The sequence below is a fragment of the Periplaneta americana genome, chromosome 15 (assembly GCF_040183065.1).
Source record: "Periplaneta americana isolate PAMFEO1 chromosome 15, P.americana_PAMFEO1_priV1, whole genome shotgun sequence".
In the NCBI taxonomy this organism is placed as follows: domain Eukaryota; kingdom Metazoa; phylum Arthropoda; class Insecta; order Blattodea; family Blattidae; genus Periplaneta; species Periplaneta americana.
Genome location: NC_091131.1, coordinates 99,864,245 through 99,969,149, shown reverse-complemented (window position 1 = coordinate 99,969,149; position 104,905 = coordinate 99,864,245). Strand labels below are relative to the sequence as shown.

Here is a 104,905-nt window from a genome sequence, read left to right as displayed (position 1 = left end):
AAGGAAAACAATACTGTAAATTGAAGCCAAAGTAATTGAAATATATCGACGTTTATAGAAAAATTTATAAAAATTACGTATGGACTCATGGTTTTGGTATAACGACTTTACTATAGAGAATTATTAGTATACCGAATTGTTATTTGTGATATTTAAATGTACCGCTACAAATACTCTCGAACTCTATGTTTTTTTTTTTTTTTGTTAAAAGTAGTAGTGGTCGTAGTGGTGGAAGTTCTAAATCAAACATGGCTGGTGTGAGTATGTCAGGAGGAACATTGTTAGGCCAATTGGCAAATTCCTTAGGAGCAACAGAACCAGCACTACGTTTATTAGTGTCGATTTTAATAGGTAATGTATAAATGTATTTATAACATGTCAATTTAGTATAATTTTCGTCCAAAATAAATATAATTTACGACTTAACTGTTGTGACATACTTACTAGGAGGTTATTTTGAAATTCATACACTGCATATATTACTGTTTCTGCAGTCTGAATTGATAATAATCAAGAATTTTATCATTATTTCAGGATATCCTCTAGCTTTAATACATAGATACACACTATATGGACAATTTCTACAATATCAGCATTTGTTTTTTGTATTGAGTGGGTTGAGCATTGGATACTTCAATTATGGTAAGTTTACTTTCATGCTTTTTTTTGTGTCTTCATAACCTCATTTCTTAGTGATATCCGTGATGTTTCAACTAACGCATCATCTGTATGAAGGTCAGCGTTGGCAAATACATGTTCTCGTTGTGAAATGCCTACACATATTCGTAGGCTATACTTTCACTTCAAGTGTACCTAATTTAATTTTATGGACATTATTATCTAGAAAATGAATATATTTACAGGTTTTATTTCTGTTAGCGATTGATACTTTGCCAGGTCACTTGACTACTTTAACATTCTAATCTAGGAAACGATAGACATGGACTTTATTTTCACTTCGTCTTCTTCTTAAAGAAGAATTTACTGCTTGTTTAATAAAGATCCTTTTCTGTCCTGTCCTGTCCAATATTATCTTTGGAAATGACTTATGGTGTCTAGTTTTCGTTTTCAATTCCCTTAACACAGTGTTCGGTCAAGTCATTTGTTTCCTCTTAAATATATCATCTTCTGTTTGCATCCTCACTCAATAAGTAAGCCTTCAGCTACCTTATGCATAGACTTAAATAAAAATTGTGATTGTGTAAGTGATCAAATGAGACAAATATAAAATTGTAAGCTTAAACTGATTAGAAGCCAGAGTAACTTTATACAACTTTGTCCTGTGTAGTAATATTGCATTGTAGTAGCTAGGCTAGGTACGTAGATATATATAGATTATAGCATGCACCAAAAATAATATTGAAATGTAATTCTCCTTTTGTAGTGTAAACAGCGATATTTCTGTAACTACCAGAAATTCATATTAATAATTACAAGGAATAAGTGATGTATTTACTTGTAGATCTATTCACATTCTGTTAGGCTTACTGATTATTTTCGAGGTTTTGTACGAACTTTCAACAAAATTAATAGACTAATCATTGTTCAGTGCGAGGTTTTGGGTATTTACGCCATGTCCTTGATGTAGAAATATCCAACAGTTAGGTTTTCTCGTTCTCCTTTCATTTAATTTACTGTATTCCATAGATCTTATATCAGCATTTGTAGCTTTGAGGTGTGGATCAAGTCAAAAGTTATAGGAATAATAATACATGCCCCGATGATGGAGCCGACATTTAGTTCTGAAATGTTGGACGCCTCTACATCTTGGACATAGGGTAGTGTAAAAACCTCGAACCACGTTGATCACCGTGAAAGTTGCGAATCTTGTTTGTGAACACAATAGGCTAAACAAGGTCTGACATAACAATTCATTTTATGTACCTTACTTATGTAGAATTTAATACGTTTGAATATTTTCGTCCAAATTTATATAATAATTGAATCTTAAATTGAAACTATATTTAACAGTATTTCAGTGACCATATAGGCTACAGTAAATCTTGGCAAATGTTCCAAGTGTTTCTGTTGGCTGACCAGCTGCAGGTCCACCATGCATCCATGAACTCACAGTGCTTCTTCCGGATTAAAACTTAAGTGCTATGTTATAGGCCTATTAATAACATTCGGTACTCATCCTCCTTACAGTAGCTGCTGGAAGTGTTGCCCATCTTGTGTGATACATAATTCATATCGTCATAAGAAACTGTTATTCACATGCATCAGTTTCTCTCCATCAATGAAAGAAATTTGTGTTCAAAATTGTGAGTTGCATACACTTTATTTTTCAGTGTTTCCCATTAAATAAAAATCACATAGTGTTAGATGTGGGGAATGAGCTTTCTATAACCCCCTGCTAATAATTAATTCTGTGGCAAAATATACGAATGTTGTTACTTTGCATACCTAGTAAGTTTTAATCCAGCGAAATATGGTGAGTTCGTAGATGCAAATAGTAGTGGCAGTGGGAGAAACCTGTCACTGGTCGGCCAACAGATATGCCGGAATCCACTATATGTAGGCCTATACGAGTACATACACATTTAATTCTACATTCAGTGTCAAGTTTCAAAAGCTGTACTGTAACAAAAATCTGGCTACCTTTGAATACTAGATAAGAATTTATATAGACTTTTATAATAACTGAGATTTAATAACTTCAGTATTAGGCTATTCCACGTGTTTACACGTATTTAGTATACAGAGTGAGTCGTAATTGTGTACTATAAAATAGTGCAGAATATTCTATACTAAAAATGAAACATATTTTTTCATATAAACTTATGGTCGTGCCTGCTTCATTAGGCTATGGAGATAATGATTGGAACAGTTAGAAGAAAACAAGAGCTACTTTTCTGAGAGTGTTGCTTAATGACGTAGTTATTTACATTGCAAGTTCACAGAAGATGCTCGAAATGTGCACCACTCACTTCACAACACAATTCCACCTTCCTCCACCATGAATGTCTTGCTCTTTGAACAATGCTCCGAATTATGTTTCCTGCAGCCACAATTGCATTCATCAGGTGCTCTCTCGTGGCGTCTCGTTGAGAGTAAACTAGTCCCTTCATGTGATTCCACAACCAGAAGTTGCATGGACCGAGTTTAGGCGATCGCGTCAGCCATGCAACAGGCCCGTTGTGTCCACTCCATTTGTCTGGATACCGTTCATTCAAATGATATTTCATTACCCAGACGCTTCATCTTGCAGTAGCCACGTGTTCAACCGTGTTGACAGTGGTACTGTTTCTTGTGGTAGTTCAGTCTGCAGAAAATGCAAATATGCTGCCATTGACTGACTGTAGCATTTCTCTCTCTTCAATAACAATAGTTGCACTTACTGTGTACTGTAGGGTGTCATCTGAGTGACTGATGCATGAATAACTTCGACATAACATCAACTCGTGCATTCCACAGTGTTGTCATATCTCGATAACAAAGACATCATGGCTATATGTTTGTATGACAAAATCTGTTTATATTGGAATATAGAATACTCTACAATACTTTATGGTGCACAATTACGATTCACCCTGTATAAGTTAGTAATATGTTTCAAATTCTGTTTTATTAGTCTAATATTTTGTAAATAAATCCAAATATTTTTGTTTTGTTTCTTTGCATACTTCCACGAAGCTTTAATAAATATAGTATTTAATTTATATATATAAATGATTTCAGTTTAAGATAAAGTTTTCCATCGGTTAATTTATATCACCTGAGCTCACATAGTTTAATAATACGAATATGCTGAGCTCGTGTACTAGTACATAAAGTACCTATTCAATACCACTAGTCCACTACGGTGGCTCAGTGCTAGCACGTTGGGCTTTTAAACCAAGGGGCCCAGGTTCAAATTCCACTGCACCCTGAATTTATAACTTGTCTTGGACAAGCCTGTGGTCAGGGCAGCATAAGGATTTTCTCCGGGAACTCCAGTTCCTCTGTAGATAACATGCAAAGAATTTCTCATCATCATCATCATCATCATTATCCATTACAATTGTTATAATGTACATCCATTGCCTATAGTGCACTTTGGATAGTCTTTGACGAACTAAGTGGCACTAGCTATATCTATGAGCCTGCACATAGAGTCAGGTTGGATAATTGCAAGTTAAGGGTCCTGTCATTGAAAAAATAAGTATTGAATTATTATTTTTGGCATTATTAGACTATAATTTTGAAAATGAATTTTTATCTCCATCCTACATACATTAACAACACCATTCTTGCTTCTAGGGTGGGAAGTTTTGCATTCTGTCACATCTGTGCTGGTTGTTTACGGGATCTTAAAAATTGTTGGTGGCACTTTACTTTCTGTTATAAGTGTCTTTGTGTTCACAATGACCTATCTCCTGGCTGGTAAGTACATATTATTTTCTATATTTTGGTAGATTTGTTATTAATTAGTTTATTTATGGTACAATCATTATATGAAGTAGGCCTATAAAGAAAAAATATTCTGATAATGCAAAACACGTTTTTGAGATTTGCACAGAAATACACCATTTTAGACATTCCTGATACAAAAAAAAGTGGTTTTGGGCATATTGTCTATGTCTATCTTTCTGCGTATGTACAGGGATTACTATTGGACAGATTTTGCTCATATTCGGTATCTATTACTCAATTTATCTAGAAACGATGCACATAAAATTAGGGTTGCCATATTTGGAGATGGAAAATATCAAAAAGGTACACTTTTCATTGACATCCAGTTTCTGGGGGAGGGAGGCACCTTTTATTGAGTTTGTTTAAGAGGAGATTGTATTACGTATTAACTATTAAACTTAATCATTATAATTACGCATTGCAAACTATTATTTATTACAGTATAACTACATATATAATTATCCTGTGAACTCAGTCTTTCTTTTTATACACTCCTACATTTCACATGTTCATCCTATCACATCATCGGGGTGATGTAACTCCAACTTCCAGGCGCCCCAACCTCAGAAGTGGGTTACAACTAAGCCACGGGCAGGAGAGAAGACCAGAAATGTTGAAAAGACAACCTGGTGGCATTGGATTAAAAAAAAAAACATTTCACATGTATTTCTCACTTGAAGATGGCATACTTAACAAGATTTTATCTAACAAAATCTTGTAAAATTCACCTCAATCTTCATCATTGTTGAAGTATACATAAAGTTCATTTTTGATCAAATTTGCAATAGTTCTGTTTGTTTCATACCTATATTTTATAGCTATTACTGATTGAAAAACTCTCTCTGTAAATACATATTATGAGAAAATGCTTAGCAAAAACTTAATTAAAATGTTTTTCTGTTTTTGTGCACCAATTAAATCTATAAAATACACCCATCTTTCTGAGATTGTCACACTACTACACTGCCACCACCACGTCTGTAAATGTGACGTAGGTAGTAGAGTTGAACAGTGATTGAGAAAGCAAGAGTAATAGCGCCTGCAAAGCCGAAAACTTAAACGACAGTATTGCCTATGTCGTTGACTCCTTAAGCAAACTGTCAAGACATCGGGAGTGGTCAACTCTCGAACATTAAGCAACCTTGAATTGCCAAAGTTGTTTATACCAGATTGAACTTTTATCTATTTTGGCAAATATTATGTATGTATAAACAATCAAGTAGCCTATTTGAAACATCATCTCTACATTTCAGTGTATAATAATCCATTCCCCAATCTTTATTTAATTACTAGGCCCTTATTAAAATGCTAGGCTTTGTTTTTTCGTATGTTTGATATCAAGTGTACAATCTCAAGTAAAAAAAAATATTAACGCTTTATTTAACATTATGTTTTATGTTTCTTAGAAATTCAAATTTATTTGACAATTTTTTTCTATTTATGACACCATAGGTAATATCTGATAATAGAACCAGAACATTTTGATAACTATGATACTGTTTTGTTTTGACTTTTTGTGTCATTTAAACATCTCTAATGTTATTTATTTCAATGATGTATGTTATTCAAAGTTACTAAATCTTTCCACGCCGACCAAATGCTATTTCGAGAATGATGAGCAAGACTCGAAGCGCACAAGAGTTACGAGACGAGACTCAAAAGACAAGTGCAACGACCACAGCAAGCGAGAGTGGCAGTTAAATTTGTTCATCTTTAGTAGGTAGCTTAGCAGTGAGAATCAATCAGTACTATGCACGGAATTTGGAAATTGAAAATGAATCATTTGGCATACAGTTCAAGACTTGCACCATACAGAACAAAAAGAGCTGAAACAGTATTGTTCTGGGGTAAACCTATGTTTGGCAACTCTACATAAAATATTAGTAAAAAATAATGGGCTTTATTTGAAATAAAAAAAGATGCATACTAGCTATCCACTTCCAAAATTGGTAGAGCATTTTCTTCGTGTTTTCTAACCTGTAATTCAGACAGCACGGATTTTCTCTGGGTGCTCCAGTTTCTCTGTAACATCCCAACAATTCTGAATTATCATTATCTTTCATTATGAGTATAATGTAGCTCTTCCTCTTGTGATGCACTCTGAAAAGCCTCTGACAAACTAAGTGATCTATGATTCTCAGTATTAGTGATATCTGGGGCAAATAACAGCAAATTGAGGCATGTGCCATTGAAGAAAATAACGTAAAATAAACTGGCAACTGAGATAGTGAAGTTCGTATTGAGAGAAAAAAGAAGATTTGCTGAGATACGTTATTATTTTATTAATATAGCCTATAGACTTATTTCTCTTTAGCTGTAAATTGTATCTTACCCCTGTGGGTAGCATCATGTAGGTCTTAGCAGAGAATAATTGAGGAGAGTAACTCTAAACATACAGAGTGTTCATTTCAAAATTTCCCAGTCTAAATAACTACCGGTATATAATTTAAATAGGATTTAATTAAACAAAAAACAAGTCAATTTAGATATTGAGGGGGAAGTTTAAAACCAGTCTTAATTGATATTAGTTTTCTCCTCCTTACCCCTAGCCACCCCCACTTTGAAATTTCAAATGCCACCTCTATCTTGTGATACTTAAATTCTGAAAGAGTATTCAATTGTTTATACACCTCATTCATTTGTTTTCGCATATTTTGTTTTCTATCATCGCCTGGCAACCTGGATTGTTGTTATTGTTGATTAGAGCTGAAGAGAATAGAAGACTATTGAGCATTTCATATAATAGTTGTGTTTGTGTATTAAATTATTTGAAATGGTATATACCCTTCAAGAAAGAACAGAAATCATCCTTAGATTAAATTTAGGAGATTACACAAAATAAACTGTGTTTTCATCCTACAATCAACTGACAATAACAACAGTACAGGTTACCAGGCGACAATAGAAAATAAAAGATGCGAAAACAAATGAATGAGATGTATAAATAATTGAATACTTTTCAAATTTAAATATCACAAGATAAGGGTGCCATTTGAAATTTCAAAATGGGGTTGGCTGGGTGTGAGGGAGTTAAGCTTAATAATCAGTTAAGAATGGTTTTAAACTTCCCCCTCAATATCTAAATTTATATGTTCTTAGTTCAATTAAATTCAATCTAAATTTTATAGTTATTTAGACTGGGAAGTTTTGAAATGAACACTCTGTATATCTTACGCATGAGTAAAGCATTAAGCAGTCTAATTTATCTTATCATTCATATCACTTTTAAATGGTGATGTTTGTAAATGGAAGAATATTAGAAATGATTACAATGAATGCATAGCAATTTTATGTCCTTTGTTTAAAATTGATTACATATATTTACTGCAAGCATAGTGAATAAATGAAAACAATTATCTTACTTTGGAATTATAAAGAAAGCCGTTTGAGTGTAATTCAGATAAGAGTAGGCCTACATCACAACAAATGGCACACTGCTAGGACACTAATGGAAAAACAGAACAGTTCCTTTTGAAAATTAAGGTATATGCATGGTGTAAAGAATTTCTCTATACTGAGTAGCATGTCATCCATTGCATGACGTTCATTACCTCATTGCTGAAGTTTCAAGTGCCTTGGTTGAACATTTTTAGGAAAATTTGTACCATCTTCACTTACTTTTGTATATTTAAATTCTGAATTTTACTTTTTCTGTTTAATTTTTGCTCCTCAATATACAAAATATCTCAATATAATTTTGAACTAAGTCTTTGTAATGCTTTATAAACGTGTGTCCCAAATTTGGTAGCATTATAATAATATTTAGGCCTACATAAACCCAGTGGCGAGAATTCAGATGAAGTTCTGCTTCACTGTAATTGCTTCCGAATACAAAAATTAAATACTAAAAACATTGTCAAGAGCGCCTTTATACAACATTTTCAAACTGCACGTAGATATGGCAATTGAAAATCTGCGATTTCACATTGCTGCTGAAGTTCCGATTCATTTGTTCCCTCGGGCATTGCATGAATGACTAGAGAGAAAAAGTCGTGGCCTAGACTGGTAGTTTTCAATACTCAACTGAAGCTAGCGTCAGGTAGGAAGTTATATTACCCTCATAACATCCCTCAGCTTAGTATAACTGTGTTTTCTACACAAACCTGCCACCTTTCCCATATCCATTCAAAATTACATTCTAAAAACTAAGAAAATTAAAAAAAAAAAAAAAAAAATGTTATCAGTTTTAGTTTTTGTGTCAAACAGTGTGGAAGTGAAGTCGAAGTTAATATCGGTACATTAATCTGATAACTATGCAGTGCAGAGGAGAAAGCTTACTTTTATTTATTTCAGTGCTAGTGATGGTGTGCTATTGGAATAATGATAATATTGTGTTTAATTTAATAAAGATCCGGTAAACAAGCCGTTTTCATTGTGGACATTGAATATTGCTAAAACTATTTAATGATAAATTAACATTCAGTTTTCCACAACTAATGCTGTTAGTGTGTACAATTCCCATGAGCGTAACGACTACAGAAAGGCCTTCCGGCACTGAAAAGAATATAAAGACATACAAGCTCGTGCGGAAGATCTGAAAGCCTGATCTACGTCACTTGGGAGGGGAGAGAACAGAGTGAAAATGGCAAGCGCGCGCTAAACATCGAATTGAAACACTGACATGTTAACTTGAGCTGCTAGTCCTAGTCCTCAAATTTTGCTGTCCTGTCCATTTTACCGTCACAGTTGGAACCATCATTATCGTCATCACTGATACCACCGAGACTTATGATACTGGGGTCTAAGATATCGAACAATAACTTGTGCTTCGTAAATATACAGGACTTTCATTTCAATACTTCCCAGTCTAAATAACTAATTATTTAAATTGAATTCCAATTTAAACAAATGAATGAGGTGTATAAACAATTATTGAATGCTCTTTCATATTTAAGTATAAACATACAGAGATGCTATTTGAAATTTCAAAGTGAGGGATGGGGGGTGAAATCTAAAATGCAATTAAGCCAGGTTTCAGACTTCCCCCTCAATATCTAAATTGACTTGCTTTTTTGTTTAAATTTAATTCAATTTAAATAATTAGTTATTTATACTGGGAAGTTTTGAAATGAAAGCCCTGTAATATATATATATATATATATATATATATATATATATATATATATATATATTATTTACATACATTTTTTTAAAAAGTTGTAAAATTTTCACAAAGAAGTTGGCACTTTCAAGATTGGCGTCTGCGGAATATTTGAGAGACGGGGGTTTGTGCGAGTTGACGAGTTGGTATGATGTTGGTTTCAACAAATATCATCACTATAAGGAATGGCCTCTTTTCCTTCATTATAATAATTGTTGAATTTTAAGTGAAGGCTCTATTTAAAGCAACATTATGGTAAGGAGTATTATCAAATACAACAGAATGCTGGGTCAAATTTGGAATCAAGTTCTCTCAAATCCATTTCTCATAATTATTTGGATTATTTGAGAGTGATAATCCCCAGATCTCTTCTAAGGTTCCGAAATTAGTATGCCATTAGGAACGAACCCCAGCTCATCTCCTACGTGTATTATTAGTCGTAGCAGGCGCTGTGAGATACAAAATATTTAAGGAGTGGACTTTCAAAGCGTAGTTTTGTACGTTATTTATTTTCAAGGAAAATTGAAAAAAAAAAAAAAAAACCTGTATGGGAAATGAAAAATCTCGAAACCAACTTCATACCTACATAACTGCAGAAATTACAGCATTTTGATGCGAAAATCGAATGCATAATACGGAAAAAGGATCATAGGCATAGTAAAGCAATTTTTGTGATTTTGGACAAATTGATTTTTTAAAATCTACTCCTCATTTCTTCTCTCAGCTCGATAATTAGAAATAATCTCAGGTGGTGTATCCTCCTTTGCCTAATATCGTGATTTTCAATTAATAGCGTTACTTGTTTTTCGTTTCTCCCAAGAATATCCCAGTTTTTAGCAGAGTTCTAACACTAACATTGCCCTATTAAAGCCAATTGCGTCTTTCAGTTTCATTCTAAATGCACTGACTGTTGCAACGCGTTTCTCGGTTATGTAAAGTTGTACACTGGCCTTCGCACTACACTTTCGTCATATGCGTCTAGTCAGAAGATACTCATTTTAAATTATTATTGTCTTATACGGAGTTTCGAAAAACGTACTATTGCCACTATCAATTTTCCTCGTTTCTGCAACATGTTTTCATATTGCTATAGGACACGCCTGTAGCCATTCGCTTTTGAACTACGTGTAGAGGAATTTCATTTCCTTGAGAAGCTTCTTTGGATGTAAACACCAATACATCGTTTATAACTTCTTTGGTTTCACTATGAAGCTTCGTCCCATTTAATTTTGAAATAACTGCTGGAGCCATTTCCTTAACTTACTTACTTACTGGCTTTTAACGAACCCGGGGGTTCATTGCCGCCCTCACATAAGCCCGCCATTGGTTCCTATCCTCAGCAAGATTAATCCAGTCTCTATCATCATATTCCACTTCCTTCAAATCCATTTTAATATTATCTTCCCATCTACGTCTCGGCCTCCCCAAAGGTCTTTTTCCTTCCTGCCGCCCAACTAACACTCTATATGCATTTCTGGATTCGCCCATACGTGCTACATGTCCTGCTCATCTCAAACGTCTGGATTTAGTGTTCCTAATTATGTCAGGTGAAGAATATAATGCGTGCAGTTCTGTTGTGTAACTTTCTCCATTCTCCTGTAATTTCATCCCTCTTAGCCTGAAATATTTTCCTAAGCACCTTATTCTCAAACACCCTTAACCTATGTTCCTCTCTCAAAGTGAGAGTCCAAGTTTCACAACCATAAAGAACAACTGGTAATATAACTGTTTTATAAATTCTGACTTTCAGATTTTTTGACAGCAGACTGGATTATAAAAACTTCTCAACCGAATAATAATAGGCATTTCCCATGTTTATTCTGTGTTTAATTTCCTCCCGAGTGTCATTTATATTTGTTACTGTTGCTCCCAGGTATTTGAATTTTTCCACCTCTTCAAAGGATAAATTTCCAATTTTTATATTTCCATTTCGTATAATATTTCGTCACGAGACATAATCATATAGGCCTACTTAGTCTTTTCGGGATTTATTTCCAAACCTATCTCTTTACTTGCTTCAAGTAAAATTCCCGTATTTTCCCTAATCGTTTGTGGATTTTCTCCTAACATATTCACGTCATCCGCATAGACAAGCAGCTGATGTAACCCGTTCAATTCCAAACCGTCTGTGGTATCCTGGACTTTCCTAATGGCATACTCTAGACTTCTAGAGCAAAGTTAAAAAGCAAAGGTGATAGTGCATCTCCTTGCTTTAGCCCACAGTGAATTGGAAACGCATCTGACAGAAACTAACCTATACAGACTCTGCTGTACGTTTCACTGAGACACATTTTAATTAATCGAACTAGTTTCTTGGGAATACTAAATTCAATAAGAATATTTCCTTAACTACAATTGCAAATTACAAACACTTAAACTCTATATACACAGTTTAAATACATATACACTTATGAATCCATCCGCTGAATGTTTATAAAACTTCCGTAAAATAATACAAAGAGATTCACTACAAGCACCTGTCAGCGAGCGAACGACTGGCAAATGTTTTGCAAGTGGACTTTATGCCTGACCAGGAACCGGTACCTGTCTTTTAAATCTCAACGGTCTTGAGGCTTTCAGATCTTTGTACTCACACAATAGCCATTAATACAGAACAAAATACACTTGAAGACTTAGAAATAATTTCAGTAGAATCTAGTTTGCTGGAGGACATGTAAAACAGCCTATTCAAGTTTTTTTTGGTAAGGTGATCGCTGTCTTTGCATTGCAAGAAAGAACGAAGTTCAGCTTTTGATAAAACTGATGCTGCAATACAGATGAGTCAATTTTTTGTAACTAAACAAACAACAGTTATAAGTATCAAATAAAGTGGTTGTAGTGGTAACGTGATATATCAAGGATGATGATGATGATAATATTAATAATAGTAGTAATAATAATAATAATAATAATAATAATAATAATAATAATAATAATAATAATAATCTAGGAAATTGCTTCATCTATGTTTTGGGTCACCACGCATAAAATTAAATTTGTAAAAGCTTATAAACCACGTTTGTAAACAGTCCGGTATACGTAAGTGAATTGTGACAGGTATTTCAACAAGTTCAGTTACGTGGAAGTCTTAGTCTTTGTTGTATATCAGTGAGCAGGCTATGTTTTGGATTAATGCCAGTTGAGCAAAGCAAACTCGGTTTTAGAAAACTGTAGATAGTGGACCTATATGATAATGTGATATAATTCATTCTGATTTTTAATATATAAATATCTTTGAGATTAGACATAAAATGTGATAATGCTTTAATCGTATTATGTATCAGTTCTATCCTACCATTGCTTAGCCTCATAGCTGCAAATTTACATACTTCGATTTTACACGCCATGAAGCAGCAAGGGGGAAGACATGGCTGCTTTCATGAATAACTCAACTGTCATAAGTAGCAGTTGCAGTATACGGTGCGATGAGTCCATGTATTTAATTAATACGTTATAAGTCCGTCAAGAGAATTTGAGGTGGATATTGGTCAAATGAAGTAAAATGAATAAAACAGAGATGAAATTTGCATACAATTTGTATTTTATAAATTTGCATACAAATTAGGAGGTGGCTTTATTTGAAGTCATTGTGACACAACTTGACGACATTGAAACAATTAACTAGAAACAATACCAGAACTAGGCATACTTGTGGTAAAGAATGATTCAAATGAAGCCACTCTGCCTCAAAGGGTTAAAGAGCCGCATCGTTATAAGTCCGTCCAAGCGAATGCTGGCATAGTACCAGGTACCAATTTAAAGAGCCGCGACTCCACTCCTTCCTAAACTAATTAACATTTCACCATCACTTCTTATCTATCATTCTATCATATCATCTTCCGATAGATCTCCCAGCTATCCGTCAAAGTATTGCATCTAGCAGAGCGTTCATTTTGTGGATATGACGTTGAACCACGTCAATCTGAAAAGTCGAGGAAAAAGGGTTCTTATTAACAGCTCTCTGGCAATTGGTTTCCTCCTCCTCCTCCTCTCACCTCACCTTATAATACGCAGAGCTGGGACGCGGACAGTAGTTGCGTCGCATAGAAAGTTTCTGGTTTCATTATGTCTTAACAGAATTGTCTCGCGGGCTTTCTCAGAATCTCCAAGAAAACGCTGAAATAATTCTTTAAAATAGGCTTACAACTAATTTTAAATTCTCTTCTCTCTACGAATTCATAACCCTTTTATCATTTGGTCGACACTGCAGTTGCGAGTATTTTAATTGGCCATTTAACGACGCTGTATCAACTTTGCGGTTATTTGCTGTTGATGTAGCTGGTAATAGTGAGAAGGTATTATCGCGAGATTCTTTATAAGATTACCTGACATTCATTTTCCACTTGGAAAAATCTTAATCAGATAGCTCATCCCAGCGGGATTCGAACTCACTCCCGGCCCCGAGTACGGCTTCGTAGCACGAGTCCCTCTCGCTACCCTCAGATCACATTGATAATAATCAATTGAGAGTATAAATAAAGAAATAATCAAATTATAAATAAATCGCTAGTTTATGTTTGCTTCTCTAAAACTTTTTCCTAACGTAATAGCAAGACATACTTTCATTAACATAAAATGAGAGTGAAAAAGAAACCTTGGCTGAAAGAGTCTGTAACAGTGGAAATCGCAATATAGTAGTTTAATTTCCTGAATACAATTCACTTTCTATTCTTTCGTTCGGAATTGTAAACTTCTTGCGTTTTCTCTCCATAATTTACTGAACAGTTCCAGTGAGCAACCCGATTTCTCTGTGCCCACTCCTTCAACTAAGGTTTGTTTCTACTATAGCCAGTTTATTTATTCAGCGATGCAGGGGTATCATTAATGTGGCGAGGGCCCGTTTTACAACAGTGCTCGAGGAAGGTGGGGAATGTTTCAGTCACTGCATCGTGACGTTACAATACTGTACAGTCTTGGAAAAAAGTTTTGTCGCACAAATACTTTTGAAAGTCCCGTGAAAGAGGCAGTGCGCATGATCAGATATACAACACACCAAAACTAATTTTATTACCTCAATTAGTCGTTTTATTGTGAACCAGGTCGCTCGTCCTCTGATCATGCGCACTGCCTCCTTTCTGTGCGACAACACTTTTTTCTAAGACTGCGTATTTTAGAGAAAAATCAGAGACAATGTACAATGTACAGTGGATATTGAAGCTTACTTTGTTCCCTGCGTATTACGAGTATATTGCGCCAAGTATTGATAAATTGGTCATTGAACGATGTAATGTAAGAAGAGAAGCTATTGTGGTACTGCAGAAAAACCGATTTCGACATTTTCACGGAAGTACTCTTTTCTTCAGTAGCTTGCAAACTGTGTGCAGCGATTTATGGGCTATTATTGGACCATTTTTGTTAATATATGTTATCTGAGAGTGAATTTATTCGGGAATGATGCACAAATAATAAACTTTTATTTGAAATTATTAACTACATATGGCGACTTAGTTGGAATCTAATCGGACGGTTGTCGTATTTTTTCTCTTTATAGGAAGTATAGAAAGTATTAGAGAGAAAGTGAAACATGGACCCTATCAAAGTACAATTTTTTTAGTAGGTTATTTTACGACACTTTATCAACATCTTAGGTTATTTAGCGTCTGAATGAGATGAGTCCGGGGTCCAACACCGAAAGTTACCCAGCATTTGCACATATTGGGTTGAGTGAAAACCCCGAAAAAACTTCACCCGACCGGGAATCGAACTCGGGCCATCTGGTTTCGCGGCCAGACGCGCTAACCGTTACTCCACAGGTGTGGACTCCAAGTACGATCATTTGAAACTAAGATATTAAGGAAAATACGAGTATATGGCCCACTACATGATAAAGGAGAATGACGTATGGGGTATAATTTTGAGTTTTACCAACTATATAAGTCTCCTGATGTGGTTACAACAATTAAAGTGTCAAGACTACGGGGCAGGGCATGTACAAAGAATTACAGAACACGAAAGTTACGGAAAATAAATTTGAGAGGCGAAGAGGTGTGGGAAGGTGAGGAGGTTAAAAATCAAGGGATGGGGGCTGGTTGCCAGAGATAGAGAAGTCTAAAAGAGGATTGTAAGGGAAGCTGAGGCTCATAATGTGCTGTTGTGCTGCTGCTTATGATGAATCGTTTTCAACATCCGTGATAACCGAGAACGTGGTTTTGGCCAGACCGTCTGTCTGTCTGTCAGTGTACAACTATTTTTTCCCTGGACTGTTGGCTCGATTTTGTTCATATTCAGTATCTATAAGTCAATTTATCCAGAAATGATGCTCTTGAAATGTAGTAATGTTAGTTTAAAAAAATTGATACTTATATGCGTCTTTAGACTTTCACGGTAAATGTGATTAGAAATAGACTTTCGGGTATTCCACCGTGTCCTGGAACTTAACATTACCAACGTTTTTGAACTAGGCTATACATTCATCATCATCAGGGCAGATGGGTGCGCCCCTCTGGTCATACCTATCTGCCCTGATTATGGAATATTCATCATGGTGACCAGATGTGAAAATATCTTTGAAGGACAAAATGATGAAAAAAGGAGGACAATGGATAATTCCAAAATATTCTCATGTAACGACACTGTTTTGTAAATTTAAAGTGTTATTTCTGTGTCATAATTGCTTCTTTAGGCTACTGTTCATCTAATAATACTGTATAATAAATATGTTAATTCTCAATTTAAACGAAAACAATAATACTAAATATTGTCCTGATTAGGCCTATGAGCATTACATGTGATAAATTTAGTTTAGGAACAAAGTTACCAACGGAAATAAAAAAAACCTACTTTTTTAGAATTATTAACTCAACCCAAATAGATAAAAAAAATAATTTTACCGTTAAGGACAATAAATAACACGTGTTATGAAGAATTAAATTTTCAATAGTCATAGATTTTAAAAATTCCGGACATTTTGTTATATGTTATGCCTGGAGGACAGAAGGACAAAGCTCAAAAAGGAGGAATGTCTTCCAAAAGCCCGACGCTTGGTCACCTTAACCTGTATGTAGTTTCGAAACTTGAGGAATGTTAAATTTCAGGACAGAGTGGAGTACCCAAAAGTCAATTTCTAAAAATTGATGGTTCTTTAATTATTGTAATCAAAAATATAAAGTTACCAGGAATTCGAAACTTACACAAATTATTGTTCTTACTTAAGTTCTTATTGCATAAGATGAAGAGATAGACCCAAATGAAATAAGCAGCGCAGAATGCTCCCAGATTCCTATGTTTCGTTTAAAATGATTAGTAGAAATGTCTACTTTTCGTTGCGAATATTGTAGGCCTAAATAGCTTCCAGGCTAAGCGAGTCAAGTTACTTTGTTAATGAATAGGGTCTCATTGTACTTCAGATAGTATCCCTTTTCGTAAACGCATTTGTTACGCGTGAATAAACAGAGGCAAAATGTATATAGTTTAACATTCATATCGCTTTTAAATTCCGATTTTCGTGGATAGAAGAAATATAATAATATGGTTAAGTATTTTATATATGTAAATCAGTCTGCCAGTGATAAGCGAGTAACAGAATGTGCTTCTGTTTACATCGGGATCAACCTTAGGTCGGCAGCATAGTACTTATAGTCCGAGCGTCCAATTAATACCTAGACGGAAAGCATTGTGTTGGATATATATATATATTTTTTTACACGCATCAGTACTTGTAATGGCAAGCTGTATTGTCACACTTTCGTTGTAAAGATTATTTCTGGTTACAATTTATTATTTTATACCGACATCAGTACATTGATTTCTACCACCACCATCCATAGTGAATAAATTTTAAGCTATAAGGTTACTTTCAATTAAAATTATGCTTGTTGACCTTTTTGTCATCAACCAAATCCAGATACGACAACATTGTATTTACTCCAAGTAGAATTAATATAAGAACGTCACTTACAAATTATTGCTTACGCATCATTGGTAGACGTATGTTACCGCTTCTTGCGATTGGAGAGGCATCTGAGAAGGCCTAATCATTATACAGACTCTTATCTCTTCAGAAGAAAGCGTCCTCTTTGAATACTCGGACTGTACATAATACTGCCACCGCCGTGACACGTACAATTATCAAATTAAACCCCACAATTCATCTCGAAGCCCCTGTAAATTAATGAAGATAATTTTAATTGTAGAATAAGACGATAAAAAATAACGCGGGGCCTTTTCCTTACTAGTCCCCCATTTACGTATTGATTATCCAATAGTTAGATCCGGTTTTTATGTAATATGAAAGTGGGAAATGTGTACATATGTATGTAGCCACAATTTTGAAAAATATGTAGATAAATATGTAATAAATTTAAAAATATATGTAACAAATTTAAGCTTTATTAAATGGATTGGTAACTGATTCTGAAGTTAGAAAGGATAGCTTAAACACTTGGTTCTGTGAAACTTATTGATTGGCATATTTATCTTATTGTAATATTTATTTGCATTGTTTCTATCGATCAGTGTGCAAGAAGAAAGGAAACAAAACTCTGTGCCCACAAAAAGGAACAAAACAAAATGAAATGAACGGAACAAGAATGAACAATTCACCTCGATGAACATTTTATTACATCATTAATAATTGTCGGTTGATTCTTTGCAGAATAATAATTCAGTGCATTAAGTAGCAGTACAATAACTACACAGTGGAACCCACCGTTCGCATTGGAATTTTTTCCGTACAAAAACATCATTTCCCTTTACTCTCTAAGAATCCTCTGACTGAGGTTCTTGCTGATATGTATACATCTATTATCAGGCAGTACATCTCACTTGATATGTGTCAGAGGAAGAACAATCTGAAGTCTGACTATTGTAATATGTAGCTAGTCGGCGATGTATGCAGTGGAGGGGAAAGGAACTGGCCGCCCTACCCCATTATGTCCTGGCCTAGTTGCCTCATAAGTGGTGCCGTCTCGGTATTACTTGTGAGGTTCAGATCTGTCTTCGGACAGTTGACTAAACAACTATACTATATCTTGTTAATCCAGAAACTTTACTGTTGTTCAAACAAAAAAGTTTCTTTTGTATATATTCAATCACATTTCTGTTGTTCTGAAGCCAAACTTATAAAATCTTACTGTTTCGTGATTGATAAATTAAATAAAATTGTCACTGCTTTTGTTGGAATTAATACTTGATATTCAGTGGGCCATGACCAACACAAAATGACATTATCTTGTAAAGGGTTAATTTGCGGCCTCATGTTTACTGGAACATTTTTGCTTCTTTTCGTTTTTACTTCTTATCCCTAGATTTTTGAGTCACTTTTGAAACACCCTGTATGAAAAACGTGTTAAGACGTAGTGTCGCACGTCTACTGTTTGAATCAGAAAAGACATCTAGGGTGGTATTCATAGACATTTCGCAGCACGCGCTACGAGCGTACTAAGCTAGCCCCGGCTATCCACTGGTTACTAGTACAGAATTCAAATCATGAATACGAAAAACGCTGATCATCCAGCGGAAGCCCGCGCTAAAAATGTCTATGAATACGGCCCGTAATCATTAAATTAGTTCATACCGTTTTTAAGGTTTTAATAATCATAATGAGCCGTATATGTTTGAGTTGCAGTTAACGAAAATATTTCTTTCAGTACATTTAAATCTAAGGCTGAAGATGTGCCGAAAATAATTCCACTCAGGAGTAAATGAACTAACAAATCTTGTTTTAGAATGTATAACTCATAGAAAATATTTATTTAATTCATTCAACCAGGAGTGACAGCAGCAGAGTGACTTCGGTGGGATTTTTTTTAATATCAAAAGTTAATTTTATTTTTGTTATTCTTCTGCCCTCTTTCCCTCCATCTTCACAAGGATATTGAAACTGCAGCTAGAACTTGTTTCAGAACTATTCCAACCCAGTTTACTCGTTCACTTATTATATTTAGCTTATAACGTTTCCTTGTCATATATTTTACAGTGTTAAAGTATCATAAACGGGTAGAGTGTTAGTAAAAAAAATCCGCTTTATATAAGACACACTGGCTCCTTTACAGTTGCATTATGCCAACGCTTATTACGGTTGGTGATTAATCTTTAGTAGTAGTATCGGGAATGTTGCCTACATTAAGTTGTGCCCAGCCTAAATTAAGAATGTCAACGGAGCCACTGCATTCCACATTATTTTAGTCAAGTGGCTTTGTAGAGAGAAGAATATAGAGGATAACATACACTTCTACAAGTTGGGGCATTTTCAGCGAAGTATTTTTAAGTGTGATAAAACTTGGAGCGAATCAAATGTGGGTTTAAATAATAAGAATCTAGTAACTTATTTATATTTTTGGATTTTGTTTATTTACACAATAATTTAAGTTATTAAAAAAACACATCCTTGACTTTCACTTGCAATGCACTGCTGAGGTCGCTTCTAGAAATTTGTCATGACACGAACACGTCATAACTCATAACCAATATGTTCAATTTAATGCCGAATCTTGTTCTTCAGCTTTTGAATATCAAATAATCAATGAGAGAACACCCTCTGTTTCAAATACTTTTGTAGACTTTGCAGAGGTTCTTCTCCGGACGCATTATTTGTCTGGTGCTATTTCATGGCCTTCATGTTCACCCGATTTGACAGCTTCAAATTTTTGTCGCAGAGGTATTTGAGACATAGGGTGTTCTTCCTTGGAATAAATGCTATTCAAAAGCTGGAAAACAATATTCGGCGCGAAAATGAAGATATTGATCAGGAGTTACATGTTCGTATCATAACAATTTTCCAAAAGCGACTTCCAGGTACGGACTTGATCCAAGGTTTAACCTCAGCTGTAGAACCAAGAAAGAAGCATAAATTCTTATATTTTGCTTTTTGTTTGTAATAATGGCCGGCTGGGTTTTTAATGCATTTGTTGGCATTCTTATAGAAAGAGGGCGGAGAGCGGGTGAATGAGAAACAAAGAATGAGAGCTTTTGACGTGTCCAATTAGCAAACATCATCAGCTGATTGGATGATGTAATAGTTTGTTTCTATAGATGATCATTGATACTTAAAATGAACGACCAGTAATCTCGCATAGGAAACGAATAGTTCACTATTTCCCCCTTGCTTTGTAACTGTCTAGAATGATGTTATTCATTTCGTTAAGGTGTCGAACCTGCTTGTGTGGGATGATTGAATATCGTTATCAAGTTAACGTCACTAGACCAAGTAATATTTTTACTGATTTTCAATAGCTAGACCTGTATTATGTATGATAGCGTGATGGTGGTAGATTATTATGTAATATAAACCAGCCGTAAATCGTGACAGTGGATACGGAACCCACATACCATAAACTCTTACCTCCCAGGCCATGAAAAGACACACAAACACACACACATGCATGATAATTGTACGTGTTTGTTCAGTGTTGTCATGTGCGTGCATGCACGCGCAAAGACGGCTTTTCTGGTTTTAAAAATTGAAGAGTTCAGAGCCATAGTGTGCCAAGCGCCATTTATTAAAAACGGAGAAAGCGAGGGTTAAAGTTAAGCGAATGCCATAGTTTAATGAAGATTGACATATCATTTAGTTTGAATGTGTATACTTTATATTACTTGCTATATATTTCCATTGTATTATGGTGATAACTTCATTTTAACCCTTCTTTTCTACGGTTTTAGTAAATGGCGCATGGCCAACTATGATTCTGAACCCTCAAATTGTACAAAGTTTGTTCTTATTTTTCTTGTTTGGATATTAATTAAATATTCTGGAAGTTTCAGGCAAAGCGTTTAGGGTTTCACTTTCTCACTTTCATTCGTTCATAGTTTTCTGCCGAAGGATCTTTCACTGCAAACCCAGCATTCTCCAATCTCCTTTTAGTCTCCTCATACGATCCATTTATATTAATGTTGTCTATCATCTGATATCTTCTTCTGCCCTGAGCTTTTCTCCCGTTCACCATTCCTTCCGGTGCATCCTTTAGTAGGTAGTTTCTTCTTAGTGAATCATCCAATTTCTTTTTCTGTTCCTGATCAGTTTCAGCATTATTCTTTATTCACCTACTCTTTCTAGCATAACATCATTGCTTATTCTATCTGTCCATTTCCCACGCTCCATTCTTCTCCATATCCAAATTGTATTATAGTTATTGTGATGCTGCTAAAATCGATTTCAATCATTTTCACCGAAATACACGTTTCCTGCATTCCAAGTCAAAAATTTACCGAATTTTACTTTTCACTTGATAGATGTTGTGTTTTGTATAGGCTACCATCCTGTAAAAAAAAATATTCAAAGTGCGACTCTAAGTCTGTGTTTTTTAATCATATAAATATTAATTTCAGTATCATATTGCAAGTCTGTATGGTTTCTTTGCTCTCCTGAAAAATGTACTTCAATGGCCTTGGGATGTTTGTCAATTCAGATCTTCAATTCAGACGTTTTTCTTTGTATTTTTTTAATATGTAGAATAAACTGATAAATGACACTGCAGTTCGCAATTATGTGTAAACACGATGCTTAACTTTTGTTGCGCAATTAGAAATTAACTAGAAGCTAAGTGAACTGTAATTTTAATAGGTGTAATTCAATCATGTCGCTGAAAATTGTAACTTGTTTTATAAGTCCTCTTGGCTGGTGTGCAATAGCAGATTAAATGTGGCTCAATACACATTGAATTACATAACTTCATTTCGCGTATTACAGAATATACCATAAATATGTGACTAAAATATGTGCGTCATAATAAATTTAAATATAATTAACTCGTTTCTTACTCGATAATAAATAACGTATGTAGAAAACAATTCAAATCACAACAGATCATAAACTCTACTTCAATTAAGACAGGCCAAAATGATTAGGCCTATAGTATAAATTGATATAAGTGCCAGGTAATATTACAATATGAGGTAAAGAAAATGCAACAATTACACGATTATACATTATCATCATCATCATCATCATCATCATCCATTGTTTTGATTTTTCAGATTGTTTAGTCTTCAGTTTGCAGGCCATTCTTCGAACGTTCTTCTTGTTTTCCGGTCTCTGTTTATGGTTGTTACTTAGATTTCGTTGTTGCATGTACTATCTCTCTTTGCCTTTATCTTCCTGGGATTGATTTTTAATGACTGTAAAAGTCATTAAGAGGCCTTCCACTGGAAGAAAATTGAAGTCGAGTTTAATATTGTTACAGCGATTAAGTTGCTAAAATGTTTAACATGGCTTTTTCAGTCCTTTGTTCCGTTGGACAAGGACTGCTGTCTCCTTGGTTCCAATATATTTTTTCGGAAGTTTTAATATGTACAGTGCAACTGACAAGAAACAATAAATAATCGACGTATTTTTGCTAGTTGACAAGCGCCTAAACGAAGTTTTTTATTAGTACTCGTATTGTTTGTTCTTTAGTCAAATGTTCGAAGACAGGTTTGAACCTCATAAGTGACACCAATGAGACATCACTTATTGGACAACTAAGCCAAGAGATAATGGGGTAGGATGGCCAGTTTCTTTCTCCGTCCATTGCGTACATCGGTAACTAGTAACATATTACACTAATCAGACTTCAGACACATATTATGCTATTCATAATCAAATCATCTAGTATGTTAAGAACTGTCAGCAAGGTGTAAAAACACGTACTCTTATGTTTCGCATATTGAAGTCTTAATTTATTTGCAGAAGAATAGTACAGTGTACTGTCTTCGCGCTACGAGTTGGCGTGGGGAGTAGATAGGCGGGACGGGGGAACTTTACGCTACGCTCTGACCTGAAAACCTCAGTCCACTTACTTGGCTACAAGAGAACGAAGTCAGACATAAAAGATTCCGCATCTTCGGTGTTGTTGCTATGACTTCGAAATTGTTGAAGAATCATCTGTCCATGATAATCATCTGTTTATGTTCCAGCCTTGTATATTAACTCGAATCTCTCAACAAAGCCATTAGCCCCACCGCCCCCATCCTGATGACAACAATAAGTCTTCCGGCCACATTTATGGTAGTCAAAACTCCCGTAACATATCCTGCCAGAAGTTAAATTGATAGGCCTATCTATCCGCATCTCGTCCAGATACAAAATCGGTTTTTCCACTTCCCTAAGCTTTCTTATTTGCTGTAGATATTTTCACATATTCTAATTTACAGTATTTTCCTCTTCAATTATTTTTTTTCTCGATGCACACTTCTTCCACCTGAAATCCTTTTCCTTCAGTATTCGTCTTAATGTTGTCTTTCATTTCAAATCAATTCTCTCTTGTAGCAGGGGTAAAAGTTTGTTGCAGCTTGTTACTACTTTTTTTTATTTGGTTATTTAACGACACTGTAATAATTACTAGCTTCTTCAATGTCGATTCAATTGATGATGGCGAGATGGTATTTGGCAAAATGAAACTAAGGATTCGCCATAGATTACCTGACATTCGCCTTTCGCTTGGGAAAACCTCGGAAAAAACCCAACCAGATAATCAACTCAAGCGGAAATCGAACTCACGCCCGAGCGCAACTGCAGATCAGCAGGCAAACACGCTACCTCCTGAGCTACGCCGGTGGCCTTAATTCTTTTTTAAAATAAAATTCTCAATTATATCTTTTTTGTCAATCTCCGGTCAAAGTCATCTACATTTGCGTTTCGGTAGTCTGGACGTTTCCGTTTTTTTTTCTCCCACAACGCACTTTCTTCTGTGCAATCTTTCATGTCATTCCTTATACGCTGTATTGTTCTTGTGGATAGATTAGAGTACTTTTCTACCTTTGCTGTGGGTTTCGTAAGAGGAATGCAAAGGCACTGTTGTTCTTTTTCTTCATCACAGAATTAATTTACACTTGCAATAATATTCCTTGCTTCGCTATAGATTGTCAATCCTTGTTTCTTCTTTGTCGACATATTTACAATAAACAAAAAACTGCTATAAACCTAAACTAACAGTATACAGTAACATAAATTCTATTAACTATATTATTATCAACACTATTAACACTAAAAGCAAACGATAACTAAAGCAGTACAAAGATTTGCGCTATATTGAAAACGATCATCCTGTTGAAACTAATAAAACACTACAATAAAAACCCTACTATTATTTCACAAAGTCGCAAAGACTCATAGACACGTATAGTAGATGTTTGTGAAACTGGAATATTGCAGTGAACAGCGCGGTGCGCATGCGCGACTGTTTCCCCTCCGTCCCGTCTAAGTACTTCAGCCGACTTCTCCTGGCGTGACAACAGTAGGCTAATTACGTATATAGTAGGCAAGCTTATTTGATTTACAGGCGATTAGCTTTGTAAATTACGTGAACTCTATAATTGAATGTCAATTGAAAATGCAGATTTGTAACGAGTTGCACTTGTTTGCTGAGGTGGATTTGAGACAGTTGACAGGGAGCTGCATCTGTCAGAGAGGACAGTGTCAAAGAACGCCGAAAACCAAAATCAAGCGCTTTCTTTGATGCCGGAAACGAATTATGTGCAATGATAAAATGTATTGAAGCTCGTAGAAAGAATAATATCGTGAGCTTACTGGTCTCATTGCTTTCCTATGTAGTTCCGGACTTTTCTCAGTAAGCCCACGATATGTGATGTTTTCAGGGTGCGAATTAAGATTTCTGATAGAGGGGAGGGGATAGAATACTAGATAGAAAAAAACGGTATTCTTAATACACACAACAGAACGACAGAGACGACCTCTAACTCATTCGATACGCCTCAACGCTTGGTCACACTGAGTTGCTTGTCTTGCATCTTGATCATAATAATAATTATATCCATGAGCAGGCTTAAGATAAGATGTGTAATTCCTAAGTTATTGATTGGTGTCAGCTTGTCGGTGATAGTACATCAGTATCATTTTCTTTGCTTACTTTATGAAGTATACTCGTATTAAAACAATTATATTTTATGAGGGGGATAGAAGTTATCCCGGGAAGGGATGTTAATTTTATGAGAGGGAGATAACTTGCCAACGGGGGGGGGGGATCCCCCACATCCCCTACGTTGATTCGCACTCTGAATGTTTTACATGCTATACACTAGTCAGAAGTAGCAATGATAAAGATTTTGCCACTGCATAATAGCGCCATATGCTTATTGTAAAAGCAAACATAGGCTAACAATGAAACAGTAGAAACAGTTATGTAAAAACGGAGAAATATTCTGAGTGGAAGTAAATTGTAAATCAGTGATCGTCAGCACTCGTTGAAATGGATAAAGGGTATTCGGTGCAACATCATATGCCCCTCGTGCAGGAGGCAGAGAGGGAGAGAGCATACTTGCCAGCAGCTACGGATGCATCATAGTGCAGTCTCTTATCCGCGGGTAAGAGACGCTAGCCGCGAGTGCTCTGTGCTGATGACTGCTGTTGTAAATGGTAAAATGATTGAACAACTCATTCAGATTTTTTGAATGTGATATTTACCAGTTACATGGAAAAAGAAAATAGGGAAGATCTAAAAAATTATGGCATGAGAGCGGAATAGGCCGCTCGATCTAATTTCCCTGATAAGAAGGAGACGTCATGCTTCGAACCTCGGTCCTTCATGGCTATAACGATTAGTATAAAATATTGTTAATGCAATAATTCCGTGCGTGCGTAACTGTGAAATACGGAGTGAGACGAGTGGCTAACCGGTTTGGAGCTGACATAGACTTGCTCGCAGCCTCAAATGGCCTTGCAAGGACGCTCGATTGCGAACGTTTAATAGTTTCTCCTCCATTATTTCTCTTTCATTTTGTGCGTTTAGCATGTTGATCATGTATACTTGAGATCATAAAATAAGTGTCGTCATTATTCACCTGTAAGTTATTCAAATTATTACAGAATGAGCAAACAGGTAAGCACTTATTGTAATTCAAAATTAATTTGACAGCGTCCCCTCAATGTGGCAACGCTTAGATTAGATGTTTCATTACTGAAACCTCACAATACTTCGGCGGCTTGTCTATGACTTGCAGTTACACATAAGCATGTTTGTTAAGTCCTCGATTAGCTCGTCGATGGCATCGCACTTTCACTAAGTCGGTAAAACTGTTTGTTGTGATGAATTGTAGTTAGTTGTGAGGTTTGTGATTGGTTGGAGACGACTCTGATGAGCTACCGACAGGCGGATTTAAGATTAACCCCCTCCCAGAAGCAAAAAGAAAAAAAAAGCTGTATGACAGCCATAAGTTTTATGCGCTGATACTGTCTGTCCGTTTGGTTATGTCGCATCCCGGTTTCTGACATCCGTACTGCTGGCAAAGGCTAGTGGCTGGGCTGTTAAAGCCAGTCTTAGCTGTTTCGTGAAAACATTTTCTGTTGGGAATTGGACTCTACGTAGTCTTCGTAATGTTATACAACTATCTGAAATAGTTTAAAGGAAAGAGCCACGTTAAGTAACTGTCACGTAATTTCTCCCTTCCGACGATCCTGAGACGTAACCACTCGGACGGAATGTATAATTGCTGTTAAGGTGAACGTCAGCATTGACAATCATTATCTCTTCTTTTCACATGTCCTGGAAACCCGGTGTATCTTCGCAGTGCTGGGACTTCTGGGAGTAATCATCTCGTATGCATTGAGAGTAAACATGCGGGTTGCTGTAGTAATATCATGCCCCTGTCGCTTGCTATTTGTTACTTACACACCCGCTCCCATTTGCGGTGCCTCGACATTATGAATTTTCTCACTTTAATCAACTTCAATCGCGAATTTTTCCAATTTAACTTGTCGACTGCTGGCCGTTGCTCAATTGAGATTGTAGCTTGGTTGGTTACGAATTGTTTGACATCACTGCGAACGTTCTATCGCTTCGCATTCTCGAGTTACACTGCCTCGGCTACCGCACGACGCACTAGTTCGTGCCTCGATTTCCCTCCCCCGTCTCGCATATCGCTAGATGAGTCATTCGCTCCAACTTAGGTCACGTTGGAATACATTATCCTTCGTCTGTCGATCGCCGTTTACTTCATCGATATGTGTCGTGTGATTTAAAAATGATAGATGCGACAAAATTTCGTGAAAATGTATTGGTTAATTTTCTGGAGTGGTACCCTAGTACTGGACCATAATTATAGACGCATTCACGTAAAAAAATTGAGCCAGAAAGAGATATGGAAAGGGGAACTGAAAAAGGAAGAAATCGCCTTCGTCACAGGTAGAATGACCATTAGAAAATGTACTGTACGGAAGGCAAATGGTGGATACACAAATTATTGATGTGGAATGTGTCAAAACATGAATAATTAAAGAGGTTATAATAGCCAAGTGAGTTTTTACGTTGCCTTTCTAGGCAAAAGTTATGGAATTTATGATCAACTCTATACATCAGAGAATTGTTACAAGGATAAAATACGCAGATACGCAGTATTTCGCACAAGATTATGGAAGTGTCGAGTTAGTGGTTTGATATACAGTAGTTCTATTTCAATGGTCGTCACAAGTTAGATGTTCCAATCGTACGACTTAACTCTATAATTCTATGTGACGAACCACATCTCTTCATCTTGAAGTGAGCGTTAAAGATGGATACTTATCAGGGGCGTACGCAAGGGTAAGTTACCGGGTTTGAACTCCCTCCCCTTGAACTTTTTGAAAAAAAAAATTATATATTTAGATTTGAGTATTTTGTTATCCATAATCGGTTTCTCTTCTCTAATTTTCCACTGTCATAAAATCTACATCGACATAGTCCTCCTATCCCTTCTTCAATATAATCCCTGTGCTTAGTGCTGCGGCACGTTCGATAATTATAACAATGTTGTCTTTATTATAGAGAGATCTATCGCCTAGTATGGGCCTTGTAATAAAATGAAGCTGACACAATATGAAATTTAACTTGTAAAACATATTGAAAAGATTGTTTTGACAGTTCTGCAGGGTAGATGTTAAATATTGTAAATTGTCGATTTTAAACTCATTTTAAGATCGTTATTTACCCGTTCGTTCGTTTAACGTTTTGTATATTTGACAGTTCATATTTTTAATATAAACTCCACAATATCGTTCCGGGTTCTTTGATATGTCTAACTGTAAGCGACTGCAATGCTCAATTTTATAATGTTCTAGCAAAAAATTCGCATAGCGATTCTCGCGAGGTTAGTAAAAGTTTCACATTGGTAAATGTTTCTTCACAGCCACAACGTGACAATGTTGTCACGAACGTTCTTCTCGGAACTAATTACAGTTAAAACTCAGCTGGTAATAATAATAATAATAATAATAATAATAATAATAATAATAATACACAAAATTTAAAATACTTATAATGTATAAATTGTAAACAATTTTAATAATGATCCCCCCTTGGCAAAATTTTTCGTAAGCCATTGATGCTTATAGAATGCATAAGACACATAGGAATATTGTTTGTTTGTAGCCAACTTTTTGTCAACTTGCATTGTCCAGGTTGTCTTATTTCACTTGACATTACGCATAGAACTCGCATAATATGTAATTTTGACGTTAGATCTCAACTTATTTTATAGCTACAGCTCATCACATTGACAAAGGAAAAACATCACAGTTTTATACTGGTCAGGTGAGAAATGATTGGTGATTTTTCCTATAGGCCTCACATTCAGGGACAAGATTGTTGTACAGAATGTGCCGTAAATGTACAGCAGGAGATCTTCGGCTTTAATTCCTTTCCGAGTTCAAACCCGTGAACCTCATATCCAATGATAAGCACTTGCCCACGAGAACGGTTAAAAAATAGTATTCCTAGGGGAGATGGACATGTCGGCGTAATGTAGGTATTGGGGAGCTCGATTCTCTTCATGGCTGCTCTTGACTTGGGTTAGATTTCTGTTTGGTCTGATTACCTGGTAAGTTTTTTCCGAGATTTTCCACTACTGTAGGTAATTTCTTGACGAAGACTTGAACTCATGTCGCGAAGTAAAATAATATCTCTATCACCAATTCACTAACGCTAGTGTCGGTAAATAGGCTAACCGTTAATCGATTAAAAAGGAAGGTTTCCACATTAGTTATTTTTTGCCTCATTTTCCGTTCAGAGTCTAGGAATTGAACTCTGACCGTCTTAACAAAAAGCGTATGCAGTAGTAGTTGTTAGAAATCAAATTTGCAAAATCTCGTACGAGAATGAACTCACAAATTTATCAACATTGTACCTTGCACACCCGACCAAAGTCTAGATCACGCTTTAGTAGTAACGATAATGATGACATGGAGTTTTGCGTTGTTGAGATAGCCTTTGAACTTGAATTGGAATTAGTTAAAGCATAAAACAGTAATTTTTCGTCATGACTTCTGTCATGATAAGTAATCCGTATCATTAATTAATTATCCGATGTAAATAAAAATGGCCCGACCATCAGGAGAGTAGCCATCAGCGTATCGCATAGGCCTGTTTCTTAAAACGACTACCTTGACTAATAACTACAGCCCAGCGTTTGGTCACCGACCAGCTGGAATCAGATTAGCTGTGTATAGTGTATAGCTCAACACCAGGGTGCAGACTTATAGTACATTCAGCTTCTGATTAATATAGTGAAGTATGAGATTATCTTCATAGCCGAGTTGCGCTTTTTATTGCCTTTCCTTTATGCTAAAGCTAGCCAATTCTCAGGCTGATTGAAGCTGTCGACCTCTTCGACAAATTTAATCCTACTATTACGTCATAAACAACTCTCCACCCTCCCCACGTTACTCACGATCAATTCAGGATTGCATATCAGCAAATAAGGTAGTGACTATTCAGAAAGAAATAAATTCTAAGCTTTCGGAAGTTACTGATAGAAGAGTTTAAAGTGAATAATTCAGTTCGAATGCCGTATATATCAGTTATAACTTACTTACAAATGGCTTTTAAGGAACCCGCAGGTTCATTGCCTCCATCACATGTCATAAGCCCGCCATCGGTCCCTATCCTGTGCAAGATTAATCCATTCTCTATCATCATATCCCACCTCCCTCAAATCCATTTTAATATTATCTTCCCATCTAAGTCTCGGCCTCCCCAAAGGTCTTTTTCCCTCCGATCTCCCAACTAACACTCTATAAGCATTTCTGGATTCGCCCATAACTGCTACATGCCCTGCCCATCTCAAACATCTGGATTTAATGTTCCTAATTATGTCAGGTGAAGAATACAATGCGTGCAGTTCTGTGTTGTGTAACTTTCTCCATTCTCCTGTAACTTCATCCCTCTTAGCCCCTTGGGCCCTTATTCTCAAAAACCCTTAATCTCTGTTCCTCTCTCAAAGTGAGAGTCCAAGTTTCACAACCATACAGAACAACCGGTAATATAACTGTTTTATAGATTCCAATTTTCAGATTTTTTGACAGCAGACTAGATGACAAAAGCTTCTCAACCGAATAATAACAGGCATTTCCCATATTTATTCTGCGTTTAATTTCCTCCCGAGTGTCATTTATATTTGTTACTGTTGCTCCAAGATATATGAATTTTTCCATCTCTTCGCAGAGCAGAAAAACGATATTTCATACAGAAGCACTGGAAAACCCACACGTAATGTAGTATTTCTTAAGGAGACTCAAAACAGACCTTTATTCTCTTCAAATTTATTTGCTGCTTCAAGGTCACTGTTCTATGAGGACTCGTGTAGCATGATGTTTGATGTTCTTAGCTAATATTGCGTTTGAAAAAGTCGGAAACCGTCAGTTTAAGATATTTATAGAAAATTACAGTAAAAGAAAACTTACTTGTACAATAACATTGAGTCAGTTTTTCGCCCTGCTATGAAAATGTTTTGACTCTCGTAAGGGACATTATACCACTTAAGGAAATATGAGTTTCACCATATGAAACAACAGAAGTAACTGGATGATTTGTATGTCATTTTATCGCGGATCATTGCCATCTAATAGTATGACAATGTAGACATCTATGATATTCCACATTTTCCGTATGTACTAGTTATTTTTTTGAGGTTTAATGAAGTTTTCCACATACAAGCGTTGTCTAATAAAGAGAAGAACTGCTTAATTGGAAACACTTTTCAACATGATCGTCAAATGAAAATTATATTAAAGCCAAAATGTATATGTCTACTGCAATTCTATACAGTTTCATGTTTTTTTTAAATTTAATTTTAAGTTTTGGTTTTGTCATATAATTTTTTGGAGCGTTTTTGTTATAGTAATACTCTACTGTATAGGCAGACTATATGTAGGTAGAATTATTATTAACATCTTGTCAAGTGACTGTCAGTTGTTGGCAAGTTTGACAAGTAAAATGACAGATCAAAATTTAGCATTACTCCATAAAATCAGAGAAGACATTTTATGTTTTGTGTTCACCTAAAATAACAGAAGATCAAAAAAATTAAAAACCGGAAAAAAATTGCCCATTGACTGATAAACATTAATTCGAACAGTATTTTGTGTAAATTAGTAAATTACAGCTAAAAACTCTCCCATTTTCGTTGAACTTAACCTGAATATCTCATTAAATGCATATGCATTTCCCACACCAAAATAATCAACCTTTTATATTCTTTTTCTTTTAGGATTCTGTATTATATTTCCCTCTTCTGAATCACTTGACCACATTTCTTGTATATTATTTCTTCTTTACTCCAAAACGTGCACACTTAATAGGATAACTTACTGTAAGTTTTGGACTTGCCAAAATAACTTATAATCAAATATGATTACTGGTAGTAAATTTATTCGAGAAACTGAGCAGACTAGTAAAATTGACTCTTAATTTGCTTGTTACCTGTCCCTTTTCACAAGTCCCTTATCTTTTTGTTTACGAAACATAGAAATTTTAGGTGCTGGCACACTTGTCACTTATTTTCCTTGTCATTAGTCAAAGTAGTGGCTTTAAGAAATAGAGGTTGTAGGGGCGTTTATCTACTGGTACGGAACTGTGCTCGGGCGTGTGTTTCATTTCCATTTAGACAGATTATCTGTTTTGGATTGTTTTCGAGGTTTTCCCGAACTTTGAAGCGAATGTTAGGTACTCCCATGGCGAATCCTCAGTCTCATATCGCCAAATGAAATTTCGCCGTCACCAATTCCATCAACGCTAAATAACCTAGTAGTTGATACAGTATCACCAAATAACCGACAAAAATTAGAAAAAAAAATCGGTGTAAGGCAGTTATAGATCATTCATTATCTCGTGAAACCAAATGCATTCGTGCGCCGTAGCTCATAGTAAGAATCTTATGGTGGGAGTAAGCGAGCTAGCTAGCTTGCAAGTCGAAGCGTAGCGAGGGAGGGAAGTTTCTCAATCCAATTTTTCCTTTCTCTCACGCCTCATCATGAGTGTCGTATCTCATGATATTAAGGCAGGGTGCAAATTAAGATTTCTGATGAGGGGATAGAATTCTAGGTAGAGAATATCGGTACCATACATGAAATTATTATTATTATTATTATCAGGGAACGGATTTATATGGACTAAAAATATATGAAATATGTAAATATATATGTAGTTATTTTTACCAAAATATGGAATTAAATATGGATTTTTACCAAAATATGGAATTAAATATGGACTTAAAATTATAAAAAAATGACTATGTACGTTAAATATTGGTACATTTTAATCAAACTAAACAAAAAATATAATGGACGTACCTTATCTTCCAATGTAGTTTCAACAAAACACAATTTTTATTGTCTGTTACCATAACAATAGGTTACAAACATTTCTTTCAAGTGCTGAAAAGTGAATCTTCTTCTATTGTCTCTGAGGATAGATTTATACTGACTAAAAGAGCGTTCGACGTCACAAGAAGTAACTGGTACATAATTCAATTTCACAATGTCTGCTGGGGATAAGTCCAAGTTAATCTTCACTGTTGATTCACCACTCATCACAGCAACAACCTTTTGTAGTTCTTCATATCCAGGGTTTTTTGAAAGTACAGTGTCCACCTTAGCTCTTACTGCATCTGCAACTTTACCTCTACCACGATTCAGTTGTTCCACAGTACTATTTATAATTTCAAAACTTTCAGATAGTGAAAGGTGCCTATTTTGGAGACTTTTGAGCGTTTTTATGATGCATGAAAATGTATGCTGAATGTGAGCTAAGTCATTCTTCACACTTATGTCACAGGTAACTGTTTTCGCAGTATCAATTGAGACTGCATCTTCAGAGTCCAATGCAAGGAGAACATTGTTAATAGAGTCTATATGTTCGGCATAATATTCAACTGCTTCTAGCCATGTACCCCATCTAGTTAAAATTGGCTTTGGTGGCAATGGAATTTCAGGGTACATTTCTTTCAACACGTTAACTCTACTGGGAGCTTTGAGAAATACTTTTTTCACTGATGAAATCAACAAATCTACTTTAGGGAAATTGTCTCTGACCACTTCTGCCACACGATGAAATGCATGCGCCACACAAGTAAAATGAGTCAATTTAGGATATACAACAGATAATGCTTGTCCAGCTTTGACCATATAAGGGGCAGCATCGCTAATAAAGAATAACACATTATCGTACATAATACCCTTTGGCCACAGGATACCCATAGCTTCGTTGAACAGTTTAACTATAGTTTTGTTATTGCACTTTTCTAGAACATCACAATGTAAAAGAATTCGTTCAGAATATTGTTCACTTAACAAACCGATAACTACATTACCAACAAGTCTACCTTCTTTGTCGGGAGTCTCATCAATGGAAACCCAAATTGAACTATCTTTAATTTCATCTCTTATCTTCTGTATTGTCTCATCGTAGATGGATGGAGCATACGTCTTCCTAAGTGTTGACTCATCCGGGATTGTATGTTGAGTATATTTTTCAAGGAATTCCCTGAAGACCTTATTCTTTAGTTTGTAGAGAGGAATATCAGCAGAGATGAGAGAACGGCACAGGTCGATGTTAAACTCAGATCTTACATTCGATGTTGTTGGTTGTGTTAAAAACAATTGTCTCTGCTTGGAATTTAGTTGTTTGTTGGCCTGATGTTTACTAGTTGTAATGTGTTGTTGCACCAGGAACTTTTGTGTAGATGATACTGCACACTGACACAAATTACAAAATAATATTTTATTGTCAGTTGATAAACCATCTTCTTTAAATTCTGAAATGTAACTTGTTAGTTTTGATTTTAAATTGACTGAATGACGTACTTTTGGCATATTTACCGTCTTTATAGTATGATTTACAAAACTGAACCTATGTGTACTCTGACTGGCATTTAACTGTTGAGCTGCACAACTGAAGTCTGTTAAAAATTTTAAATTAAATTAATACAGTTTTGTAACTTACTTTCCCATTGTTGATAGGACTGCTAATTTTCAAATAACTCTGATGTTAAAGGGATTACTGAACATGTGTTTAAATCTCTATTGTTGAAATGTATTTTTAAAAGTTAATGGAATTTTGTTTTGTTTTATTGTTAAACCTAATATAATATGGACTGTTTTATATGAAATATGGAAAATATATGGAAATTAACGAAAATATGTACTAAACTCTAAAATATGGAAAAATATGGAAAATAAAAGTAGGATTTTTCAACCCTACACATTGTGAAACATAAAGATAATGCAAAATATAAATTATATTAGCTTTATAAGTAAATATGTATTTACATATAAATCCTTTCCCTGATGATTATTATTATTATTATTATTATTATTATTATTATTATTATTATTATTGCTATTATTGATTGTTGTCAGCTTGTCAGTGATTATAAGGTACATCAATATTATTTTCTTTACTTACTTTATACTTTATAAAGAGGTATACTCGTATTAAAACAATTATATTTTATGAGGGGAACAGAAATTATTCCTGACAGGGAAGTTAATATGAATTTATGAGAAGGGGATAACTTTTCAACAGGGGGAAATCCCCTCATCCCCCCCCCCCCGTTAATTCGCACTTTGTATTATAGTAGCTACTCTGTTACTATATCACGTATACAATGTCAGTGCATGTAGAAATTAAAAGTCGTGTAAAACAGTGGTTGTGCTCGTTGAAGATTCTGTTAGCCTTGGAAAGGCTCGAGCCCTCTAATCGGTTTCGAATCTTCATGCTCGGTCTGATCGAGCATGCAGTATGTGCAGGTTTGTCCTGCTCAAACGGCGTCTCCCGTGACGTCATTTATTCTATCCTAAACCCAAGCATGATCTTCACGTCAAAGTAACTGTACCGAAAAGAAAGGTATTTTGCAAACATTAAGTAATTCATTTATTTCGCTACTTCAACGTTCATCAGTATTTTAGACATCTGTTACCTTTATTTTTAGAAGTGCTAAATGAGCCGTTGAGAGCAGAAGTGGTAAGTCAAAAATGGGTAATGAGGGTTAAAGCAGCGGTTCCCAAAGTGTGCTCCGCGGAACTCAAAAGGGTTCCGCGAATGATTCTCAGGGGCTCCGTCCGCGGCTGTTATGAAGATGACAAAAATTTCTGTTTCCATCTAATCTCTAGTGAGAAAAACGCAAAAACTACTTCCATCAAGCGGAAATACTTTCTCAGAAAATAGTTTGCGTTTTCTTTCTAGATGGAAGCACCAATAATAGATCTACTCATTACTGGAACTGTCTCGATCTTTCTTGCTTGCCAAGTACTGTACTCGAGGATTCTCGAAATTTATTTTATGTTGTATATACCAAGCAGGCAGCGTTTGTTAATCGTGATACGTGGAATCTACAATTTATTGACTGTTATGTTGCCTAAAATATATATACACCTGCATGTTAATTTGATTGCAGAAGTGTTAGCTAAACTTTCGTTGAAATGGAACTGTGGCTTAAGACGGGCTCCGTAATACCCGAGAGTCATCAGCTATCAACCAGTGCTGAGTTAAAGGGGGATAACAACAGGTGTAACCTTACTTTAAAAGAAGATAATGCGAATTCCTTAAGATTGAGTTCGGAATATGTTGGACATGATCCTGCTTCAGAGTCGACGATGTCTAGTGTAGAGGTACTGAGAGGAATTAAAAAACGAAAATATTGTGATTCATATTTGAACATGGGATTCCCTGAGTTTGCTGATGGACGTCCACAGTGTGTGATATGTAATAAAGTTTTTCCCAATAGTTCTATAACTTCTATGTTCCCTGCCAAGCAGGACATTTCGAAACTCATCCTGACTTCACAAATGAAACTGCAGACTAGGTACTTTGAAAGGAAAACTGACGAACTCCATTATACACAGTTTAGACAATATTTTTATCTCATGTAAAAAACAAATAACGAGAAAGCACTGGAATCTTCGTACTTGATTAATCATGACCTGGCTCTTGCTGGTAAACCTCACTCTTGCTGAAACTCTTACGAAACCACTATTAGTGAAGGTAGTGAAGTGCATGGTGGACGAAAAAACTGCAAACTTGATCTCCAGTGTGCCCTTATCAAATAACACTGAGCGTAATCGAATACAGAATCTATCAAACGATGTTAAAAATATCGTAATTTCCCGTATCAGACAAATTAAATTTTCGCTACAACTTGACACGCTACACCAACCATGGGGAAAAATGGCTCCGAAGGGCCACTGCACTCAAAGCCGCCTTACCTCACTCCACCGACCCTCTCCTCCGCCTGGTGCTTCTCTAGACACGCTTCATTCAGTGGCGGGTATGGCTTCGATCTCGGGACGTCAGTTTCAGGAAGAGTGGCAGAAAGAATTTTTTTGTTACTTACAAAAAGAAGAAAGTCTGTTGCTTAATATGTAGGTTTAAAATTGCGCATATAAAACCCTTCAATATTAAACGCCACTTTGATCGGAAGCATAAAGCGGACTTCGGTGATCTTACAGGTATTTATTTACAATTTTGAAAGCTATTTTTCGTAATATTTGTGAAAAGATACAAAACAAGATATGTTTATGGTATTTTCAAGATTGAGATACTTATTATTTTATTAAGTATCTGGAACTGAACTTATTTAAAACTTTGAGTGCATATTAGGCCTACTTGATGCGTTCTCTTTCCAAGAAAGATTTTCAGAAGTAACTGCAATGGATATGGAGATGTGTCTGTTCAATAATCTATTTGTATTTGATGTTACCCAAGCATCAGAGCCACTATAGAGATGCAAAAGAGCACGCCACTAAAGTGTTTAGGAAAAAATGGATTAGATCTCTTTAAATACCTACCAGAGGAGTAATTCCCAAATCTGCGCATATTTGCAATGCGTATTGTATTTATGTTTGGCTCAACTTACTGTTGTGAGCTGTTTTTCTTTTCAAAATGAATATGACCAAAAGTATCTCCAGGTCTAGGATCACAGACATGCATTTAGTTTCAGTATTACGGTTGAGTTGTTCTATTTTAGAGCAAATATATCCATTTTAGTTAATAACAAGAAATTTCGAGGAAAATCAACAACAAAAAAATGAAAACCAGCAGTATAGGCCTACAGTAGTATTTCGTTTCATTCATATCTCATATATTTTGTTTAATATGTTTTAAGTTAAATGACAGTGGAGCTTAGTTTTATTATTATTTTTTTTTTTTAGTATTTATAAAAAGAAACAATTGATTTTGTTGATCATTATATTGTGTTTAATATGTTTTCAAGTTAAATGACAATGGAGCTTAGTTACTTTATTGGTTTTAAAAAGAAACAGTTTATTATGTTGAGCATTGTATCTTTTAATACATTGTGCAGTTAAATGACAATGGAGCTTTGCTTTTTTATTTATTGTTTTTAAAAATAAATACTTTATTGTGTCGCTCACAAGGTAGTTCAAGAATTTTTCGTGCACGTGATAAAGGAATGGTTATACAATTGAAGAATATATAATTTGCTTAATGACAGTAGGTGGCCGTCATAATTATTGTATGATACGTGTACGTCCTATAAACAAAATACTGTAAAGATTTTGAAACAAAAAATAACAGCGGAGAAATTACTGATGCGCAAGGTGTGTCGAATCCACCACTGTACTTGACTTAAAAAACAACTACGTTACCCCTCGCCTGTCAATCAAACGAATGTGGGGTGAGTAGGAACGTACCCTCCCTACTTTGCTGATAGTCCCCATAGCTGCGCTACACGGACGATGTCGGATTAGCTGTGTTAATGACGTTTGTGCGGTACGAATTTTCAGGTCCTTTCATGAAGATATTTTTTTTGCAAGTCATTGCCATCCTCTACAAGCGATATTGAAATTACATTGAAAGCCTTGGAACAATTGCATTGACATGTGCAAAGATGGCGCAAAAGCTATGGTAGGTTCTGTTTCTGGCGCTGTTACAAGGATCAAGAAAGTTAAAAAGAACTGCACAAATAGTCATTGTGCACTATACCAACACGCTTTCGCAACGAAAATATGCCAGCGCTATTAAAGCAACTACTACACAACGTCGTCAAAATTATCAACCTTTTCAAGGCAAGACCTTTGCAGTGTAGGCTACTCAGTATTCTGTGCGAAGATATGGGAAGTATAGGCCTACACGAGTCATTGTTATTACACATAGAAGTGCGATGGCTGTCGCGTGATAAAGCGTTGTCCCGTTTACTTGAACTTCGAACGGAAGTTTCTTCACTTTTGAATGACCAAAACAGTTTGCTAGCAGATTATTTGAATGATCAGGAATGATTGTGCAAATTATGTTACTTGGCAGACATTTTTTCAAAATTAACTAATTAAACACATCCATACAAGGTAAACGGAAGACTATATTTGATGCTAATGACAAAATTGATGCAGTAGTATAAAGTCTTTGATATAATAAGTATTTGTTAGTACTCTTCGCTTCCGAAACTGCAGTATTTTTGCAGACTATTGTACATTTAAAGCAATTTATAGTACGTATATTATATTCAGGCCCGTTTCCTGAACATTGACTCATTCAATAAAGTATACGTAATATAAACTTGTTTCATAATATACTATTTAAAAAATATACTTTTATTTACAATAGGTAACATCTACTAATGTAGTAAAGGGTAATGCCTTGGTTTATTTGAGCAAAGTCATCATTACCTAGGTCATCTTTGTGTCAGAGGAAGAACAATTGTTTGTATGCATCTGAAGTCTGATTAGTGTAATATGTAGCTAATCGGCGATGTATGCAATAGGAGGGGAAAGGAACTGGCCACCCTATTCCATTATCTCCTGGCCTAGTTGCCTTATAAGTGGTGCCTTTTTGGTATCACGTGTGAGGTTCAGACCTGTCTTCGGACAGTTGACTAAACAACATAATTTCGTATTTCATCTCCTTACCTTCCGCAATAGACCGGCCATGTGTACGAGAAGTATCGCAAGTAGCTAAAGTATGCTGTCATCTATAGAGAGAAAAGGACATTAGAGGCAACAGTTGAAAAGCGGAAATACTTCGAAAGAATTCTACGCTGTATCAGGGATACTCTCGAGAGGAAATTAAACGCAGAATAAAAATGGAAAATGCCTGCTATTATTCTGTTGAGAAGATTTTTCATCCAGCCTACTGAAAGTTAGAATTTATAAAACAGTTATATTACCAATTACCGGTTGTTCTGTATGGCTGTGAAACTTGGACTCTCACTTTGAGAGAAGAACAGAGGTTAAGTGTGTTCGAGAATAAGGTACTTAGGAAAAGAGGGATGAAGTTTCAGGAGAATGGAGAAAGTCACACAACGCAGAGCTGCACGCATTGTAGGCCTATTCTTCACCTAACATAATTAGGATCATTAAATCCAGACGTTTGAGATGGGCAGGGCATGTAGCTCGTCTGAGTGAATCCAGAAATGCTGTGTTAGTTGGAAGACCGGAGGGAAAAAGACCTTTGGGGAGGCCGATACGTAGATGGGAGGATATATTAAATTGAGTTTGGAGGAGGTGGGATATGATGCTAGGGAGTGAATTAATCTTGCTCATGATGGGGACCGATGACGGGCTTATGTGAGGAGGGATTCTTTAAAATCCATTTATAAGTAAGTACCCTATGTAGGCTATCAGGGATACTACACCGGCCATGGAATACGTCACACAGTTCGGGGAATGAAACTACAGTTGTGTTAGTTTGAATTTATTTATTTATTTATTTATTTTTTTCGGTTTACAAGTGGAGAATATGGATCTGTGATAAGAGAAGTAAATTAATTAAGGACGTACGATAAACTTTCTCTTTATACGAAGCGACATTTCGAAATTAGTTCTCAGCTCACAACAAATTTCTTACTATGGTTCACTGAAAGTGTATCGTACGTGTCTGTTTTCACTTTAATATAGCAGAACCCACGATTACAAATTAAATGAGTCTGTAGCTGCTCTCGTTGCTGAGATGTTACCGAGAGAGGCTTTGCAGCACGACTAATTTTATGCGCAACTCTGGCGCCCTCATGCTCGTAGCGAGTGGAAATGACGTCGTCATTGGGCGTGTCACACAATTCCATTCGTTCATGGCTTAACTACTAATAACATTAGCATTTAGCTGTGGCTCATAGTGTTCTTACAGTAAGTGTTTGAAATTCTGTCATTCTTTGTTTCTCCACGGATGGGAGCCCATAATCAGTGTAGGAAAATATGTATTCTACGTCAAAAATGGAAATGGTATTTGTATTTAGCTATTTATAATTTTCAGATGTAGTCTAGATTTATAGATTTCTAAACTATTTTCTATTGCTTTGTACTAACCCTAATTCTGCCCACTTCGTTCCTTATTACAGGGTATTATATGATTGGATTAGAAAAGATGACTGTCCGTTGGAGAATTGAAAGATTTCTTAAGTATGGTAATGTGTTTGATTAAATTTCGTACTTTAATTTGCCATTGTAGAATGGACTGTCGTAACATACCATCATCACTCTAACTTTCAACACCTTTCTACCTCACTACATTCCATCCCTGTCATCGTCATCATCATCATAATTAGACCTACTGACCTTGTTTTGTCAATGATTGGGCCTTTTTCGTCAATTGTATCCCCCAGTGTACAATTCGTTAATTGCCAACTCTAGAGGACGGAAATTCAGGACACATTAAAAAATAAATAAAAAAGGACATAAACTTATAATGAATTTCAATGTCAATACACTTATATTTAACACTCAATCAATTAGAACTAGTACCTCCGTGATATTATTTGATTGTAGCAGTGTACCCTATATTAAAGAACATGCCATAAGTCTATACACATTGAAAAGCATAGGGATTGATATCCATGTCCCTACACTCACTACATTAACATTGTTTAAAAGAACATTTGTTGCTTTCTTTGCTTTTGTTTAATAGTTCTATGTTTGTTGAAACATAATCAAAAAATTCTCTACATGACATATTAGAGTTCGTCTTTACTAAGAGTTCTGATTTTACAAGTTCTGACCTCACCCAGTTATTCTCGTCAGTCCAGAGATTCTTCATTAAAAAATAAAACTCGCCCCACATGAACATTGCTAATAGGAAGAACATGTATGTGTCCAGCAATTTTCTTTAAGTTTGGCACACTACGTGTCTTCAAAACAGTGTCCCAGCATTCTTGAGGAGTTAGTAGATCTTACAGTATCGGCATCATCTCTTTCAATAGGCAAAACTCTTGGTACAATGTATGACCATTTTCAAAGTCCAGTTCTATCTTAATATGCAGTATATTCACAATTTCAATAAGGACACTGAATGTGAAAGTATCATTAAGGCTTAGAAAAGTGATTGTCTTGAGAAGTGAAGAATCATAATCAAATCATTTTTGTAAATAGTTAGTGGGCCCCTGATACACATTCAGCGCCTCCATCTTAAAGAGATGCACATCAGAATCACTCAAGTTATTGAAATGCTGATTTACTACCAAGCCATTGCAAACTACGTCGGATCTCTAATAATGAAATATCAATATATTTCAGAATATAATATTGCAATGAACAAAATTACGGACATTAAGTGTCCTAAAAAGAATTAAATTTTTTACTTGCATAGAGGACTGATTTCCTGACAATCCGGAAAAATTCCAGACGGTTGGCAACCCTTGGAACTATGAGGATCCGAGTGCGCGCAAGAAACGGTAAAGTAACAACGATTTTCAATTCATTATATTTCGTAAATGAGGAAAAGGCGAAACGAACGACCATCACCACGTTTCTTAACTAACGAAAATTAGCTTAAATATACATTTTCATTAAATTCAAACACCATGACATAGGAGGATCCCTTGTAAATTCGATTCTCGGTGAATGAAGTTAGATATTTATCTGTCACCCATAAATAATAATGGACTGTGTCGTTTGTCTTCTACCGAAAACATATAATAGTCGAAAGACAAGTGACATTTTATTCTTGTTTACGAATTGTAATAAATGACATTGTGACCAGGAAGTCTAGTGTTAAGTAGATTTTTATGGGGATGTAATGGACGAAAAGACCCAATACTTTAAGTAAATGATTAGCTTAATATTAAAATTGTAAGTCGAGAATAGTGAACTGTGATTTCCTCTTTCTTGACTATTAATCCTCCCACACCTCTCGTAATTAGTTACAGTTCAAGAATATTACAGTTGCACGTTCTTCATTGTTGCGTAATTTTTTTTTCAGACACGGATCGAGTTTACTCACTTAAAACTGGCAAGTTTATTAGGGGCTGCAATAGTCGCTTTGAATTATTATGTAGGTAAACTTCGAAAACAATAAATTAACTGATTTCTGTGAAACAATAAGTTGATCGATTTTTGTAGGTTGAAACAGCTCGTCAAACGGTACACCACACACCAAAATTTTACGATTAAAGTTTACTTCACCTTTTCGGCTTCTCTCAAACACAAAACTCAGAGAAATGCTTTGTGTCAACTGTCATGTCTGCTTTGGATGGATTGTTCTGGCTGTGGATATAGCGAGAAACAAAGAATATGTCCATTATCTTCCGAAATGAGCGTTATGAATCAAATAATGGAGATAAACAGACCTTCCTCACTCATGTCACAGTAACTCAAACTTTAAAGCACACGATTTATAACTGTACTTACAGGTTATTCGTCATCTCGTGAAATCAACTTGTGTCTGAGGGGAAGAAGAAAGTGGATTGGAAAGCTTTTCTCCCTCATTACGGTTCCACTTGCAGCTAGCTAACAAATTAACTTCCACCATTTGATTCTACCATGAGCTGCGACTAGGGTTGCCATAAATGCCGCGGATTTCGCGGACAGTCTGTGATTATAAGCGTAAGAAGAATGTCCGCGCCGAAAAGACGGAAGTCCGTGATTTTGGGAGCAGTCTGAAAAATTGCAATAATTTATGTGATACTGTCAAAATGACACTCAAGTGGATGTAAGGTAATATATCTTGCGAGTTGAATGAGAGCCTTCTCTTTGAACAGACGGTGAAATTTAAATCTTACCTATCGGACAACAAAGAAGAAAGCTCTAAAGATATGCTTTCACACAAAGTCTGGGTAAATTTGTGTCACAGCTGTGTTTCTGTGGAACAGTACTCAGGATTACCGAAAATTGGAGAATTTTATTTTTCTGTACCTGGGCGTAATGCCAGCGTTGAAAAGAGTGTTTACTTTGAAGAATGCACAGTGGAGAGAAGAATAGAACAGATTATCACTTAAATCAGTAAATGAAATTCTGCAGATATATTAAAAATGTGAATTGGAGTGAATTTTACAAGGTAATTCAGAAGCAAACGAAGTTCCTTTCTTCTTTCTACATTATGTTTCTAAGAAGTATGAGTGCTACTGTTACACAGACTTGAATGGCCAAATAAGAAGGTGATAGATAAAATAAAGTGTATTAGTGAAGTGTCCAACCCTGTCCATGTTAAGTAGGCCTAAATAAGTGATATTGATGTGTTTGTGCATAGTAAATAAATGTAAATGATACTTAGCATCCATATTAAATACAGTATGTTTATTATAAATTCATACGTTTCCTGTTGTCGATCGAATTGATGTGTCGATATGTCCTGGTTTTGTGTTTCTTCATTATGACAGCTCTAGCTGCAGCGCACGCATTTGGTTTCACAAGATAACTAATGGCTTGTAATACACGTTCGTCGATTTGAAATCTGGGAAAAAATGTAACTAATTTCATTTTGTCTCTGATCTGTAGAAAAATTCATAATATTATAATAGAAAATCTGAGTCTTATGTAGTTACTCTACCATAATCAATGACGGATTAATTTGTTTGATTAAATACATCCGTAATAAAATTGTAATATTGCAATGAAATGTGAATGACAATAATGAAATGTAAGTGAATAGGAATGTTTTAGGTATGGTTAACGCAAACAAATTGGTCTATATTAATATTCTACACAAACATCCAAAATATATTCGATAATGATGCGATAGAACGAATATTTTTTTAAATATCGTCATGATTCACCAGAATTCGGCGATAGTAACTTTTTCACAATAAATAACAATAATAATAATAATAATAATAATAATAATAATAATAATAATAATAATAATAATAAAATAAAAGGAATGTAGTAATAATAATAACTATAGAAAGCAGATAAATTTTAGGGTAAACTGTGTTTTAAGCGCAGATATTTAGCTATCGTGCTTGGTAACTTTTTTGTTTCCGAAAGTCTAAGAGAATAAACTTGCTTTGTTAATTTATTAGTCAAAATCACGACATATTATGAGTAAATTTTCAACTCGCTGAGTGAATGTACTACTAACTACACAGTTATTTTTCTTGTAGTTATATTGTCTAAGTTCTCTCTTAATTCAGTTTCTTACTACCTATTCCATTCTATTAAGTCATGTTTGTAGTTTTCCCCACATTTAATGTTATAGATCATATTCCATTTTGTGTTCATAACGTCGATCTTACAGCGTAATAAAATGAGTGTGTAAATTAGTTTAATAGCAACCCATCCAAAAGGACCAGGATTTGAACTGCATTAGAATCTCTGAGATTTGTTGTACATGAGGCTTACTTTTTGCTACATTAATTCAGAAGATAAATACAATAATATTTTAAGGTAGTAGTCAAATTAGCGACCTCGTTAGTCGTCTATAAATTTAATCATTATGGTTTCATTGTCTAGCAAATTTACTACCCGGAAAACTTTTCCTTAACATTATCTCCTCCTGCCTGGTCACCACTTCAGCTACGATTTTGTTTTGCGCTTAATCTCTTTCTTCCAGTTATGATTAATTTTGAAAATAATTTATATTTTCTTATTTTTATTATTTCAGGTTATTACATGACTGGTACAGAAACTTACGATATTAAGTGGAGTATGCCACAATGTGTCCTCACACTACGGTTAATTGGATTGGCATTTGATCTCTTTGATGGGAAGAAGTCAGAAGTAAGTATCTTTCATTCATTACTTACCTTCAGAACATAGAGATGTATTTTAAATCTTGACATTAATTTTAGGCATCAGATATATTGCTAAATGAAGCTGCCTTTTGTCTAGTTAATGATATGGTAGAAAGTTTTAGGCATATTATTTGTTCATTACACACACACGCTTGCACGCACACACACACACACACACACACACACACACGCGCACGCACACACACACACACGCACGCACACTTAAATCGAGAATTTTGTATGGCAAAAAATTATAAAACATAAGAAAAGTTAATCAATTATTTGGAGAAAATAAATATAAACATTATTCTGTCTTTATTATAAAACTAACACACACCACACAAACTAACTGAAATAGCATAAGTGGCATAAGTGTTTTGTTGTGTCTAATCGTCATAGTCTCTTGAAGCAACATTCACTCAACTTGTTTGACGAAAATTCTCGTACAGCGAGCCCTTGGTAGAATAAATATTACGTAAAAGTATGGTAAGGAAGTAAGCATGCCTTACATGATACCATTCATTTAGACTTATCAGTTTTTTAAATTTCCGTGTCTCAATATAGGACTTCTTGACAACTTTTGAGTCTCTGGGCAAGGACAGTGCAATTCTAATAGGCATTGTCTGGAAGTATTACGATACGTAAACTGATAATATATCAGTCAGCTTTATGAAGAGGTTGTTCAAAAGCAACGACTTGAAAGGGACCCTTCAGCTAAGAAACTTAACACTATCCTATGGTCATCATCGCAGTAACAATAAAATAGTGATGATAATAATGCTGACGATGATAACGATGATGATGATTATGATGATAATAATACGAGTAATAATAATACGAGTAATAATAATAATAATAATAATAATAATAATAATAATAATAATAATAATAATGATGTAGTTACACAAATTCATAGTTAAAGCATATGGATGACTAAGAAGTGATACCTTGTATCTGTAAATTTGCTGGTGAATTAAAAAAACTGTTTTAAAAATTAATGTTTCTCAAAATAGACACAGTTTGTATATAGGCTATGTTTCTGCTTTGCAAGGTATCCTACTCGAGAACAACATATTAGTTAACTGTCCAATGCTGCAAACATAATAATAATAATAATAATAATAATAATAATAATAATAATGTAGTTAATCCAAATAATAGTATAGTTAAACTAAATGACCATTTTTGTAGATACGAGGTATCACTTCTTAGCTATCGATTTGTAGGTTATACACCATTTAGTTTATATTATGCTGGAATATTCGAACTCTAAGACGATCCTAGGGATAAAGAAGCATCCTAATGTATTTGGTAATACAAGACACAGTCATCGACGATTGCACACCTAATAAACCTAAAACTAGTACTTTGTCATAAAATTGAAAATTCAAATTCGGTAACATTTTAGAGAACAAGCGTCATAAACTCTATTGGAATAGTCATTACAGACATAACATTAATGGATAAAGACAGTAGAAACTCTTAGCTGACCTATATTGCTATACCAAATACACCTTTGGGGAGGCTAAGACGTAAATGGGAAGATAATATAGAACTGGATTTGAGGGAGGTGGGATATGGTGGTAGAGACTGGATTAATCTTGCTCAGGATAGGGACCAATGGCGGGCTTATGTGAGGGCGGCAATGAACCTCCAGGTTCCTTAAAAACCATTATTTGTAAGTATAAGAACATGACGCTTCTGCCTTCTTTTTCTGTAATATAAAAGAACCTGTTTCATTAAGTCTATCAAAATAATAATCTTAATATTGTACATCTGGCGAGAGTGATAATTTTCAGGAATGCACAAAATCTGTTTACTCTCGTGTGCTATACAATATTTCATCCATGACTAGTATCTAAATTGGTCTTTATTTCGTCATCTTTAGCAACCTAAACAATGGCTTTACTTACGGCAGTGAATTAAAAGTTGTTAACTCACAACATTGAATTAAAATTTTTTTTAAATCACTCACTCCACGATAATCAACACATTAGCAATTCATTCATTCATTCATTCATTCATTACTTCTTCACAAACAACACATTACAAAGAAAAGGTCTACAATTTAAAATTAAATGGATAACATATTCATGCCTATAGTGTAAATAATGTTGTATCCTAAGTTATTGAAATGTGACGTTTGTTTGGTGGAGATATATATAATATATATATATTCATTTATTGATTGATTGATTTATTTATTTAGTTATTTATTTATGTATTTATTTATTTATTTATTTATTTATTTATTTATTAGTACAAATTAAAATTATAAGACAAAAATGTTTCTAGCCACTACCATAAGAGCCAGGCTCGTGTACAGTGTTGTCTTAATCAATAATTATATAATAAATTAGTCTTATAATTATAAATTAGTCTTTGCTTGATGAAGTTCATCTAGAAGCTAGCACCTTTTTTCGTCTTTAAAATGTCTAGATTATATTCTTCGGAGTTTACTTAGCATCCAATGAGGAGATAAACCATACATTTTTTTTCACAGTTACAATTCAGTTTGTATGTGCTTGTTTTGTGATTTTTGTAATCTTATTCGAAAAACTATGTATTTATTTTCATATACTCAAATTAATTAATTAATTCATTCATTCATTCATTCATTCTGTAATATGTGTTATCTTCGGAAAAAAACATTTTCACTCAGATTTGTGTGTTTAATTGTAATTGGTCCTAAATGGCTTTTCCATGTGCTCTTTATTTGTAAGAACTCATATTGAATGTATTTCAATTTGTATATCCATGTGAGTTTGTGAATTTGTTCATTTAAGTAGTTACTGTTTTTTGTCATTTGCAGGAAGAACTTTCCCAAGAACAGAAGAAGACTGCTCTTTCAAAAACGCCGTCTTTGCTTGAAGTAGCTGCATATACGTACTTTCCGGCCAGTTTCTTGGTTGGCCCACAATTCCCTATGAAAAGATACCTAGACTTTGTTAGTGGAACTTTCAAAGATGAGGTAGACATTATATCATTATTGATTTAAATTTTTATACTTTCACGGTGATTGTGTCAGAAGTAGACTTTTGGGTATTCCCACTGTTTGCTGGAACTTAACATTTCCAATATTTTGGAACTGTATACATGTTCCATCATCAGGTGAAATTGATACTATCTGAAAGATTACCTACTCCATTGAGCACGTTATGGCTTGGTACTTCAAACAACTGGGTCAAACATAATGGATCTAATAGAATAGGCAATACTTTAAGTTGTAACAATTTGTCCTGGTGATGGAACCTGTGTACAGTTCTGAAACATTGGAGAGTCCAGGTCACAGAATATCCAAAAAGTTTACTCCTAATCATTATTAATGTTGTGTGTTTGCTCTTGATTTCTACAGATAATTTATCCTTTCAGTAATGTTATTTCCATATAAACTTTACATTATTAATTTATTAAGTTCGATTAACATATCACTGGGGCCATTCTTCTCTCTCTCTCTCTCTCTCTCTTTAAACATGACTTTATTCAGTGATAGCATTCATGTTTTAAATCTTTACTATTAATACTGGTATACAGAAAATGAAGATATTTAGTACACGTAAACTTTTTTGTAGTAATTTAGCTGCTAATTTGTAGCCTTAGACATGTTTTTATCCCACACTGAAAGATAAAGGATGACGAATACAAAACAAGACAAGTGTTAGTAATATTGATAGAACTACTAAGTAGAATGGTGATGGTCATTGATATATACAAGGTGTAAGGTCATTGATATATACAAGGTGTAAGGGCATTGAGTGATAGAGAGAATGCTATTTGTAACCAGAAATATACACTTCATTATTATCCAATACTTTTGCTGAAAGTCGACGTTTTTTAAAACATTCCTATTTTCAGTTCAGATAGTGTAGTACCATACTCTTATATTTCGATAACAAGTCATTTTACTTTATTGTACTCCTAGCTTCTGTAATACCTAAGACATACTCGACTCTATCCTCTGGCAAAGATATGTCTCAGTGACAAAGATCAGCTGATTTCAATCATTTATTCTCTTCACTTAATCCATACATGTCATACAAAGAAATCAGTATATATCATAATTTCATAATGGAGTTCCATCCAAATGAATTGACTGGTATATACTGGGTGTTCATTTGAAAGTGTGTCATGACGTCACTGTTGATGAGTCAGTGATTTGAAGCGAGTTTCAGCTTTTGTGTCAGAGAAGTTGCCTCCTAATCAAGGCGTTCAATCTGATTTTGAGAACGTGTACGGTATAACTTGAATGTCGTAGCAACAGATGGCGGTCTGTACAGTCTGTGTGCTACCATAACCTCTTTCGAACTGTGTTTTGCGCGGCCAAGTCGTACGCAGGGTATTTGTTATCATCGGTTGTGTACGGCAACATTCCACAATACAAATCAAATGCTCCGTGTCCATGTTGGTTGTCGAAGCTAATGTCAACAAATACGTAAGTAATCATCTTAACCCTCTCCCCATATCCCGACAGTAAGAAAAAACTCACCTCAGTACATGTTTCGAAACAGTTCACATTCCTGCCACTACTGGCATTACCGTACATATCGATACGTTTTCTTCTGAATGAACGCTGTACTTGCTAGGCAACTTCTCTGGCACATAAGTAATACACCTCTGCGGAAGTGTAGGAAGATTGAATTCTCTAGGCTCATCGACTAGCCACATGACGGCATGCAGCGAGCCATGACACACTTTGAACTGAACATCCAGTAGAGTCCTGTGATAGTGGTTTTATTTTTAAGGAAATTTTCTAGATTTCGATGTTATTTTAAAAGTACATATATGCAAGTTTTATAATATTGGCTTAAGAAACTAAACACTATCGTCCAAATGGGAAGAGATTTCTCGGTCGTCCAAAGAAGCACTGGATTAACAATTCAACTGTGAGATCGTAACAGACCATTTGGCCTAATTCTTGAAGGGAAGAAGAAGAAGAAGAAGAAGATACTAAACACGATAAGAGTGGTATATTGAGCATTTTCAGCATCAATTTTCAAACAGTATACATACACACAGCTACATTCATTTGTTGGCAAAATGGCAGAACGGAATGTGTCATTGAAAAAAAAAAAAAAGACGGAAATGATGAAACTATTACTTAAAAATACATTATCGTTACGATTTCGCCAATAACACAAGTATTGCTGGAATTCGTTTAAAAACTTGAATTATGTTTTTTTCATACTATACGAATTCGCGTTATTTCGTGGTTCAAAAAGTGCGTTTTTTAGGGTTATGGGACGAAGTATGAAGAAATGATGCAAAAAATTGGCAAAATAAAAACAGTTTGCATTATCGTGTCTCACTAATTTCCCATATCTCTACTGATATACTGCCATACTCCTAGATTCTCTATCACCCACTGTATTTGAGTGACGTCTATTCTATTATTCTATTGCTTAAGCACTGCTGGTTTCTAACTGGACTGTTACTATGATCTTCCAAATTGAGATAAAACTTGAAAGCCTAAATATTTTGATTTCTAAAATTATTATGAAAATAGACATCAAGTATATTAAAGTGTTTTGTTCCAAATACTGTCCCTTACCATTCCCTGAAGTAATGATACGTAATGCTCTTACACTGTATGTATAGTTACATAAATAAAATTCGGAGTTAAATTTTTAAACAATTGCCAATTTAAATAAAAGTTACAGGAGTTAATTTTTTAAGCAATAATGGACTCCTCCATAGTATGAGACAAGATAACATATGGCAATGTCAATTTAGTGGTTTCATGATGGTTGTTTCATTCTCTCTCAACTTCCTAGATCAATTTATCATTATACTACCAGACTGGGCATGAATAACTGGACCACCTCATCTTATCAGTCATTTGCATTCACTTACATAGTCTGAAATTATTATTTCTCCTATACTGAAACTGTTCTCGGTCATTCCACCACTTCATTTTCACCTGCATTATATCTCAATAATTTTATTAATTTAGGTAAGAAGTTTAGTCTCAGGCCAAGTAAAATTAGGTGGGTCAGTTATTCATGTAGTATGCTAAATTAGCTATAATCATAGAACCGTAAGTTCCAGATATCAATATACTTACCTGTGTCATAATTTGTGCAGAAAATACATCATGCAGTGAAGTAGTTCATTATTTACTTGATTTATTTTCACTCTCTTGTCCACACATAATGGCGAGAGTAAGTAAAGTCCTTAAACTTTTGTGACATTTCCTTTTATCAAAGCTGCTCAGTTTCCTTTTCTTTTAACATAAATATTGGGACCATTGCAGATACATCATATGATATTAAGAAAAGTGATGTCATATCAGTAGTATGTCTGGATTAAATCCCAAATATCTCCGCACTGCATGTGAAGGAAGGCATATGTCACTGTTGATAGTCATTCATCCCAGCCCCCCCCCTCCCCCCGGAGCTATTCGACAGGAGTAGGCTATGTGCCGGCACCAGGTTTCCCCTTTTCCCTTTATCACCATCATCATCCCCACCCATTCTCTACACTACACTTACACGAATACTTAGCATACACTCACCCTAGTACACGACATAACTCTTCACAGATACACATAATGCTTATTGTGGCCCACCAAAGTAATATGCAATTTGAAAATGAGTCACAGCCCTGCCATCTATCTGCAGTATGCGGAATCCGAATCACGCAAAGTGAAGTGGGTAGGGATTACACATTATGTGTTATTATGTGAGAAAACAAGTTTAAGTAACTTATTATCATTTTATTTTTGAGTAGGTACCAGTACTTAAGTTTTATTATTTTGTGTTACACAGGGTGACTCTCTCGAACTTTACTGATTTTAATTGTGTATGAAAGAAAGACCAAAGGTGCAGGGAAATTTTTTTATCGTTTTTATTAGGAAGTTCAACTCAGTTATTTTCATCACTGATGTGGATGGCAATGGAAATTATTTTGAGTTGTACTTTCTAATAAAAGTGACAAAGTTGTCCTCACATTTTTGTTTTTCTTTTGAGAGGCAGTTGAAATCAAGGACGTTCGAGAGGGACACTCTGAATTTGTCTAAAGGCAAATATGGAATTATTTATAATTATAGTTACATGTTTGTCTTAGAATGTTAATATGCATTTCCTGTTCCAACTTTATCATAACCTTACTTTTATTCCAAAATAGTATATCTTCATTTTTCACCTTTAAATTGTTAATATACTCGCATTAATTCTTTGTTTATGTTTGTTTATTTACTTATTTTAATTGTTTGTTTACTTGTTTTTGAAAACAACCTGTTCTCAAAATTTGTATATTCATTCTTGTAAATTATGATTTACTATAGCTGTTACCCAAGTATCTTATGCAGAGACTAATACTACTGTAATAATAGTTACAATAAAAAGATACAAATATTCTCATACTTATCAGAAAGAAGATCTGCCAGATTGTTTGATACCGGGACTAAAACGAGGAGGTCTTGGTTTTCTGTACCTTGGCCTGTATCAAGTTGGAACTTCATTCTTCCCTGAGTGCTACTTGCTGGGCGACGAGTTTCAGGTATGTTTCCCGTCTGCTTGAATGAATTAATTATAATTAATTAAACATGGTAATGATATTCACAAGCTATTGCCGTAATAAAGTAATGCGAAACTGCTTGATTCATGCTTGCCATTCAAGTAAAATACTGCAATGTTGCATAAGATTTGTATTTCTTTTTGTGCAGTTTTTATTTTTTGTGAGATAGAACGTACATTTTCTGAACACGGTAATTTAAATGTACGAAAAAATCTCTCAAATGTTTGCAGTGCCTGTTTTTTCCTATTACTAGACAAATTAACTTCTTATTCAATATTCTATATTATTTAACGAATTTAGTTCATATTCGTAGTTAGGGAACTTCTTAAGAATCTTGGTACAACACTCCAGTTAACGAAAAATATGTCAAGACATTCTGCAACAAGTGTAAATCTTTGTGGCATCTGTGGAAATTGGCTAGTCACAGAAGAATATCTCCATTGTTTTAATCTCGTAAAAACATTCTTCTGCAGCAACGAATCAGGAATTACCGAACATGTGGAGGGCAGGAGATATAGTATGAGGTTGAACTTGAGGGAATGGAGACTAGGGAAATTCATGTAATGAAACAGCATATGCACAGGCTACATTCATTTAACCCAGTATCCTGTGGAGAGAGAAAAAGATGTACAGCATGTTGAACATGTGCATGAACAATTCTACAGTCTAAGTGTGACATTTGTTTAGATAAACTAACATTTTAGGCTAATGGTTGCACTGTAGTCTTGATAATATTTATTTATTTCATGTAAATTAATTTAATCTTTTAACACTGCTTAAGAATATGCAAATTAAGTTTAATTATTTCACATGCTTTCTTTGGCAAGGTTTGCTTTCCACCATAACTGAAGTGTGGTCAACATTACTTCTAAAGATCTAAAAGAACTTGTGAACATATGTAAAATACGGAAGTATGTGTTGTATATAATATACACACAATTTTACAGGTACAAACTTAATCGAAATTTATTTCTGTGTGTGCTTTGGAACCCCCGGGGTAGTAGAACAAGAGGAAGGCCAAAAAATACATGGAAGAGAACAGTTTTGGAGGAAATTGCTAGGGAGGGGAAAACATGGAGCGAAGTGAAGAAGTTTGCTACAAATAGGGTCCGATGGAGGCACTTTGTGAATGCCCTATGCTCCTCATGAGGAGATACAGGAGTTTGATTGATTGATTGATTGATTGATTGATTGATTGATTGATTGATTGATTGATTGATTGATTGATTGATTGATAACAAAAAAGAAAAAAAAACAAGAAAATTCCTAGTGCAGTTTATGCTCTGCAAATATTTGTATGACTTTTGACATGCTCTTTTCAAACTGTTGTTGGCTAACGTCTCGAAATATGTTAACTTTGTGCATATTATTTGTTCAGATATGAACCAGAAGCTGGATTGTAAGTAGGTACTGTATGTAATAAATTTTCATGAAATTGCATAGTTTGCACCCATTCAAAATTACCACTGGTTGCCACTGCCTTTACTGGAAATTCTAAAAATAGCAAGTATGGCTATCACTTTTAAAGAGGTATTGAATATGTCATGCTTATTCACAAAACAAGTCTTCTTATTCACAAAACAACTCTTTACATTACAACAAACAGAACAGTTTATAAATCATTTGTAAGTTATAGCGTGTAACAAGCAAGAGTGTAACTAAACATGTGGAAGAAAGGATAGCCAATATAATTTCAAATCAAATGAAATGAGACGGGCTGGTTTTATCTGCCCAACTCTGTAGTATCAGTCTCAGCTCACAGTTCATTTGTGAAACTGTTAGGCTACTTCAGAATTGTTGTTTGTAACCTGTAATTTCAGATGTACTGGAACAGGCGGAAAAGTCTTGAAAAAGGGACAACTTTTCCCATCTTTATTCTGAACTTCAGAAGTAGTGGGATGCAACCACCAAAGACTGATTAAGAATATATGGCCTTAATTTTTCTGAATGTGTGACATTAGGGAATACCTTTATATTGTATGACATTCTTATATACTTCGCACGAAAACATGACGACCTTCCCTCATCCCCTTCACCAGTTAACTGCAGGCACGCGCAAGGGATAAACCCTTAGCTGAGTTGCCAATTCTTGAAGTCATTGTGATCTGCGAACGTTCAGCCAACTGAGCTACGCCAGTGGCTCTTTATTAGTTCTGAAGTTATGATTTTTATTGTAAAGTGTGGCATTGGCTATAATAGCTGTTAAGTGGAAAACGGCATGAGCTTTTTTTTCTTCTTCGCAAACTATATTCCTTAAAAACCCTGGATAGTGCTGGATAGAATCGAATGAAATTTTTTCTGCATTCTTAAACATAATGTACAAATCAGGCCAGAATATTTCTGCAAGTTTATTTGCTGTTGGCGATATCTCTTTCGCGTACTGTTCACATACTGTTCGACGAAGTAAATCACGCATAAAATCGTCTATCTTACCGAATTCTATTTTAGTTTGTTTATTTTCTCTTTAGTTGGTGAACTGTAATTCTTAATTTCTATGGCCGTTATATTTTTTACTGTAGTAATACCACGCCGCTGGTTGCATCCGATGTTAAGTGATTAAGATTTTTACTTATCAAACTGTCGCACCTTTCGATTACTCTATGGATAAAATTCCTAACATTAAACACAATTTTAACACTTCGTTTTCTTAGCTACGCTCCTCTGCAAATAAGATATTCTGTTTTCTTCGACGGTGTTATTTGTTCTTGTCGTGATGGTCCTGGATCTTCAGGTAAATCAGGAGGCCTGACTGCGGATCATCTGCTCCAACACTCATTAATCATGGCCGGAATAAATTAGACATATTGAAGCGCACAACGGTATAAAACAACACGTCGACAAATGTCTGAAAAGACACTAACGAGTGAAAGCTAAGAGGCAATGACTGCTATATTTGGCAATGCTGGGATCTATTGTATTTCTGCCACGCGGCTAGGGGTTGAGTAGTGGATGGGGGTTTATGAGGATTACCAATTCCAAGAAGAGTGGCCGTCATGTTTTCGAGCCAAGTATACATTTTCTGAAATAGTACGTGATATTATTGTCTACAAAGTCGATTTATTTGTTTACAGGCACTGCCATTTTGGAAGAGGTGTTTAACTCTGGGTATCTGGGGCAAGATCACACTATACAAGTATATTTCCTGCTGGCTTATCTCGGAAGGTGTATGCATCATAGCAGGTCTAACATACAATGGCAAGGACTCTTCAGGCAGAACTCGATGGGATGGTTGTGCCAACGTTAAACTTCGTGTCTTTGAGGGAGCCACCAAGTTCGGACACTTCATCGCCTCGTTCAACATCAATACCAACCATTGGGTGGCGCAGTCAGTAAACCTATTTTAATGTTACATCAGTAGGAATGGTAGGAGTCTGAAAGTTTAGGAATGGATAGTTGAACTTCAGGTCTGCATTAAAAGCGCGGCTTGTTATAAAAAGGGCTTCTGTGCTTCTTCTGATTTCATTGGTGAATAAGTGCATGTTATAATGCTGCTCTGTTAAAAAGCGTAGAGTTTTGTGTGTTGTAACTTCTCTTAATTTACATCCATCTTATTAAGTAGTTTCCATAAATTTCCGTTATATTTGGTGCACATTCTCTATTATTGTAAAAACCGTGTATTACATCAGAAATAATTGTAATGATCACAGGATTTTTCTGGTCTCGATCGATTCTGAGATATTGACAGAAATTCACATTTACTTGATCATCATGATGATAGAAGGTGATTTTAATAAACCATCTGTCTCAATATCATCTAAAGATTTTTTTTTTCAAACTTTTTGTATTCAAGCAATATGCAAATGATATTTCAAAATTCTTTTGAAAGAATTGGGAGGGGGAATGTATCAAGAGTGACGTGAAGACTAATGGAGAAAGGAAGGGAAAGGGAGAAAGCAAAAGAGCATGACTGATTTCGAGATTACACAGAAAACGCCAGTTAACAAAATTCTAAGTAAAAAAATAAATTGAAATTAAAATAAATATGAACAAATTATATATACAGGGTGTTTAAAAAATACGGGGCATAATTTCAGGTATGTATTTCCCACATGTAGACAATCAAAATAGTTCATTACAACATGTGTCCGGAAATGCTTCATTTCCGAGTTATGGCCTTCACAACATTGAAATTCACCGGAACGTTTTTCTTTCCGCAGGTCGTTGTCATTACAGAAGATGTTCAAAATGTCCACCTCCTGCTTGAATACAGACCTCACATCGATGTCTCATTGACCTGCGAACACGATCCCAAACTCCAGGAGTATTGCGTATGTCCTCAGAACATGCCACAATTCGATTCCGAAGGGATTCCAAATCAGGCACCGGAGACAAATAAACCAATGATTTTTAAATGGCCCCACAAGTAGAAATCGAGAGGGTTCAGATCAGGTGAGCATGGAGGCCAAGCAATTGGGCCACCTCTACCTATCCATCGATCAGGAAACCTTCGATCCAAGTACCGGCGAGCTGTACGACCGAAGTGTGCAGGAGCGCCATCATGCAAGAAGTGAATGTGTTTATGATTGATCAGTGGAGTGTCTTCTAAAACATGAGGTATGGTGTTTTCCAGGAAGTTTGTGTACGCTTGCCCCGTAAGTCTGTTTACAAGTACATGGGGTCCAACTAATCGATCACCAATGACAGGCTACCAGCCCACATGTTGAGGGAGAACCGCACCTGGTGATGAGATGGAACAGTTGCACGTGGGTTTTCATACGCCCATACATGCTGATTGTGGAAATTTGTTATGCCATCTCGTGTGAACTGTGCTTCATCTGTAAATAATACTAAGGCAGGAAAGTTGGGATTTACACCACACTGCTGCAAGAACCACTGACAGAACCTAACTCGTGCAGGGTAATCTGTTGGTGACAGGGCCTGTACACGTTGCAAATGATAAGGATACAATTGATAGTCTACTCTTTCAACAGTCTCCAGACAGTCGTATGAGGAACATTGACTTGCAATGTTACCCTTCGTGTGCTGATAGAAGGAATCATGTTCACAGCCTCCAGAATCTCCTCCTGTACTTCTGGAGTTGTAGATCTTGGTCGTCCCCTTCCCAAACCAGGAGAGTTAAATTTTCCATACTCGCACAGACGGTAATGGAGACGTACAAATGTCTTCCGATCTGGACATTGTCGCTGTGGGTACCTCTCCTGGTACAAACGACGAGCCAGCGCAGCATTGCCGTCCGCCTTACCTTACATGAAGTGTATCTCTGCCAGCTCTTGATTTGAATACATGTCGCACAGTCTGACGCCTACACAACACTGAATGTAACCTTCGCCTCGGAATGAACTGTCAGAGTGCCCTCTTAATGTCTCCTTTCACGGCAACGACCTGCGGAAAGAAAAACGTTCTGGTGAATTTCAATGTTGTGAAGGCCATAACTCGGAAATAAAGCATTTCCGGACACATGTTGTAATGAACTATTTTGATTGTCTACATGTGGGAAATACATACCTGAAATTATGCCCCGTATTTCTTAAACATTCTGTGTATATATATATATATATATATATATATATATGTATGTATGTATGTATATAGTGAACCATAAGTAATGTAATTAATTTCAGGGGGTTATTCTTTGAGATATTTCAAACAAAAAAAAGTTAAATACAATTTTGCTCGTTTTTACTTCTTATCAAGATAAAAATTGTTTTGTATGAAACATTTCATAGCATGTTTTGGGAAAGTCATTGATTAAATTCCCAAATGCTGAGTCAATTTAAGAAAGCAGTGTATTATAACAAATGATTAAAAGAATTTTAGTTTTGTTCTTAAATGTGCAGAAATTTGATCCGAACAAATGTAACATTGTAAAATTCCTTCACAGAACGAAAAGTTACATTTATTCAGATCAAATTTCTGCACATTTAAAAAACAAAACTAAAATTCTTTCAATCATTTACTATCATAATACAATGCCCTCTTAAAGTGGCTGAGCATATTGGGAATTAAATCAGTGGCTTCCCCGAAACATGCTATGAAATGTTTCATATAAAACAATTTATATCTCGAAAACGAAGCAAAAACGAGCAAAATTGTATTTAACCTTTTCGTTTTAGATATCTCAAAGAATAATTCCCTGAAATTAATGGCATTACTTACAGTTCATCCTGTATGTAATGCTACCAAGTGTCCAGCCGTATTGGCAAAATACTCAAGTAATAGTCTTACTTCATTCTTGACAGTTGCATAGTGCATGCAATATCAGACCTGCCAACCTACGAAAGATAAGAGACAGGAGATGAAAATTTAGTATAAGATATCTTTTTTAATAATAACAATAGTGATATAGCAGTGAGACGAAAACATAAGAGCAACACGAAAGTTATGCGATCACTTATAAATCCTGGAGATTGTCGTGAGCTGATTGTGGGTGGCTTGTGCATTACACATGAAATTTGGTAGGTCTGTAATTTAACCTCAAATTGGTGACAACGAATCTACAGCAGCAACCTGCCTCCGATGTGGCCTGTTCCTTTGTCGCACAGTAAATTAGAAGACAAGACGTATAAAAGATACTGTCCCAAAAATGTATTTGCAATATCTTTAGATAATTGGATCTCAGATGTAATGGCACACACAGTAAACACTAGGTCACAGAAGATGACTTGTTCAAGAAGTTGTTTTGTAATTTAATTCCACACTTGTAAATTGCCTTTGTATTCAGTATCAAGTATTCATCATTGTCACATCTTGGAAACAAAGCTGCATGATTGAATCTGCATTTTCACTACCATTTGTTAATTATCTGTCAAATTGTTAACATACTCGTATTTGGACTCACAGCTCTGAGCTTAAATAAACACATACATACACTTTCTGCATCTTCTTTTAAATTGAAGTTGGATCTAATGCACTAATATATTGCACATATATAACACAAACTCATTTTCGTGGATTTCTTTGAATAACAGCATATTTGAACTATATATCCAGCAATAATTAATTATTTCATTTCTTAAACTTTTACAATATTCATAATTTAATTATTACATGGTTTGATTTATGTAGGAACTATAGTGGTGTATGGACGTATCATTGTAAGTCATTGTTGCTCAAGCGTTTGTGTTGTTCAGTTATTTTCGTGAAGCCAATAACTGTAGTATATAGGGTGATTCTGTGACTTTGCTACATGCATTTAGGGGTGATAGAGGAGATCATTATGAACATCTTTCATATAGGAACCCATGTCTGGAAAAGTTTCATTTTGTAATTACAGAACATAATGTATGCTAACCATTCTAAGTAACGTTGCAGAATAATAACCCAAAACGTTCGTTATTTCATTGTGAACTTTTAATTAATGCATACCATATATATATATATATATATACATACACACCATGTCCATAAATTATCTTTACAAATTCAGATGTAAATAACTAAATAATGAAACAAGGTATCTCAGTTCTGTTTTTTTTATGTGAAAGAGAATTTCTCAAAGCTTTGTTTTTACCACCTCAATGTGTGTGCCCCCCCCCCCCTTGTCACCCTTAGGATATCAAGGCTATAATCGATTTCCTGCCATATCCGCTGTAGTACCTCCACAGTAACTGATGCGATGGCATCTTGAATTCTTGGTTGTAGGGCTTTAATATTGGGAACTGGCGTCTGGTACACAATATCCTTTGCATAACCCCACAGAAAAAAATCCAAGGAGGTTATGTCGGGTGATCATGGTGGCCAAGGGAGTGGATAGTATTCATAATGATTTACTTTAAAAACTATGGTTAGAGAAAGCATTCTGAAACACATCACATTATGTACTTACCAAACGAAATTTCATATATGGAAGTAGTTCATAATGATTTCCTGTATCATCCCTAAAAGTTTATACTATAGTCACGGAATCACCTAGTATACCAGTAAATAATGTTTGATTTTTTTTATTAGGACAGTATGTGAGTAACAATACTTGTAAATTACAAATAATGATAGTAATATTATATTATTTCCAAATATTTGACAATACACAGCTAAGAAATGTAATAATATTCAGAAGTCAGGACAGCTTCGAAATAATCGAAAATTTATTAAAAATAGTGTTTTCATGAAAGTAAAACACCATTTAATTCACAAGAGAATGGAGTTTGTCATGATTTGTTTTCAATATTTCATGTCAGTTACTTTGGCAATGTTTATTTCGAAATGTAAGAAATCAGAGTTATTCAATTCGCTGGGTAAATATATCTCCTTTTTGTCTCTCTTTTTTACTTCAATAATTTAGTTTTCCTATATAAACGATAGTGAAGTATTATCTATGCTCAATTGTCCGGATTAGCCAGGCATAACGAGCCCAACAGAATGGGCGACCCCTCTGGTCATTATCTGTCCTGATGATGGAACCTGTATATAGTTCCAAAATTTCTAAGTTCCAGAACGTGGTGGAATACCCAAAAACCTAATTCCGATGTATGAATTTAGTTTGCTACTATGAAGTCAGTTTCATACTAATTATATACAGGGCTATTATTATCATAGGTTCCAGAAAAGAGCAGCCAGCCGCGCACCCTGCGCGGTTTCCACTGAGCGCATAACCATTCTCCAGCACTTCTCCAATATATAACAGTACTAACAATAAATGTTCAATAATTTGGACGTACCATGCTCACAGTCATTGCAGAAAATGGCCCCTGTTTGCTGCCACACACAACTGACATCTTCTGATGAACAAATGAACAACACTCTGATAGCTTGGTTTTCTTCTCGTATATAGTCTTTTAGTTCATCTATAGAATGAGGATTTTTCTTATAAACCCTATCTTTTAGTGTTCCCCATGGTGTTATATCTGGGCTTTGTGGAGGCCACAAATTATTACTGATTAGTTTTGTACCGAAAATATGCCTCAATTCCCTCATTGACACGGCAGCTGTATGAGCATTGGCGGAATCTTGTTGGAAATAAGCTGAGAATTGTTCTGCATGAGAACACTAAGTTTTCTGCTTGATTTTCGATTCTTCACTGAGTCTGTTTCTTTAAATCTTTTAGCGAGTCGTCTAATTGTTTTGACAGAAGGCACAAGTCTGTTTGGAAACTTTATTCGAAATTTTCGTCTTGTTTTTGCACACGACCTTCTGCCTTTTATGTACCTATTGTACATATACACACGTTCACACAATGAGAATTTGTTGCTAGGCATTATCTAAATACACAGTAATCACTAAACTTTATACACTAACATTGTACACTTGAAGAATTGAGAATTTCATTACACGATTTCTAAGCACACTGAATGCCATATGGCTACTGGAGGTCGATTGCTTGGGAGAAGTGGTTAGTGTGCAGTGAAAATTACGCAGGGCGCGGCCGGCACGCCCAGCCAATCTTTTCTGGGACCTATGATAATAATAGCTCTGTAGATACATCAATTTAAGATCTCAAGAGTACATTAATAATATTAAGTGTTGAAATAAAACGAATATTTTTAGCAAATAGAACTTTATATGGACTAAGGAAACATCTTACATCTCAACTAATAACAAGAAACAAAAGATACTAATATATAAGGTGTTATTGAGACTAGTGTTGATTTACGCAGCAGAGACATGGCCGATGACAAAAATGGATGAAACAACTCTGGGTATATTTGAGAGAAGAGTTTTACGGCTTATTTTTGGACCAGTGGAGGAACGGAATGTATGGAGGAGGAGATATAACCATGAGCTATATAAACTCTTTAAAGAACCAGATATTGTAGCAACCATAAAAATCAAGAGACTCCAATGAGTCGGGCATATGTTTAGGGCAGATGATAGAACTATTAAGAAAGTGTTTAGCACTAATCCAGAAGGAACAAGGAAAATTGGAAGACCAAGGTTGAGATGGGAAGATGGTGCGAGAAAGGACATACAAATACTGGGAATAAGGAACTGGAGAAGAGCGGCTTTGTTGAGAGAGGAATGGAGAAAGCTTCTACGGAAAGCCATGGCTGACACAGGGCTGTCGTGCCATTGATTGATTGATTGATTGATTGATTGATTGATTGATTGAAGAGGACATTTCGTAAATCTGGAGCATTCTAAGTTAGTCTCCTCTTCGACATTATTTGGCTGTGGATCTACTGATCTTGATGTTGTTACTTTCGGAAAATCTTCCCCTGTCTTTTCCGTATTTTTTGAAACTGCACTTTGAGTAATCTCAACAGTGTATGATATTTTTGTTTGTGTATGACCACCTTAAGTCACTGTTAGAATTCTGGTTCGATGAAACTGTAAAATTCTCATTGTAAGCACTACTATTTATTCTAAAACTCTTATTGCACTGTACAGATACATCTTTTCACGTTAAATGGCATAGTTCAATGTAGGTTCTGAACAGACAATAGTCAGCCTGACAGTTGGTGGTTTGTAATCAAATAATGTAATTTTTATATTTGTGTCCTCTTTATTGTGTAAGTCACATAAATTGCCTCATATCACAATATTTCGAACTTTTTATGAGGATTGTACATTATATATACAGTAAAACCCCGATAAGACGCTGTTCAAGGGACTGTGTGTAAACCGCGTATTAACCAGGATTGCATATTAGGTGGGTATATTAATTTTGAATTATATACAGTATCTACACTGTATTAACATTTTTCTTTATTGAAATACATGATTCATGAAGGTAATACAGTATTACTTTTCAGGTTAATGACACCAGTGAGCTCAGTGGCCAAAATGTTTCATTGCTGTTCAGTACATTGCTGAAAATTACATCGAAAATATTCCACAAAAATAGCGTATTATGCAGGACTTCAGCGCAACAAACAGGGATATTTTATAAAGGCGTTATATATGAAATGTGCAGGGACCGGACAAAAAAAGTGTATTACACAGGATAGCGTAATAAGTGGGTGCATCTTATCGAGGTTTTACTGTATATACGAAAATATAAAATATACAACTGCTTGAACTACTCCCTGCAGTTAAAAACCAGGACTTAATATTGCAAAATGAATGATAGTCACTGCACCATGCCTATCAGCATTAACTATATATGTGACTGTTAAACACACAGCCTTTTTGCTACTGTTATAATCGTTGATTAATTTGTTCAGTGCTTTTATCTATATTTTGTTTAGGATTATCATCTCAAAAGCTTCTCTATTGCTTCAGATAAAATATAATTTGAGAAATTTCATTTACATTTAAGCACTATGCAAATTCCTAAAGAAAAATATAGTCATTTATTGTGGAAAATATCCAGAGACCATTGAATTTAAAGCCTGATGTTTTTTCTGTTGATTGAAGAATTAATGTACGAATCTATCTCACAACTGTAATATATTTCTTTACAGATATATATACAAACGACTAAAGTTCCTGGGTAATCGCTACATTTCGCAAGCGGCAGCTCTTGTGTTCCTGGCAGTATGGCATGGTTTGCACTCTGGATATTACATGTGCTTCATGATGGAATTCGTTGTAATGAAGCTTGAAAAAGATGTAAGTACACTTAGATATGATGAATCATAGGCACCGATTTTTTTTTTAAATATTAGGGAGGGGGACGGGGGAAGACTGTGCATAAAAGTCTGAGAAAACTTTAATTGCTGTTTTTTGGAAAATTTCCTTACGCATTTTTTTCAGAAAATAACAGAGTCTAATTTTTCATCCATGAAAATTGCTTAATCCAAGATAGTTGAAAACTACGACCCTTACGCACAATGTTTTCCTTTCAACTACTTTGCTCACCCTTTGTTGATCCCCGTAGCGATGATGAACATGTGCTATTAGTCTTAATGCCAGTACAACAGCCCAATTTATTATTCTGTTCCGTTCATTGCAGTTTTATTTTGGATAGTTTTCGTTATTAAAAATTTATCAATTATCAATAATTACTAGTGTCCGGAATTTTAGTTGCTAAAAGTTTATATTGTTCTTCACTATAGTTTATAAATATAGAAGCCATGCCCTACTTCTTTGAGATGTCATTCTTGTCATGCAGTATTTTCCTTTTGGTACTGTTAAAGGTCTTTAACCACCACTTACAAATTAGCACACCGTTTACAAGATCCATTGCCTAGTCTTTGTGACTCTGTTGTCTATTTTTACTAGAGACACTCAAATTTTGCGACTCGCGAAAATTGCAAAAATGTAAAAACATTGCAAAATGATGGAAAATGAGTTTTTAGATAATTTGTAACATATTTACGTGTATTTCGACATATCAAATACCCGCGAATTTTTTAAAATTTGCCTCTATCAGCGAATTTTTACTTTACTCAAGAAATTTAATAGCATCTAGCGAAAAATCGTAAATTAAAGCTGTTATTCCCCTGCACTTTTTTCCCTCTCTTCCCCCTCCCCCCACATTCAGCAATTTATTAACAAAGTACCAAAACAAATATGTTGAAACAAATAAGTTACCAAAACAAATATGTTCGTGCTATAAACAAAATATCACGCCATTATGTATAAAATGCCATGCTGACCCAAGCAAATTAGCGCTGACTATTCCCTTGGTGATGTAAAGACGATATCCGTGAACAACCGAACATGAGTGCTATTTTTATGATGATGTAATGAAAATATACGAGAATTCTCGAACACATAAACCTACATCTCGCCTCGCACGCCCACATCTCCACGCACTCCAGTTCCATTTCAGTAGTATAAAGAGAAGATTGACATAGTATGTTCGTTTTAGAAGCATTCATTATGTCGCTATGTCTGACTCTGATTAGTTGGAATTCAAAATTTCATTACACTTCGTTGGTCGAAAATGGAATAACGTCTGAAATAGTCATTGAAACTGAATGTTGATTGTGGCTACTTTTAAATTTTGAATCAAAGTTTATTGTTTTTGGAAAAATGTTGAACATTAATAATAATTTGTTAAATGATAGGCAAAGGTATAGTCGAATACACTATTAATTGAACTGTTACTTCCGTGTTATTATTTCTGCTTGGTATTACTTACGACCATTATTGTTCAATTGCAATAGTTGAAAAACTGAACTGAAAAAATGTGGGTCATAGACAAAGAAATGAAATCACTATTGCATCATGTGTTTCACCAATCTCAAATGGAGAAGGAAAGAAAGGGAGGGGGCGTTGTGATTTGCGTCACTAACATGTTCATTGTGACAACTGGTCCCCTCAATGGATTTGAAATAACTATTTTTGGCTTATGTCCTAGTTCATTTTCAAACATATTAATTAGGAATCTCTCTCCAAACTATTTGGAAGGGCGAGACCCCCTATTAATTTTATTGGAGGGGGGGGGGGGGGCGACGTTCCTGGCTCTATAAGTTGAGGAGGCAGAACTTCCCCTCCCCCCCCCCCAAGTCGGTGCCTATGTAATGAACTTAAAAGTAGGTAAACTGAACAAAACTAAGAAAACTAGGTACATGAATACAAATTTAAGATTGATTTGTGGAAGAATACCTGAGACTCATTATTTTAATTTAAAATGTTGACTGTTTCCTTTCTTTTTCTTATGTTTCTCATTTTCCTTCTCGTTATATTTTCCCCATCCTTTTCTTCTTGTGATACGGGTGTGCTGTTAGTTGAATAGCTAGAGTATCTGCTTTCCATGTTTGTAACAGGTTCTGTTCCTTCGAGTCTAAACATGTTATACATCTTTGGATCAGAATTTAGAGAGGAACAAAAATTATGTACTAATATACAGGGTGTTCCATATAAAATAAAGTTTGGGTAATTTCCGGTTAAACACTTCCCCAAGTGTCATATAAATAGTAGCATTACTGTAAAATATATTTGGGGTCTACCAGAATCCAGTTACACCCATTATATTATAATTATTTTACTACCTTTGGGGATGTTGAGACGTAGATGGGAGGATAATATTAAAATGGATTTGAGGGAGGTGGGATAAATGATGCTAGGAACTGGATTAATCTTGCTCAGGATAGGGACCGATGGCGGGCTTATGTGAGGGCAGCAATGAACCTCCAGGTTCTATAATAGCCATTTGTAAGTAAGTAACCATCGAATAATTCACTTACCCCAATTTTAGGAGAGAAAAAAAATGGCTATAATTTGTGTTTTATTTACAATAAATTGGTCTAACAGAATGATGTACTCCAAAACTAAATAAAATATCAATTTGTTTTAAGAAACATGTCATAATCTTCATATGCTGTTGTAGAAGCATCCTACAATATCAAATTAGGAAACACTATCTTGGATAATTTTGTAGACTAATGGAGGTCATGATGAATGATTCCAGCCAATCAGAAAGAGACCATCCAATGTCTTATCTCTCATGCCACCTATGCGAGAGATGTAGAATGTTTTTGTTCTATCTGTGATTTGCAAGGGAAATAGTTCTGTGAGTTGTTTGTTGACGATTCGAAAGAATGGTTTGAATCACAGACTGAGAAAAATCGTGAACGAATTATTAGAATCGATTGGTAATGTATGATTGAATCATTGGAATCGACTTCTGAAAAAAATCATGTTGCCCAACTCTTTGCCACACAAACGAGATCTAATGTTTGAGGCAAAACAGTACCAACCTTATTTCAAATAATGCGCGCACCCCAGTTTTTCTTTGCTAAATTCCAGAACAAACATACCTGGAGTATTCGCGTATATTCGGTAATTCTTTTACTGTTATATTTGTATCTTTTTACTCCCTCTGTACCATAATAATTGTTCGGTACGCCGAAATGGTATTAATTACAGACGATGGGGCATATGAAAAGTCCACGCGTGAGGAGAAGCGCAGTAGATCAGTGCACAAGGTTATGCAGAGCAATAACGTGATCTTATTGAGACAAGCAACACACACCACCTAGAAGATTATCGAAAGTGGGTATTGATTTTCAACTCACCGGTGTGGCACTGTAGACCAACCAGAGTAGCAAAGCAAGCTGGAAATCGTTAGTAGAGCATACTCCTGCATTCAGTACGTATGTTTGAACAGACATCGACATCCTGGGAACACAACTGGTGGTAGTGAGTGACAGGGGTAGTAAGAACCTTACAGACAGTGAACGGAGGCAGTATAGGAGTTTTTGTTCAAAAACACTACGGCTGATGTAGTGAAGAAAGATGCCATAACAGGTGTGGCCGAGAAATGTCATGCCAGTAAGAGAACAGCACGCTGCATTTGGCAACAGGGGCGGCAATCTTTGGAAAGATGTTATGTTTTATTTAACGACGCTCGCAACTGCAGAGGTTATATTAGCGTCGCCGGATGTGCCGGAATTTTGTCCCGCAGGAGTTCTTTTCAATGCCAGTAAATGTACTGACATGAGCATGTCGCATTTAAGCACACTAAAATGCCATTGACCTGGCCCGGGCTCGAACCCGCAACCTTGGGCATAGAAGGCCAGCGCTAAACCAACTCGCCAACCAGGTCGTCACCAAATTAATCCCAGCAATAAATGCAAAATGGCCTCCTGGACCACGCACAGGGAGAATTCAGGTGTCAGTTGAGCAGGACAATGTGCGTCCGCATATCGCTCCCAATAACCGCACCTGCATGGACGCTGCAGCAGCAAGTGGAATCACTTGCAACTTGTGTGCCAACTGCCAAACAGTCTGGATATGAATATTTTAGATCTGGGTTACTTCCAGGCAATTCAGTCTCTCCAGCATCAGTCAGCTCCACAAACTCTTGATGAGTTGATCGCCGCCTTGAAACAGCTTTCTCTCAGCTCACACTCGACAAGCACAACAACGTCTTCAACACTTTGCAGTCCAATCTCACTGAAATAATGAAAGTCAATGACGGGAACAACAACAAGATTCCCCATATGGAAAAGGGGCACCTGGACCACCTCAACATCCTGCCATCTCGCTTGGAGTGTCCTCAGAACATTTACCACGAGGCTATTGTAGCACTCCAGCAATAGGTCTATGGTTCTAGGCAAACTGTTAGAATGACAACCTTTCCAGTCTAACAGGCAGTTTTTTCGTCTTCACTCGTAGGAGATTTTTTTTCTTTGTTTCACTTCTTGGTCAATTTGTACTACTCCTGGAGTTAATAAAGTTGCACTCCTAAGAGTATTTGTTTTCGGCTCAATGACTAGCCAATTTGTACTGATCCTGGAGTCATAAATTTGTACAAGTAGTATTCATTTTTTTTTTTTTTTTTTTTGGCTCAGTGATTGGCCAATTTATACAGATCCCGGACTAATAATTTTTTTCTTTTGTTAATTGAGTGACAATTTTGTACTGATTCTGGAGTAATACAGTTGTATTACTCATTCTTGTGATTCATTTTGCTCCTAAGTAAACGCCAGTGTAAAATTATGGACATCGGACAATTATTATGGGACAAGAAATAAAAGCGTACCGGAGAATTGTTATGGGACAGAGGGAGTATTATTTTTCAGTATCATGCTTTATTTTATGAAATTATTCTTTATTATGCTTTTAAAACTAGCATATTCTATTACTCTTATCCACCATAATAACTTTACAGATAGCAACCATAGATCTAAAGTGACATGCTTTTTTATGTTTTATGGTTACCCTAATAATGTATTATCGAATTTTGTGCACTAGTACCAGAAAAAAGTAATGAGCCGAATCTTGATGGCAGTCCTCCTGTATCTAGGCAACAAGTTTCACAAGACTGTCCACAAGTAGCATATACAGTATACAGGCACTCTAGTTTACTACACATGCGCAATGCTTTGTATCTGAAACTTAGTAAAAATATAAGACATTAGTGTCAAGTAGTGTTAACATCATTCTTATGTTTCATGATTATGATTTAGTACACATCTGTAATTATTGTTTTTTTTTATATGTATTTTCAGTTAGAGACCATGCTAGAACGCACTGAAGTGTCCGAAATATTCAGTCATGTGGTAGTCCGTCCTCTCACATGGCTGTTTCTGAAATTATACACGTTTGTGTTCATGGGATATTGTCTCGTCCCATTTGTACTGCTGTCTTATCAACGCTGGAACCAAGTGTACATGTCAGTTTATTACATTGGTCATTTTGTGTTCTTCCTTTGGCCACTTTATGCACCACTAGTAAATAAACTATTAAAACAATGGAAGCCAAGAAGATCTCATCAAGAGTGAAAAAAATGTGGCATCATAATCTTGAAGGTATGGTCATCATGCGTAAGAGAGAATACAGTGTGTTTGCTTTTATAACAGTACCTGGACTCACGGAATCATATTCATCTATTAACGCAGAAAGCGGAATCAGCTAATGAGAACATATTGTTCATGTGGCTGTAGTTGTACTTTAAAAGTTAATCGTGGTCTGGTTAATTAGATAGTTTTAAAGTTGTGAGTTGGGGATGGGAGGGGTGGAGGAAGAAAAGTCATCGAAAGTGTTAGGCTCTATCATTGTTACAACTGTTTTGCTTTTATTGTCTATTTATTAAAATATCACATTGTGCATTATGTGACAAAATGATTCTTGAAAATTATTAATACAACGATTCATGATGGTATGTAGCCCATGACACTCGGTATATAATTTTTAGTGATGGCTACATAATGTAATCATATCTGAAGTAGACTGGAAGAGTACAGTGTACCTGGGTCTTGCTCAAAAAATGGTCTTTCGTCAGTTGGATTGTATTCTGTGAGGCCCTCTGTGCATGCATCTTCGTTAAAAATGTGATCCATCGACTAGTGAAATCAGTATTATAGATAATAGTGGCCAACTCTGAATGTTATATTAAAATACAAGAGTGAAGAAATGTTTTAAATCTGATATTCAGGAAAAATATAACAACAAATGACCATATCTTACAGTAAATTTGTCCCAAAATTTTAGGTCATCAGTGTTTCGAAAGTATTCTTTAATTCCCGTCCGATTGCTAATGCTATATAATGGAGTACTGTTTAAAAGAAATACACTGTAAAGAATTGAAAGTGCTGTGCGTATGAAAGTATGTGGCTCAAAATGGATTTTCACACAACTCATTCAGTAACAATATGAGGTTAGTGACAATCTTATATAATTTAAGATAAAATTATTATGTTTTATTGTATCAAACCATGAAAATTACCAATTCCTGTAGTAGGTACTGTGTTTATAAATCTAAAAATTCTCTGTGGAAATTGAAAAGCTCATAGTCATGCTATGCATGTAATTCTGTGATAGTAGTTTTAAAAGCTGTAGTTTATTTTTAACTAGATTTGTCTTGGCGTACTTTCTTCATTTCATATCTTCCAAATAATTTTATGATTCATTATGTTTACATGTATTGTAAGTCAAAATTCGGGGCAATATGAAATATTGTAACTTCATTGATAAAAAAAAAAGAGTGTAAATATTAGACTGTTATTGTACCTGATTAATAAAATGACAAGTGAAATAAAGACAATTATTTGATGGAAAATAAACATTGTCTCCTTGTTTTAAATTGTTGAATGAATATAGTGAAGGATATTCATTACTTTACACAGCAGAAAATTCGTTTTTTTTCTTACAGTTGTAAAAAGTGACTTTAGATTTGTCCAGTATAATACAGCAACTTTCAAAGACCGAAGATATTCGTCAGTATTTAAATATTGTTCTCCTGTAGTTCCTATTAATATATATTGAATACCTCATCTAATGCAATTGACCCTGAGCTTTCAGAACTTGAGAAATTCTTGTCATGGTAATTTTTATGGCTAAGTATTTATACATTGGCGTAGAAATCAGGTTAGAATTTTCAGCTTTGTATGTTATTAAAGAAATAAATGAGTTGACAACATAAAGTTAAAGAGAATATATTTTTATTCCTGAAATGTATTTGTCTCGACACAGCTGAAGTTAACTGGTATAACCTATGGGTCATGATTTCTATTGATATATTGCAAAGTAAACTTTATAAATAATAATAATAATTAGAGCTAAGAATTGTATGCCGTTACATTGCGCTTCATGTGCCTCTAACTTTAGGTACCAGTACGTAATTGCGTTGGAGTGAGGGATTTCAATGTGTTTCGTTCAGCAGTGAACTTTAATTGATTGGTTATATTGCAACTGAATATTTTTATTCATAACAGACAACATTCAGCATCTTGTAAAGAAAAATAATAACAAGATGCCGAGGACAAAATTTGTGACTTAATTTCAAATGAGGAAATTTGTAATAATGATACAGATTTTGAGATAAATAATGCTTGTGTAAAATATTTAAAATATGCCCTCATTGTTTCTGCAGAAGTGGAACGAAGTTCCTCTAGATATAAGGCTGTGTTTTCTAGCAACAGGCACTCATTCGCCTTTGAAAATTTGAAAATGTGGTTTGTTATTCACTGCAACAATATATGAAATGAAAAATTATGTAAAACAAAAACGTAATACACTATCATATTAACATAGTGAAATAATAAGACTGATACTTGTCAGTGTTACATTAGGTATATTTTCTACAGACATAAAATAACATGTAGTCAGTATATTGTGACGAACCAAATAGTTGGAACACGAAATAGGAAAAGATGTAGCAAACAAGATGAAAAGAATACTGGGTAAACATTATGGCTATTTACCTCTATGTAAAATTTGTGACAATTTCAAATTAAGAAATTTATAATAATGATACTCTGCAGAAGTGGAACGAAGTTTCTCTATATGTAAGGCTGTGTTTTCTAGCAACAGGTAATCATTCTCCTTTGAAATTTTGAAAATGTGGTTTGTTATTCACTGCAACAATATATGAAATGAAAGTTTGTGTAAAACAAAAATGTAATACACCATCATATTAACATAGTGAAATAAAAAACCTGATACTTGTCAATGTTATATTAGGTGTATTTTCTACAGACAGTAAATAAAATGTCTTTAAAATAGTGCAATTTTCCTCTAACAAAGAAAATGATGTCTTTAAATTTTTCTTTAGCAGATAGTTGTGTTTCGAAGTCAAAGGAGTGGCTTTAAACCACACAAATGCTGAGGACTAACTTACTGTGATGATAAGCATGAGTTCAAGCAAACAAAAGACACTGCGTTAACTCACCCCAACCCTGAGACATATAGTCGGTGACTCAGGAGAAGATGAGAACGGAGTGAGGAGAAAGAGTGATTAATAGATCATGTTACGACAACACGTGTAATACTTGTACTACTAGTAAGTGGAAACATTATTTCCGCTTACTAGTAGTATAAGTATTGCATGTGTTGTCGTAACATTATCTATTAATCATCCTTTCTCCTCACTCCATGCTCGTCTTTTCAGGAGTCACCGACAGTACTCAAAGTTAGAGATGCACGAAGTGCACTGGTAGTGTAACGGCATATATTTCTCAGGTATAATAATAATAATAATAATAATAATAATAATAATAATAATAATAATAATAATAATTTACTTTATGTTGTCAGATTCTGACGAAAATGGAAAAGAATGCAAAAAATATGAGACACTTCATTTTAGTACATTTTCTACACTACAAAATGCAAATGAAAGGATTTTTCTTTAGAAATGTGGAACATTTTTGAATATATAACAAAGAACTCGTTTTCTTCATCACGGATGTGGAGAATATTTGTTCGACTTTTAAAATAAATATATGTGTGCATTGTGTCAGATTTATTAATCTAAGTGAAAAGAAGAAAAGTGTCCTCTTACACCTAAATTCGTTACATTTACATAGCAAGCTTGTGTAATACATTGTAAAAATATAATATGTCAAATCATGCTTATCATGATGCAGCAGTGGCAACCATATAAAGCTGGTCATCATTAGTCATAAAGAATAATTTTGCTATTGAGTTGTGTGAATATCCATTAGTAGATGAGTTGGTTTCATAACGTTTATGTTATGTAACGGTTAAGATTTGTAAGAATTTATTTTTGCAAAAATTTGTCTTGACAGCTTGGTTAATAGAATCGTAATTTATATTTAAAAAATATAAGTTTTTCAGGTTTGTTTTTATTGTATTCTGTAATATGTATATTGAAATGGACAGTGAGCTCAAGAAATGTCTTTGAAATAAACTTCATGAAGTTTAAATTATAGTATAATTTGAAGTCTTCTATATGTATGTATTATTTTATTTTTGTTACAGAATCCTTTAAGTGATATGGTTTCCAAATTTCACGCTTAGAACAGTATGAGGTGATATTATCTGAAACTTACTGTAATTCAAGCAAAATTAAATGAAGCAAACGTATGCCCTCATATTTTGTAATTAATTGCAGACATTCTTAGAGAGTAGTGTAAATATATAGTTATCTAAAATATTTTTTCAAGAGATTGTGGATTATTAAAGAATTCAACTTGTTTTTCTAACATAACAATGACAACTTTACTTCCAAATACTATTTACGGTACTAATAATATGAAAGAAAACATGTTATACATTTGTGAAAATTTGTATTAATTGTCAAAATATAAGATTGTGACATGAGATTGGTTTAAATCTCTGGTTGTCAATGTTTTCAATGAGTTATAAATTTAGAGGTAATTTGTAGTTTTTTTTAATCTAAGTCTGACTCATATACGACTTTGCATGACATAGAATAGTATAAAGAAGAATTTTATATATATATATATATATATATATATATATATATACATACATACATATACATGTACACACATTACAATATTAAGAATATCAAGATTATAGTGGACAATTATGTCATCTCATTTATCAGGCCAAGATATTACAAAATGTAGATTTTTAGTTCTTTCCAATGCTGACATTTTAAGATATTAGAAATGTGAACCCAAATTATATTTTGGAGTTGTGAATTGCTGTCCTTGTATTCTTAAAAGTAAAATAAAGAAAAAGAGTGAAATGTGTATGTTTTGCCATTACACATAGTTGGATAGAATGTTTTGTGAAAGTGTATTCTTGAAATCAAAAACATGTCCATTAACTGATAAAACATTGCAGTGAATGTGCAATTTGTAATCTGAATACAGTAGAACCTCTTTCTAACGAATCTCTGAGGGATTATTTTTTTCCTCTTTAAATAGGAGTTTTCCTTAAAAGGGAGTTTACATAAAATGGGAAGGATAAGTTAAAATAACAAGTACTAACATGTATGTTATATTGTATCAAACATTATAATTATTTAATTAGGCCTACGATTATTATTTACAATAAATTTCATTATAGTATTTTCTAACTCTTCAAAATGGTGAGGCAAAAATATTTTACCGTTAGGTTGAACCTGAACCACACTGAAATTTGGCATTGAAAATTTCTTTTTTATTCTTCATAATGAAGTAGTTGACGAACCATGCTTTTTGCTGTATGTGAAAGTGTTATTTTAGGATTAGCTTCGACATCCCTTATTATTTTCTCTTTCTGTTTGATAGTTAATTTCTTCCATTTACTCGTCATTATAATGATGCATAAACCAACAAGAAGAACTTGGAAACGGATCCACACAACTCGCGAATACACTTCGTGAAAGCAACACAAAGCAAGACCATAAAGAATGATAAAGATATTATTGATTGAGGTGCACTATTAAATATGTCAGTACTATCGATTATTGAAAGTTGAGTCGATATTTTGGGCTTCATTATCACAAAATCTACTTGAAAAGTATTTCTTAAAAGTGGGATTTTCCTTAAACCAGGTTTCCTTAAGAGTGGGAATTAATTACATTATTCTTATGGTAATTTGGCTGGGACTTAACAGATTATTAATTAAAAACGGGAATGTTACAACGGGGTTTTACTGATCTATTCTGTTTTGCATATTTGATCAAAGTCCCTTTTTATTAGAACTAATGTGTTATTCATAACCTTACTTTTTTTAAACAGAGAGTGGACTTCAGCTATTCTATGCCCCCCCCCCCCCCGAAAAATTTGCAGAAAATTTCTTTCTGGTGCTTAATGACTTCGTGAAATAAAATATACATGCCACATAAAAATAACACATGGTGTGTTATAGTGACTTAAAACTTGGTGGTTTCTGCTCTCGATGGTATATGATCTGTAACACTTAATTTATTGCTAACAGATTATGTTTATACTCTTTAAAAAATCTTCGTAATATTTAGTTCTGTTATATATTTTATATATAAAATTTAATGAAGTGTGTAATATTGTATTAATACATCGGTTGTGAAATTTGTACAGTAGGCTTCAAATTATTGGCATTCTATGGGAAAAAACATTGACAGTACAATTATACTTAAGTTTTTAATTACATATTTGAGTTTTACACTTGGTTAAACAATTGTGGAGTATGTGTGTGTGCATGTGTGTATGCGTGTAAAGTACCATAGTTATGCTTGTGTATGCATTCATTTTCAGGAAATCCTAATATACTCATTCATAGTTTTTTTGCCCCAAGGGTAGGTCTTTCACTGCAAACCCAACATTCTCCAATATTTCCTATTTTCCACCTTCCCTCTTCATCTCCGCATATGTTCCATATATCTTAATGTCGTCTATCGTCTGATATCTTCTTCTTCCCCGAACTTTTCTCTCATTCACCATTCCTTCCAGTAGGCAGTTTCTTCTCAGCCACTGACCCAGTGAATAAATAATATACTAAACTTTTATAATTTGTAGTATTTGTTTCAAATTTAAATGTTTTAAATGACATTGTAATCAGTCCATGTTGTAACTAATTAATTTTTAAGTATTGCTACTGCAATATTAAAAGAGTCTCCAAAATTGGTGTAAACCACAGTACAAATAGTTATTAGTAACTTCCTGCTATTAAATATTGATAAGTAATTATTCAGTCATAAAATGAAATAAGTTTTGCAAGTTATGACAAATGTTAAATTACTCTTTAGTAGTAAGATACTTATATATTCTTTTTTCTTTATGTGTTCATGCTGTACAACTCTTGTAATAAATTTTATGGGCGAGGGAGGTTATAGAGGACTGGGAGGTACCTTGCATTAGTTATAATTTTAGTGTTAACTGTGTGTGGAAGAAATATTTAATAATCGCTGCAATTTTAGCTATAAGTTTTATCATATCTCTAAATTTACGGAGTCCTACATATAGAGTTTTTTGCTGTTGTACTTTGTGTCAGTTTAAATCCGTCATCTGAAAATAACTAATTTTTAAGTTTTTTGAAATTAAATAAATAATAATGATTCCCCTCATTTTATCATCTTATGGGTAATAGGTGTGATAGTACACATTTAGGACAGATTACTGAAAGATATTAATTTAAAGTCTTGTACACTGTTTTCTAACTTAGTACAAATATATTTGGTATATTGCTATGTTTCGTGTCTGGCATATTGTCTCCTCTCAAGTTACATTTAGCTCGCATGAGCAAATAGGATGCCTGTACGTCCACAGATTTGGAGCATCTCCTATTCCGTCAACAACTTGTGATCTCTGATGTAGATGACTCAAACATTTTTAACTACATAGTTTAATCTATAGTTATAACTAGACTGCGTAAGTTTATGTACAAAAAAATATGCATGCATTTATGCATTTAAAATTGTTCAAATGTGCACTAAGTATAAATAATGTGCATTCAAAATTACTGCTTAGCCAAAGCATATCTTGACTTGCTGCTGTATTCTGGACAGACATAAACATTACTTCTATAATATAAATAATTTCTGTTAGGGTCCACCACTTTAGAGTAGTGATCAGTAAGTCTGACTGCAAAACTAGTGGGCCTGGGATCGTATCCTACTTCCATACTCATGCCATCTTATCATACGTGGAAAACAGAATCCAACATGATGGGTGCCCCAACCTCAGAACAGGATTCTTAATCATAATTGCCAAAAAGTAGGCTTAAGCACAAATGGTTATGCATCAATATGTGCGGTGTTAAAAAAATTGATAGGGTGTTTGATTTCCAATGGTTCAATCGCTTGAGTGCATACAACCCATTTGATATCTTGTCTCCTAGTATAGACTTCTTTCTGGGAGGCATGACCAATTCTGTTGTTCATATAGGACTATCCAGTGGACATGTACAGATTCGGGTACTGAACAATACCCTGTTATAAATAGTGTAATAATGGCAATATTGAAGTAACAGCATTAAGTTATATTAATGGTAATAATATAATTATCACGGCTAAAGATAAACTCTACAGCCCTGCATTAAATAAATAAAATAAAATATACTTTTCATGTAAGATATGCGAAAATACGAGAACTAGTAAAATAACCACTAAAAATACTTTCGAAAGAGATGCAAGAAAATAGGACGTAGTTTTTCGATTGAGAGAAATCAGATTGTAAGCCAATCAAAGAAGAAAAATTATGAAAAACTATGTTTTCGGAGTTGAAAAACTTACTTGTTTCTCACACACTTTATACCATTACTAGAGAAACATTTCTTCTTCTTTTCCATTATCCATTTCGACAGTAAATTCTCCCAACTTGATTTTTATTTTACCATTTTGAAGGTTTCTGCACTGAATACGTGTTAATATCTGACTTTAACACATTTTAATACAAAGTCACCTGTCATTGTTGTTAATGCAGCTTTCAACATTAAATGAATAAATGACTGTCGAAATGATAATTAACTTCTTTTTTTTTTATATTACGCCGATTTCTGCATGTGTTACCTACTTAGAAACAATCTGATACTTCAGTGAGTCAAATTAGATTTTTGCTGACAGGACTCTAACAAACAATAATTTAAATCGGGTGATTGCTTCAAGTTAAAACATTCAGGTTCCACATAATATACTCTGTTGCTAAATTGTTTATAATAATGAAATACCTGTTCCTGATAAGGATTAGAAGGAGGTAAATATTCAAAAAAGGCAAAAATGCTCAATATGTGCTTTTTAATATGCAAAATAAACCTGGCTTTATTTGAACCTATAATACATGATCAACAGATAAATATTATACACAATTTCTACATATATTTGCACTCAATTTAAATTATGCATTTGCATAAACTTACACAGACTAGATATAACAAGATACAGAAAAATTATTATAAGTTAAATGTGTATTGAGAGAATCTAATGATTTTTGTGAAACACTACAGAGTGTATCAAAAGTTCCATTATCCCACTTCTAATTTGTAGAATTCTTCCGAAATGTTACTTTAAAGCATGTGTATGATGAGAGAATGATATAAGCTGAAATAAAACCATTTACTCCTGAGTATTTCTGCACACTGCTATTTTCACAGCACAGTATTACTTCCCTTCAGATGCGATGTGAAATCCTCCATAGCACTGCCGGTGTGATAGTAAAAATTGCATTGTCAACAGCTTCTTTAAATTCCTCATTTGTCTGATAACAATTGTGGGCTACTTTCTATTATGTACTCCCATATTGCAATATCACAATATCGTGACTTTAGAGTGACCATTTCGGAGGTGCAGGTAAATTTGGTGACCCTCTTTCAATCCTTGTATAATTTCAATCCATCTGTCTCTGAGCAATCATTGAGGTACTCTCTTATAGTTCTGGGAAATGCACTGGTGTCCCATTCTGTTGGAACCAGATTCGACAAAAAGTCCCAAACATTCTAATTGTGGTACAAACCAGTTTCATAACGTGGAGAAATAAGAACCTGATTCACTGTTACCGTGTTATGAGCTGCAGGGTCTTAAAAAATATGGACCAATGAGATGTGTAGCAGACATTGCAGTCTGTATCATCACGTGAGGTGGGTTCATTTCCAGTTTTTCAAAGAATTGCGGATTCTCCTTACTCTAGAATAAATTTTTCCATCTTTTCCACTATGATAAATGGGACATTCATTTGAGAACATCATCTTTCCCCATGCGAAAATTGTTTCGAAAATCTCGTCGTGTCGATTCTCCCAAGTCATTATTACTCGTATCATTCATAAACGAGGTTCTATACATATATGTTTTAAAGAATAAATCTTTACTTGTGTGTTGTTTTAACATTGTTAGTGAAACCTTCAGTTCCTATGATCACTTTCGTAGTGATTTTTTTTCTGTGAACATTCAACCGATGCAGCAGCTTAGCTCAAATTTCTGCTCTTCCAGAGTGGGCCCTGTCTTTAATGGAACCGATTTCAAATGGCTGCTTCTTCAATTGTAAGATTGTTGGTTTAGGCAGTGCAGCTCTATTAAGTCTAATGTTGAAATGTTTTGGATCTCGCTCAGTGTTTTTCTAGTGTGAGGGCACGAACTCATAGTGATTTGTTGTTTTAAAGATTTAGTATCACTAGCAACAAGAAAAGGCATATAGTACAGAGTTATGGGGAGGGATACTGGGACTTCTGTAACACTCTGTATATTATATTTTTGCTCATTAAGGGGTTAGGTACACCTTAGAGCAGTAAAATTTTTGGAAATATTCAACATTTTGTCCCTCCATTACTGTATCTTGTACAATAATGAAAATTGGTATGTGTAAAACACTGTCCTCCTACTATATGAAGAAAAAAAATATTTTTAAGATTAAAAAAAATTATATACTTTTCATGTTCTCTCTCTTTTATTTTATTGCTGAAACTCATGTTTACAATATCGTGCTCTTTCAACTACATTCCTTAATAAATAATATTTTGTTATTTTGTGTTAGAAGAAAATACTGAAATATTTGACCACTTTTTTAATGAATTTATTTTTTATCAGACAATCTATCAAAGGTAAAGAAGTGATCTTACATCATATTGTAGATATGACATGCATAAATACACACAAAAAATTTCATCACAGAATGTTGGATAGTTTTTGAGCTATGTGGGAAATGCTTCATCACTACACAGTGAACGGGGAAAAAAAAAAAAAAAAAAAAAAAAAAAAAAAAAAAAAAAAAAAAAAAAAAAAAAATTGTAAATAATTTTTTTAAATCGTAAAAATATATTTTTTATATAGCAGAGGGACAGTGACGTACTAATTTTAATTGTTGTACAAGATACAGTAATGGAGGAAAAAAATGTTGAATGTTTCCAAAATTTACTGCTGTAAGCTGTACCTAACCCCTTAAACATTGTTATATATAGGGGGCGCATTTCTATGACCTAAAAACTAGGATATATGCATGCATTTATGACCTACAAACAAAAATATGACCAATAAAATTCGAAATATGACTTTATCAGTAACACAAGTATGTTAGATTTTTTTTCAATTCTCGGCATTATACATTGATTAAAATACAATGTCTAACCAGTTGGATGTTATATTTAAGCATATTACTTCAAATGACCTCTGTCTTTAGAATAGCATGTTGGAAGGATACTGAAGAAATAAAGGAGTGACCGAGAGGAAGGAGAAAGTTACGAACACTTGAAAATTGTAAGGAAACCCTGTTTTGTTGTGTACAGCATGTTTTCGTTCACAGGGCCAAACAATAGAAGCCTACCTGCTACTTGAAACCCCACATTCCACAGTCAGTGCATATTTTCTTTTCATTGCACTTCTGCGAAAATATAGGCATTTTAGAGCTATCCTGGAAAACTTCCATAGTATTACATTTCTCCAAAAATATGGGTATTTTAAAGCTATCCTATTTCATAGTATTACATTTTACCATGGCTAGTTATTAAATATGAGAAATGCGCAAAATATAACATTATGACGCGAATGTTTACTAAATATGCTATAAAACTTAAAAATGCCTAAATGCATACAGTTATTACCAAAATATAACGTTAATATGCAGTTCCATACTAAGTATACTACAAAATTAAAAATGGTCCAAATATGCATTTATATACCCAATAAAAACCCTTGAATTTTCTTCAGAATGCTTGGAATCAAGTTTAAACGAGTCTGAAAACCGAAACAATCCCATAGGAAAAAATATGACATGTCATAGAAATCCCCCCTTAGTTATATATATAACTGATCATAAGAAGTTATATACTCGTATATGTCAAGACACACTTTAAAAGGATCTAATAATTTTGTGAAAAATTATTTCCATTGCTGGTGGTATTGTATGTGTTTTATAAAATCAGCAACAGAAACCGTTATATAATCATTGTCAAATAGAAAAGAAAATTGAAATTATTAAAATTTCATAAAGTGTGGGTAAAATACAGCAAATCTTTTGCACAGAATTATAGATGTAATTGTATTGGTTGGAAAGTTTTATTCAATTTACATACGTCCAATTAAAGTATTCGTAATTAATTTCTTAATAATTGATAGATTTTAAGATCAAATATTGCTATTTTTTTCTTCTTTTTTTTTTACCGTATGTATAAAGGTAACAAGAACCACTCATGAAATTAATGCATCAGGCTGCATCTTTCTCTGGGAAAGAAGACAGTGTTTCCTATTCGTTTGGCACTTACCTCAGTTATAGAGATAATTTTTTCCCTTTGAGGAAAAGAATGGAAATGGTGTTGAATTTTATCTAGTTGTGGTTATTGCTGGCATGAGATAAAACACATTAATTATAATATTTAGTAATATAATATACGCACAATTTCTTATATAATTAGTGTCATAAGGAAACTCAAAAAGGACATTAATTAGTAGAAATAAGAAGATAAAAATATATATTAATGTACGGTAATGTAATTTAAGGAAAGAAGTGATGATTTTGTTTTTCTCTTTCCAAAAATCCTGATATCCTACTGACCAAAAATAATTTCCCTTTTTTAAGAGGAAGTATGGAATGAAGTAATATTTAAAATATGTGATATGTGTAAATCCTCTCTCTAGTGCAGACAGAAAATACTCTTGTCATAATAGGTACACAGAAATTAAATTTCTTTCTGGTGGGAGGGTGTTACGGCAGGGGAGCAGTTTGATGTAAAAGTATGACTTCAATGTGGAAGTAAAAGAAAGAAGGTAAGCTTTCGCAGTATTCTCTGTACAGGACGAATAATTCCTGTCTTATAAGTGTTTACTATTTTTTTTTTTTTTTTTTTTTTTTAATATTTCGTATACTTGATATAGAGTAGATGTACTTAATGAGAGATGAGATTCAATCTCATAACTGTGTGTAGTATCCATTTGGGACGATGTTTCTTGAGCTTCTCTGTCCGTCTTTCACTGTTTATTTCATTTTAAAAAATCATAATAAGAACGTTGACGTAACATATTTATTTCAGCCAGTAACATAAATCTTCAAGATCAAGAAATTAAATAATGTGTAATGTGCAATGTGTTTGCACTTGTTGAATTGTACGGAACTTGACGTAATACTACAGGAAATGCACAAAATTGCAGCATATATATATATATATATATATAAAAGTGCTGTATTAAAAATTACGGTTTTCTTTTTTATTGTTTGTTTTCACATGTGGCTGTGCTATGGTGTGAAGTTAAGGTACATGCCTTTATATGAAACTAGTCTCTAAATAAATAACTTTTATGATAGCTATCCTTCTTACAGACAACCCAAATTCAATATGTTACGTGAACATAAATAACATGCATAACATTGATTTATGAATCTGCTGTCAACTCTGCTAAATATAATTCCTGGGACTTGGTCTCTTATGATTTGCTCATACATTTTACCATATTTGTCTTGTTTTGTTATATGATTGTTATTTTGTGCTAATGTAAGTTCGATATTTATATGTTATTTTATCTTAACTTACTATGTATTTTTTTCTGTTATGTTTTGTTATTTACTGAGTTGTTACACATTTTGTTGTAAGTGTGATTGATAAATTTGACTGGAAAATATATATTTTTAACAGTTCAGTTTTTATTGTTGAACGTATAATTATCTGAAATCATTTTCAGAATAATAGTGCATGTCTAAACTTTCTTTTTTCTATCTTTGGACGTAATTTGCTGGAAGAATGTACATCAGTCACATTTATAAATTTTCATTTATGTGACTTTTAAAATTTCAGAAAGTGTTCTAGTAACTGAATTCCACTATCACTTGAAACAATTTGTACCTCAAGAGTGTACATTCTTGATCTTACAGTAAACTCTTTAAATTAAAACGAATTTTGAAGATATGAAAATGTAGTAGAATTTATTTTTAAGATAATGTATATATGAAATAATTCAACATAAGTTTCCATATATCTTCGGAACAATGAAATTGTATGTATATATATATTAAATGCAAGTAATCTTAATACTTCATACTTCGTTAAACATTGAATTAAACCGCAGATCTTTGTAGTTTGTTGTATAAATAAAACTGAAGTTCTTAGGATTTGAAGTGTGAATGTTAAGTTCTAATTTGTTATTAACTGGAGAGGCAAGACCTATAAATGTATGGCCAACTTACATTCTCATCCAAACAATTTAATTGTAATATTAACATATGTTTAATTTAACATTTTTAATTCAAAACTGATAAGAAAGTGACTTAAAATAATTAATAATAATAATAATAATAATAATAATAATAATAATAATAATAATAATAATAATACAAAGAAGTAACTTTGAGATTTTTAGTCATTCGCTTATAAAACAAATCGAATATTGGTTTTTCATGGTGTCTCACTTCAAAACAAGATGATATTGAGAATGATTGATCTCCGTGATTAAATTTGTGGTTGGTGAGGACTTTGTTTAAAATGTGTGCAGATCTTCATGCATAACGTTTAGGTCTCGTCCACACTTATAAACAAATGCCCACAAACACATACACAAAATGTAAAAATACCGCTTAAAATTGTGTAAAAACTGTTTGCAAACTTTTGTTTGAAGATGGTTTTAAACAAATGCCCGTGTTTTCTGTATTTCAACTCAGATTGAAAACACTTGCCATTGTACTCCCAAACATCCCGGTCTGGGCATATTTTCAGGCAGATGTTTGTTTAATTGCAGTTCGTGTCTCAGAGTAGTTTACAGCTTTAAAGTGTGTGCAGGTCATTACTTCTTCTTTTTTATTAATAAAACGTTTAAAAAATGTGTGATATACCAACAACACTATCATTGATTGAAGACTTACATTCTACCCTAGATCATATGTACCCAGATAGCTCGGCCTTATAGGCTTTGACTGCAACAATTTTTGTCAGATTTACTATGCTGCCATCTAGTTTTTACATAAAGAGTCACGTCATAATTCCCATTTGAATTGAATTAACGACTGTGCTGCCATCTCGTGTTCGTTTATGGCGGACAGGTGGCGATCCTGGAGGTTGTTCTCTTCAAAGTGCTGCTGATTTTAGCATAGGGATGAGCTATCTGTTACATATATGATCTAGGATTCTACTCCATTCTTGTGGGAAGTGTATTGAACAACAAAAATATATGACCACAACTAATGCCCGCAAAGTTTGCGATTGAATGTTTGTAGATTTTGTTATGCTTTCAAGATTTGTGCAAATATTTATGAGGCACTACAAACTTTTCGGAAATAAGCACTGCATTTGTTTGCTGGCAGTTGTGTAGAGATCAATTTTGGGCAACTGTTTAAAATCATTTGCATAATTATTTACGGACATTTGTATGTAAATGTGGACTAGGCCTTAGCTGTTCTTGGTGCAAATTTTTCCTCAACAGAGAGAACTTGAAGTTGATGTTTGCAGCAAATGTATGATACAAGATAATCAAATAGACACAGAAAAAACATAAAGATTTTTCAAAATGCAGTGTTTGCTACTGGTATATGAATTGATGTCTGTTACTTGATACTTTTTTCCAACTCTGTTAATATAGGGTGCAGCAGTGGGAAATGACGGTTTTTATAGCCCTGTTGTGGGACACTCAGGACGAATTAAAAGAAAATACATATATTGGAAGTAATCTAGTACAATGCAATTTAATAATGCCTGATTACTTTTTAAAACTACATTTCGTAAGTAGCCTCCACGGCAACAAATACATTTCTGCAACCTGCTATGAAAGTTCTGCATAACTTGCCCAAACGAAACAGGATGATGGCACTAATTTCATTCCTTATGTTTTGTTTCAGCTGGATGATGGTGCGAGGCTTGTTGCGATACACACTGTTTTTGAGATAACACCATAGGAAGTAATCAGTGCACACTGCTCATGGTTCAATGAACTGTCTACGAAACATGTTTCCAGGATGAATAATTCTCGATTTGGAGACATTGCCTGGCCGCCAAGATTTCCTGGCCTGACTGCAGTTGATTACTTGCTGTAGGGTTATCTCAAAAGTAGGGTGTATCACAACAAGCCTCGCACCATCATCCAGCTGAAACGAAACATAAGGAACGAAATGAGTGTCATCGAACCTGTTTTGTTGGAGCAAGTTATGCAGAACTTTCATAGCAGATTGCAGGAATGTATTCGTTGCCATGGAGGCTACTTACGAAATCTAGTTTTTAAAAAGTAATCAGATATTAATAAATTGCATTGCTCCAGGTTACTTCCAGTATATGTGTTTTCTCTTAATTCGTACTGAGTGTCCCACAACAGGGCTCTAAAAACCGTCATATCCCACTGCCACACCCTATATAAAGGAACATGTTAGGCTAAGATTTTCAGATTTTTTTTTTAAATACAATTTTCGGGGACAGACATCGGTATATATGAAGAAACTACTTTTAACATTTCTGTTTGTCATTCACTTGTATTATTTTTACACAACTTAAAGAATTAAAATATTCATTCTATATAAACACACACATTACTTTCAGGAAGACACGGAGATATTTCAATCAACTTCTGGAGTTGTGCATAGAAAATAATTTTCTCAGAGAAAATTTAAAAAATTTCACTCATTTTGAGCAAAGATCAGCATTTTCTTCATTCCACTTTACTATTTTCTCTGAAGTCACATATTTCTTCAAGCAAGAAATGTTATTTAATAAATTATTTCATCCAGGTCAAGTCCATCTACATTGGAAGAAAAATAATGGATTGTCTCTCCAAATTTTTCTAGTTGTGGACATCTTAGCAATATACATTCCAAGCCTGAGATATTCAACAGTATTTTCATAAAATTATAATAATTAACACTTAAAATTCGGAGATATCTGGGGACAAATTATTAAATTTGGGGACATTCCAGGACGAATTTAGTTCGGGGACTGTCCCTGGAAAATGGGAATGTCTGGCAGTGATGTTCCCTGATATGAAGCAACTGAAGCTCTGCTTCAGTACATCATTCACAACTATGTTATTTAAATAATACTATGGAATAATTCTGAGTAGATAATTTTATCAGTAAGATTTAAGCTTTATTAATAAATACACAATATGTTTTGACAGTGTACCGGTAGCTGAAGCGGCCTGCCATCATACTTCTGTTGCAGAGTGAGGTTGCAAAATACGGGAAAATGTTTTGACAGTGTAGCTGAAGAAGGCTATGTAGTGCTTCGGTTACTGGCCAGTTGTGATTGTGATGCTGAGGAAGGAATTTTGTACTGTCAGTTGTTAGGGTGAGAGGAGTGTGGAGGCATCCCATTGGAAGCTAGCTTCATTTGAGACATGTGCCAGTTCTGAATGAATATATACTTCTTTCATCTCTCTCACTCTCATACACACATACTTTTCTCCTCTCTCAAACAATATTTACGACCTACAAAGATTTGTCTCGCTACCTACCCTTTAAAAATGAGAAAATGACAAATATGTTTTACAGTAGGCAGCTCGCAGTATGAATTTCTCTTTGATCTCATGCAGTTAAGAATTTTGAAATGCGTGTTTGTAAATTGTTTGTGAATTATTCTTGCCTGTTTCGAACTTCTTAGGAATAATTAATATATTTACGATAATTGAACAATGTTTTTATTTTTAATATGTGATATTAGGCCAAGAACATAACCCAGAATTATTTTTTAAATATTATAGTGTTTATGGGTGACATTATTATAGGAACATTTTATTTTTTTATTACACATGTTTTATTTCCGATAGAAAACATTTACTGTGTGTCATTTTGTATTTTGAAAGCTCTTTTACCATGGTGGAATTTTACTGAAAAATGCCGAATGTTCCAAACTTAACCCAAATATTGAAACCTTTCACTAGATATTTTCAATCTAGTAATTATACAAAATGTGATTGGTTAGATGTTAGAAGATAATAGACACAGAACGAGTTCTTTGAGGTCACCAAGTTTGCATCACAAGAAAGGGTGAAATTTAACTTTAGGAGATGATTGGTTATTACCCCTTCCCCAGCATTCTAATGACATGTGATGTCCAGCTGTAAATGGTGAGTCAATAATTTAATATTTCATCACTGTAATGATAAAAACATTTGTGTTGTACCAACCAAATATCTCTCAATACATCGGCCTGGTTGGCACAGTTGGTATAGCGTTGGCCTTCTATGCCCGAGGTTGCAGTTCGATCCCAGGCCAGGTCGATGGCATTTAAGTGTGCTTAAATACGACAGGCTCATATCAGTATATTTACTGACATGTAAAAGAACTCCTGCAGGACAAAATTCTGGCACACCGGCAACGCTGATATAACCTCGGCAGTTGCAAGCATTGTTAAATAAAATGTAACATTTAACATTCTCTCAATACAAGTGCATAGATATTATTAATTGGTCTGTTTACCCATCACAGCATTACATGCTTTTACAAATGTTAATAATAATAATAATAATAATAATAATAATAATAATAATAATAATAATAATAAATTTATAACAATAATATTAATATAGTATAATACTATGAAATAATATATCTGTATACTAATATTAATAATACCGGTACCAATAATAATAATAATAATAATAACTAATATGCAGTGCTTCACCAAAATTTTTGTCCATTGCTCGCCACTGATGGCTGGTAACCTTGTTTTGTGTTAGATAGTTGTCTTGAACATATCCTAAATTAAGCCAATCAGAAAAGTAGCATTGTTTTGTTTGTTTACAGAATCATCTAAATGAGCAACTTTGGTGCAGTCACCATTTTTATAATATTTTATAGCAAATCCTCAATGCTCACCATTCCAGTGTTCCATATTAATAATTAATGGCATCAATATACTCTTTCCAAAATGATTCGAAGGCCCACCAACAATAAAAATAAAATTTTCCATTTCACTGGCCCACCTTGTATTTCCAGAATATGTAAATTGTTGTATTACTGTTCATGTAATACTTACTGTTCATTACTCATTTGTGATAGCCATTTATTTGTATATTTTGTTGTCATTCTTTTAGTTAAGAAGCGATTGTGTTTCCCTTATGGTCTATATTTCTATATTCACCACCATGGTGGTTTAGTGGCTAGAGCACTGGACTTATAATCCTGTGGACCGGGTTCGATCCCCAGTGTACCCCTGATTTATAATTATTGTTGGGCAAACCTGTGGTTCAAGGAACACAGGGTTTTTCTCCAGGAGCTCTAGTTTCCCTGTGGCATCCCAACAATTCTCCATCATCATCTCATCTCATTGATGTAGTGTAGACTAGCCTCCTATGACACATCCAGGGCAATGACTGTTGGTAAATTGGTCTACACAACTGGCTTCCTATAGATAAATGACTAACACTCGCTGTCCTGGGAGCCTGCCCTTCTGGCGAAACATTGCGTATACATAGGCACCATGCAATTAGAACTAAATTGGCCGATGCCCTTAGAAAACTAAAATACACCATCTATGAAGAAGTCCATGGAACCGCCGACAATGGCAGTAACAGACGAATTGACATAATCGCCATTAGCGAATCCCTGTCTCAGGGTATGATAATCGACCCCACCATCAGGTTTGAAACGTACAAAGGACCGCCCGAAGACGTACATGAGGAGAAACGAGCAATCTACTTTCCAACCATCCCGTATTATAAAGATAAATACCAACTTCACGATATCAGTGTTACAGGATTGATGTTTGGAGCAAGAGGAACGATACCCAACTTCTCTTCTCAATTCTGTAAGACCCTAGGACTGCACAAATCTTTTCTGAACGAACTGGCACTCCTCATAATTAAAGAGTCAGTCAAACTTTTACGGAACCACGTATATGGACTTTAATTCAGTGTATGGGAAAAAAATTGACGCACCATTATCATTTTTCTTTTTCCTTCTTAGCTTTCATTGATTCTTTACTTGAATTTTTTTTTTCTTCTGTAAACTGCCATTGTTTGTTTGTGTATTTGTTTGCCTTTTTCTTATTCTTTTAGGTCTCATCTTCTATTTTGTTCTTGTATTGTTTTGTATGCTTTGTCTAATGGCAGCCTCTAATTTGAGGAAGCTCTGATAAATAAATAAAAAAGAAGTCTGTCCTGTTGCACACCTTGGAATATTAACAACAATATTCATTAAATATATTTGCAAATTTTATATGCTTCTAAATTATGATAGGCCTACTTTCGGTGCTTTTACATATCTTACTTCTTAAGCTTTAAATAATACTCTTATTCTTAAGCTATTTTTGTTTCCTATTGCAGGTAAAATCTGCAGTTTGAAGTAGTTTATTAGACCCTCTTAAAAAATTAGGGCAGTGATAAAATAAACTGACAAAATATTTAAAATATGTTTGATACCATTATTGATATCTAATACTGCTATGTAAGTGGTAGTACAGAATTAAGTATAACTTACACAGAAGTGTAAATTTTGTTCTTGCATTTGTTTAATTAAACAAATAGCTTCAACCTCGCCATCAAAATTCGTTGTATATATGCCAGCATTTTTTATAAAAGGAAAAATATAGGCAAGCAACTTCTGCTCCAACTCCATCTTGATCCATGAGAGAGCCATCTGTATCAATGTACAGCCAATGTTTTTATGGATATCTTCTGTTATTATTGTTTGTAGAGTAAAGGCCTTTGCTTCTTTAGAATTTATATCTCTTCTGTTGTTAGGAGAAAATCCACAAACTACTAGGGAAAAGAAGGGAATTTTACTTGAAGCAAGTAAGGAGACAGGTTTGGAAGTAAATCCCCAAAAGACAAAGTATATGATTATGTCTCGTGACCAGAACATAGTATGAAATGGAAATATAAAAATTGAAAATTTATCCTTTGAAAAAGGTGGAAAAGTTAAAATATCTTGGAGCAACAGTAACAAATATAAATGATACTCAGGAGGAAATTAAACTCAGAATAAATATGGAAAATATCTGTTATCATTCAGTTGAGAAGCTTTTGTCATTCATTTTGCTCTCAAAAAATCGGAAAGTTAGAATTTATAAAACAGTTACATTACCGTTTGTTCTGTATGGTTGTGAAACTTGGACACTCACTTTAAGAGAGAAGGAACAGAGGCTAAGAGTGTTTGAGAATAAGGTGCTTAGGAAAATATTTGGGGCTAAGACGTATGAAGTTACAGGAGAATGAAGAAAGTTACAACGCAAAACTGCACATATTGTATTCTTCACCTGACATAATTAGGAACATTAAATCCAAACATTTGAGATGGGCATGGCATATAGCACGTATGAGTGAATTCAGAAATGCATATAGAGTGTTGACTGGTAGGCCGGAGGAAAAAAGGCCTTTTGGAAGGCAGAGACATAGATGAGAGGATAATATTAAAATAGATTTGAGGGAGGTGGGATATGATGGTAGAGACTGGATTGATGTTGCTCAGATATGGACCAATGGTGGGCTTATGTGAGAGCAGCAGTGAATATCTGGGTCCTCTAAAAGCCGTAAGTAATCTCTTCTGTTGATGATTTTATCAAGATCAAGGCAACAGTTCACTGAAATTATTAATTGGTTATTCATTCTTGATTATACACTTTAATAACTGTATATCACCAATGATCTGTTAAATTATGATAATTTGTGACCTATTTGGTCTTTGTGATCCGAATAAATTTAAGGAAGTTCATTCATTTATTCAGATAGAGTTCATGATTAATTTTGTAGACTAATGAAATACGGTATGTTGGAATGACAGGTGTAGCCAGGTATTATTTTTGGGAAGGGTTCCAAAAATGAAAACTACGAAAACGACATTAAGAAAAAACTTTATTCATTCATTACATAGTAAAACATATATAAATTACATCTAGGATATGTATTAATCTAAAAGTTAGAATTACAGAATAATTTAATTTATTGACTAATGAAGTATGTTGGGATCCGAATAAATTTATAGATGTTCATTCATTTATTCTGGTATAGTTCATTATTACAGTAATTTTATAGGCATGAAATATGTTAGGATCACAGGTGTAGCCAGTTTTATTTTTAGGGAGGGTTTCAAAAATGAAAACTACGAAAACGATATTAAGAAAACAGGAGAATGGAAGAAATCCAAGGTCCTTAGCATTGGTCAACAACAACAACATTAAGAAAAAAACTTTATTCATTCATCACATAGTAAAACATATAGAAATTATATGTAGGAAATATACTAACCTAAAATATGTATAGTTAAATGAACAACTTTTTAACTTATAGTGTTAATAATGAAACTATCGTGATATTTTTAACTTAATGACTATTTTCAGTGGGAATGTACGCCATCTTCAGGTTGAACTATATAAAATATCAAATTTTGTTTTTTATTTTCTTTTTCTAGATTTTCTCTAAGCTTTACTACCTCTTGTATGAATCCAGTAGTGTTTGGTTCTATACCATTTATCGAAATTTGTATTACTATAAAAGTAGGCTGCAGTTTCCACGAACTTAGATTCATTGAAAAATTGTAACATTAGATTTAGAATTTTCTGCATTGACCTATGTTAAAAGTTGGTAATTATTAGAACTCAGAATTGCATATTATATATATTTCGATCACTAGGCCCTAAATAGGATATAGCAGAAAAAAAAAGTACAGTCTTTTGATTCCTTTGCAGGCATTGGAATTGGAATGGAATTTATGGAAGGGGGGTACTATGGCCCAGCACTGCGACCTATTCTGATCTGTTGTGCTAACCCTCAAGCTAGGCGCATTCCCAAACCCACACCTGCTGACTGCACTAAGATTCACTGCATACCCAGGTTTCGAGCAGGCAACCCCCTTCATCTCTAGGCCAGTCCCTTCCATGTGTCACCAGCCGGCGATTGGGGAATGCTATGGAATGATGACGAAATGGAGAAATGGTGATGGAATGATGTAGATCCTAATATGGGGAAAAATGGGAGAACTCCGAGAAAAACCCAACTGCGATCTTCTCCGCCACAGTCATTATGAATTTTTCAATGAAAAATCCCAGACCTGACCAGGACTCGAACCCGGGAAATCTGCGTGATAGGTCGAAGGTCTGACCACTCAGCCACCATAGAGGTTTTTGCAGGCATTACTACTGCTACATTACAGGCTTTGATGCTTATAGCATTGAAGAGCTGCAGCTCAAATTCCTAAATTATTTAATTTATACATAAGAAAAACATGATCAATAGAGTCAAAGGCACATGATAAATCAGAACATCCCAACTACATTATTTTTTTTGTCAATACATTTTAACACAAAATTAACAAACTCAATGCAGGCAAACTCTGTAGGTGTGCCCTTAATGAAACCATGTTGATGTTTCGATAAATTATTACTTAGCTCCAAAGATCAACAATTATTAACTTGTAAAGCAACTTCTCAGATATTTAAAAAAAAAAACTGAGAATAGTATTATTGGCCTATAATTGCTCACCAGTAATTCATGGAGATCTCCTTTTTTTAGAATTTGTAATATCATAGACATTTTAAAACACTCTGAAAAAGTACTCTGAAAGAATATAGAATTGAATAAAAAAGTTAAAGGTGCAAGAATGTAGTAACTTATAGTTTTTAATACTATTTTAAATGTTATTCCATCAGCGCCTGAAAAATTCGAATTTTTCGTGTCATTAATAATATTTAAGGTTTCATTTTCAGATACCGGTACAACGAACATAGATTTATTATTAATTGGGCATGTAGTACACTGATTCTATAACTGAGCAAAATGTGACATAAATATATGAGTTTGTTATTCACAACAGTAGAAAAATAGTTTGCGAATTTGTTTGCAATAGTTATTGGATTGTTAATGGTTTCTCCGTTTTCTTCAATTCAATCTATGTGGGATTAGTTTTATGACCAAGTTCGTCGTTTACAATATTCCTAAGAGTTTTGCTTTTATTATTTGATTTGTTTATTAAATCACTTATATATTGTAAAGACTACTTCAGAGGAGAACTTCGTCTTCTTCTTTTTTCTTCTTCTTCTTCTTAATCATGACCTTGAAGAATGTCTTGTAATGATTACATTGTTCATTTTTCATAATGTGAACATAACTGATTCTATGATATGTATTTTTAATGTGACGAAGTTTAAGGGCGTGAATAATTAAAGAAAAATAAAAATAAAAGTGCTTACATGTTTAACTTTGTAGGCTTATTTTCGGCATAGCCTCCTGAGTCCTGAGACATTTGTTGTTTTAGTTTTAAAGTTCAGTATAATTGTACACTTCAAAATAGTCACTGACATGAGGAAAAATGCTGAAAAAATTCTGCAGGTTACAGTTCGGGCAAAAATGCAGGTATATTATACTATACTTCGGATCTCTGCACATACATCTTACAATGTATGAAGTATGGTATAATATACTATACTCTCAGGACTTAGGAGGTTAAAGTTTTTTTTTTTTTTTACAGTTTTTGGTGTATTTTATGTTCTAAATATAAATTGCAATAGACCATGTATACATTATGCACGTAATATGTCACAGGTGTAATTTATTTATAGATTTGACTAAATAAAAAAAATATGTAAATAAATACCTAAAGATTAATTGAATGTATATTTCAGTTTTGGAGAGCCTGAATAACATTATATAAATACTGATTCATAGCATCATTACATATGGATATGAAACGTGAACATTCTTACAGAAAGAAATAAATAAATATGACGCTTTTGAGAGGAAAGTACTGAGAAAAGTGTTTGGTCCAATATGTACTAATGGTGTATGGAGAATCAGATATAGTGACGAGCTGTATATCTTGTATAATGATGTGATACTGTCAACGTATATACGTATCAGAAGATTACAGTGGTCAGAATAGACGAGGGACGAATCTCAAGGAAGGTTTTGGATGGACACTTCTGAGGGAGGAGGCAAGTTGGAAGACCTCGGAATCGCTAGGATATGGTTTGAAAGGATGGTGTTTCTCTGCTTCGTATATGGAACTGGAAAGCAGCAGCAAGAAATAGAGATGAAGAAAAGCAGTTGGAAAAATGGACTATACTCCCATTGTAGCATAAAGAAATATAGCACTTTAGTTTATCACCTTAAAAATTATTTAAGTTTCTTCAATGATATTGGCATGTGCTGGAATCATGAAAGTGACCAACACAATTGGATTTTACGTATATATAAGTTCTAAACCACTTGAAGGAATGTGATGGCTAGACCCGGGAGCCTGGAGCTCTAAGTCCTTCCTGATCAGCTGACACAGACAGGTGGGCCATCTTGCCTCAGCCTCTGATAGATCCAAGTCCCGTCCGTGTACAAGTAGCTTGAGAAGCCCCAGAGGCTGGAACTCCAAGCCCTTCCTATATCAGCATCGGAAACCTGTGCCCAGCCTATTTTACAATTGCAGATGATACCGTAAAATGGGGTGAATAGGAATGAAGTTTTACTATTTTTTTTTATTTATTTGTGACAAAGAGTAAATATAATAATAAGAGTGTTTATGTTTTTATATATAATGAGTGAACAAATAAACACTCTTATTATTATATTTACTCTTTGACACAAAGAAATAAAAAAATAGCAAACATTCGTTCCTATTTACCCCGTTTTACAGTGGATGAAATGAGGGAGAGATGGAGAATGTTGGTGGAATGATAGAGGGAAACCCTCTGCAACATTTGATTTTTCTGCCACAAATTCCATCATGATCTGGCCAGGGATCGAACCCAAACCACCAGATTTTAAAACCAACACTCTAGCTGTTGAGCCACAGATGCAGCTGAATCATATCTAATCAGCATACTTTCATCAGCGACGTGTCTGTGGTCAACGTGCAGACCTTGTTAGAAATAGTTTGTGTTAGATTACTTACCTTGTGATGCATCTCAGACATCTTGTCTTGTCTGCTGCATGTCTTGATGCATGTTGGTGTGCAGTCGCGTCCACACTAACACATCATGACTGGACTGGCATTATGGAATGTGGTTTGGTTCTAATTCTCATGGGGAAGGAAATTTTTCATGAAATTTCAGCCAGTGTATGAGATCAGTGCCTATCCAGCATTCTGATGTATTTGGGGAGTTATGCTAAGTAGCTAAATCTGGTTTCGAAAATCGGTGTTAATGGCTGAGGGGATCATCATGCTAACCACATGTTACCCTCATATTGGTTATATATTCATTCACTTTGATGAAGCTGGCAATCGGCCTTGGCCCTTCATGGGCTGTAGTGTCACAGATTACTTTACATATTCCACAAAATCGCCTAAATTGAACTCCTGTTTCCTTTATTGAGAAGCCTTAGGTAACTGACTATTCTGCAGCTGGCCCCACTGTGTATAGTCTAATTGAATCATTGCGTACCTTTCAGTATAGTAATAAACATGCTATCTTGTGAAACAGGATCTGCATGTTCTACATGTTTCTTAAAATGAAAGGTTTTCAGTTTTTTCAAGTGATTTGTAACAGATGTGAGGGAGTAAGTAGTTCTCAATTATTTGTAGGTTATGAAAGAAATACTAACCAAGAAAAGAAAGTCATCTTGAATTTGTGTTGTTATGGTTTCGTAATGGATTCTGTTTTATTTTTTTGCTCCATTTACAGTAATATGTGAAGGATATTCTTTTCTTTCCTTTCTTCCTGTCTCATTTTTCGTTTTCTCATTGTAACAACATTTTTAATTAAATATTTTTTCTGTGCACTGCTTTCAAATATAATTCGCAGCCATCTGTGGTTAACACTGTTACAACACTGCATGGGTTCGAAATCTGACATAGCATGAATGTTCGCTCATTATCAATGGGATATTCTGCATTTTTCCTGTGAAGGTGAAAATATACTCGACAGTGACATGTTTTGAATGGTTTTATACTTTAAATTTTTCGTCATAATGCAACGAAATATATAATAAAAAAAAAATCATTAAAAATTGAAAGCATCAAGTAATTTTATTACGTACACTGTAAATTTCTGTTTGGAGAATTACATTCGTGTAATGGGTATTGATTATCTGTATATGAAAATTTATAGATATTGGCATTATTTAATATGCTTACATATGTATATTATAAAAATGGGTAAAATTTAAGGTAGTGATCCAAGTTTTGCAAGGACATAATAGAATTTAAATGTGACTTTGATTATCTTCAAATGAGATATTCGTGTAATATATCTTTCTTAAGATTCTGATCTCTAGGTGTGGAATGAACTGTAATGTGATTATTAATTCTACCTGAAGTATGTCTTTTTCGTATAACAAAAATATAGTGATATTTTCAGATTTACGTCCACTGTATATGTTTTAGTTCTTAACTGTGTTTTTGAATGAGATGCCATGAATATGTAAGTAATAATACTGGAATCCCAGAAAATAATTTTTTTGACATGTTAATCTCCATTGTCAACCAATTAAATGGTTACCAGTAGCAAGCTACTCAAATATTGTAGTACTTATAAGTTCACTTGAGGAAAAGAGCTACAAAACCATATTGAACTCTCAGATATTCATGATATGAAAAAGAAACTTACCATTAAGAAGCCTGTAAGTAAAGACAAAACTTTAGATAAAAATATAACAAACCGTTAAAGAGAATGCGGAAATATGTAAATTTCATATTCTATCAGTTGTAAAGATTATAAATAATAGACTCATTATATCAAAATGTACCGATAATTTTTCCATTAATTTTATATTAAAGCTGAAGTAAAAGCCTTCCACTTTACAGCACACAGTGTTTAGAATGAAAGTTTTGATTGCTAGAAAATTTTTGTTAGCATTTATATCACAGAATCACATAATTTTAAATGTATTATTAATTATTTTAAAAGTATTTTAAAATAAATAATTTATTTAAGTTAAGTCATTGTATACTTGACCAAATAAATTTGGATTGTAATAATATTGTCTTAGTTTGTCGTCACATTCTTCATATAAAAATATTATCTGAGATTTTCTGCTTGTATTTAGTAATGTATTTGTATTTTCCAGTGTCTTGGTTAGTTTTAAAACGTTATTAATACCAGCTTTTAAAATTTTCTGACAAAAATGTATCATTCTTCTTAACTTTACTTTATGACCGTATCTCTCATTATAACATAATCTCTGTTATGAATGGGTCCCAGCACTAGCAGCTCTCAGAAGCCGATTGCTATGCGTATTGATATATCGAAGTTTTAATTCTATATTTGTAATTTTATTCCTTCAATCTACCAATTTTCAAATTACAAATTAAAATCTAAGAATAATTATTCCATGTCCGAATGTTTGCAATAAACAGTGCTTTTCTTCTGAAAAAAAAAGGTGGTGGAACTCTGTCTAGAATGCCATATATTGTAGCAGACAGGAAAGTGATTAGATAACTTTCCAGTGCACGGGAATTTTGTCGTTTCCTTCTTTTCGTCCAAATTTAAGACTTCCAAAGTCTAAGAGAAGTTCAAGGAAAAATTATGTTATGTTAAAAACGTGACTATTAACACATTTCTCGGTTCCATGATGAAAAAACAACAAAAAGATGCCAGGAAAAAAGCACTGGCAATGAGTGTAAGAAACTCTAACCAAGATGTTACTCAGGGACCACAAGCAGGATAAATTATGAATGTTAATTGAATTTACATCTTAAAATGAACTTGGAGAGTTTGAATTTGTATTGTAATGGTGTTTGTTGAGTAGAGTTGATAGTCTGTTCTTAGATCAAAGAGTTGGGAAATCTTGCGTCCTGTTAGGCCATATGTGACCATGCACTGATTTAATTTTTCCAATAATTGGATTTTATAGCATAGCTTTGGTGTTAGGTAATGTGTGAAGTACATATGACACGTCTTGGAAATTTTAATGATGTTATTTTCTCTTTTATGATTTTTATATGTTGTAAAATGACTTCATTTTCTTTGTGATTTTTCATGTTACAGCGTTTTAAACTTAATTTCCAGCACTTGTGTCATGTGTAATGGAATTGTTTGTACACCATGAAGCGTGAAAATTGAACAGGGATTTCTTAGATATGGAAAACTCGAATTTTTAAGAGAACTAATAAGTAAGCACTAAAACCATAAAAGTTTTTGACAAATGTGCATTTCTTTTGAGCTAGCCTTATCTAAGAATTCCCTGCATACAAAGAACAGAACTCCATATCGTCATGTGCCTGAAGCTTCTTTCTTGATCATAAAGTGAGAGATTTTTCATACAGCTGGAGTTCCTTGTAATGTAACTGAAGGCACCAACTAATGGAAAATAAGACATTTAATTGTGTTATTTTAGGATTATTAATTTGAAGCATAAAACAAGAATTCCCTATTAGTTTAGTCATAGTTCCATGTCGTTTATTATATGAAAAATGGCTGTACCTAGCGTAGGATATGCAAGAATTTACTCCAGCCTTGTTAAGAATTTAAAATTTAGATGTTTTTATACTTAATAATTGAAGTTTTTGATTATCTGTCCTGCCAGAAAAGCTTTTGAAATTTGTTTAAAATATGAAATGCTAAAGAGTAGATAATGAAAGTAAATATTGATAAAGCAGGGTGTTGTATGAAGGTGTATAACGTAGGATATAAGGAATTAGGCTTTGTCGATACATTCCATACAGTGGCTGATAGTTGTACAGAGCCTAAGAGTAGTCATTCCATTAAAAAAAAAATAGTATGTGATAGAGAAGATAAGAATGTCGTTAAATTAATTGTACAGTTATGTAGTAGAGTAACAGGGAAAAATGCAGAAACAAAATTAGAAATTTATCCATATCACAGAAGTGAAATACTGTAATACGTATAGAATAGGTGACTATTATATATTTGAGTTATTTTAAAATTTGTATTTTTGGTTACATTTGTTAACTATGAAAGGAAAAACAATTTAACATTAGGTATTTATCAATGTTTTGATTGATTAAACTTTCTTTTTCACATTTAAATTTGTAAGGATATGGTACAGCCTAGTCACAGTTTTAATACTTGAAACAATATTCTCCTGTTTACAAAGGCAATAAGAAATTGTGTGATGTTTAAAAAATAGCACTGAGTATAAAATTAGAAGTATTCATTTTCACTAATTAGCATATGTAAATAGTACCGACTGTCCTATTATGATGGGATTTTTTTATCCATGCTAATTACTTCAATGCCATTATTTATGTTACTGATGTAAATGCCAGAAATTTTGCCGTAATATTATCTTCAAAATGTAATTTTTTTTATGTATACCTATGAAGAACCAGTGCTGATAATGTATTATTCTAAACTCATATGTATATACGTACTGAGAATCAAGTGGTTATTTATAAAACAATAAATTTTGCGCTTCATCTAATATAATGTTTTGTATTTAATTTAAAAATTTCTTTGTTTATACCATATATCCTCTAACTCTTAAAAATACACACGAACTTGTTTAGTCAGTTTTCATTATGGTACTTGGCTTTATCCTAAAATATGAATTCTCTTAAAATGTCCTCAAGATTATCTGGTACAGCGCAAATTTTAATATGTATCTAGTTACTGACATACTCTAAAAATGAATGAGAAACACATCATCCAGTTACATATGTTGAAAATGTGCATTCCTTTCCGTTGTTACTTCTTAGGAATTAAACTTACTGCTTAATAGTAATTTCTGTTATTCTTCAGCTGGCCAGCACAACACTTCTAACTCTAAAACATCAGCATTGTAGTTTGAGATGTGGAATAAGTAAAAAATTATACAAAAATATATGATATGTAATAAACAGAATAATTTATTCAATATACAAGCATAAACAATTCATCAGTTGAGTAGAAGGTTTGCATATGGAGAATTTTTTATAATTCTGTTGTAAACTTTCTTGCTTGATCCTCCGACTCTTTAAGATAAATTAATTAGGCGGTGCATTGAAGACTGTAATAATATATGAATAGTGAACTCTTTTATAATAACTGAGACTAACAGATGATAGTTCTAGATGGAGATCTGATTTGTGTGTTGTATTAAATTTGTGAATGTTTTGATTATTGCTAACAGTTCTTGATTTTTAACATTAAACATCATCAGAGAAAGAATATATGGCACTCACAGGGTAAGGCCAAGAGTTCTAAATTGTGGAAAACTTTTTACAGAATATAATTTTATATACACCTATCATTATTCTTAGTGTTTTCTTTTGTGAAATAAAAATATATTTAGCTTCAAATGAGTTAGTGCACGATATTAATCTATATTTCATTATAGGATGAAAGCATGCAAAGTATGCTCTTTTGAGGGTGTTTATATCGCCAATAAAGGTTGAAGATACATTGCATAAGAGCTGATTTTAGTAGTACTGGTATGCAGTGTTTTCCAGCTCAAGTGATTATCGAATTCCAAACCGAGAAAATTTGTGCTTATAGAATTCTTTGAGATAAATTCCGTTAGATCTAATGTTATAGGAAAACTGAGCACTGTTATGTGTACTAAATTTTATTACACTGGTTTTATCAACGTTAAGTCCCAGTTTATTTGCACTAACTCATTCATTCAGTAGATTTAACACTATGTTATAAGTCTTCATAAAATTATCATATTGTTTACTTGAGATAATCACACTTGTATCACCTGCAAATAAGGTTACGTAGGATTTATGATTGAGGCTAAAACAATTATTATGAACCTAAAATTACAGTGAAAGCGGTTTTATTTTTAAGAAAAATTAATTTTAAAATTTCAAGATTTCAGTGTTATTGCCAATTTGGCAGTGTTATTTTAAAATTATGTATGGACAATTTTATAATCCTGGCATAAGATATTAAAGACGATATGCAACATGTTCAGCATCATCAGTTTTTTTAAATATTTATATAGATTTTAATACATAGCTGCACGAAAATCGTCTGTAGCTGCATTTAGATTGGCAACAGGCCATGATTGCTTGGCCAAACACCTGCATAGAATTGGAATATATCAGTCCCCTAACTGCCCATTGTGCAACTCAAACCAAGAAATGGATTCGGAACACTTCAAAATCTGTGCTTCAGTGGCTGACCATGATAATATCTTTGAAAAATATTGGAGTGCAAGAGGTCAAATGACTTTATTGTCAAACACCTGGCATTAGAAAACAACATACACAGCTGCATTCATTTGTTAACAAAATAGCGGAACAAAGTGTGACTTAAAAATTTAAATAATGAAAAGATTGCTTAAAATTACGATATTGTTAAGATTTGATAAATAAAACAACAAGCATTGCTGGAATTTGTTTAAAAACTTTGAATTATGCTTTCCTCGCATTATTATACAAATTCGCATTATTTTGCGACTCTGAAATGCTTTATATAAAGAAATGGTACAAACATTTGGCATAATAAGAACAATTCGCGTTATCACTACTCGCAAATTTCTCGGATCTGTACCTGTACATATCATGATGAGTAGGGCTTGAAAGACGGATTTTTTTCCCCCATTTGTGTTAAATAATAGTCTTCAATATTTCGTGAATTTTATAACAAAATCGTCCTTTTACACTCACATACACTCTTTCTCGTTTCTAATAAAATATAACTCTGTTGATGAATATTAAGATAAGATATAAAAACTGATGCTTTGATTTTTGTGACCTGTCTGCACCACTTGCAAGCATGGAATCATATGACACTTTTATTGACTACTGAAGTTTTGCAAATCTAGTCTCTCAGGTAATGCTCCCTGTAAAGCAGATTTGAACAATTTCAAGGGAAAAATTGTTGCGGGGCCGGGTATCGATCCCGGGACCTCTGGTTGAACGTACCAGCGCTCTTGCCAACTGAGCTACCTGGGAACTCCACGCGACACCGTCTCAACTTTTCCCTTTATATCTACATAACTCACGTGGGCTGACGAAACGCCAGAGACCCACATCGAGTGCACAAAATCTCTGTGTGACTTGGAATTGTGGTTTTCTGTTAACGTACATAGTAACGTATATATTATGCAAATCTAGTCTTTCAGGTAATGCTCCCTGTAAAGCAGATTTGAACAATTTCAAGGGAAAAATTGTTCCGGGGCCGGGTATCGATCCCGAGACCTGTGGTTGAACGTACCAGTGCTCTTGCCAACTGAGCTACCCAGGAACTCCACGCGACACCGTCTCAACTTTTCCCTTTATATCCACATAACTCGCGTGGGCTGATGAAATGCCAGAGACCCACATCGAGTGCACACAATCTCTGTGTGAATTGGAATTGTGGTTTTCTGTTAACGTACATACTGAAGTTTTGTCCTCAATTAACATTCAAATGAATCAAGATCTTCATAGAGTGAATGTTTTGACATAAGTATTGTGCATTTTGAACCAGAAGTAGAAATAAGGCTAGTAAGTAATGCTAGTTTAAGTGACCTTCAGTATAAACTTTTTTGACTAGGCCTAAATCTGAGAATTGATAAAGGAAAACTGATAAATCACACGGAAGGAAATTGCTGTGAAAATTAATTATCCAAAGAATCTACAAGATCAGATTTATTATATTCAGTTATCAAACATTTTATTCTCTTATAGTAAAATTTTCAATCGTAATTGCACAATAAATAAAAGACAAATGGTCCTTAATGATGATGATGATGATCCTGGGCGCAGCAGCCCATAGATGAATAACGTTGGCCAGCTGACTGTTCACCTCATGTCCATATATCTCAGCAGAGATGAATCATTATCCAATGAATACAGAGTATCATATGGTTAGCATGATGATTCCTTCAGTCATTATAGGTGGTTTATGGAACCAGATTTCATCATGTGGGTGGGCACCATACACTGGCTGAAATTAATAAGAAAATTTCTTCCCCACTGAGGACTAAAACCAGTGCTCATTCCGTAATGCGAGTCCAGACATGATGCCTAAGCATAAAAATATGCTGAAGTAGTTCACCTTGGCACACATCTTACCGTGTGGCTATTAGGAAACAAACCAACAATACATGATGGGTAAAAATATGCTTAAGCTCTCCACCTTGTCACGCATCTCGTCATTCAGTGGGAATCAAACTGGTTTGATTTTCAGGATGCAGCTGCCTGAAACTAGCGCTCTGATTGGTTGGTTGTCGCTACGGAACGTCATTATATTTTTATCTAGAGCTCTGTAAAGATTTTAGCAAACGGAGAGTGATCTTCACTGCATTAAACATTATCACATTGCAGCTTTTATGATAGTCAATCAATTGCGCTGTAATTTTTTAAGATTCATATATAAATGTCTAAGGAAAGCATAAAAAAAATTAGAAATCAATATCTTTTTTTGGGAAGTGAAAAAAAAAAATCTAACTTCGAAGTGATCAGAAGTTGATAAGCGACAAATTTGTTTATTTTTCACTTTAGATGGGGGGGAGGGGTCAAAGCAAGAGAAATGTTTAGAAAGAATGTAAATTACCTTTAAAAGTGGCTGCTACTCAGAATTCTTACTGGTGTTCGAGTTTCGGGAAGTTAAACAATGGAGTGTTTGGCAGACTTCCATATGCAGAGAGACTAAGCTTTTGTCTGTTAAAACTACGAATTCTCATAGAAATAATCGCGCTGATTTCAATTTGTTTTCAAAATGTTTCCATTGCTTAAGGTTTTCGAGTTAATCGTAAGTTTTTTAATTTAAGGATGCACTGGAAAGAATGGTTAACAAGAGAAAAATTCGGAACAGAAGAAGATGTCGGATGATAGACACATTAAAAATTTTTAATTGTGTTTGGAGACCAAGAGGAAGGCGAAAATAGGAAATTGAAAAATGCTTGGTTTTAGTGAAAAAACCTGACCTTGGACAGAAAACTATGAAAATGAAAAGTGAAATTTTTTGCTAATGATAAATAATACAATTTAATTAATTCATTCAGTGTTCTGCCCAAGGGCAGGTCTTTCACTGCAAACCCTGCTTTCTCCAACCTTTCCTATTTTCTGCCTTCCTCTTTGTCTCCTCATATGACCCATATCTCTTATCATTTGTTGTTTTCTTCTGTCATGATCTCGTTTCACGTCCACCATCTTTCCAGTGCATTCTTCAGAATGCAGTTTCTTCTCAGCCAGTGACCCAACCAATTCCTTTTCTTCTTCCTGATCAGTTTCAACATCGTCTTTCTTCACCCACTTTTTCCAACACAGCTTCATTTCTTATTCTGTCTGT

General features: G+C 34.3%; 1 protein-coding gene across 2 annotated transcripts; it reads left to right on the top strand.

The window, feature by feature from the left end:
- The first annotated feature begins 235 nt into the window (after positions 1-235).
- nes (lysophosphatidylcholine acyltransferase 3 protein nessy) lies at positions 236-74,157 on the top strand. 2 transcript variants are annotated; one of them, XM_069847880.1, is made up of 10 exons: positions 236-351; positions 535-642; positions 4,243-4,365; positions 45,439-45,554; positions 48,381-48,539; positions 52,937-53,065; positions 56,155-56,408; positions 64,384-64,531; positions 69,826-70,125; positions 74,039-74,157. In XM_069847880.1, exons 1-9 carry the CDS (start codon positions 249-251, stop codon positions 70,096-70,098), a joined length of 1,413 nt encoding a protein of 470 aa, XP_069703981.1. In that variant the 5' UTR covers positions 236-248; the 3' UTR covers positions 70,099-70,125; positions 74,039-74,157. The 2 variants fall into 2 exon arrangements, with proteins under 2 accessions (XP_069703981.1, XP_069703980.1); XM_069847879.1 differs by lacking the exon at positions 74,039-74,157 and having other exon boundaries at positions 69,826-70,289.
- The last annotated feature ends 30,748 nt before the right edge of the window (positions 74,158-104,905 follow it).

Coding starts and splice junctions, on each gene's coding strand:
- nes (XM_069847880.1), top strand. CDS start 249: ATGGCTGGTGTGAGTATGTCAGGAGGAACATTGTTAGGCCAATTGGCA. Junction 643..4,242: donor CATTGGATACTTCAATTATG/GTAAGTTTACTT, acceptor TCTTGCTTCTAG/GGTGGGAAGTTTTGCATTCT. Junction 64,532..69,825: donor TAATGAAGCTTGAAAAAGAT/GTAAGTACACTT, acceptor ATGTATTTTCAG/TTAGAGACCATGCTAGAACG.